The sequence below is a fragment of the Varroa destructor genome, unplaced genomic scaffold, assembly GCF_002443255.2.
Source record: "Varroa destructor unplaced genomic scaffold, Vdes_3.0 BEIS01000001.1, whole genome shotgun sequence".
NCBI classification, from domain to species: Eukaryota; Metazoa; Arthropoda; class Arachnida; order Mesostigmata; family Varroidae; genus Varroa; species Varroa destructor.
Genome location: NW_019211454.1, coordinates 28,877,633 through 28,985,897, shown reverse-complemented (window position 1 = coordinate 28,985,897; position 108,265 = coordinate 28,877,633). Strand labels below are relative to the sequence as shown.

General features: G+C 40.4%; 1 protein-coding gene and 3 long non-coding RNA genes across 8 annotated transcripts; 3 read left to right on the top strand and 1 right to left on the bottom strand.

The window, feature by feature from the left end:
* Positions 1–22,585: 22,585 nt before the first annotated feature.
* On the top strand, positions 22,586–27,258 carry LOC111250641 (uncharacterized). 3 transcript variants are annotated; one of them, XM_022806150.2, is made up of 8 exons: positions 22,586–22,938; positions 23,267–23,518; positions 23,669–23,918; positions 24,164–24,329; positions 25,791–26,011; positions 26,264–26,392; positions 26,503–26,606; positions 26,971–27,258. In XM_022806150.2, exons 1-5 carry the CDS (start codon positions 22,765–22,767, stop codon positions 25,951–25,953), a joined length of 1,005 nt encoding a protein of 334 aa, XP_022661885.1. In that variant the 5' UTR covers positions 22,586–22,764; the 3' UTR covers positions 25,954–26,011; positions 26,264–26,392; positions 26,503–26,606; positions 26,971–27,258. The 3 variants fall into 3 exon arrangements, with proteins under 3 accessions (XP_022661885.1, XP_022661865.1, XP_022661875.1); XM_022806130.2 differs by having other exon boundaries at positions 22,587–22,938; positions 25,791–26,007; XM_022806140.2 differs by having other exon boundaries at positions 22,587–22,938; positions 25,791–26,007; positions 26,503–26,614.
* Positions 27,259–27,514: 256 nt separating this feature from the next.
* On the top strand, positions 27,515–29,024 carry LOC147758479 (uncharacterized). Its single transcript, XR_015318828.1, has 2 exons — positions 27,515–28,181; positions 28,420–29,024. It is a non-coding gene; the product is annotated as an uncharacterized LOC147758479 (long non-coding RNA).
* A 16,049-nt stretch (positions 29,025–45,073) lies between these two features.
* On the top strand, positions 45,074–48,303 carry LOC111255320 (uncharacterized). Of its 2 annotated transcripts, none has more exons than XR_015318571.1 (3): positions 45,074–45,186; positions 45,429–45,637; positions 47,734–48,303. It is a non-coding gene; the product is annotated as an uncharacterized LOC111255320 (long non-coding RNA). The 2 variants fall into 2 exon arrangements; XR_002675426.2 differs by lacking the exon at positions 47,734–48,303 and adding an exon at positions 46,273–46,635.
* Positions 48,304–51,359: 3,056 nt separating this feature from the next.
* On the bottom strand, positions 51,360–83,741 carry LOC147758478 (uncharacterized). Of its 2 annotated transcripts, none has more exons than XR_015316445.1 (4): positions 83,637–83,741; positions 57,695–57,881; positions 52,532–53,051; positions 51,360–52,214 (listed from the first exon to the last, which is right to left on the bottom strand). It is a non-coding gene; the product is annotated as an uncharacterized LOC147758478 (long non-coding RNA). The 2 variants fall into 2 exon arrangements; XR_015316446.1 differs by lacking the exon at positions 83,637–83,741 and adding an exon at positions 69,313–69,494.
* Positions 83,742–108,265: the final 24,524 nt, after the last annotated feature.

The window sequence follows — 108,265 nt, the reverse complement described above, 5'->3', positions numbered from 1 at the left end:
ACTATAATTATATAGAATAACGACACGGTGATGATTATATTATTAATAACTTATTTATTATTATTCTAGTAATAGCGATAATTATCGTAGCAGTAGTACTCTAAAGGCTGATAACCCTCCAGATACAATGCAAATACAGACTATTATAAAAGCAGGAATGGAAATTGCAGAGCAAATATTAATTTGTAATAATTATCATGGTGCCGATATATATTATATTATATTAATAATTTATTACGAACATTTTTTCTTGTCGTCGCGTTCGCCGGCCAGCGAAAGTCCCAATCGGAGCCAGCGAACAGTTGCCAGGAGCGGGTGGCAGCAGCGCAGCGGAACGGAACGACGTGCGCGTGCATCTAATCTCGAGCACTACGGCTGTTATATGACTTCTGCTGTATTATGATTCTGTATAAATAAAACGAAGGATCAGCATCATTCAATCTCGACGATTAGCCACGAACTAATCTATCTGCCTATCTTCAAACGTGTGTACCAGACTTCGAAGTACTTGCGAGGCAATGTCCACTACGGTGATCGTAACGACCGATCGGCTGAACAGCCAAGCGCCCAGCAGTATCTGATTGCGCAACAGTTCCTATGGCAATCTCAGATACAGAGACGAACGGGTCGGTCAGATCGAGCCGCGTTGGCTTCGGGTACACCGTGGGCAAAGGCGCTGGTTGTCTTGACACCGGCGCCTTCGCTCACGCGTATGGGGACAGCGCATAACATACACGCGTAACTTTGACGACATACGTCAATATCTATAAAGTAACTGTCTACGATAATTATTGAGTGCATTTACTCCTGGTAAATTGCGATTGGCGCCTAGTCGTTCGAGCGGACGGATTGCGCACTTACTCGCGTAAAAGTGCAAAAAACTACCACAGGTGAAATGCTTGGAAATGAGCTGCATGTACTGAAATATGTAACAACATGTAAGGTTACACAGGGAGCGAGTCCTCAATCTTTTAGGTAGACATCAATGAAATACTGCAACTAGGCGCTGTACTTGACGTTTGCTGGCGTGGACGAGTTCTTCTAACCAATACTCGTTCTCCCTTCATTCATTCTTCATGATTGATTGATTGATTGATGCAGAAACAATTACTAAGTGGTGCGCTCCTCGGGATTCAATATACCAGACAGAAAAGCATAAAACTGATTCTGATACAACTGTCAGCGTAAAGAAAGAAAAACGAAAGACGTAATATACGTGTGTTTCGAATGGCTCAAAGCGTGACTCGCTCACGTTAACGCGCTGCACTGAACAGCGAGCCCGTCCGGCCAACATAAATCCATAGTGCCGTGTACATATTAAGCAATCTAATGAGACAGAAATAGATAATTACTATTATAATGATAATGAAAATGATGTTAAGAACTGTCAATGATAATGATCAAGTAATGATATTGGTGTATATTCGCAATTGCTCTTGTGTGAGCGCTTTTTCCTCTGCCCACCCAAAAATCCACTCCTGAAAGATGGAACACAACATGAACATGGCATGAGTGCGTGAATAAATGGGCGTCTGTTGTGTGATCTGTGTATCTGTGTGTGTGTGTGTGTGTGTCTGTGTGTGTGTGTGTGTGTGTCTAGTGTGTGTGTGTGTGTGTGTGTGTGTGTGTGTGTGTGTGTGTGTCTCTCTAGCCATGTGACGATGGCCCCACCCGATTTTGCCGAGTAAACGCAGAAACAGGAGGAGCAGAAAAACCTATCGATCGGGGCGGCGCCATCTACCGGTGAGCCGTAAAAACATGCCCAAACACAATAGAAAACATTTCGAACACACAAAAATTTACGTACATACATAAATGCAAAGAGAAGGGATTTGCAGATAGAAATACACAACAACAACGTGAAGACAATTGTAGTGGAGAAATAAAAGTGATTATGATAACGCTAATGATGAACTCGATCGAGTTGATAATAAAACAAAAAGAGGAAAAGATTATCACGTATATAAATAATAGTAAAGAAATAGATAATACGAGGATCATACACCAAGCACTACGGCAATGACAGCGGAGGACGTCAGTTACATCTGAGCAAAGCCACATTCTATTTTGCCTGTTGCTGTGTTATGCTAGTGAAGAACAGCGGAGCGAAGACTAAGTGATGATAATAAATAAAAACGGCAACCATGGGACATAGAAGATGAACGGGACCGAGGAGATAAAAATAGACGGTGATGCTGATGGTGATGATGATACGGAGAGAAACAGGAAAAGATTCCTTCCGAGTTTAATGAGAGAGAGAGAGAGACAGAATCAAATTGTGAGAGAGAGAAAAAAAGGAACCGTTGCAGGCGATTGAAGCTGTAAGAACAGAAGGCAAAGAGAGAGAGAGAGAGAGAGAGAGAGGTATGTGATCGCGCTTAACCTGCGGGAAGAAATATGAAGAGATTTCAATGTAAATAAACCTTTTTGTACAATATCTCTCAACCAAAAAAGTAAAGGTGTACTTATTTGTGAAGAGTGTAGTGTCTCATATATGGCTAGTTATCACTCGATTGACTTGATCATTTTCGCGGCTTGTACGTGTGCGTGTGCACATAGTTATACGTATCTGTAGATTTACGTATGTATCAAGTTTATGTAAATTCACGTAGGTGCCAGCGCAATCATTCATTATGCACGATGAGAGAATTCAATACCTTCGAAGTGACTACAAAAATGCTCCCGAATTTTTACCCTAGTCCAGCAAAAAAGGTCTAATTTGTACTCCACATTAAAACCATTGTCACCCAAATGTTTTCCCAAAAAATAATTCGATCCTTTGCACGTAATTCTGTCCATAGTTAGGGTCTAAACTTTACCAATCACATCATAAATACTGTGTTTCAGGTCGTCGATTATTTTCAGCATTGTTTTGGTGACTCTGTCCTTTACATACTCCCATAGGGAGAAATCAAGCTCAGCCGAGCTGGAAACATGGTTTTAAGTAAATTGTTTTCCGCGTTCTATGGCAAAACTTTTTTATCTTATTAAAACCAAAAGTTGTCTGTATCCAATGTTCTTCTTTCAGCTCTTGATAAGGTTTGCGGCATGTGACAGTAAAGTTCGATCATCGTCCTCAAAGAAGAAGGCTCCAATGATATGTCTGCCGCACAGCAAAAGCGGCACCGTACAAAGACTTTTTAAGACTGAGGGGATTGCTCGATACCCCCGTTTCGGTTCTCTAACCTGTGAATGTAATGACCTTATGTACTTACGTAGCCATTCGGCAAAAAAATAAGCTTTATCAGAGAAGGCGATGTAATTAAAGAAGACGCTAATACACCTATTGCGCTTAAAAATAAAGGGTCACGGTCTTGAACTAACTAAGCATCATCGATGTCAATTGTATCTTAGAAGAATGGAGATGCAACCCTTGCCTCTTCGTTCTTCTACGGTACCTCTTGGTAGACCAAGTTGATGAACACTACGTCCTGTTGAAGTCATTAGAGTAGCATCCTTAGTGCTCCTCACTGCAGCGATACTATTACTTGGTTTGTGGCCTTTTCGGCTTCATTTTACTGAAAGTGGGCCAGTTCATTCGAATTTCTTCATCAACTGCCTCAATGTTTTTTCCGCATATGATACTTGCCTCCCTTACCTTAAGCGACAATCTCTCTTCATAGAAACCAGCCAGCAGCTTCTTATGCACCTTATATATAGGTAAGGTATGGCCTTCAACAACAGAAGCAGCTAAGTTCCTGTCGAACTGCCAGGTTCTGTTGTTAGCAAATGAACAGTATCTACCAGAGCAGCGGGAATCGAAAAATCGGTTAGCGAAAAGCTGATTTCTTTCGATTCTGCTTTTATTTTTTAATCACAAGAGGAGTTACTGTATTTAGCTGGTAGCCAGAATATCAATGATGGATGGAAGCTAAAGACTCTATATGTCTTCCTGTAACACAAAACGAACGGTAAATATCATTGTTAAACAGACACTATTGCAATACATAAGGAAATTCTATGGGTCTATTTGTTCTTTCAAAATATTGGTGTTTTCCAGTGCACTTAAGTTAATTGATCTCGAAGCTATTTGAGGAGATGCATTGAATTTTGCCTAGTTTCTATATAAAAAGCAGAATTTTAATTTCTTTTCATTACAGTACAGTATATGCATAACCCTAGCTAGCCTACAACTCGGCTATACCATGCTAAAATATAATACTTGTATATCAACAGCTCACTGCTTTAGTAGTCAACCCAGCGATCTCTGGCAGCAGCGACCCAGAAACTCGTTACTGGTAAGAATTGAATGGTTCGTTTGGGCCAGGTGGGATTGAACGACACGAACCTCACAAAGCTGCCGGTTAAACTACATGCAGGCCGCCTCATGCACAGACCCTCTCGTTTTCGTCCCATCACACCACTGCCACCAGCAGCCTCTCCTTCACCCACCGACATGATGCAGTTTTTGATCGGCCCTGTTTCTAAGCCTAAATCTGCGTAGCGCCGAGAGGCCAGTACGTCTCTGTCTGTGGCGGTCCTGCAAACGGTTACGGAAAACGCGCTATTGGGGTAGGGGAAACTTCGGGAGCGTCGTTATTGTTTTACAACCTCTTCGTTCCCTGTCTGCCAGCAGACTTGCCCCCGCTAATGGTCGGCACAAGACGGTGGGTCGCTTTGGCGAGAGCTTCGCAGACGCTCGACACAGACGCTCAGATTGCTCGCTCGCAGGCTGGCTGGCCGGCCGGCTTACTCAATCGCTCGATCCTCGCGGACTGCGAAAGAATGAAAATATTATGAAAGAAGACACTGATGTGGAGCTATGCAAGTACAGCCATCGCGAGCTTGCCATGGACAAGCTAAAATGGCCATTCTCAAGCAGGCGAAACTGCTTGAAGCTTCAATGTAGGGCAGGTAAGTAGGTTGGTAAGCAACGGACGATTATCCGTTGGTTCTTTAAGAGATCTAGCAGCAGGCTGACGAGACGCTGCGGCCGTCTTTGAGAGTATTATAGAAAAACCGCCAAGATTACGTTATTATTCCAGTTGTCTACGTGAGAAATAAATGACTATTTAATACAAGGATCGCTAGCTTGTTTCATATTAATCAATGATATTAAGAGCCTGAGCAAATGGGAGATCGAAACAGAAAACCAATATTTGACCATCAATTAACAAAGTGAAACATTTTGCCTGAATAAGTCCTCTTCAGTCCGCCATTAAATCCGTAATTTTAACTAAGGAAGTATTCGTTAACTAATAAAGATATCAATCCTTATTTGTGCGGCTGGAGTCAATTGTACCCAGATATCTTTGTCCTATAGATAGCATAACGATGGACGAAATTTTTGACAAATAATACAGTTCATACAGGTAAATGTGGCAACCGAATTTTCTAGTTTTTTTTTTTCCATTTGTTTTAGTTTCGTTGAACAACGACGCCAGATGTTATCTTTTCAATCTCATGCAACCCAATGAGTAGGAACAATTGTTATTGAGTCATATGAACGGCGGTCCGTATGAAGAATTCATTGTAGATTTTATGGGCTTCTTTTCTCTTTTTAAACGATTTAGCGAGTTCGAACAAATGGAGCCATCGTATGTCATTGATGGAACATTTATTTAGACTTCCTAACCTATAACTACTACAGTGTTATAAACGAGAGCCTTATATGATTATTATAAGGCTATTATTTAGTACGATTTGTACAAATGGCTTCTCATACAGTTTGCGGTATTCAGTCGAGTGCTCCTATAACATTTTTGGGAACATTTAGATAGACGTGCAGTGATCTGTATTTGAGGCCGAACGTATTAAAAAAAAAAATAAATAAAAGGTTTGTTTCTAGCTGCGAGCGGTCAGGTGTCTGAAGCTGGCTGTATCGACAACGGTAGACATAAAACTCGAGCACGACGTGCGGATGCATGAACTCACTCTATCTGAATGTACCTTTACCCATATTTTGGGCTATGCGTGTCAATACACCCTCCAGCCTAGTCATAGTCGCCTGTTTGCAGAGCTAGAAAAAACATAATGATTATTACGAGCACCGGGTCCATTTAAATAGGAAGCCAACAATTCGCACAATAATAACCATTGATTGCATCGGCTAGCATAGGGTATATAGATATAAAACAGAATAAAAAGATACTTGTCAGTCGATGCGGCAGGATGACATAAAGAAAATCAGCAGAGAAGCAATTTAGCTGCTAACGCCCCCTTCCTCCCCCCTCCCCGTATTCCCATGGTAAGCGGTGGTCGTCTAAGACAATCATGATGATCAGTAACAATGTTCCCACTTGTTTTTTCCAACATCAAAACTATGAACCGTAAAGACTCGAAGAAAAAAAAAGGCAGGTGTTGCTCAGTTTCAGCCAGTGGATGCCTCTTAATCTAAAAACCAAAAAGACAAAGACACGGCCGAACAAGTACCTACCTACCCCCCCCCCCCCCCCCTTTATCATCATACTATATATTTATCATATAGGGATCATACAGCAACAGGGGGGCGACTGTTCGCAGCGGACGTTCTGTGAACGCGCATAATCCATCTTCGTTGCCGTCGACCTGCTGCCTATGGCTGTTGTTCGTCAGTTCGAACGTAAAATATTGTTTACCTGCACCGGTATGACAGTTAGACGTAGCGTGAGCTGCGTCCTGTGGTTGAGTCAGGGGAGCTGGAAGTATGACTATGTTCTTCCCCTCTAGCAAAATCATTTTGTTAACAGAGAGAGAGAGAGCGAGCGCAGGTCGGGGGGAGCAGCTGGGGTGAGTGGCAGCAAAGGGTAAGAACTATCGGTTAGTGGTCAGTGGTCGGTTATGACGCACTGTCGTTGTTGTTGTTGTCGTCGTCGTTGACATCGCAGGGCTGCGATCGCTGCCATTTCTGCCCAAAGAGTGGGCACAGCGCCCGGCTTTATTGACCATATTGAAAGGATATATGGAAAGAAAAGAGAAAAATGAAAAAGAAAGAAAAGATGACGAAGGTGATGACGATGATGGAAAAAAGAATACCCGGAGATGGTTAGATTATGATGATGTCCGTGCTGCTGGTTGGGCAGTGACTGTCGCCAGAACGACCCAGACCCGTTCCATCGGTCTCAGCCATTCGAAAGGGTACATCGTCTGCCATCGTAGATGTTTGCTCGATGAACGAAGGCAAAGGAAGGTTCAACGACGGCACAGCCAGCGAGTTGGACTGAGTTAGGGTGGCGAGAAGATAATCTTGATGGTAACGCCAGCCGCACCGTCACGGCAACGCCGGCGACGACAACTTGGAATAGACATGTGGCTCCGTGTCTGTCTATGGAGCTAGCTGATGACCTCCAATGTCTTTGTATGTGCCTTTGTAAGAGCTGATGCGCAGATGCTGTTACTGGCGTTGCCGTGGCCACTTTGTCGTTGTTGATTCTGAACCTGATGCTGGTGATTTCTTGATCTTATTGAGAATGCCGCTGATCGTAGTAAAGGTGATGATTCGCGCTGCAGCCGCCTCAGCAGCTTCGATGATGTTGGCTCGTCTCTGGATCGCGGATAATGCGATGCGCTCGAAGTGCAGCACGCTTACGCCGCCGCTACCGGTTCCGGCCGCTGCCATCGAGGCCGCAGTCGCACTTCTCGTTTCTAAACGCTCTCCTGGATGACATGACAACAGGCAGTTACCGCTGCAGCCGATGCTGCTTCTGTCGCGGCCATCTTTGCTTTTGCCTCTAGATAGAAATATTGATGCTCGATGGCCACCATGTCGTTAGTCCACTGCTCAGTGAGTGAACTGTGTTTTTGATTATGTTGCTCGCTGGTTTGGCCTACGCTTGGTACTCACTCACTCCGCGGGCATTAGATGGAAAGTAGCGGAGAAGAATAATAGGGGAAGGAGCTGGTACAGGCACAAATTATAGCAAAATGGTAATAGTAGTAGCAGCAGCAGCTGTAGTGCTGGTTCTGGTTGAGGTGGCTCTGCGTAGCCGCGTAACGAAACTAACTGTCAGTTGGGTTGACTTCAAGTTCCTCGCATTCGGAATGCTGGTAAGCGCAGAGCCATTGTGCCGATACTATGCTGTGCGACAGCTTGCGTCTGTGTAACGCTTACCCCCCGTCTCTCCCCTCTCGTCCCCTGTTTCTGAAGGCCTACGCGTTGCTGCTGCTGCTTCGCATCGTTCACCGGACCGGACACCGTTGCTACTTGGCTTCTGATTCCACTGCGTTCGGTACGACCGCATTGCATCGCCATGAACACGAAAAAGAACGAGGAGAACCATTCGTTGCTTTTTCAAATTCGGCTGCCTCCGACCAGCTACTGACTGACCAATGCGATAAACAACAAATGTCTTCAGAATCGCTCACTCAGCCCGTCCGAGCAGGATCTGTCAGTTCGTTAGTTTCATTCAGCTGTGTCTTGTCCCGACTGGGCATCATCTTCCCGCCGTCGCCGCCTATCTTATCCATTGTCGATGCGTCAGCCCTTCAGTCCGTCCATCATAATGAACATAATGTTACTTATCAAGAAGTACATCTCATTCCGCTCGTTGCTTGCTTCACGCACTCGTCGAGTTCCACGTGCCATCCAGTGTTGTCACTGCCTGCATTAAGCGAGCTTTTCAGTTTTACTTTGCTCAGTTCTTCATAGATATTTTTTTCAGTTTCATTTTGCTTCAGTTTCCGCTTCATTGACGTCGTCGTCGTTGTTTCTATCGTTCTCTTAAAAACGACGTTCAGATAAAGGGAATGAAGGCGGCGCGACAGCGACGCCGTTGCCTCCCTATGGTTTAATCTTTTGGCCGCTATACATCCGTTCATCCGCTCGATGACTTCGAATTCAATCTGTGGCTGACGAGTGATGAACAACGGTTACATCGTTTTATATGTCGCAAAAACGAATCGCAAACGGGACGCTAGCATCCTACGAAGTTGATGCTAACGTCCCGTTTGCGATTCCCCTATTTCTCTGTCACGTTCGATAGAGTCCGACTGAAATCATGCATGCGTTACTCTGAATAGCATGTTAATTTGTTACCTCGTTTTCATCGTGCTGAAACAGTACTTAAGTGTTCTCGCAAAGATGTCTACAACGCTTTCTTCGCAACATAGCCAGGGCCCTGAAACAAACATCCGGTAGCACTTTCGACATTCAATAAGCAGGTCTGGCCATTGAATGTGTGCTTAAGCTTCCTTCGACCCGTGTAGAGTTTACTGTAATTCTTATGTTCATAGCTTAACATAAAAGGAAACAAAAAAAATAAGTATCGGTGAGTCAATCTGATAAAATGAATCGTATCGAAATATGTTAAGGTAGCTTACGTAAAAGTCCAAATCAAATATATATATATATATATAGTAATTAGAGCAATCATTAGTTATGGCAATCACTTCTACGATGAGAAGAACGACATATAGGTATTCATTTAATTACTCTGACTTTATAATAGAAACGGTAAGGAACAGGCGCGACGACCTTCTTTGACATAGCAGCTAGGACCAACATCAGTTAAGTACAAAAATAGATTATCGTATTTAATGCATTCGCTGGAACTTCAGATTATAAAATGTAAAGATCAAGGGAGGATCTCAGGAAGCTGTATAGGTCTAAAGGCGGCATATATTATCATACCATTTGAGGGTAAAACTACGAACGACAACGGAGAACCCCTTTTTTTTATTGACGTCGCATGTACCACTCTTCAATGTTAATGCTTTGTTGACCGGCCGTTGGCTAGACTTATCTAGGAGATCTAGGGAACCATTATGAAAAATCAACTAAAATGAATGAGGCTTATATTAACAATACATCCCATAGCCGGAAAAAAGATCTAGAGTTGGGACACTGGATACGCGTAAGGTCGTTCAGTGTCAGACGAACCCCTGCTATTCTGATTTTAATTTTTTGATTTCGTCCTATAAGAATGTAGAGCTGATCAATTTATCTATGAGGAAGTTTTCGAGAGCTAAAAGAATCGTAGCGTCCCGAAACAACTTCCACTGAATACGGTCAGAACATAACAAAAAGTTCTCAACTGTAACCCTTGCTTTTCTGCAACACGTAATTGTTGCAGTATGAGAGTGAGTGTTGCCATCCTGTGACTGTGATTGAACGTATGATGTGATCCCGGTCTCTTCTAATTGTCAAGGGTGTACTTCAGCCATAGTCGATGAAGCACGGCCCATGAAACTCTACCGCGGTACATCTCAAGACTATTAAATATACTCAATAAGCTAGTCCAGCTGTACATTTAGTTTAGGGTGGTAAAGCGTTCTTTTAGTTGCATTCACTCACTGGCGCGGCCATCTATATCCTTAAGAGACCCATATCCATCACAAGGGGCAATTCAGTGAGCCAATAGGGCATTGGCATTAAGTAGGCGCAAAAAAAAGCTAAGTTCTCTAGTCTTCGTTTTTATTTTCGTCCAAATCATGAGAACCTATTTATCCAATTTGCTACCTTACTAATTTGATTGAGGTGAACAAGTATGGCGTTTGTGTATGTACCAAACCTAAACGTCCGTGACTGTTGTTTGTTATTCACCTTTGCAAGAAATTTCCCACGAGACTCATTTACAAATTTAAAATTTCCTCTCAGGAATTTTTCAAACCAGGGGCTTACGATGCCGCTACGAGTAGATCCTTCATAGAATATAATGTATGGTAATTTGGATGCGCAGTTGTACTTCCGGACTTCTACGGATTTCATTGAGATGTTGATGACAATTCAGCAATCCTGAACGTTCGCCAGCTAGCTTACTTGCTGGAAAAGGATTAATCCATCCTTTCCGGCAGATATGTAAATCACAAGGAGTTTCACTTAAGGGACGTTACAAGTAAATTGAGTTTTCTAGGCCCTTATCTAGATGTGAGCATCTGTCTATTTGTATTAAACAACCGACGAAGGTACCCATTTAGCACAAAGATATATGAAAACAAACGCGGATGATAAAAGGACGTCGATATTCTCCTAGCTTTTCTTCTGATCTAAATCACTAACTAAAGTAATCACATTAAACACTCTTATCAATCACCAGAGAAAGAACTTTATTTACTACTTGATTTTTGCATATATTCTTGGCGTACCGATAAAGATCCACGATGTGCTTATTACCTAGGGCCGCGCTCATCCTATTGGACCGTTATCTAACTGTGTTAATCATTCCTCTATGGAATTAGAACGAATTTTTTTCCAGTTTCGTCCAGTTGTTTGTTTATGTCCAGTCGTACTGCCTCATTTCCGTTGTCTAACTTCATTCCGATATCTCATCATAGTAGATTCATAATAGTGCATATACGAACGGTCACCACATCCCTTTCTATTTCCCCACTTGTGCCCCCTGTTTCTCTGCTCAACCTTTCCCTATTCAAAGTTCACTTCATCTGTCCAGTAGATTACTTCTTTGACTAACTTCGTCCGCACTACTCATTCTAATGTCATTAGAAGAAAGTTACGCTGACTGAGTCTGTTCGGTCGCTGCTGGCCATCATTGGTCGCATGTGGCCACTGTTCGTAAGCGACCGGTGAGTGCGAGCAGGGGAGAAAACGGCGGACGGATCGCTAATGACCGCAGAAAAACCGGCACTATTGGAGAACGAAAGCGTCCGTTGGCGGGCCGCTTACGCTAAATATAATGCTACAGGAGCGACGACGGCAACTGTTACTAGGACCTCTACTACTCTCCTAAGTCACCACTCTATTGCGTTGGCATATCTACGTGTACGTGTCCATGATTGCCGTTGAGGAGTCGTAAGAATAGTTATAATCATGATGATAACGATCCATCTGGCAAGCGCGAGTGGCCTGGCCAGGGCGGCGGCTACAGCAGCAGCAAACTAGTAAGAGTCAGCTCTACTTCACACAACGTAGACATACATACAGATATATAGGGTGTTTGCATGTACGCTGCCAGAATCTAACACGTTAAGGGCAATTGAGGGGAGCACATGCCGGAGGAACGGGGTCGAGACGGCTGTAACAGCACATGCCAGAGGCGAAGGGCTGGATGGTCGAAGCGTTGCCCTTCTAACCCTTCTTACTTAGTCCTTCAATCAGCAAAAAAGCATTTCGTCGCATTGACGAGCCTGCTTTTGTGAGCAATAAACAACAATTCAGCCAGGAAAAATATCGACATAATAGAGGCACAAGCAGGAGAGACAGACATAATAAGACTAGGACTATGGAGAGTATAAATCAGTGTACCTATGTTTTTGTTTTGAGTATCGAATCTCGTCTTGAAGGGAAGTAGCCATTTGCTTACTCGGTCTTTGTTACTAGGGTTCTAAATAAGAGTTCCATCGCGAGTATTAAGTCCTGAATAGGCTTATTTCACTTCATTAGTCAGCAAAGATCCCGTTTAGTCATTATGCCGACTGCTCAAATGGTTCGTCAAGCTCAATTAAGGAAGACGGATATTATATTCATAAAGCCTTTGCGACCTAATTATTTCAGACATGACTACATCATGATCTTCAATAAAGAATTACATCGGTATTTACAACGACAGTCGCTTTTTTACTGTATTAGTAATATGTTTTTTTTTTCGATATGTGAAAGAAAAAGGACCGAACACTGACGAATTTTTATCAGTAAATGTGAGCTCGACGCCAAAATCCCCACTGAATTAAATAAGTGACCACGTAAATAGATAAGACATGATAAGTGTATAAGGGACCAGAGTTTCTCATATTTTCAGCTTTAGTGTTTAAACGCTGGCCGAGTGTAGTGAACGACGAACATTGCAAAACAACATGCCATCACAGTCTACTATGTCTAATTATCGCCCTGACGTGTCCAGTTTAAGGTTCAGGAGTTTCTACTATATGCCCCATAATTCGATTCCTCAAACCTGTTGGTACGTGTCGGTTGGCCAATCCGAACTATACATAAACATTGTTCCCTTATTAGACAGCTCACAGCCTTCCATAGGAATCCCATGTGAGAGTGTTGGATAAGATAATTTCAATGTGGGCACTGAAATGCGAAAATATAGTTAAATATCAGTCGTGTCATTCCTTTGGGCAAACAGACCCTTAGGCCAGGCTCTCCCTTGCGTCCGTGTAAAGCCGTTATACGGAACTAGCCGCTGGACTTATCCGACTCGTCGGCTAGGTACAATGATGTTTGTTTGTTTGTAATCGAGTAAAAAAAATCATAGAAAACGTGCAGAATGTGCACTAATTTGCCGCCCAGGTTTCGTCGTATACGGTTTAACCTTGCTAGATTTATTCAGTGCAAAAAGATGGATAGCTAAAATACAGGGAGAAAATATTTTCAATAAGTCAAAAAAGCGTTTAAGCGGAGTTAATTTTTATCAATGAATAATATATTACAGACTGACTGGTCGATAAGAGGTCAACATTTTTTTTAAATTGCCTTATTTTTATCTAGCACAATACACGGTGACCATCGTGTAAAATCCAACAATTCGTTTTTACGGCCGGTACTACCGCTAAATAGCAGACAGACACGTTGCAGCAGACGGATAACGTGTTAAAGAAAATTAGAGATCTCTATGTACGTGTATGCTCACGCTATAGTAAGGAAAGCTAAAGATCCCAACAATTGCAGTAACTCTCTTTCCTAAAATAAATAATGTATGTGTATGCATATTGTTTCTTTTATCAAGTCATGGTAGCGTTCGTGATACAAGTGATATCGTGTCGTTATGTGCTCTGTTCTGTTTCATGGATCGGGTGTTCCAGCAGCGTGTTGATCATTGGCTCCTGTCGTAAGAACTGCTGTTAGGCCGAGCGTAGGTCCGATAGGGAAAATCGTTTTGTTTTCGTAAGTGCATCATAGGGTGAGTGGTGTACCTTCATAAAAGGGCGTGCTATTTTAAAGCTGCTACATAGGGTTCAAGATCGCAGAGCTGAATCTGGACGTTAGGATTCTCGCGAGTGTCAATGACAAGTAATATTGAATAGCGAGTCCGTATCGTGACAAGGAACGGATTCACGCGGGCCGTGTAGTTCATTGACGTTGAATCGTACGATGATCTATAAAAAAAATTTAGGTAGCAAACATTTCACTAATTTCGGCGTTTCTTTACATTAGCAAATCCTATTTTTCGGTGCGCCATCGAAAATGTTTGCAGAAAGCAAACTTTCTTACGAGCGTACATCTGTAAGTTAAAATAGTCCTTTTCGAACGTACACTTGAGACGACTTTCCGATGATTAGATCCGTGCTGAAGTGTTAGACAAGCAGTGTTTCGCGTGTCTGTGATACTTATGCAGTATACGTAAAATGTATATTTAGGTAATTGAAAAATTTGAGAATAGGTCAGTATATTTCTAAATACTGTTATGTGTTTCCGACAATATGTAGATTGCGTACTCGGCGACGCGTGCCATTGTTTCACTTGGATACGTTGGGCGCAAATCCACGAAAGCAACCGTCTTGACTGGCCGTTAGTCATTCTGGCTCTTTTCGTTCTGCGTGCCCCCACTACCCTTTCATGTCGGATGAGTGTATTATGCATGCTTACGTGCCTGCGTAAGGTTGTAATAATAAGTAGTTCAGTGCGATACCGTGAAAAAACCAGAGTCGCCCGACGGCCGCTTATGGTCATTTTTGCTTTTAAGTACCCACTCCTGCCCTTAGGCCCCTCTCTCCATTTCCATCCTGTTTATTTTGCACTACTTCATAACGATAGCAATGGCACTTCAGCGCACCCCTATACAACTGTTACTGCTAAGAACAGATCCTCGCCTGATTTGTAGAACAAAACTATTGCTAAAGGTTCGCTGACAACTGGTGTTGTTCAGGGAGGGGAGAGCGTACGTGTGATAAACAAGTCGCTGGAAACATGCGCTACCGAAATGCCGTTGAAGTAGATGGTGCGTGGCTAATAAAGCTTGTCGTCGTTGACGCCATTTTGTTCGCTTGTAGCAAAGAATATACCGAACCAAGCGATGATTTCGGAAAAGGTGCGTATGTCCAAATTGGTCAAAAAGCTGAGTGAAACGCGGATCGCTTGAAGTACGATTGAGCTATAACGTCAGAATATAGTAGTAGAACGTAGGAAAAAATAGGACTCGCAAAATAGCAGCGTAAGGGCTGGTCCCACTAGAAAATACAACGTTGTGAAAAGTGCCGAAATTGAATATAACAATCGGAAGCTGAAGAAACATAATCTTCTTTACTAAGCAGCTTTCGGTTAACAGGTAGCCCGGCGGTACAGAGAAACACTCGAAAATAATTAGTAAAATGGACTATACAGGCTGATGCCGCAATCAACTCCGCGCAGCTGGTAGTTTTAGCTCCTCTAGCAAATTGTGCGATTTGAATAACAAAAGTGTACTCTTTTTACCGTAGTAACCGTTAAACGCGCATAAAACTGTAGTATGCCCAAGAGGATTTGGCCAGGATGGAAAAAATCGCAGAATATATGCACTCCCTTTACAGCCAGTACGCTTTACCTGTGTGTCTCAGAATTCGAACGCCTAACGAAAATCACTCAATTGCCCCACTGTGGGTAACAAGTCGATGTCGACCGGGGTGAAAGTAGTAAACAATGTTACGGATGGCCTTCTGCTACAACTAACTTCTTGTTGTTCTAACTTGAAGTCGTTCAACTAAATAGTTTTAGCGCCCGTCGCAATCAAAACTGTCCCGTTTCGAAAACGGGAACGAAAATCCTACCTTATAAGGATGAGGCTTTTTTGTCACTCACACTAATCTTCTCAAGTTCCAAGGTTTTGGGTAAAGATGAGAACAACCACCTTAAAACTTTAACGCAAGTTGACAAAAATAAATTACGAACGTTAGGTATATTAGATAGAGGGCCAACATCCTCATTCTTAATTAAGCCTACGTCTCAATTAAGCAGTCTAGGTAAATGACAGGTGAATTAACAGGTGACACGGCGATGACGCTAAAAACGTGATTTTAAAACAGATAATCTTAATCATTTTAACTCCTATATCGATAAAATCTGTACTGTTTGAGGCCATAAATGATCCAGATTGTAGTCAAGCAGACGCTGTATTCAAAGCTAGAGTTTGAGTGCTGGAATCGAAGAGGCACTTGTTTAAAAAGACGCGCCGTGTACACTGTTGTTTACGATACAGTACAAAGGCAGTTTTTGCCAAAGATACCACGTTGGCTTATGCAAAGAAAAGCAAAGGGGTAAAACTAGAATTGATTATGAAAACTTGAATTGAACACTTGGACACTCTGAGCATGAGTACACGCGGGTGTGTCTTTCTACGTAGGATTAAAAAATTTAAATTAGGGAAATGTAATATTAGGCTAAAATTGTATTCTAGTAGTAAAATCCAAGCAGGGACAAGTCCAACTCGGATGAACTGCTATGCAACTTGAATGCGTATCAGAAATGTCAGATGAGGTTTCTGTTTGTGACTTGCGAACTCTGATAACCTCAAGCATCTTTGAAGTGCCTTCACTGCTAGAAGCACCACTCTACTGATGATAGTTTCATTATCTGCTTCGTAATACTCAGAAGACTTTCGCCACCAGTAAGGTGAACCAAACATCACCGTGAGGCACAGCTTACCGGTCATTTTACTAGTTCAATTATTATAGTCAGTTGAAGTTCTGCAAGTTTCTGTTGAAGTTTCTGAATCTCATGGTTAGCTACTTCGATTCTACCTAGTTTTGCTCTCACTGATAGACCCGATCGAACGTGTGCGATCCTTCGCGATCAAATAGCCGACAAAATATTATAAGACCACCAAGATATGGCAATCGCGGACAATGGTCGCCACCAGCTGATTCGATTCAGCCGACCGCTGAAGCTGAAGCCGGCCGGTGCTCAGACCATCGTTTCCATTCTGCTCGACCGTCGTCATCATTGTCACTATCAGTGCAAAAGTAAAATTGCCAAGAAGCGAATCGCATCTGCTGCACAAGTTCAACTCGTCGTTTGACTTCGTTGTTATTCGCTCGTGGAGCGTAGAATCTTCTTGTCCTCTCGGTGCTCCCTGCTATTTAGGACTTATGCTCTTCATCTTCACGTTCGACACTAACCGCAAGACGTCGTTTCTCTTCCTTCGGTTCGGTCGTTCTTCCGTCCTGTCGATTTCTCATCACCGCAATCATCATCATTGCCATCATCTGAATTGCTACTCCTGAAGGGCTACTTCGTCTTATCCTTGGCGGCTGAGGTCTGCCGAAAGTTACCCGTATGCGTCGATTTACATCTCGAACGCCCTATTCCCGTCCCTGTTCTCCTGGAGCTGCGTCCCACAAATGACTGCATCACGAAAGTTACTAACTGACTGAATCGGTGGCTAAGTGACAATCAGTCCACCACTCAGCATTCATAAACACGCAGCGCCTGGCACGGTTAAGCATGTATCATATCACCGCCCTGTCCTGCGATGACCCTGTCTTACGCGTCCTAGCACACAGGGCACATTAGGAACACAGAAGAAAACCAACCGGTGCGAATTAGATGCGCGCTTGTATCAAAGAACATGATTGCCGAACGGAACTCGCTGCGCATGTTTCGTAACGGCGGCTACAAAATATCACCTTGAATTTACGTATACATCAGAGCGGTGAAGAAAATAAAGATGGCGCTTGTGCGCGTCCAGTCTATTCATGTATGCATGCTCAATATTAGGGATGAGCCCGTTGAACTCACTGTTCGGTTGCTTCTAGGAGAAGCCACAAGACCACAACCAGTAAGTCCCACACGTTGTGCCTTCCATCCGCCTGTCGAAGAACTTGTTATTTTTGGGACATACCTATGTATATGTATACATACGTATACATATATAGGCGAATTACGTCGGGCACGGGCTGAGCTCCGGCGGGGAGCATAATCACCCCACGGCATCCTTGGTTCGCGACTGAGCATCTACGGGAACTCGAAGTCTTCATATAAAAAGACACATTCGAAGTAAACAGTAGAAACATGTTTTTTGCCAGTTTTTAGTTTTTGTGGACTGTTAAATAGTTATTTAGGACTTCCATCCATTAATGTATATGTTTTGTACTATGTGATTGTCTTAATAACTGTGTCTTTATCGTGACGCTGTTGGTGAAGAGAAGCTTCTATACGAATCAAGAAAGCTGCCGATACTCATGCCAATGATAATGGCTAGGTGCTTGAGATAGCCACATTCAGAGTAGAATCCATATTATTCGAGAAGATCCATAAATTGTTTCCTAATTGGATATATTTAAACGGCCAATGAATCTATATCAGCCATGATGTGGTAATGGAACACTCTTCAATAGATCTGCGTATGTGACGGAAACGGGTTAGAAGAGGGAAATATGGATCGCGTAGATGAAAGCTTGTATTCTTTAGGTAGAGGTTAAACACCATGGCGTTTGAATATTCACCAAATATACTTCTTTCTATAAAAACCGAAAAAATCGTAGAACTCGTGTATTTATTTCTAGGCTTGAGTACTCTCGATTAGTTAATTCCTATTCATTTTTGGTAGATCGTTGGTTCAAATCGGAGCCGAAGCGTTGATTTTTTGTAATTTAACATTTGACGATCTGCTCGAAAGCGCTCCCATATAAAAAAAAGTGATTTTCCACAATTTGTTGAACTTGAAAAAACTCGAGGCGAGGCAACTCATTCGCGCATTACCCCATATACGCTCACCTAATTTTTCCCGTATTCCTATTACGATTTCGATAGCCCCTCAGTTGCCCATATGCGTTCACTGACTGGAGTAATTTTTTGCAGGCTTCTCTCTCGTTCTTTCACTATGCGGTCTTTTCAGGGAGGTATGTGATGAAAAGGGATGTGAGTGTACGCAGTCGGGTCCGCCCTGCCCAGTAAAGTACTGGGCGGCCCCATAACAATCGACCCAAATAAGAATCTAGCGGCTTCGTCAAGGCAAGCAACGCGCATGAGGCTGGTCGAATTTGACTACTAGTGTCTCTTCACTATTGGACCGATGCTATATCTCCTCTTCGTCATCCACCCGTCATCGTGGCTTCGACATGCTCGTTGTTTCACGAGGAGTGATGGACCAACGCTGTTATATGTCTCTCTTGGCCTGTCTGTTGTGTACGATAGATGGAGAAATAATCGACCAAGCTTCAGGCGGGCCAAACAGCCTAGTATGAAGGGGGCAGAGCACGACGGTGCCGCCGATTTTGACGATGAAGAATTGTTGACCCGTACCCACAGCACTAGTAGCTGGCCAGACGCAACGTATCAGCTAGAATAGCTCGAATATAGTATCAGGATGGGACAATTACACAGAAGGGTGAGCCACAAAAGCAAAAGAAACAAAACGTGAGAGTGACTGAAATATAGGGATGTAATATAACATTACATCGACATTATAACGATTCTCCGACGGCAGCGAACGGGACGACGAAGCTGACCATTGGCGAATGAAGCGAGCTGCTGGCGGCGGGCTACTGCACAAGTAATGCATGTAAGTTAGTAAGTGTGCGTGAATAGCACGGGGAGCAAAAGCAGATGAAATAAAGACCAGCAAATTGTAGGTTTCGTTACATACCAGCTTTTGCTAGGGAATAATTCTGCTTGATCTTCTTTAGCTATAGATATAATACATTGATGATGATGGTTCGTTCTAGTTGCTGACGGACATGAGCATAACGATAGCTATAGACGTGTCCGGTCGCTCGCACACAGCCCGCTTGTTACCACGACGGGCTCCATAAACGCAGTGCAGGTTGAGAAGCGCCTTCGGCCATTCGATTGCCCCCGACTGCATAGCTTTTAATAAATAGTTTTTTAGTCGTTTTTTGAAGGGATATTTCATAGGTCTAGTTTATGTACAGTCGATTAAGCAGAACTAATAAGAAGCCTAATCGATCTCTTCGTTTCCAGTAGGAGTTACGTTAGCGTATATAAATAACGTGAATCACTCGTAAGTGAAACGAAAAATACATCTATACTACTTGGTAATAAAATCCGTGCATATAAAAACTATGGTATACGGTCGTCTATCCAAGGAGGCAACAACTAATTGAGTAGGAGTTTTTCTGCAAGGCGTTTCTATAGTAGCGTTCCTCTGAAATTTCAAAGTTCATATTTAAAAGTCTTTGATCCTTTCTGTAGCGCAGAAACTTCGTGAAGCATTAACGATTACGTTTCAGGCGTTCGGGAAGTAACCATTCAGTTAGTCATCTTTCTGTGTTTCTGTCGATCTCTGTACAAGTCCATCGATTGTTTACACGGATAGAATATAACTACGCGATTGTTATTCTAGCCAAATTGAATTAAACTCGTCAATCAGAATGTACGAGTATGTAACCTTGCCTGGTTGACCGTCTTATAATATGACGTACGGCTCTAACGAGAACAAGACTGCCGACTACTTTGGCGGTGTCTCCTACAATTACCTCCTTGTAGAGTTACTGATGGAAGCTAATTCATTCTCAGGCGAATGCGAACACCAATCGAAGCAACGGTCGGTATAACGAAATCTGTCATTCTGTTTACTATTTCCAGAACTGGACACCGTCATTCTGGTGGTATCGCCACGATCCCGTGTTAGAATTTGCAAAGGGGAGTGTTAGAATGAAGACTCATAGATATAAAATTATGAGAGATACAACACCTATATATGCGCGTAACAAAAAGCAAAGATATTTAAACAGTTTAAGCGAAGTGAAACATTACCTATTAAAAGAGTAACTTTCATTTTCGATTTAGAAGAGCAGGGGCATTTCAGCTTCAGTTGAAGTTTCCCCTTTGATCTGGGTTAGTTAGACGGGTTGGAAAAGGTCCAAAAGCTACTCAATTTTTTTGCTGAAAAACTCCATTCTTCTCAAATGGGCATTGCGTATGAATTCAGTCACACTTCAACATGGATAAGCGTATTTATTATGTACTATTTCATACTAAGCTTTGGGTATTCCTTTGGGCTGTGGGCAAAACGCACGTTATGGCCTGATCCATTTTTTCCATAATCGTACGAAACTCCAGCTCATAGCTAATATAAGCTATCAGTCTAGCCCATAAGTAATAAAAATGTAATGTTGATTAACAGAAGCGGCCCCTATGAATGCATTTTGAAAGCAAGAATGAAACTGCGGATTTGACTATGAGGATGGGCATGTATCTACGCTCAAGGTTTGCCCCATTCAGCACAAGCGGTTTCTGTCTCGGCTGAGGAGAATTAAGACAAAAAGACCGATGCGGCATCGACCATAATACTCAGCCAGCCACATTGGCCCAGTAACACAATCGCATATCGATACAACTAAAAGCTATTCAGCTGTAAAATTCAAACTTCAAATTCCCGCTCACTCCGCTGTGAAAAATCCCTCAAACAAATAACATGTTTTAACATGGATGCTAACTTTTTTGATCTAGTCGGTTAAAAATCGCGGTGCCAAATAATGGACTGTTCTCACGTTACATTATTAAGATCCTTGATAATTTATCTGAGGGCACGTCTTCAGACAGGGAGATACACATTATTGCATCTTGGAGACGAGAGCCCGGTCTGAACTGTACCAGGGGATTTTAAGAATTTTTTCAGTCTCTTATTCGTTCCAAGCACTATGAGCGGGTTTCGTCCTCCGAAGTTTGCTCGTACGGCTTAGATTGATTAGTCGTTTTACGCAGAATAAAAGGACTAGCCCTGAAATCTAGCCCTTTTATTATTAAGCTTCCATTTTGATTGTTCAAGATCCAATGCCTCGTTCAGTACAATAGTTATAGAGTGAGTTTTTTTATAGTATAGTACAATAATAACGTGCGAGGAAGCACCTGTTGTTTTTCTTCTTGCGTCTACTTGTTAAAACACTAGGGTCGGGGGTTGGCGAATGGATTTGTCACATGTAAATTGTTACTTGAAAAGGGGATGCCACGAAATGTTGATTTCTGCAGCCAATTGAGTACGCTAGAAGAACGGCTAAAGGAACACGTTTTAAATTATTGTTTGAAATCGATCATTATATAGGCTAACTTTTAATTTTGTCTTTGAACCTCACGTTTGAAATTAAAAACAGTGTTGTACTCTAATAATATATACTGTATCATATTTTGTATTCAACTGGGTCAAGTTTTGTGTTAGCGTTTGTCTACTAGAGAGGTTTTTTTTATTTGTTCCGATATTCTGATGCCAATAGAATGTGAGACTAGCCTGAAACTTGTGAACGAGTAAGAGACGTTTGAATCCGTATGAAGAGAAGATATTCTCTAGGTAGCCACATATATCCTACCCATGGAGCACCATGAGTATGCCAAGGAACAGCCAACGGACCGAAGCCGTCTTAAAGGAGATCCAATATATTCTAATTTCAGGAACTAGCTTTAAGAAAACATTGATCTTATTATTTATGCAAATAGCGAGTGTTATCGTGGTTTACCGTCAATACAGTACAGAGCCTAATTTGTTGCCATATATGGGTTTTATTTCCAGTTCCTAACCTAACCTAACCTAACCTAACCAGCTTTACAAGGGGTTAGGGATTGAATATCGATCTATTCATATGTACAGCAACAAGTAAACTCTAAATCTAAAACATGTCGATGTAGCGTAATATTCCATTTTGTCACTTCTGTCTCTAAGAAAAAGTATGCAAATCAGGGAAAATCCAAAGCACGATGCCCGTTTATAATTCCCGTTTATTATTCGCTATAAACACTCGTGTGATTGTATGTACATTTATGGTATTTCCAGATATCTCAGTGTCCGTTAGCAAAACTACCTATACTTTTTTTTTTGGTAGAAACATCTACCTGTTGTCGTCAGATAGACCTTTTTAGCTTTCTGGGGGACAGAGTATCGCGATAATCTTTTCAAGGTTACTAAGTAAATGAACAGTAGACGCCCAATAACGATGTTGTGCATACAATGAATGAAAGCGAAAAACAAGCATAGTACCCCCGTTGACTAGCGTAGTCAAGCTCGAGTGCGATTGCTGAAAATGACGGCAACGCTAACAGTTTTAACAGCACTCTTAGCTTACATAGAGATCTCGAAGTCGAAATTACGGTGTGAGGGTGCGGTGCATATAAGCTCCGACTGGGAGGATAAGACAGATAATCTGCTCCAAGAACTACCCTCATTTGGAACATGTTGGATGGACATTGATAGTCAGGTATATGCTGGTAAACTACAGTGTAGAAACAATGCTGCTTTACCTGCCGTCCTTACTGCTAGAATAGGTTTGTACGTTTGATCTAGGTTGAGAAAAGTTAAAAAATAAATTTTAATGTGAAATAAATTTTTGACGCGTACGTACGTTTTGGCTGATCCTAATTGAGCTTAGATTAGTGAATAAAGACGCCTGGATGTTAATTATTTATTTTATCAGTGTCTAACCTTGGCGTGTGAGTGTACCTAGCATAGAACTTGTTTCTCAAAGGAAACATCGTCTTGAATTACCTTCTCATTGTACTTTATAAATGTGCCTATGAATAAAACAGGACGTATCTGGCTGTTTAAGTGGCAAGTTTTCTTATGAGGACCGTCTGCGGTGGGCCGAACATTTATCGCGATGCTTTCTGGGCCTTGTAAGACAGAATGTGCCCTGTGCTAAAAATTCTAGATTTTGTGATGTCCAGGCCCTACTTCGACAAGACCCAAAGACGAAAAACGTCTTTACATCGTTCTTTAATGAAACCTATTCGTTTTGCGGATTTATTTCATCGCTGAAACGAACTCGGGCGTCACTTGAAGTAAGTTAAAGCAACTCATTTCGGTAGTAAAAATATACAACTTCGCATGGCTTTCTTGCTAAGCACTACATTGTTCGGTTTATAATAATTCAAACCGTTTCATATAACTAATGTAATATACAAGTATCGATGGCCTTGTTGTATCTGTAGACAATTAAGACGGTGGCAGGTGAGGTCCGTGAGGCACTTGTTAACGTTTCAGCATTATTGATACATGAAAGAGTTGTTTTGGGCGAAACAACTTCTAGTCGGAGAAAGGTTTTCGCAGAGTCGCTTGCAGCCCAGAGGGATGCACTCCGTTTGTCGCTCGAGACAAAAGCCGCCACCCTCCAAAAATTCGTAAAATACACGTCCACTGCAACTTTCGATCGAATCGTCGGTTTCGTTCAATTCATAACAGGTAATATACGCTATCTATCTTGAATTTTTTTAAGTGAAAATAATCTAATTTCAATAAACATTTTGGTTTTTTTTTATTTGTTAATGTGAAAGAAAGTAAAAACTGCACGAAGATCTGAAACGCGATTTCGTTTCATGAACAAATGGACATTGCGAAAATTCGCTAAAAAAATTATACAAAAAAATCGGCATTGGACGTCCCTGAATGGTACCAAACCCGTTTTCCTGTAACTCTGTCCAATACAGAACACAGCGACCTGTTTGAATTGCTGTTGAGTTTGACGTTACCATTTGCCATGTGCTGGTCTATAACAATTGGTGAACTCACAGAATCGGCCCGAGTACCGTTAATGTTGCTATGGGCTTGCTCAGCTATCGTCAACCATCTACTTCGGGACAGCGTTGCTACGGGGTACGTCTTTTTCTGACGTTACTTGATAAACTTTTTTTTTTTTAAATCAAACAACTGTTGCTTAACATCCTGCTATTTCCAAGCCGTTAGTAGCTAGCAATTCCAAGCTTGTAGTATAAATCGTAATGTAAATTTTTTGCGGAAATACTTGTTTCTTTACATTTTTCACGTTATCACAAAATCAACAACGTTGGCTATACGTGGTGTTGACAAACGCCAATCAGACAAGGATTTGACAGCAGCTTAAATCTATCGTTATCTATATCATAGTCACTTACTCTTCTGGACTATTTTCTCTTGGGTTTCTCAAAGAGTAGGGTTTTTACGAGAATTCTTTTTTTATGAAAAATAAGGTGGGGGACAGCACTTAGCAATTCGGCAGTTCGGCAATTTCGTATTAAAGTAGAAGAATCAGATGGTGTGTGGCGTTATGATCCTCTGGTCAAACTGTGGAGTGGTCGTTTGGAGTTGAAAGCTCTATTTACGCATTAAGGATAGATGAAAAGCTGTGCATTTTTTGCCTATTCGAGATGGTAATACCATAATTAGATGATCCTACCTATTTAATTGGTAATATATATATGTGTGTGTGTTATTAATTCGTGAAGATTACTTAGAAACATGTAGCAAAAAATAAATTAGAATAAAGGAATCGAAAACTGGTTATTGTGGGAGGGGTAGAAAGAGAAAACTCCTGTCGAACTTACAACAGCAGTAGATGCCGTACGTTATTGTCCTTCGTATTTTTTGACTTTTAAGCTCATCATTTGTCCTACTAACGTCTGTCTCTGAATGAAAATCCGCTAATATTCATATGCAGCGTGGTTAAACGCTATGACTTATGAGTTTACATACGTCGATATCGTTTTCCTTCCGATTACTGCGAAGAAACAAACATTCGTCAATTATGAGGGATGTTTAAAAAGAACTGAAACGGATGGGCAAACACGCAGGCAAAGGATGTTCCCTTGACGCATGCCTCGTTCCATATTTGTCCTCGTTTAAATGCAGCTTATAAATGGACGACATCATTTATTCTAAACACCTACAAATTCATGAACGCTTGGGAGGTCCTCGGCAGTATTACGATTTTCTTTACTTAAACCCAATATGCCTCGCAAAAGTCAGCTTTGAAATATATGGCTTCCATGCAGAAATTTACGGGATTCACTTAAAAACATAGCGTATGTTCAATAACGGTTTTAGCCAAAACAATATTAAGGGGGGAAGGGGGGGGGAGGTCGGGGATCTTCTTCACAGCGAACTTTTTCAATTTCAGCTAAGGTATAATTGTAATAATACTATTGATACCCATGTCTTTTTTTTGGCCTTTTTACGCTTTTCGGTGAATTCGAGTGTAATTGTGAACTTCAATCTTAAAATAACACTATGATAAAACTAACGAAGAGCTACCTATAAACTATTTGTTATACATTCTGTTTGTCAATTTTTCTGATACAGATTAAAGTCATCGATGCTTTTACTCACTGTTTTACTTTCGTTGGCTATCTACGTTATGCGCGGATATCGGTCGCTTCACAAATACCATGCAGAGATCAGACGATTACAAAGGATTTCGGAGAAGACCAATGTTCTGCTCGCCCAAACTAGAAGACTAGTTTAATAGTTATCCAGAAAATTCCTCTGCAGACGCACTTTCTGCATCTGACGTTGCCCAGCAAGTACTCGAAAATTGTATTTTTCAGCATCATACAAATAAATACTCTAGCAACTCTATGTATATTATTGTTTGTTAGATTCGAAAGTAAGCAAATTTTTTCACCTATTAAAGGTGTTTTACACCGTAATTTTCGATTCATTTGTAATTTGTTATTATTATCATTATTTTTTTTATTGTATCCAACTTTTTATTGTCCAAACCTGTTATTCGATTGGATCGATAATAAACATTGCATGTCTCCCGGACATTGCAGATTGTGGCAGCTGCTTTAGGAAATAGTCGCGCGCCGCTTCTATGCTTGCGTTAAGGATATGTAGCTTACAGATAGACTGAGCCTGCCGTCATGGAGATTGTGGTTGACCGTAACGTCAGTTCTAGCCAGGTAAAGTCTCTACTATTACTATGTACTTGCTGATATTTTCTCACTTTTTTCTAATCACTGTAAGCTTGAGTATGTACTCAGAGTAGAAATCCGTTGCATTTCCGATATAGGTGTTGCAACCGGCCAATACATACAAATCGCGACAGGCTCATGAACCCTTCAGATGTTTCTTGCTCCTCTACTAATCCGTGTCGTGGTCTCCATTGCAATAAAGGTGAAATGGTATCTGCTATCCGTATTGTGTATTCGCACATTTTCCGTATTCCGCTACCGTTCCTGTAGTAAGGACGTATGCGTGAGCAAGCCAATATCTTCAGGGCAAGAGATACAGCTCCGACTGATCTTATTTCTTTGGTGGGGTGAAATATAATGAAGCGTGTTTTTTTCAAAAATGTAACGACATGAAATCATGAACGTGAAGTAACTAGAACAAAATATAAAACCTCCTAACCCACTACTGTTACTATGCGTATAAAAACTAAGGTAAACAGGAAAATTCGTATGTTAACTTAATCAGTGTATATGCAAGGCTTTAACAGGAAGCTTTTCTGTTTTGCGGCCACAAATGTATTCCACAGGACGACATCATGCCTCAAATAAGATAAAAGGGAGGTTGAAGCTATATGAAACAAGAACCATACTGCCCGCTTTGCATCTTCGTTCCTACTTTTCGAAAAGAGGAAACTTGGCTTTTAAAATTCCCTTCGAAATTTTGAGACGCACACAACAGAGAGAGATTTAATATAATTCACATTATTGGATATTTTTCTTATGCGAAATTTCAGGTGAGAAGGTTATTTGGCAAAGCCAAGTATTTTTCGCGTTTCATTAAACTTCTGTAAAACGATAAAACGCAAAATAATCAACTTAGTCTCCTTATCTTAGTCTTAGACAATAGTCTCGAAGCTATCTTTTCTAGGCAGACTGCAGGCAAGTTACTTTTCATTTCATAAAAGTTACTACATAAAGCTAAGTTACATGCCAGCCTCAAGGGCTATACAAACCAAGCGAGATAGGCCTATATAAGCTAGTACTTTTTCGAGTTTACATGAAATAAATTGACATCAATTTTTAATTGCACAGAACTTAAATGCCCCACAGAATAGCTTATCGTAGCGGGAACATATATGTGGTGCCACATTGACTTAAAATGTCGTATTTTTTTTGCTTATTATTACTATTTACGTATGTTTGTTTTATATAATCCTTAAATGTATCATGCCTCTGAATGGCAACACTATTATATGCTGCTGATTGTATCTAGACGCATAGCATCTAGAGAACACTATAAACAACCCACTCGGAACAACCCACCCAGAAGGAAAACATCTTATGCATCATTTTGTTGAAAGTTATGTATTTTTTAGTTGGTAGTAGACTCAAAAGTGATACGTACTAGCTAGTGATAGCTAGTGAGAGAAGACAACGTTGCAATTAAACTTCCAAGGCCGTGGAGCTGCTGGTAATCCAAACGAGCGTGTCTCACAGGTGCAGTGCATCGTGTTTATTGATGCGTGCAGTGCACGTGAAGAAACAACATGAGCGACGTGCCTTCCTAATGCGCAAAGATCACGCAATGTTGCATCACGCTGATGACAAGGTCAACTGCGTAGGGGTTTGCATACGAACCGAAGAAAAAATATCAGACAGTTTGGATCATAACCAGTGTGCAGGGTGATAGCGCTTCGAACGCGATGCTGTCAGCTTCTCTTTCGAGAACTTGGAAATTTTACCCTATGGAAGTTTAGAGTTGAATTGTGAACTGTTTAAACCGAGTCGCCTGTCTGTGGTAAAGTAACTCGAAGGTGTTAAAACTTTGATGGGAACTATACAGTTTGATCTTTTTCAAATACCTTCAACCTGGACGAAACGTCCTAATTTATAATCACGGACTTATCAAAAGTGAAGGTTGCCCAACAGAGCTAAACAAGTTAATTAGGTAGCATAGCAAAAATAATCTTTGTTGCGATGTTCACCTTTCTGTTCGCAATTGGTAATACGGGTTTCACCTGTCTCGTGTCGTCTAGGGCCCACTTTGAGGAACACATTCGCATCCTCTAGGCGCATCCTCTAGCGGTCGAGGTTTCGCAAATCCGTCGGAATAAAATTTTAGTGTTTTAAGCATCTCATCGCGACCATTCGCTGCTTCCAGGAAAAGGCTCACTCGCTAATCATATATACCAAGAAGATCCATACATGCAGGCCTTAGTGGGATTAAGCTGGGCCTTTAGAAAGATGTCAACCCTGCTACATTTCTTAATACAGTGGTACTCTAATAATTTACAATGGTTAATATTTTTAGAGAGTGTTGGAGAACAGATGTCTTTCTGTTAGACTAAAAAAAAATGGCAAAAAGCGAGTTCTTTTAAATAGCACAGACCAAAAGCTCAGTCAGGAAAGCTAATCGAACCTCTATGCAGCATCATTCTAAGAAAAGGAAAATTTCCTGTCGTCAAGGTCCTGTCGCGGCCAGCTCTGTTGCCACCTTGCGGAAAGGGGCAAAGCTTGTAGATCATTCGTTATTCTCAAAAAGACAATCTCTGACAAGATAGACTCGTTCATTCCAACTATCCCACAGAATAATTCTCTTTTAGTTATGCTGTCTAAATAAATGCACTATTTATTAACTGTAGATATTTGTTTTTTGCTCTATTTACAATTACAAACAAAGTTTTTAGAGACTTCTTCGCGTAGAATCATCGATGGCTCATACAGATTTCCCCTGGCCTGTATAACTACTCCACCTGGTGAAAGTATACGGGCGGGAACTAAATAAGCGTTTAGCACTTCTTAGCCCCTATGGATCCACTATGCTATTTGCTTTAGGAACACAAAACCGCTGTACTCTACAGTGACCTTCTATAGTTATCTTCTGTGATAAACGAACTCGGCACGTAAATGCTGGAACAAAATCGCCAAACAAAGATCTAAGTAGCCGAAAAAGGTCTTCGGACAGATATGTCCGTGTATTGCCTATTTTCATAGCTGTTTTAATAAGGCATACACATTTGTCTTAAAATGCTTGATTATGAAAACGTCTGGTCTCAAAATATACGATCTGATTAAGAACTTGAAGTTCATGCTTTTAATAAGCGAAACGAAACGTCAGTATCCTTTACGGGATTAGTTGATCGAATATGTCTATTTCATAGTAAGACCTATATATAGTAGTCTAGTCTTTATTTTAGTAAATATATGACAATCGTTATTGAAATCTCGTGATGCAAATATAGGAAAACGATCCTGAGCAAGCTACACTGTTTTTTTTACTTTTCACACTTTTTCTTTAAATAACAAAAGACGACTTCTTTGTGTGGTCATATATTAGATTAGACGAAAGTTCGTACGACGTTCAACTTTCGACAAACGTTACTTGTTGTAAATTTACTACTTGTAAGTGAGAAACACTGTTGCCATATATAAGTAAGAGTAACCATACCTTGTAGAACTTTGACATGGACTACTTAGTAAAACGATTTTCAGATTAATCAAATTACGAACTTGCTATGGGCGTATCGGTGGTATGCCTACGCCAGTTCAACATAAACCTTCACAACGAATGCGCCAACTTCGCGTATAGTAGTACAACTTATATGCATCCAGTATGAGTTATGCTAGAATTTTAGCATGATTTTTATTAAAAGAGGTCACATACAAATCACTTCGAGGTGGTGCTGATTCGCGTGCCCCGACATTGTGTATTTACTACAACCGCTAGAAAATTTCAGGTTGTGACCTGAATACCCGATTCAGCCTAGGTACTAAATTTCCAAATGAAATCAGAAAAGATATTTGTCTTTGTCTCAGCGGCCCAAACTTTAATTAATAAATGTTTGGAGTTTTACCTTTGGTACACAGCCATGGCTTAAAATGGTTAGGTAAATTTTAACCTGGACAACCACATCTCCTTAAGTTTGGTAAGCAAACGCCAACCCTGACCTCAGTTATCCCCATTGAACCACACCTAGCGCACATTCGCCCCTTTTAATAGATCGTCAAAACAGTTTTAACAGCACTTAATCCTAAGAAGATCTAGCTCTATCCTTGTCTCCCTCAAGTAGCTTCTCTAGAATCTAGAAGTATTTTTGTTTTAGAATTTTTGTCAGCTTTGCAAGAAGAAAGATCGCAAACATAACATCTGGTATATGCGGGGATTAAGGCAACACATGCACTGAAATTTTGCAAAAAAAAACGTTATACAGAACGTAATGACTGAGCCAATGTATTATCATAATGAAAAAGTTCTGCAGAGTTTAGACTTATTTAACGAACTCAAGCGCCGTGAACTTCTTGGCAATACTTCTTCGTGACGGTAAAATTACTCGGCATGAGTTCGTAACGCGGAACAGTGGGAAAGATGATGAGATGAAGCTTGGTGTTTAAACTTGATCTCGACAGCTTTTTCTAACTTAAGCTCGCCTTAGAAGCGATTATTAGACAGCTGCCCTTTGCCTCCGCGTCATACCCATGCGCCCACGTCTTGTCACCTGCAACGAGGCGTCGAACTAGAGTCAGTTCTTTTGAGTGCGTCAAAGTTTACTTGAGACAGTTGTTGATAGTGTTGCAATAGCTGGAAATTCAAATCTTCCAGTAAATCCTTGCTGTAAACCTTTTTTGCCTTCGAATGATTTCACAACGATCCGGGATGATTCGCGTGAGATACCTAATCTCCCTAAAAGCTTTCGGAAAGTGATTCGGCAGTTCCCCAGCGCCAATGGTTTCCTTTTTCCATAGCAAGTCCAAGGGACCTGTCACGGCGAATTATATTCGCCGTGACAAGTCGCTCAGAACGAAAGTTGTGCCTAAGGCCTCCTTGTCAGTCCTAAAACGGTGTTACTACTTCAGTTTCGACTTATAACCTGACGCCTTGCCATGCATTAGCCTTTAGCCGACGGAAGTTGAACGTTTAATCGATACTTTGCAAGCCAGATCGAATCCCCGATATTGGAGATTTATGATACAGGTTTCATTAGAAGCGGTCATACCTTCATTGAATATTTCAATCCTCTAGAGTCGGTAACACAGCGCAATCAGTCATGGTAATACCGCTGTCGTTCAATTTTCATGTGAAGGTTCATCGGTGATGGTTTGAATTTTCAAATATTAATTACGTCAAGGAGAATGTGTGTACACCCGTAAAGGTGGCATATGTGTGTTTTGCTTCGCCGTAATGTTGCTATGGCTTATTCATACATACGCGTACACAACTGGTTACATATAGAAGGAATTTTCTCAGTAGTTGTTTTAGTTTTTTGTCAAAATTAACATGAATTGCACTTACAGAGAAAGAGAGGTCGGAAAAACAGACAAAGGTTCGAAAGTAGTGCCAGAACAAGGTTAGCATTTTTGCGTTTTACATTTCGTTCGTTCCGTTCAACTGGGCACTTTAATTACTCATCATCAGTTTTATACGCGAGAAAAACAACGTTAAATCGTTTTTAAATTAAACCTTTCTCATTTTGCTTACGAACATTGGTAATTCTAAAGTTTCAAACAAAGTATATAATAATAAAGCAACACCGGATCATCTGCGCGTTCCGCGTATGGTGCTACAGGCTTATGCATGTGCCGGCCAGTAAATCGCAACATATTTTGAAGGATGTTAAAACACGGCACGACCCAATTCATTTGTATAATATTGTGTTACAAAAAAATGTAAAGTCGTTTCCTCATTTGAATACATTTTGAAAAACTAGACACCCATATTTGCGACAAAAGTATGGGTTTCTGAAAGAGAGTAATTTGTTTTTAGCGATCTGACGAAAAACGCTTTTTATTGGCGCAGATTGTATATATGTGCACCAACAATCAGATCTGAATGCAGTTTCCGTTTCTGTGACTTTAAAGGAATCCATAAATTAGTACTACACTTGCTTCCGTCGGGTGGTTAGATATATATGGGTGCAAGTTTTAATGACCTTTGGTAAAAAAAAAGTATCTGTTTTTTTTTTAATCTTCCATAGGCTTGTATAAAGTTCAGGTTGTTCTGGTGAGAGGTGGGTAGAGTCTGTTTGAGCTAGCTCCTGTAGATTAGGCAAGCCTTTGGTCTTTTGGTCGTCTGGTTTCTCAATGGATCAATAATAATTTGGTCACCATATTGTGATCGGCTCACTCTGACAACCATCCTTCGGTGCTACTCAACACCCAATCACTATTCGCCCCCCTGTTCGTGGTGCCCATTGTGTTGTTATGGAAAACCGGCCACGTCCTCTACTTTTACAGTTTAGGATAAGTTTACATTGCCCGATTAGGGTAAGAGGCGAGTTCACCGCTGGACTGAAGAGATTTCCTGGACAGAGAAGGGTGATGATATAGTCGAGAGCATCAGGATGGAACCGACAAGCTGCTGTCGATGACGGACTCAGTCCGTGTCCGAATATCGGAGAAGCAATCCGTTCCATGCAGAAAAGCTTGAAGCGGAAATGGAAGGAAATTCGAGATAGCTGCGAGCTAGCAAGACGCAAGATTCGTGAGGCCCTATCGGCAGAACAAGGCCGTACGCAAATGCAGGCTTTAAAGGGTCTGAGCTAGCGCGAAAATAGAAAAGAGGATCACAATAAGCGGGACCTCACAGGAAAAAAACTAATAGCTTCCGATTTCAGTAGGATATGCTAGAGTTCAAAAGATGTTAAGGTAAGTGGATCAGTCTGAGCAACAGAAATATAAACAACAAGAATGAGAGAAATAACACGGGATAGCTATGCGAAAGCGAACTACATGAATAGCAAACAGAATTAGAATGATGCCCGCCAATTTTTATTGCAAAAACATTAAGATCACCGCTTACAGCTAGTCGACATTTCGATCTCAGCTTTCACACATAAAGGAGTCAGATATGACTTTTGTTTTTTGAAAACCCTGCAAATAAAGGCATCATAAGATACGTAATATATCCGGTCTGATAACACCACAGACTTCTGAAATATAGAATTTCACAGACAGCGAGCGTATCACTAACGCGTTGCATAAGGAGTTAGCGAACTAGAAACTACCCGCTTTTATTATGCAGATGTCTACCGTGAAAAACGGTCTTTCTTGTCCAGTGAGCAGTATATTAACTATGACTATACGTATGCACGCTCCCAGCACTAAATATCTTCACATATCATACCTGCTTACTACCCAAGAAACTTTAGGTTGAAATTGTCATTGTTAAGTTCAAATTTTGTTAAGGATCTCATTTGTATAGTGCTTTGTGCATAGTGACTGAAGTTGTCAGATAAAAGTTGTACAATATCACCCATGGCTCAACGAATGCAAACTGAACTTCTGTCATCTTTTCCTATTCATTGCTGAATGGCTATTTAGATAACTAGGTATTCAGCCTGGACTAGTTCTTCCCACGTTTTCTCTCCCATCATATCATTCATTCTTCTTCTTTGTGATTCAATTGCTATTTGAAGCTAGGTTGCCAACGGTAAGGACTCTCCTACTCGAAAATGCTCGTCGTTATTGTACTCTCAAAGCCCAAGGAGGCCGGGCCAACAGCCGTCCTTTCGCTCCTGTGCAAATACCACGACGAGCTGAGGCAATTGTTGACTCCGCTTTCATATAATCGACAAAAATCGCTCTCTTCTCTCTTTTTTTCAATCGGTTTCTAGCACAAGCAAAATGAGGTACATAGGCCGTTGGTGTCTGCAAGCAGTAGAGCGGTATCAGTACAGCGTTCGTCCCGCTTAGACAATGTCCCAAAAGGAAACGACAATGAAATTGTGTGGCTAAGAAGCTAAATATATGAAGGCAGTGGGTCTGTATGTCTGTGTGCGTTCTCCTGTTTGTCTGCCCATTCGTGAGTAGCTGCTAAGAGAGACCAGATGAATGAATGAGAAGCTCCAGAGTCTCGCGCGCGCGAATAAAAACCTTCTTAGCTAATTTTCTACCGCGTCTCTGAACATTTGGACTTACCTCAACTATTCGAAAACAGTCAAACAGCGAAATGAAGCTGAAGTCACGACGCGGCGTTGATGCTACCAGATCAAACAGCAGTCGCAGCGGTAACAATCGTCTGATCGAAGGTAACAGAAAGTTTCGTTTGGTTGATTGTCATTCTGCAGGAATTATTGAAGCAGCACCAGTAATTTCTACCGGCGTGGCTTGATCGTATATCGGCGCCTCTGTTCTTGGACAGATTTCCTCCTACCTGTTTCTGTTGGCGTACCGCGATTCGTCGACGTTAGCTTTATCAAAACACTAATTTTGTTATTTTTGTGAATGACGGCCCTACTGATGGTCCGAGACGCTTTTACATGACTTTTACATGACAGCGAAAGTATACAAAAAAATGTGGCCTTAATTATGTCGTGTATTGCACTAATTTTGATTCGAAAGTTTTTGCTTCATATTTTTTTTCAATGCAATGTACAGTTAAACCAGCTGGTTCTGTTTTGAAATGTAATGGAAAAATACTGTTATTTAACTAACACGGGCGTTTTTCACAATTATATACATTGTAGAGAAACAGACGGGTTGTGAGGATGACTTACAGGAAGTAAGTTCAAATACTAAGACTCCCTTGCGTAAATGGGCGTCATATTTGTTTATAGTAGGCCACTGTGACAGGTGAACCAGGCTAGCCACCCGAAGATAAAATCAGTAACCAGGAACTATCATTTTACAAGTAAGATCTTCTTTGTGGTTCGATATTGTTTAACGCTCTGAAAAATGATTGGCCTACGGGACTTTGTCCTGCTCACGACAAAATAATCCGCCGCACCCCTTTCGCTTATCTTTCTCGTCCTTCATTTCTTTTTACAAACACAAAAAACAGACATACATTCCTACCAGCTAATGACTATTCTCTTCTGTCGACCAATGTGTGTGCACAAATAGAAGGAAAAAGATCGAGGACCTGACGAAGAGGAAAATGTCGAAACAAAACAGAACAGATCTCTGTAAAGGTACTTATGTGTGCGAGGACATGGTGAAGCAGACCTCAAACAAGTACAACGTTTGAACCGTATATCCGTTTTTTTTTTAATGAGATTGGCATCACGCATATATTCACAAAAATGAAGAAAGATGTTATTGAAGTTGGACCTCAATCGAGGAAACATAGCTAACTTACGTAATGTAATAACTTTATTGGTAAAACTCCAGCGGTACAGAAATCAGCTGTGGTGCCTAGTTAAGCTCAATATTCTATCCCTGGCAGGCCCTCATGGCTTTGCGGTTTTAGAACACTACTGTGAGAGGCCATAGAATAAGCGCATTCGGTATCACACCCGTCAAATGTGTCGCTGCGATGTTGGTAATCTCTGTTCATTCGTCTACCCATCTATCATAATTTCCTTCCGATAAAAGTTTTTCGGAAGTAATGACTGATGCCGAATCCACTTATGGCGGCACCTTCGCTGTCGCCTCCGTCGTGATCGAGGCACACGACTAAGCTGAGCAATCGAAAATTCTACATACTTTAAAATAAGCGTCTATGCAGCCATAACATCTACAAGCCCTGATGTAAAACCTATCATTTAAAATAAATCCGTGTAGTTCCACATAATGCTATCACTGACCGGCTGAAAGAAAACTAGTTAATCTCAATTATACTATGTTTGCCTCCCCCAATTGCAGTGCTTAATTTGCAGACTCGTTGTGTTGCACGTACGAGTCCGGGTGTTTTACGTCTGGTGGTGGGCAGCAGGCGTGTGACGCAGAGCCTAAGAGACGTAAAACTCAAAACATTTAATCTGGTGTCTACAATTCTGGAATCGCGTTAGTACAAACGCGATTCCAGAATTGTAGAAAGGTAATTCCGTTAGTATCCTAGTATTAGACTAATAAATATAATACATACTCGTATCGGCGTATGAAGTGGAACGACTTAAAATCCAGGGTAATACTATATTTCAAACCATACAGACTGCTGCAAGAAAAACCGAAGTATGATACGTCCTTTCGGCTTTCAAAGCCTTTTATATTAAAACCATATCCTTGCTTTACAAGCATGTCGTCGGAGATATGGGGCTGCGTAGATGGCTAGATCATCACAGAGGCGGCTGTGGTAATCATAATATAGCATTTAGTTAGCATCTCCTACAACATTAGCTTTGATTGGTGCTTGTAAAAAGGGGAAGGGGGCGAAAACGCATTTCGGGGGCACGCTTTCGAGCTAGGCTCAACTGACGATAAGCAAAGCCTTTATTTTGGTCTGCAATAGCGTCAACAAATAGTTGTGCGAAGCTGGTCGACAATGCGAGGCTGTGTACACATTGTTAGTTAGTTACATTCCTTCTTTACCCGTGTATCTCTATTCAATACGTTGATTGTCGCACTGTAATAGGTGCCAGCTGCCCCGCTTTGCTGTAACGGGGAAAATTACGTGAACACTGTAACATAGCTCACTCTGTGTTTTTCGCCGTTTTGCCGTCTTCTCACCGAAAGCGACACGAAAGCGATATATCAAACTCGTATCTCAACTCTGTTTCTCAACACAGCGAAACCGCAAGATGGCTTGAACCGTCATAATCGTCGTCGTTATTCTCCCATAGCTGCGGTTTCTCCTTTACAGCGGCCTACCTAACCCTATCCTCTGCGTTGCTGACTGGTGCCCATGGAACAATCGTTCCAAAACCAACGCTTTCCTGACTTTTTCATGAGCCGTGCGCTGTCTTTCAAACGTTCTATCTAGACGGCCATCGCTGTAGACTGAAGGGATCCTATGGTTACCGACCGACTCTGGTGTTGTGCTTGTGCTAGGCGGCGACGCGGGCCCGGCTTGCGGAAGAAAATGAGTCTCGAACCTGAAAACAACCGATTAACTCTGGCGGCCTAGCCGGGCAAGGGGTAGCCCAAAACGGCGGTCGTCAACATCAGAATTGCGACTGCTACTATTTCTATTGTGGCCGATATTCTGAGAGCTGCTGCTGCCGCTGTTGATGTTCGCCCTGGAGAAACATGGCAACAGCAGACTTGCTGATTGGCTGGTCGTTTACGGAATTAAAGCGCCGATAGCTGAAGATTGCGGCCGACATTGCAACGTCATCGACGTTTGGAGAGCTTCAATTAACGTGGGTCGGTTTTGTCTTAGCATTTTCAAAATTGGTAACACATAGTAATGAACTGTTCGAATAGCTGAATTCGTTCACGGTTGGTACCATCGCCGTTTTCATGGGCTATAGCTCTTTAATATTTACATCGAGGCAAACTAAAAAGGAATAAACTCGGGCCGATGTGGAATTACACACATGTTCATTTGCCATTTTTAAAAATAAATATGATAAATGTGTAGGAAATAAGGTAGATATTGGACCAGAATGTTACGTTGATCAGCTGTAAATAAAGCCTAAAGTTAGCTTGTTTTTTTTTTATGTTCCTGTCTTTCTTGAGGCGTTGATGCTGTTTCTTGACGAATTCCTTATTACCTAGATCTATTAAAGATAAGACGCCCTTCAAAAATTGCGTTAAATACGCGTCAGATCCGTTACCCTCGAAAGAAACGTTTATAGCTGCTGACTAGATGAGGTTGTATAGAAAGAGGGTATATCACGGAAAAAAATTATGACAAGAACAAAAAGAAAGCGTATCAATTTTAAACTTTCATTTAGTAAATATTGTGAATCTGTTTGTTTGCTGCTTGCCTATTTACTTTCGATGATGTATTTCAGAGGCAGCTAAAGTATACGCTGTAACAGTTCGTCTGAACAGAAGGTGTCTAGACAGATTCTGATTAAGAAAATCAGGCGCAGCTTAAAAAAGGCGTACTTGAGCTAATGGCGACAGGGCAGTACTCTAGCAGAAGTTACTTATAAATAACTTTATAAACATATGTTTGAGTTAAATATACTATCAAGACTGTTAATTCTCTAAGTTAGCTTCAGTTACACCACTTCGTACAAAAGGATCAACAATAAGGCGTATATTCTATTAAAATGTGACCAGAGCTAACTGATTATTGGTTGGAACACACATATATTTATTTTCAAATAAAATTTATTTGCAGTGATTGAAAAATGCAAGCAACAGTAAACGATACTCATCACCTTTAGTTAGTCTCTCAGATCAACACCTTTAAAAAACTACGAAAAATACTAGACTTATAATTAATTATATTAGAAGACGGGTAGTGGATAATACTATTGATATATAACCTCCGACATCTCTACATTTTATTGGGTTGTTGAAAAAGCACTGACACTTTTCCTAACTAGATGGCTTTAAATGTATCTACCTAGAATTAGATAGAATCTCAGGTAGTATCGGTTGGTAGTACGTATGTGAAGCCTGTTAGAATGTGTTTATTCAGGCTTAAGATGATAGAGCACCTTAAAAATGAGTGAAACTTCTGTAAGCATTTGCTTCATTTACGATCTGTTTACGACGAAGGCATCAACGCTGTCCAGGTCCACAAAAAAGTTTATTATTTATGGACAAGGTAAGTTATCGGGAAAAAACGATGATTTCGTCGATTTATCATTCTAGAGATTTCGATGTGAAATGTGCCCCTCGTAGTTGTCGACCGACTGCGAAGAAGAAAAAGAAAAACAAAGATGAAATGATAGCGAAAGTTAGGCAACGGCAACACGTGAGTGGCCTCGAAATCGCCCAAAAACCAAGCCCCCACCAACAATCAGGTGTAAGCCAGTTGGCTACAACAAGGAGCTCAATGTTTAGATGCCACATGGACTGATGCAAAAGGTTGACTCGACTGTGTTTTCATCTACGTATTTATACAAAAACATGATAAAAGCGAATTACATAGAATAGGGGTACGCAAGAAATAAAAAGAAGTCACGACTAACAAGATTATAACAGGTCATTGATAAAAATCATTAGTGAACAGGAGGAGCGTCGTTTAAAAAAAGACTTTTTGGGATAGGAAAGTTGAATGCATCCGCCATGTAACTCCGATCTTGCAGCATCAAACCAGTATCCGTTTCGATTTATGCGGAACTTTTTTAATGGTATTAATTGAGTTTCAATGAATTGAGGCAAAGAGCACTTGCCAAAGCGTTTTATATAGAATCCACAGAAGCTCTACAATGATGCTGTTCTGATAATTGGTTAACAAAATGTGCTTTTGATGATACCGATGCCTTGCGAAAGGTCTTTCTCTAGATCTGACTATTGCGATTACCTATCTCTGCAGCGTAAATTAGGGAAGCGTTCTTGCTTTTTGCTCCTATCAGCTATTAATAAAAAATCGTACTGGCTTATTCGGATGACAGAAGTTAGACTTAGCATGGTGTGTTGTCTAACATTGGCCTCAGAACAATGCTGTTTACTAAGAGTACGCGAAGTTACAGGGAGAAATTTAAGGGATTATGAAGCTAGCTTAAAGAACAATATTTACAACAAGAGTTTGAACTTATTTTCTTTCTGGAAAAGCATGGTGTCATCAATGTGTGCGCCTCTTACCAAAAACTAAAATCACTGAAAATGTTTATTGACAACTTTGGGAGTGAAAAAAAATATACGGAAACTGTGTAGAGAAGCTTTCCTATTAGGAACGCTTGCTGCACATTCCACTGGATTAAGGGTTGAGTATTAAACCTGCGCCTAATTCGGGCTAAAAGAAGTATAAAATGTGTCGACCTGGTAATGTACCTCTCAAGCTAAATGACCGAGATCCAGGCGGTACTCAGTCCTACTCTCTTAAACTACGCCTGTCAACGGGAGCTTTCCCGTTGGTTATCGCAAAGTAAACGTTTTTGCATGCACGACTTTTTCCTCAAAGCTGCTTGCCCCTTTATGTAATATACTGCTTAATTATTTTATTAAGGCCTGTTTAGGTAGCTATCCTTTACGTTAGTTAGTTAACCTGTAACTGGAGTGCTTGTTTCTAAATGGTGGCCGACAAAGTTTACGAGTTCAAGGCTGCAATTTATTAGCTGTCCTTTGAGTCCACTAACTTAAAGCCATTTCATTCAGTCGCTTCTGTAGCCCAGTGTAAGATAATATGTTTCGTCCACACTGTGTACGTAGTAAACTCAAACGAACCTATTTAATAAAAGAAAATTGCGCAAAAATATACTAGTGCTAACACTGGTAACATAAACATCAATTTTGTATAACTTGTCACATTAGGTTTAGCATAGATCTTCTGTAGATTGACCATCTGGTGCATCCGCTGCCAAAGTAGAAAAGAGTTCGGCATAGCTGAATGTACCCCACTGTGGCTTTTTTGATCGACTCTTGCTATATGATTTAGATGGGAATAGTTTGCACCTAGAACACACGTCTGAAAATACTACGTTAACAACAAAGCATGCTTTGTTCTGTCACCGCAACTACAATCGGCCCCCTTATTTGTTTATGTACATTTAACTATCTCGTATAGTTTACAATCAGCTTACGTAAAATTTCCACCAAGTTGCGCTTATCTTATAGTAATTTAACTTTTCAGCTTCGTTTACGTTTGACGTCGAAATAACAGCGAACCTTAGCTCATTCTGAACTCTGATTCGACGGCAGCTATGAATGAAACAACTATGAAGAACCGTTAAGAGACAGCCATCGAATCAGTGAACAGTGTTGACCAGACCGTGTAATCTACTGTAGTTCACACCTAATAGTTTTCAGTTTCAGTACGGCCTATTAGAGCTATAGGTACAGGTAAAAGCTCCGCCTTGGAATAAACGTAACGTTCGGTTTCGTCTTCAAATTTCTGCACAAGTCATTTCCTCTCGATGGCAGTGCCTGATCTGCCTACCATTCATAACTGCCCTAGCCATCCGTATGTTATTCTATATCCTTATGTCTATTGTAGACTGCTCCAAAAGTAGCATAGGATTGTTAGGCTGTGTCGACTTGGTGCTATGTTCAGGCACCGTTTTGAGACAAGCCGAACAGAGGCGACACTTCGCTTGCGTCTCTTCAAATCCAATTGACGGCGACTTAAATTCAGATGTTGTTTATCGTTTATGAAGTATTATTTTTTAAAAGATAAACGATCTACTTCGGCTGATATCTCAAGGCGACAAACGTAGATCTCTTGGGCCAAAAGCGAGCACTGTGTGAGGCAGACGTGTTTCAGATTCACCATAACAATAAATTCATCCAATTTAACTAATAGCCGTAATGGACTGGGTGTGAAAGCTCTAGATATAAGTGGGCTACCCGTCCAGTGCTACCACTACTCAGAGGTCATCTTCGAGTCCACCGCTCCTCGTTTTGTTGTAACAAGTAAAGCTGCGCTATTTTTATTAGCTATCGAAATTGGTTTCTTATTCTTTCTAATTGTAAGCTATACAGGCAAGACTTGAACTATGTCACTTTCCAAGCTCTCCTTCGGCACAAGCCCACGACAAATAGATTTCACCCAGCTTTCGTACTATAAGACCGAATGATTGTACAATCGTTTGCATTGGGGCACACTTTATCGACGACCGGTGTTCACAGCCAAGTGCGTAGCTTTTAACCTAGCGAAATCCTTTGATGATATATAGATAGCAGCGATAGACCTTGCTATATTTCTTCGAAGCCAATGTTATACAACAGGGCCTTTGTACGGATAGCCCACGATTTGAGCACAAGCAAGAACGCTATTACCCAAAGTGAAAGGTTATATAACTAATAATTAATGATTTGTTTATAATGCCATGGTCTCTCTTCGAATGAAAATTAACCGAAACAAAATTAGTACTGCGGTGCGTTTCCTAACAGAGTGTAGGACTCTACTCAGGGCAGCATAAACGTATTGTAAGAGGAACAAAGCTAGAATTTATTTTTGAAAAAGGGTAGTCGATAAGCTGCTAACGAAATAAAAAACGAGGTTTTCTAATGTAAAACGGTGCGAGTAAATAGTTAGTCAGGACGTGAACCTTAAATACGGTCTGTGCAAGTATATTCATGTGCTAGTTAACTTTCATGGCTATAACATTCTAGCCTATACTTATAGGCTAGGATGTTAGGGGCAATAGGTCGAAAAGAGACTCAGCGTATCGAAATAATTTCTCTCAAGTACTCCGAACACTGCCATTAATAATTCTGGTCAATTTAGGATACAGTAAAAAAAACGAAGATGGAAAAGTGGCTGACAATCTGTCCGGATTTTTCACCACCGTGAGCGACCTTCATCGATTCGTGGTCCTTAAAAGCTATATATATATATATATATATTGTTCTCTGGATAATCTATTGCAAAATCTGAATTCGTAGGATCCATCGACAAGTCTGCACTAAGGAAGAGATCGGGACGGTAAAACCGTTTGGAAAACTAACAGTCCCGCAATAGAAGACTATTGAGGAAGGAAAACTTCAACAGTATCTATATATGGTCGTTCTATGCGCAGTATACGAAGTCATTACAGCGCTAACGAATCACGGTTATATAAAACAACTTTATTATTTGACTGCTATATTATTCAACGTTGCATTTAGCACTTTTCATATACAACATATATATATATATATAGGGACTGCACTAATTTACGAAATGTGGAAATATTTAAAATGAATATTGAAGGCATTTGAGCTGTTATCGGAACGTATGCTAAAAGATTTGCCACCGTGCCATTAGCGACTGTCCTGACATTGTATTCAGCCAACTCTACCCATCAAGCATTATTCACAAATCTATAAGAAAATGCAGCATATGCTATTGGAGCGTTCCTGCGTGGCCTGCCTTTTTCAGAGTTGCTGGCAGCCAGTCAGAAATGACAATCCACGAGACGAGGCCCTCGACAAGCACTCGTTCAGTTTATTGTCATGGACCGATGTGAAGTAAATTCGCCTGGCTGAGCTCAATTCGCGTGCTTGGTTAGGTAGGACTACGCAGACGAGCAAACGAAGTTCGAGAGGTACGTGGCGACAGGTTGACTGTGCCCTTGCTTCCCATACATTGAGATCACATCGCTTCGGTGCGCGCGAGAACGACTCAAGCACCTCTTCAAGTTGTTCTCCGCTTACGCCTTGGTTCGCCCTCTTTCATTCTACCAGAAAAGCACTCACCGAGTATCTAAGTATTCGCAGTAGTCGTGCAGAAGGCATCCGCGCAAACGGCATGTCAACTGAAACGTATTAGAAGCGCACGATGCACGTGTGTATTCTGTAGGTACATCCCAGCCTAGGAGGAAGCCCTATAGAAGGTAACTTAGTTAAGGTAATCGTCATATTACTGCAGTGCTTTCAGAGTGCTCGTAATATCTAGAAATGCTGCCATCTTCCGACCTTCGATAACACTGGTATTATTGTGATTGTTTTTTAATTCGTGCTTCGAGTTAGTAGCTGCGGACAAGCACAGGTCCAAGACGATTGCATTGTGGTCGTTGAGACAGTTCTTGAAGCTTGGAAACAGGTCAAGCTTCGGAAAAAATGACGGCGCATTATACAGATTTGTGCAGGTCTTGTTTGGTACTAAATCCCAAATACATCTTTGCAATATTTCGATTGCTTTAGCTTTGCTACTTATCAGAGAAGTTTAATATATCTGTCATGTATGCAATAGCCAAAAATATAGTTTTGTTTTTGTATAACATCGTATAGTAAGTTGTCTTAATGCAGTGTAAAACCTTCGGTTCAGCGGATGTAACTTTAATAAAAGATTCTTATGTGTTTCGTTGTAAGTAATAGGCCAATATTTAGACAGCCTGGTCTTATGGTAGTCTTCTACGGAGCAACGCAAAAGGAGTTCCTGGAGGGCTCGTTGCATGTATGTACACGCATAGCTAGTGCGATAAGATGAGCTAGAGGAGAAGGAGGCATGGAAGAGGGAATAGAATGAGGATACACCACATATAACACTAGTTGGATAGCTGGTCCTTTATCACATTCGGCCAGGGCAGCTGCGATATCTACGTTCGAGGGTTAGGGTAGGTGACGAATCACCGTCAATATGTGGTGGGGTGGGACCCCAAATGGAGACAACTTGCTGACGCGATTTACTACAGCTATTATGGGGGTCCACAGCAGCAGCATTACCCGCTGGTCACATTATCATTGGGCACAGCCATCTATACGAGAATATATGGCGGATATTAAGCTTTATTAACCCACTACTCTAAGGCCATTATTTCAAGCTCTATAGGGCTTTTTATTCTAAACTGAGCATTAGATGATTCGAAACTAGCGACAGAACACGATCTTTGCTACGGCATTGCAGGATTCTGACAAAATACGGTTTTTCTCGATTTCACTTTGGAGCAGAATAAGGAACCCATAAAACTATTAAATAACGAGTCACTATCATCGATTGGCACGGAAAATACTGAACTCTTCTACATCTTAAATATTATAGCTATTTTATAGGAGATGGATAATATCTTCTAAAACTTGGCCGCACTTCTCTATTCAAGCTTGAACAGGATAACCAACTACATTTACGGAGTTGATCCAAACTCTCATCCAAAAGTACCTTTACCTCTGATTTGATTTGTTTCCGAGAAAGTTTATCTCAGCACAACATTCGTATGCGACTATCCGTCGCTTTATATTCGATCTAACGTTTGTTTTTCTTCAGTGGCCAGATAGAAATAAAAAGAAAATTCGAGTACGATGAAGTATCTGCTATCTGATAGTTAGATATTATATTCTCAATTCTATTGTTAGCATGTAATCTAAATATATAAATCTATAGAAATAAGGTAAACTAAATATCGATGCTTACATTATTTCTTCTGTAACCTTGTAGAACATCTCTATAGGCAAAAAGCTACGGTTTAATGCTAGTTCGGAGTGATGACTAACAACGATTAAAATGTTTTGCTGCCAGCTGAATCATACCCAGCCGTCTCCTTAACCCCGCATCAGATGCGAGTACAGCTCCCTCTTTTTCAAAATCATCCAAAATTTTTTGAATGCAATAATCTTTCAGAGATAACGACGTACACTTAAATTCGTTTTACCCAGCACATCTGAAGGTAATGGGAAGATGTCTGTCCACAACTAACATACGTCCATCCATACGGATGTATCTCTATACGCAAATAAACTGTTTGTTAATAACTATAATAATACTGTTCCCAATATAATATATAACACGAGTCATATTCCTCTAATATGTGTTCTTCTACGAGGATGAGTTTCAATGTGTGCATTTGTTTAGCGTGTGGTGACCGTACCTTTCATAAATATTCATTTGGATTTCGTGTGTGAAAAGCAGAGCTCTCGTTCTCCGTCCATTGAAACGTTGATCATCGTATGCTTCAGCCACACGCTCGCGTGCATGGATCCAGCCATGAGTTCACGGAGAACACCGAAGAGCCAGCGAAGAATCGTATCCTATATGCACGCCATCGAGAAAGGCCACGTTTGGCCAGCTTTAGGAAGTTAGGAAGGAAGCCAATCGCTAGCAGCTATTAGTTATAATATGTACGCGCTCTTTGAAACTGATCCATAGATATTTATTTGTATGCTTGCAGGTAAAGTAAGGTCAATAGGCGTTCTATGAAAAACAGCCCGTTTTCTGACGGTAAAAATGAAAAGCTAATCAAATGCAAGAGCTCATTTTAACCGAACGTAGAATTTTCCTTAGAATGTTTCAGCCAGTATTATTCTATGGAAAACATAAAATACTCATACCTGCAGCACTTTAATCCAAGTATTTGTATTATAAAATGTAGTATGTTTATTTTATAAGCTTATATCACAAAAACGAAATACTTCAAGTAAAGCTATGGCCGGTGACATGCAATACAAATCCGTGTGATAATAATGACAAGAACATGTAGTGCAAGAACGCTTCGATCGTAAATTACAAATGACCGCAAAGCACAATCGAAACATCGAAGCGCATAACGAACTTCGAAAATTTCTAAATTATTTTGGGTTGAAGTACTCGACATAACTTAGAAATGTTTCAACTCTGGAAGGGAACAAAACGGTCCGGTGCAGGGTATGTCATGTCTACAAGCTACACAAGTGAACACAGACTACATCATGTAGATCTAATCGCTTCTAGATCTAATTTCCCTTGATACTAATTGGATGTCCAATCTTTTTTACAGAAATCCTTGAAAGCAACGTGGCCCCATCCTTTCGTTAATAGTATAACAGTGTCGGTGTTATACGGAATTATGGGTTATGGACACGAAAAGAAATATCGTATAACGGTTATTCAAATTATATACGGCTCGCGCCGAAACTGACTATTCGGATCTCAATGTGCTCTGTATCTGCTGGGTTTGATAGTCAATTAAAAAAAAACCAATTCCATCTATGGATGGACTAATGCGGGTATTTATATATACGAAAACTGACAACAACACGACCCCAATAAGCGCTTCAATTTTTTTGAAGCAGTATGTGATAAAAACTGCGTCAGTCATCGTACTGATACAATATGCACAAATAATATAACAAAAGAGATATTCTGCATGTGAATTGCCTTATATTAAATTAATTGATTTTTAAACTCAAAATGTCCCATGACATGGCACTTTTGTGTTCTACCTACCATCTCCGCCGGTTCGTACAAGAACCGAACAACAAGGAATCTCAAAATACGACCAAATACGAGATTCTGCTCGACAACTGTCGGGGAAAGTGGGAATCATTTGCTACATCCTCTATATTTAATTTACCTGTTGTTACCTCTGAGAAGCAAAAGTTCTCTGACAGATTAGCTTAAGGACACCTAAGATATAATAATTAGAAAATACGATCGATATTCTTGAGTCCAGTATTTCACACCGCTTCGATAGCTAGCGTTATGGTCGTATAGTTGAGAGCTTCTGTTACAGTTCGATTACGTGAAGCGTTCGACTTCTGAATTTGTGCGGGGCGCTTCGAGCTTGCAGGCCACCCTTTAATAGCTTATGTTATAAAATTTAAAGTTGGCTTATATAACCGCCGTTTAATTATAGAGATAAGCTTCGAAAATGTTCCTCAGCTGTACTATTGAGAGGTCAGCATAGAAGAAAGCCGACCTGTGTGATCCTCAATCATCCGCTTCTAGATTTCTTCTAACGATGGATTAGACATAAGTGTTCTGGACACGTCAATAATTGTCTGGTTAAACATGGTACATAGTTTAAGTTATTTGGAAAAATCTCAACTAACAAAACCAAAATAGGTATACGATAGATATGATGATATTGAAAGGTTATGATTTATGCTTGACGGGGCTTATCGATTGCTTATTATCTATTGGCACCGTAGGCGTTATTTACTTAAAAACGATATTCTGCATTTTCTTTGTAGGAACTTAGTTTAACAGACCTGCTCGATAGAAAGATACTGTATTGTAAGCCAGGTCGAAAGTATCGAAGAGACAAAAAAAAAACAAATGTTATAAAATAAGCAATACGACATATTTTTATTGCTTTACCTAACACAAAAAATTTCAAAATGTGATCGCAGAGCTGGCCTTCAGATCAAAGTGGGACAGAACAGGGTACCTCTTATTTTAGATAGATCGTTTCTCAATACCGTCCTAATCCCCGTTCTTTTTTTCTTCTTTCTGCAAGTTTCCGAATGTCGGTGGGGCGTCATCCGATAGAAAGCGGGTATGCTTGAAAGTGCCGATCTTCAACGGCCTGCCTGAGACCGATGGACAGATGCCAGCGCAAAGGACAAAACAGGCCAAGGAACCGTTTTTCCTTATGCTTAATTGACATCCCTACACCGTGTGAAAGTTAAGCTTCCGAACTAACGTCCTGCCTAACCGAAGGCTCTCACATAACTCCTGTTTCATATTAGAAAGCGTTTAGAGCTGATCTGTACATTAATCAACTATTACTGCCAAATCAAACAAACCACCAGCTGTTAATGTGTCGCCTATGCGCATTTATCCTCTATGTCTTAAGCTCTGCCTAATTGCCTATTGTTACAATATGCGGTTAGCTATACGCGTAACCCAGATAACTGGTACTGCCCACTTGGGGTTGGGCGCCAATCAAATAAATGAGGAAGATTCGCTATAGAGAACATTATACATTTACTTGACCGACGTCAAAAATGACAGCGAAAATTTAAATATATAGGCTCAATATAATCTTACCACCTCTGTCTACAATCCATTAGTTGCTTTAAGTGAATGAAAGTGAATGTATTTGCGGAACAGCGTAATAAACCTTTCCATTGTACCCCAGCTCGATTATAACAGTTCTATCGGGGATAGCTTCATTAACTGTCAGACACCCTATATCAGCTGTTTAGTTGAACAGTGGGGTTCTACAACACACGAACATAAATGGCAGCCCTAAAGGCGAAACAAAAAACATACATATATTTTATGCTCTCTCTCCGGCCTTTCTTTTGTCATGTGACGTTCATCTCTTTGTAACGTGTCGTTTATATACAATGCACAGTTGCTTACAGCAGTGTCACACTACAAAGTACTGCGGATTCTACTTCTCAGAAACAAATTTGCACGTTACAAAGAAAACGTTAGACGACCAAATCTGCCCGAGTGTATGATATTTCCCCCGCTACGGCTGAAAACAAATTATTACTCGCCGTGTTAATCCTCGTATTTATCGAGGACATATTACAAATTCTAATCCAAAGGGATTCTCGAAAACCTAAGTATAGTTTTATATGAAGCTGGACCTTGAACTGGAACAGCTTATGCCGCTTGGGTTAGGAATAAGCTTATTTGTAAATAATTTTTTTTATTTTTTAATTGCAAACAATTCATATTTGTACAGAAATTTTTTATCTGTATAAAAAATAAGTTCTTGCAATCCGAGCGTCCCGTACTTATGTAGGAGAACAATGGCTTATTGACAAATGCTACGTTTTCTCTCAGTCTAAATGAGTATCTCGTGTGTTACGTTCGGCACCGCCATAGCGAACGCACCCGAAGCTCGCTTTGTGTCAGGAGCCAGCCGTCTGAATATCTGAGCGATATCTGAAGAAGGATTTTCGATTGCGTCTTTTGTTAAATGCCGTTGAAACGTTTCTGCGAGGAAGAACTGAGTTTGCTGTGCGACGAAAGATACGTAGCGTTCCCACATTAATTATCTAAACACAATTTTCTTCTACGTAGTGGAGGCGTGGTACAATTTAAAAAAAAAGCAAATGAACTAAGCGTTTCGTAAATGTATAGTAAACTGTGAACAGATATTGTGTAAACAAAGACGTTCCTTAGTCAACGTTAACACTGACATCGTGGGCTACATCCTGTAACCTTTGTAAATTGTTCGCCTCCGTAATCTCTCGGCTGTCGTAAATTTCAATATGAATGACATATGATTTTTCCCATCTGATATATGGCCAATCACAGGTCGGGGAGAAAGACGATCTTGGCATAATGGTCTATTATCGCCAGTGTGCAATAACTATAGCGAGGCGTCGTGACAATTATTTTTTACCTATTTTTTTAGTGTGTTGCATCGTGTTCATGTAGATCTGTATGTTTGTTTTCAGTATATGGGCATATTCAAATTCGTGTATAGACACCATGCCTTTTTATGTTATAATTTGATATATATATATATATATATACTCACTACATCAGCGACCGATGATACTCTAGTGAAAAGGCAATGGGAAAAAGAGGTAATCAATGGCCGTTTTGTCTCCCGAACGAAACGGCCAGTCATTTTCTTTTTCGTTTCCTTTCTTTGAAAAGTAAACTAGACCCAATATATTATTAAAATACGTACGATACGTCAGTGTCCAAACAATGAGCTGCGTTGATTTCAGAACGCCCGTACGTGACCTTTAGAGTATCATACTTCTCCTCGTCGTTCTGACTGAAAATATATCATGTTGCTACGATCGAATAACTCATCTGGCAAAGCACGAGTGACATGCACGAATGCTAAACAAGTATCCTTGCCGCGTACGTGTGGGCACGTAGCTTCCGCAAAGATCTCACATCAGCTTTACGAGCGTGCAATCTATTCGTATTGAAAGTAAAAAATGTACTTCATTAAATCAATGCACGTTTCGCTTGAAAATGATTTAATCTTTATTTGATCCGGTGAAATTAGTTACATCTCGCATCATACCGAGTACTTATAAAAACCTGAGTTTTTTATTACCACCGCCAAAATGGAAGTATTCTCATATATATATATATATGAATGATTGGATGGATGTTTGAGAATCAACAACGCTCTGCGATTGACTTGGACGCTTGTCTCTGTTAAGCTAAGGATGAGCGAACTAGAAGTGAAGTTTTGCTTGTGGTACTACGCTAAATGTGCTACATTTCTTCTGGAAAAGTACACCTGGCATATGTGCTTACTATACTTTAGCTTGGATCGTCTGCTTTAGTCTGTTTCTATCCCCGCCAACTTTGGCGTGCATCCAAGCTAAATGATTCGAAATGTATCATTGAAACGTAACTGTTCGATATGGGAAACCTTTTTTCACACTGCTGACACTATGAGGGGTGAGGGTCGTCACAAGGAAAAACTCGTTTATCTTTCGTTCGGTGGATATACTTCTGTGTCTGAATGGCTGTCTCTGGTTCAGACTGTTGGCCATACCGTTCACGCTGCGGGCGAACGCACGAATCTATATAGGTGAAATGTGCGTAATAAAGTCCGCGTTGTTTTACCAAACGACAGTGGTACTATAGCACCGAACGTCTTACCGACACCCGCCACCTTCTTCCCACCGCTCTTCTCGGCTAACTAACGAAAAACTTTTCGACGACGATCTAATGGGCCGTGTATCTCACGTGTTTGCGCATGGCTAGTTGTTTACACTTCCTCTGCTTTACTCATTTGGCTTGCTTTTCGGATGGGTATTATAACAATGCGCCAGATCGAATCCAATTACTTCTTAGTTAGATAATATAACTTTTTCCCGTTCGTCAAACTGTCTAATTTTCCTATAAAGCCCAGGTTCGAATTTGGCCATAGACACGCTTTGTTTTGTGCTAGGAACCAGTTAGCCGTCCGTTTTATGAAATGCCTAATGGTTGTATCGAACGTACAAAACAACTCGAAACAAAAAACTGCGGAAAGCTACAAAGTGGAGACAAAAATCAATGCAACGTTTTTAATTTCTCCCCTATCAGAAGACGGTTTTTAATGAATGGTTGTATGCAGATTTTAGCTATGTACAGCTACACATTTGGCGAAAGTAGTAGTTTATTAGAAAATAATAGAAAAAAATGATCGTTCAGTGCTAAAGATAGGCGTTCAATGATTAACTATTATTTTTCAGAGATTAGATTTCTGACGGAATCAGTCACAAACTAGAAAACAACTGTTTCTACAACAACAAAACAAATGTTCGTCAATGGCACAGTTACTCCAAGTTTTACTGGGAGGTTGAAAGCTGTAGAGAAGGCAACTACTCCTTAAGACCGAAACGATAAAAATAGGGCTTGACATAGTTTTCTGTACATTGAGTGAACGACATTTATTGATTGAACAGTAATTGAAATAAGCTTTGGTCTCGTCAGAAAATACTACATAAGGCATTGTTTCTTTTTAAATTTCAGCTGACTACTACTACTAATTCGCTTGATCCTATAGAGTTCTGATGCTGCGGGGAAATGTTTGAATCTCAGAATTAATCTAATCATACAAGGTATAAGACTTATATCTGTAACTATCCCAACGAATTTCTTCTCCTGAACAACGTTATACAGAATGCGCGTTGCATTTACAACAGTTCAATGCGTTAGCCACGCTAAACGTAGCATGGACGCAAATGGAGCTAGAGTTGTTGCACTGCAGGCAGCATATACGAACCTACCAACTTACTTTGCTTTGAATCCTTATGCGGCTTCTAAAGAACGTTAGAGACATTTGTATGTACTTTTTCAAATTTTAATTTTTAGATTTGCAGGTTGAGTTTATAGTGGCCGAAGTGACCCGCAAATCTATTAAAATAAAGCAATAAACTTATTTGTAGTGATCTCTTAGTAGTCGCTACCTTACAGTGGCACTTCCACACAGTTCATCGAATCAAGGCGGTCATCTTCTTTGCCCTTCCCTTCACAGTTTTGGGATATTTTTTCATTGCATGCCCTGTTCTTCACCTGCAACTCAATCGAAACTATCATACATAGGTCATCATAATAGTACATCGGCGGCATCATCGTATTTCAGTTCGGTATACCGATGAGATCATTAGATCTTTTTGCTTTACAAAAATTATAGAATAATTTGTCTTAATATGGTTGTCGACCTTTTACAGACCATTCCTAGCAATTTACGCTGTAACAAATGAGCGTTAATAAAAAAAAAATCTACGAGTTCTAGTTTTTTTTAGGGTAGAATTCCGTTCATTTCTTTTGTCTGTTGATCACGTCTGTCTTCTTCGAGTATATTTAAGCATATATGCGCGCGTACTGACCGAGCATCACAATGAGATCGATCTCGTTTGACTGCATCCAGTGATCGAGTAAACGACGTCCGACGGTTACCCAAAGCGTGGCCGGTAGAAATAAATTCGGTAGATATAGGTAAACGATTGGTATTGGGGGCGCATTGTGAGGACGGACCCTTTGATGGCTGTAGGTGGGAGTGGTAGTAGCAGCAGTTGTGGTCTTAGCCTTGACATCTGGGGTAACTGCGGAGGCGCTATCGGAACCATCAAGGGTATGGTAGCTAGTAGCTGGCTCCCCAGAGCAAGCTTCTCCCTCTCTTGCATTACCACCCCGCAATGGCTGGTGCCGCCAAAGGGCATCATCAGAACGCAATAAACGTGAACTAACCTATTGGGTGCCCCTGAGAAGCGGCAGCAACACAAACTCTCCAACTCCTTCTACTCGATCCCGTCTTCATAGAGGAGTGGTTTTCATTTCGGTCGTCTTCTTCACTTCACGGTTACAGCAGTCGAAGTTACTGCTCCTTCCAGTAGTGGGGTGTGCCACCTGCAGAAGAAGTAAAGCTTTTTTTCAGGTAGCCATGTACCCAAATGAAAAATGAACTTTCACTTATACTTGCACATTGCAGGAAAAATGTGCGACTATCACTAAGGGTCCGACAACACTGTTTTTGTTTGAGAAGAAAGATGTGGTCGAATATTGTTATGTTCAAGCGTATCTTTCTTCGACCCCTATGTATATGTATATATATATGTCAGTTTTTGTTCAGAAAAGAATGGGTCGTCTTAATTTTCGCAGCCCTCGATGATTGCTGAAAATGATCCTTACCGTAAAGGGCCTTTGACAGCGGTCACAAACAAAAGCTTGGAAAGGCCCGACCGCTTAATCACTATAGGAGAGCCAGTGGAAAATAGGGAGATCTCATTTGGCTTATGTCAGGCCATTATGACCGACTGTTTGGGCGTCAGGAGGCTTACGGCAATGTTTTTGCCAAAACAGCTGTATGTCCAGCTGATGAACGGCCATCAAAAGACGCTGTGTAAGGAAAAGCTTTTGGCACTTTTAAAGAGCAAAACTTGCTTGAGCACATCATTACGGGCGACCAAGACGTATGTGTATGGCTACCATGAAAAGGCCAAGACGCAGTCTTTCGAGTATCGGTTCAAAGACAAGGAATGTTGCACGATCCAGGCCCGAAACGAAGGTACTCCTTACGGTATTTTCAACCGTCGGAAATGTTTCCGACCGTTCTTCATGAACTAATGTTATCCTTGCTCCACGGTAATCAAGGAGTACAATCAAAAAGCATAAAGAAGACTCTGCTGATAGTTGAACTGTGGCACAACAAGGCCTGCCTTCTCCGTTACGACGATGTAATGACCACAACGGCACATCCGTGTTTGCGATGTGCGCGTGTGTTGCGAAGGTTCCTTTGAAGGGCAGAACTTAACAATTAAAAATAACTTAATTTTGATTAACTCAATTTGGGACAAATGACGTTTTTGAGCAAAAGCCTATATATGCATCACAAATCAGAGAGTTTGCTTTTTTTTTCTCCCTGAAAATGAATATGTGTAGATTTCTTTTCAAATATACGTAGGGCACTCAAACAAAAGTTTCAGACATATTCAAATCGATCGTCGCCGGGAAGGTTTTCATGGAAAGCTGAGACCCTTGAGCTTCTCTACTTCGGTTATGTGTATTTATTGCACGAGCTAAACTTATACGACCTGTACACTGTAGTACAGTCAGGGAAATCGAATTTTAATAAATATGATCTGACATCGTCCATAAATTCACGTGTATTATAAATTATGTATGTTGACAAAATTAGTACATTAAACGAAAACAAACATAAAATTCTATAATAGATAGGAAATATCTAGAGTGCTCTTGGTAAACATCACTACTATTCGAGCTAAAACGGTTCGCGGTATATCTTGCGCCGTGACAACTAATTTCTTTTAGCTCGTTTAGGAATTAGTTTGATTACGATTAACCGAAATATATAATAATAGAGAATGTTGACTCGTGTGAAAACTTCTTTTTCTCGTGCTTTCGAGATAAAAATCCAGTTCAAAAGTAGTGACCCCTTGCTTCCATAATGCATCATGACCGGGAGCTGGTGTTTGAAGAGTATGAATAAAGACGATGGATCAAGGTACAATCTGAATCACGCTTGAGCACATTATAAATAAACTTCCGGGTCTAGTTGTCTCACATTGCGGTCACACTATAGAATCCACAGTATCATTTTTACCATATTAGAAAACGTCAAAGCATCTACTGTAAAACATATTTTTCGACATTATGCAGTGTTTAGAAAATTTATAATAAGCCAATTTAGCAAATAAGAAGCTATATCAGGCAATTGGCCCGGTTGTATATCACCCAAAAGCAATCTACTAGTCTGTAGGGAAGTTTTCGTTGCATAGAAGTAGTTCGCTTCAGAGCTTACGGCAGGAATAGGTATCAGTACACTCCTGAATAGGGTAAAAAATAAACACAAAGCTTTATGATATGGGGCACTCCGTTATCCCTAAACGTATACGGTCAGATAGGCTGGCATTACGAATACAAATCTGAACCACAACTACACGAGATAACTTAGCCAGTTTGAAGCCTAATATAACTATGCTTCAGGTTTTCTGAGCTAAAAACATTTTTGTAATTTATGTAGAAATAATGTTATCATTTTTTATTAAAACAAAAAAAATTAGTTGATTTTCTCTTAATTGACTTCGCTTTTGCATCCGCTTACTATATAACGCTTACTATATATGAGGGCAATAAGACCCGCTCCCGAAAATAATAGTAATTCTTTTTTGCTTTATAGGAGAAGGGCGAGAGATGTCAGCTTGAAGTCATTACAGAGCTTCTGAGTGGGTGATGAGACCCAAATCGCAATTTCACTGCCAAAGTGGATTCATTTAATACATATGATCCTTGCTAACAATCTGGATTAGTGGCCAAAATAAAAAGCAGGTATCCCCTTAGCCCAGCGATATCTCTAGGCATGTACATTTTAATTTTTCATTTATAAGCGCACTACTTTAGAAGGCTACGTCATCTAGGATGCATCTGAGAGGTATAGGTTGGTTTATTTGGACATAATTCTGAGAATTTGTATACATATTTGTTGGTTTCTTCGTCGTTCAGAACACAGGCATTTAAAATTTTATACTCATATAGAAAGCCTTTTGGTTTTGTACAGGCATGCTCCTTTGAAGATTGTCCTTGTTGGGGTACGCCTTGCCTAAGTGGCCGTAAATATCGTTCGGGTCCTAGTTGCAGACGGTTTACCCTGTTAATCCGCTTTACGTAGGTTTAGGCACATATTGGCATCATCTTATTTTTCTTATCTTGGCCTTTGGTTTTTCAGCTGTAGCGCAGTGATAGATATGGAAATAAAATAAAACTATTCATATGAGCTATTTAGCTGAAGAGTAATCGCAGCGACCTTCTTCCCACCCCACCTCCTGTTATGTATTATCCCTCGCACCCTCTTCCAGATAGCAATGTCCCTTGGGATCAAACAGGGAGACTGCGGTCCTACCAATTGGCATTAAATTGTTTTCTATTCTATTGTGATCCCTTTACTACGTCCTTCGTACAAAGTGCTATTCCGCAGCCTAATGCGATAGTTTTTTGCATTAATAGCCAGTCGTGAGACATGCAGAATAACACTGCTCCAACTAGGTTTTTTCAGCAGGCGTTTTGGCCTAGTCCCACTAATTCTTTCCACTCAAACTGATAGGCCTTTCTGGCTAGACGGGTAAAAGAACAGGATAGACGATAGGTCAGGTCTTTTCTGCAATTGGAAATTGGAAGATCAGTCAAGTTTTACCGGAGATCTGCTCTTTCGTTTAACCAGCAAATTTAAAGGAAAGACCCATTATTACATTTATCGGAGAGCTAGACCAAAAAAGGACAAACAGCACTTGAACACAGCTTAGTAAAATAGCGTAGCAAGATAAGATCTTTTTCACGTTCCACTTGGTTACAGTTTCGTTTTATATGTATCCGAAGGGACATATATACGAGTTTGATTCATTGGTTAATTCTTCTATTATACAAATATAACACATCGGAAAAGGTATTTCTGCCGTTCACTGCCGAGCCTCGATACCGTTTCAAGGTTCTCGGCCTAAGGTAAAGGCTGTTCCAACGCGATCATTTGGATTGAACTAATCGCCTTTGGGTGAGCCTGGAGATTTCATTTCCGCTGGATCCAAGCAATTATACAATTGATTTGTGGCTTATGACCTCAAATCCGCTAGGAATTTCAAGCAAATCAAAAGTAATTTCATACAAAAAAAAAGTTTTCCCGTCGACGAAATTCACATGTTGATAACCCTTTTACTACGGTAAGATACCGTGTACGACATCGTATGCGGGCGACTCATCTGTATCTAGATAAGCTGCATTTCTGTTCTGCACATAAGTTGATTCCAGGCCATAGAACTTAAGGTCTCTTTCGAAACTTAATGTTAGTCAGGTTTTATAGGAATACGATTTTCCATTAGTGATAATGACTACCGTATTGGAGCAATGAATCCAATCAGCAAAACAAAACCTATTTTGTGGTTCGAAGATTTAGCTAACTAATGAGGATAAAAACCAATTTCCAATACAGGCACCTTTAGAGAGATGAGGTTTCTTTATCATGGTACGTTTGGTCAGATGTGGAGAGCCTCTTGCTAGTTCTCTGCCATCTACAGGTACTCATACCCCCTAATACGATCATATTCGAGCGTTCATTAAGAAACCCCGTTGAACAGCTGATTGGAAGTGGCTTTCATGTTACGTAGCTTAAATGTTGCTCGTAGCGATCCTATGATGTTTAGAAACTGTAAATTCGCTTATCGGTTCAGAGATTCTATGAAGCTTTCTCATAATATCCGCGCCAGTCATCTGCATAGATCATTTCAGAACAGCTATGATCTGTTAAAGCTGGTCTGAAACTGAACTAAAGTAACAGTCCTTTCTAGGCAATACCCCGTGTTACGAATTTGACCCGCACATACTCCCCTGGAAGGTTATTCAAATCGTTAAAAAAAAGATACTTTATTTAAAAATTGTACTACACTTAGTAAGACAGACAGAGTGAATGCGCCGATAGTTCAAGTTGTTGCGTATTGGAGGAAGAAACCGTGTACCCTGTTTACTAGCTGCTTGCTAGAACTTACCTGGGTCAAAAATTAGCCCGCGATGGCAGGGTAACAGCCATGTCTAGCACATCGCTTCCTTTTAGAAGATCCAAACAAAAAGAATTAGACTGTGATTGTTAAGTTATTGACTGCCCCTAATGCTTGTACTCTTGTTTTCAATTTAGAAGAAGCACGATCCGAATTTCTCTCAAGGACCAGAGGTGACCTGCAAAAAACAAAGTACGTTTCACATACTATAACTCTCTAATAGTCGGTACTGCTTCATAGTAGAACAATGGCTCTCATAGACAAAGTGGCCTTTGAAGCGAGCTATTTTTGTTGAATTACGTCTAACACTTTGTAAGTAATCGGCATTAATAATTCATCTGCATTTAACTAATGTTAGCTAGCAATGGATCAGTGAAAACTTTTTATGATGCGATCTACGGCTTGTCCATGTTGTAGAACCACTCTTTATTTCTCAGTGTATAAATCAGCTACTCCAAGTTCTCTTCAAAACCAATTTAACATCTAGTCAACTCCTTCGTTGAAAAAACTAGAATCGGTGTACGCAGTATAATTGCATCGTCACTAGTGTAGCATTGGTAAATCTATCTATCTATCTATCTCCATTTCTGATTCACTTATTGATATTTGAGAAGTCTTGCGGAAAATGTCAGAACGATTCTATTTTGCCATCGCTTGGAAATATCTGTCGTGTTCCACAGTATCAGAACTTCTGTCAGGCTCTCCGACAGAAGTTCAATGAGATTCTGATTATTTGGACAGCCACTGTAACGTACTGACGCATCTTCTAATAGACAGACAAAACTGGCAAGATATCTTTGTGTCTTCCGTTGTGTACGGCAATATCTAAGCAATGCCATAAACAAAGATCATAGATTATCGCCTGCTTAGAGAGAATCCATGCTTAAATGTTTGAGGGTGCCGATCAAACGTTTTCTGTTTTCAAGTGGTTTTTAACGAGTGCATCTTTGATCTTTTGGTGCCTTCTAATTTTTAATCTAGTCTTCTAAAAAACATGCGCAAAACTAGAGTAAGATGCTGTGTTGGTTATGTTAACAATAGACGTGATTTTTGTCAGTGACGGTGATTGCTAAAAGATCACCTAAGTTTTAACTAAAATTGCCAAAGGTCTGCGAGCCTTAGTTTCATTTGGCTAAAAAATAGTGCGGTTCATTATTCTGTTTTCCTTGGTCAAATTGAGAAACGCTACCAAATAGATTGTCGTAGTTTATACGTCCTTACGAGCGCTCGACTGCTTCCCTAGAACTAGATGAGATATGCTTCGCTGCCTGTCTGTAGACGTCTTTCTTGTTTTGTAACGGAAAAATATGACCAGACGGAAATGTAGCGTAGAGGGCGCCACTCGAAAAGCGGATACAGTTATCTAGCGTTCTAAATTTTTTTTACGAACCCATTTTACGTTTGTTCTCCATAAATGGAAGTAGCGTTTGATGAATGCAAAACTGAACTCATAGTAATAGAGGTAATAATAGTAGTGCTATTAGGATCGATGTGCATCTTTGACTAGTCAAAATTGGAGAACAAGAAGGACAACTAAAATGCGCCAAGTTCAAAGGTTGCAGCCTTTTATTCAGAGTCTCCACAGACCGCTTTAGAGGGCTCATCAATGGCCTTCTTTTGTTGAGAATCTTAGGGAAAAAGTCAAACTTTTTTTCTTGAAATGCTCAAAAAAATTAATAATGTTAAGTCTGTTCGTATAAATTCCCACTCAGACGGATAATTTCCTAAACACTAACATCAATACTAAAATTCGGCAAGTTCCATAGCGGTTGAAAGAAAGACAAAGGCGTTTCGTGTTTTCGATATGTAAGTTAATCAGCAAACTGAAGTAAAACCTCCGCAAGCAATCGCTCCCTTTGTTCTAAACATTTTCTGTTTATAGAGAAAGAGATACGAACTCAGACCTTAAGAATGAAGATATCACTGAAACATACGCACAGCTTCCTATGTCTAAGCTTCTTGAAAATCGCTGCTCGCTACCCGGTCGCTAGCTAGCCTTTATACGAATCCCGGCAATAGATAGGGCTAAGGCAGAATTTGCGATGTCTAAACATGGCAATGATAACTGTACGTTTCCCAACCCGACCTGAAAGAAATTGCTGGCTTTTCACTTCCTCCTGTATTTTCTTTGTGAAAACAGCGCGTATGAACAATGCGTATGTATGATGGATGTGAAGCTGCGTTTGTGGCCGTTGCCGTTCTAACCCGGTATGTTACGTTTGCGCTACATCAGCCGCTGAGGTTGGCGGCAGCGCCATTTTGAGACTTTTTCAAAAACACTGCCATTAATGGCTTAGATAGAGAAGAGCGGGCAGACTTTGGGAGACCTCAACGCTCTCGTGTTGCAAAAGAAGAGACCTCGACGCAGATACAATTTTCAGGCTAACTATTTGGCTTTATAGTGCGATTTAATGATTATGCCAAATAGAGTTTTAGTTCGACGGTAGTAGTTACTTCTTGAGGGCCTGATTTTGATGGATGAAAATGAATAATTTTTCTTTGAAGGCTGATATATTAGCGGTCACAAAAATGTATGAACGTGATAAACAATATGACAAAGTAGGCATTGAGAGGAGATCACTACCAATACGTGTATGCTACAAAAGTAATGCAAAGGAGAGAAACTAAGCGATAGGTAATTAGTTGTTTGTTTAATTTTTTACGTTAATCTCAGACAAACAAAGACTACCGTTATTTTGCTGGCTTGTTTATATTATATGTTAGCAATTCGTTTCGAATCAGTTATTATGCTCTCAGCTATCACGATATCAATGAAACCGCCGGAGTCGTCACGAACCTTCGTTCAAACGCCGGGTGTTTCTTCTTAAGAGAGTATTTTTTCCCTTTTCTTTCTTTCTTTCTTCTATTATGTTTTATTCTCTTTTTTTAATATTGTTATCAGGCAGTAGATGTATGGAAGAATGTTACTAGTGTAAGATTTTATTTTTAAAAAAGTGTGCAAGAAAGATAACACACCTGCAAGTATCTTTTGATTTAAACGACAATCGATGAAAAGGGCCAAAATTGCACAAACCAATACACTTGAAGAATCATTTTTGCAAACTAGGGAAAATATAAGCGGTAATGTAAGCCCTGCATGTAGCATAGGCTACGAGAATACGTACTGAATGAATTATATAAACCCTATGTGCAAATAACATATACTTTTTTTTTTTTTTCCCACATGTCGAAATGAATGGTAGATGTAAAGCGGCGCGAGGAAATATTGAAGTATTATGACAAAATCATTATGCGGTACAAGCAGCATATATATATATATATAACAATGATACCTTATGCAGAGCCGAACAAATGTATAAGATATGAATTTAATGTGTATCAGACAAGGCTGACTGTGTTCAATGTGATAAGAAAATTTACATTTATCCAGACTAATTATGTGTGCCTCCAAAATTCATGGACAGCTATTCGTAAAGCCATGCGGGAGAAAATGACTTCTCTTAAATGAGCACTTTAACTAGTGCCTCATTCGCTATACCGTCAACGGAAGTCTACGTTTACACAGATCGGTCATAGAAGCCAAGCTGTTCACACATCATCTGAGGAAAAGTTAGAGAATTACTTGGTGTTTTCGCAATTCTCAGTATTGGTTGCCCTGGCAGAACATAGCGACTGTGGACCTAGACGCTCGGTTCTGTTCGCTAACTGAAACAACGGTTATTCCATTTGTCGATATCTTTAACGTGTCTTTATACACACTCTTCTAAACTCTGCATTGCTTTTTATGATGAACTTGCCGAAAAAACTTGTGAGATTGTCAGATTATGAAAATAGGGCCATAGTGATAGTTCATTTACGGAGGCCATTTTGCATCCACGAATGAAGGACTACGCACAAAGCCTTTCAACACAAAGCTAAACTGTTGACGGTATCTTAAACTACTTTCACCACGGAATAGTATTCGAGTACGGGATGGATGGCACAACTTTGCTCTCTGCCCTTGAAACTCAATTAGATTAGAAGCTAGTTGGCTCGTCATACAGTTTGATAAAATGCGCTGATTTTTCAACTTCGGAGCTATCATAAACATTGTTTTTCATGACGCCAAACGATACGCTTTTGCACACTTGATATATATATATCTCGCTGATACGCATCAGCGGAAACTTTAACTTTTCAACTTCGTGTCACGCACTTTACTATATAATCACTTTCATTTCAAAATCGCTATACTAAATAATATTAAAGAATCCAAAATGACGTTTTTTTCTTTTAACCTTTTGTACGACTACACGAAGCTCTACCTTGTAAAGCTCTTTCGACCCAAATAGCCTTGCTTGCATCTTTTCCACCGAGAATTTTTCAAAAAATTTCACCTTTCAGCGCCCATATCCATGAAATAAATATATAGTGCCTGTGGCACGGGAGGACACCAATCTGAATTGATGCATTCAGAGTGAAGCGCATAGTGCCGTTCATACTGATTAAAAGCAGCTCCGGTGAAAAGCAGGACGAAGTCAGCTAAATCAATTGAAGATTAAGTGAGAAGTTTCATGGATATAAATCTGGAGCCTAATTTGGCTATTAAGGTAGTTTGGTTTATTCTAACAGACTTGTTGCGGCACATTTTGTTCTTGACGCTAGGATCATTCGGTGTTTTTGAATACTATACCTATCAGAGAAGGTAAGTTTACGCAAAGCCTATAAATTCAACTTCTATTATCCGAAATTCCGAACTGAGAATCTTCGCTGACTCTACGCACGATGGCCACTATGTATCCCTGAATACGGGCTGAATTAAAGCGGCCTCAGGCATTTAATTCTCAGTCTGCAATATATACATCTATACATATATATATATATATATATATAGATATAGATATATGTATAGAGTACAGCGGCACGATGAAGGTTGTCAGACTGTAAGCTAGATTCTACAGCATATATAAATATAGCCATGCGCCGCTGAGTGCAGGGCTAATCCTGCGGGGAAGATTTAACCTCCGATAGGAATGGAATGTGCTTTGAACTTGGTGTGATATATCTTCGGAATTTTCATATTTCGAACAAGCATCTACCAGCGAGAAGCAAAGTAATTAGTAAGTTACTATATTTATTACCTGATTGAGGAAGTCTCCAAGGATAAATCGGATCACAGCGCGTGAATACAATTTAGAGCCCGATAGAACCGCATCTTGAAAAGTTCACAATGTTTTTTAGCCATATCAATTCAGTAGTTCTCAAAAAAAAACCTAAATAAAATATGTCTATTAGTAGTCGGTAAGATACGAGCCAACTACTACTGAATAGATCCGATTTTCGAACCGACATTTAAATAGTCTGCTGTGGGCAGCTGCAACGAAATTAGAAAACTGAAAAAAAAAGCCTTGCATTTTCGATTTTCTCTTGTCCTTATTTTGGCTATATGTATACCAACACAATACGCCAGACGCTATGGACTATACGGCGGCAGCAACACCGACACTCATAAAGAGCCAGCTTCAATACTGATTAGCTAGCTTTCGTCGGGTATCATTGAGCATTTAATGAGAAAAGTTAGCCCCGTGGGGTGTTTGGGTAAAAGTTCAGTGGAACTGGGATGGCGATAGGAGAACGAAACGAGGAACAGCGACCCTACTCCTGACGCTGACTAGGATCACCACTGCGCAGAGTAAAGTAAAGAGGTTCATGGGTCTGCGTCTGTGCGTGCACATAAGTGCACGAGTGTTACGCAGAACTGGGCCTGGCTAGAGGGATTAGAAGGCCAATTAGAGCCAACGGCAATTAGAAGCAAACCACGACCTGCGTTATATGCACTCCGAGGCTTCTGTTTCGCGCGTAGCGTCAGTAGTGGTCGAGAAGAGCCTGCATTTGTTCCTCCCGGCTGCCTTGCGACGCCATTCCTCTGCCGAGCTGATTGGTACTAGCGGACAGAGACAAGCCGGTAGGTGTGCGCCCAGTTAACCCTTGACAAGAGCTCATTGGGGTATCGCAAATGGTGTATTCATAATGCAAAGGTCCCTTCGCAGATGCTTTTTATCTTGTGTAGAATCAAATATTCAGCAGTGATAAGTAATAACTTGTCAAAGCGAGTTCAATAAAAGTTATCTAAAGTGAAAGAACTATTAGTGCCATATTTATCATTTAGGCGCGTTGTTGTTGTTTATTTTTTTTAAAAATGATGTCAGTTAATATATTTCAGCCTTTATTAGATACAAACGTGATTTATGTATGGTGACGCATACGGAGAGTATTATGAAGGCATGTGGACATAGACGCCGTGTTAGGGTTACTGTAGATGAAATTGAAGAAATTTTACCCTGTGATGATAAAGCATAACATCCAGTTTTCCATAGTGTTGCATCATACTACGACCTATAACTCTATTCATGTGTAGGGAGCTAGCAAAAATATTAACAGATTCAGCGAGTTTTCTATCGGTATTTTATATATGTGATTCATTCATTGGTGTTGATAGTTCACGCATAATACGCGTTCTGTATGCGCATACCACACAATCAACGTTGAACGTATATGAACGACGCAGCTCCGTAATCGGTTAGTTACTATATCAAGCGTTTTACAAGCGTCTATCCAACAAGAAGGTCCGACAAAAAGGGCACCACGCACGAGCGCCACATTTCTTTTATATCAACATCTGCACAGATCACGGTGTTATAATAATAGCAAAAAAAAAGTGTTGACCGCTGTGTCTTTCTGTGAGTCTCCTCGAATTGTGGACTTCCTGATGGCCTTCTAGAACAGCTTCAGCAGCTCTCTGATACCCTTCGCCTTTCCGCTAATTTCTGTTAGCTGTTCAGAGGTAAACGACGATTTATTGCATTCATCACTCGTCTTTCTTGAACAGGCAGAAAACTCCAAGCTTTTCACGGCCGTTTCCACTTGCTGTGGGCAACCCCAGTCATCCCAGATAGTCCGACTTGGCGGGGTATCCATGCAAAAGTAAGCAAGTGGGTGCCTGTTAAAAAAACGCTCCTATTTCTGTTGCTGAGGTTGAAAGTTTCATAGATATTTGCTTCGGATAGTGGCAGAAATCCGATCCTTTAGCCACTTTTCCATTGACACCATCGTGCGTATTAATAAAAAGAAATAAATAAAAAACGACGAAAACGAGCAAAAAATTGAATCGCCGTAGGCTTAAAGGGCTCACTGATTCGTCGATCCGGACTGCACCGAGTATGCCGGCCATCAGAGCATGCAACACATTCGAGAGTCAGCGTCATTACGAAAGACTCACTCATCTGTACAACCACGCCCGAATAACACCACCATTAATATTAGCAGTACATCGTCAAGTGTATCAATTGCAATAATAGTTACGGTAGCTATCCACGTTTTACATAAAGGGAACAAAGGATCCCATCACAGAGCTTCGCTGGCGGCCGACAGAAGTGGACACATGACTAAAAGACCCTTCGGCGTTTCCATAGATATGTGCCTGCACGTTTGGCGTTTATAACCCGTGCAATATATCTTACATTTTGAACAAAAAGTCTGCGCTGTCGTAAAATGCTGCAACGAAGAAAATAGGCTTTCTGTTGTGGGTACCAGCAGGTACGGATTGACGGTCAACTTCGTAGGCTGTCTAGGGAGCAGGTACTTTCGCTGCGAAAAATAAACGAGAAACGTGCAAACGGTTAATGTAAATACGTTGTATCAAGTGAACTGATAAAAGTCCGTAGTCAGAAAAGAAACAAAGCCTGATATTTAGCGATTCTACATGGGCCCGTCCGTTATGAAGCTGTCGACGAATAGTAGGGAACGGGACCTCCTGAGGCATCATAGTAACGTTTTCATTGGAGTAACGAGATATTTTTGCAGCTTCTGCAAAATAATATAACGGTAAAGTAATTTATAGTTCGACTTAAGTATTCCTGTAATGCGTTCAGAGACTGACGAAGTAACTTGAGAATAGTTATTTGTCAACACCGATACGGTGGGTAGACTATATCGGCGAGATATTAAATTAACTTAATCACACTTCTCGTGATTCCACATGGATGAACTCCGGAATACAATATAGACAACAAAACGGGCAGTGGCGCGTCGAGGTTTATTTCTTCTGGTAATAAAAAGTGCTTAATTTTTGTGTGCTATGTCAACAATACCCAATAGGCTTAGATAATTCCGATTGCATTTATTTCCATTGTGGCATCGTGGAACCTTTGACAGTTCATGATGAACATGTACGTATTGAAGCATCTTTGCCCATTATTCCTATCTGTCCAATAGCAGGACAGTCAAAAAAGTAGTACAGAACAGAATATCGGAGAAACAATCTGGCTTGTTCTAGTCAGAAGAGTGAGAACTTCTGCACAAATACGCGTCAATGTACGGACGTATCGGAGGGAACGCCCGATAATTTTGCCATGCGTTCCCGGAATCCTGATATGTTACCTTTTCGTGTTTTAGTCGATCTCCAGTCCAATATGGCAATTACATTCGGATGATTCTTTGGAAAGGTTGATACCTGCTCATTACGGAAAATGCTAGTATTATGAGCATCCAAATGTATGGGAAACTCTTTAGTTACAACATTATTATTCTTCCACTAGCATCATTTTAAGAGAAACAAAGTTCAACGTAGTAAGCAACATCAAGAATACCTTCGCGGAGTACAATGCGACCATAAAAGTATATAATCCTTTACTTCAAATTTTATTACAGCCAGTGTTACAATATTTACATCTTCTATATTCGTTCATATAATGTAACGTTCCACTATAAAAATCAGAGCGGACAAGCAATCCTATTGATGATTCACATACCTGAGATATATTGATACGGAAGAAAACGTCTTCAATAGATTGCATAAGAGTCGATAGCCTCCCTACGCAGCTGCATTCATGCAATGTTGAACTAATAGTTCTTTGATTCTAGAGTATTGGTAGATATTTAAAAACCACAAACTTAAATCAATTGTATAACTTTTTGGCACATTCAGTCAAAGTTATTTAGTTACCGTTCATGTTGAGTAAAGGTCAATGCGACAGAGTTACTATTTAGAGGTTTGTTTTATGCGAACCTTACTTCAGCCATACTCACGTCTTTGTTTTAAAGAAAAATCTAAAAATAGTAAGCGCTAGTTTCTGCAGTAGCTTATTACAGTAGGCTCAATATCTCCACGATGATCTCACGGGCTTGAGGGCGAATTGAAGGGAAGCGTTTTTAAGGACCTTGACGAGATTTGAGGTACAGCTCGACAAGGACATTTAGGTATGAAAGGAGCTGAGTAAAAAATTTGAGACCCGAAATAGGTGCATTTTTAATATTATACCACTAGGGGAAATTAGTAAAGGAACTTGGAGGACACAATTGAATACAAACTTTTACTCAGCCTACGATTTAGTACTTTTATTAAATATACGCAAATTAACAAAAAGCTAAAATTACTTTATCGCATAGTTCAGCTAGCAAATGCATTTCTATTATCTTGAAGTAGTATATATGTGTGTATTTAATACGAAGGTGTGCTAAGGGATTTACCAGCGAGGCTGAATGAAGGTATGGATAATAACTGTGACCGTCCACTCTATCTGACCTGGATCCGCTTTTAGCGGAACCATGCTGTCCTCCTTAAATAAAAAATAGGCTAGTAAACGTGAGAGACAACCATCTCGTAGGGAGTCACCGGAGTTAGGGAGAAGCAAGTGACATTTTGCGGAAGTTATTCTAGCGGAAGTGTTGTGAAGACAAGGATGGAAGCGCATGGAACGGACAATATGACGACGAAGGAGGAGAGCATAACGCGAGGTAGAATAGCTGTGAGAGCCTGGTGCGAACTGTCGAATAGGCTTGTCAATGGTCGGCTGATATCAAACAGAACTGTCGCCTAGATAAGAATACTCGGAGCAGAGACTTGCAAAGGTAGCAGATGCCGGCGGAAGGGTCAGATAAAGGAAAGGCGTGGTAAGGAAGCCGTGTAAGAAATATGGAAAAAAAGCTAGATAGAAAAGAAACGCTGCAAACGAGATGGCGTCACTGCTTCGACCCGGATACGTGCCGCACAGTTTATCTACCGGCAAAAAGTTACAATTCGATGAATCTGTTACGTGTGCCAATATTTTATATGAATGTGAACGTGTGGACGTTGACTAGATAAGTTAAGGATGCGTGCTCGCACAGCCTACGCAAGAGTAAGCGATACGCAATCTACTACAGCGTTGAAAATGATCTAGACTCTAGCTGTTAATAGTTAAAGTCTAGATCTACCCTCCGGAGGCTTCACCGTAATAACTTATTACATTAACTTTAGTCAAGTGACCTACGGATTTTATTCCACGCTTGTTTTGTCATTGGTTATTTAATTTCGTCCATTAATGTTACACAAAGCCTGGCATAAACTTCGGTGTACATCACGAGGTTATTCGGATGCATTTACCCTGTGCCATGTAGCTCTTGTACATCCGTCAGTGAGCTCGTCACACTGCCGTAGCTTCCCTATTACTTCGTACGCGATTAGTCCCATACAACAAAGTTTACAATTACCCATGGTAGTAATCCCATTAGGCTGTAACAATCTTCTAGCGACTCCCCTCATTTCTTCTATGTCGACTGTCTCGTTCTCCTACCGCTATTCAGTCGTTACTATTAGCACTTTCTAGTTTTGGATTATACCCAATTTTACAGACTATTGCAGACTGACATACGTTCGTCCAGTCGTCCTATAGAATATTTTAATAATCCCGTTGGATTTCATTCGTCAATCTAATCTATGTTCTGGGCTATTTGAATAAATAACTAGGCTAAACGGATTTAATTCACTCATTTCTGGCCGTGCACGCAGTCGTATCCAGCCCAGATACAGTACATGTCTTTAGTAGTACCCATTAAATGTAGTTGTTATCTCTGCCGCAATTGTTTTTGGAAAAAATGTTTATCGAAACGCTAAGATGGATCTTTTCTTCCCACTCATTTCACAGATTAACTAAATTAGCATCCTACAAGAAAAAGAAAAACTACTTTTGGCAAAGTATCCATCTACTCGAATAATTTAAACTGTAGCCCCTGATGGCTCATATTTTATTAATCGCCCAACCACTTCGGTGCACGTCACCGCTGGGCAGCGTACGCATTAAAAATCGAAACTTTTGTAGAGGCTGACGACGACGACTTTTATGTTAGAAAGTTGCTTGACCGAGTTCGTGAGCAACTTGTCCAAATGATAGTAATCATGCGCTTTTGGCCAATCGGCTCCATCTACCTGCAAGGGCTGATACAACTATTCTACAGAAGCGATTCGTATCGGCATGGACTTGGCTCTATTGTGGTAAATAGATCGATCTGCGTCGAGTAAACAATTTCGGCTTTCATTTTTCTCAAATATCCCGAAAAAGGTTAAATTTATAGATACTCCTTTCGGCCAAATCAGCTTGCTACGAAAGAAAATATGCGGGGGGTCACGCCACAGTGGGCATTTAGGTTGTAGGCATTTTATAATTATCATCTCTGTTTATGGTAACCGACTTGAGAATCAGCCGTACTCTGTACTCATGTCGAACTTCCTATCTGATGGAAATTATCAACACATTAAGCCGTCAAACTGATCTGAGACTCCGTATACGGCGAGGAAGTTAAGCATATTGTATTGTCTGCTGTATTATAAAGAAATTAACTTGAACACAAACCGTGTATGATGTATTCTTTACTGTTTGCTCGTATCTTCCAGCGTGAACCACTCGACCAGCATCGCTGCCAGGAAGGAGCGATTGATTTGATTATGACCTCTTTTTTCAAACGATATGGTGGCACGTTTCGTGCGATGTCCGCACGGTCCATCAAGGATGTTGTAGGACACGTCGAAATTGCATAGGAGGACCTGAAAAATATTCTCCACCGCAAGGAAAACTAATATAAATGTCAGTAGTCATTACAATCAATTCCAGTGAAGACTTAAAAACTAAAATCGAAAAACTGAGCCCCAAATAGGAATCGCCCAGAGGAGATTAGCTATATATTCGTTAATTACACTGTACTCGTTTGAGCTGTAAATGTCTGATAATGAAAAACGCTATCACGTTCGAACTCGTCGTGTTTAGAAAGTGAGCTACTTTCGTGCTGTGCCACCGACGAATATCTTTGCCTTCCTAGCAGGTCGCTTGCTTTGCCAACTTGGTAGCCATCTAAAAGTACTCCTCATTTCAACAACAGTGTTCATCCTCTCTGAAACTGAGGACATTTTTAAATCTATACGGCTTACACGCATACAGCCACGTTTCACACAACGACGCTCTTTCCATGTATATTCAAGACGCACGCCATGTTCATGCATGGCGTATTTAAGTTGTGTGTACCTTTTCCGGTGGATGTTGAAACGCGGACAAGCGTCGAATTGCCAAGTACTTGCAAGTGAATTTGTATTGCGCGCCATTATGCCGAATTTAGTCATCCGATCTCGGTGATACAGGCACTTTTGTACCAGACCCTTGAACTCGCCCATTTATTGTTTGTGTTGCTTGCAAGAAAGCTGCGTGTCTGTGGCGCAGAAACAGTCCTACAGCGTACTGGGGCAAAAGGAAACACCGGCAGGCGTTCGCCGAACCCATCTGCCGCTACCGTGTCGTAAGGTCGACGAACGGCCTGCCCTTCAAACTGATGCGCTTCCTGGCAGTTGGCCGAGTGGTTTAAGATGGAAGACACGAACAAGCAGTAAAGAATCGAAAAGCTTTTCAATGAGAGACAGTTTGTAGCTGCGCTAGTAGAAACAAGCCAAAGCTCTACAGCGCAGACTTCTAGAATGGGAAAGACTCGCAAATGGCAAAATGCAGTCATTCGAAAATGTCCCTACTGAGCAAACGACACTATTTTAGATTTTAATGAATTCATATACTTCTGCGTCCTGTATCCTGCTGTCACGGTTGCTACGCTGTGCATTTGGCAGTTACTACGACTATGGTGCGCTCATTCGAATAATAATAATGCAATCTATCGGGATTTTCGGCACAAGCCTTCGTCGAGCACAGTGCAGAACAGCCAAATTACTTATACTTTATAGGTGAATATTACGTATGCTGGGTTTCGAAACGAACTTCTTTTTCTGCTTTCGAGAAATGTTTAGTTCGTCGAATAATACCAGCTCGGCACTGTCGCGCTCTACGCTGCAGCGTAAACTGGCAGAACTAAAATTATTCATTATAACCTCAAGTACTCAAATCTGTCGCCGTCACTGTGATTCAAAAACGCTGGCATGGCTAACGCGCGCTAATTTGAACGATATACAGCGAGTCACAGTACGACCCGCGATTTACAAATGTGCGACTGGATATGAATTAACGTCATCCTCTCTGGCGTTGTCGTGTGGCAAAATAGAAGGGCCTTTCTTATTTTATTTTATCTATATAGTAAATTTCTATTGATGAAAGCACGCAATGGGTGGAATACGACTCAGTTAAGAGTGGCCACCGACTGATTCTGTCACAACTACATATAAGCTAAACATCGATAATAAACAGAAATCGGTCATATTTGTGCATTCCTCTCCCGACCTAATCACAAAATATATATGTACCCTCATATCATTAGCATTAAGTATACGAAACTATGATTCGTCTGCAACGTAAACAACAATCCCCGCTTTACCTCAACGTTTTTTCCGTCGATCGGAAATAATCGTCTCAGATGAGAATAACCACCATGTGTTCACTAGAGTAAGTCAAAATATTTTTATATTTTTTTAATTACCAAGCGTGGTTTCGTGAAACAACCTTCAGCTTTTTCTTTTTAGGACACCTTCTATGAATAGGCTCATCATAGCTTATCCCTTCGATTCAGTTGTTTGGAGGAAAAAGAATAAACCTAACAGATTTAAGTTTTAGACGAGAACAATTATACCTAATCAAATATTGTATGGGTTGTGGCAAGCTCGTGTCTCCCTTTACAAAGTATTGAATGAAAAATCTGCACAACGGCAGGAATTATCATTTTATCATGTTCTACCGTCTATGTCAATTACTATTATAATTAACTCAATCAGGATGCATTAAAGATGCTTAAAATAACGCGCTTGGATCTACAATCTATATTAATGACGCTTGATACTAATGTGAAACCTATCAGGATGACAAGATTCATTCTTTTTTTTTTTTTTTTTTTTTTTTTGACTCCATCTCAATATTACGTATACATTTAAAATTTTCGAACGCGTTACTTTTTGCATACACATAGGTCATAGGTCCGAACATGAGCGCCGACAAATGCAAACGATTGCAGGGCCTAAATACGAGTGTGAACAGGAAACGGAAGCATTGGGTGCGATACGGCAGTCCGTGTTTCGCTTGCTGAAGATCGACCAGATTTCAAATTGGCGGGCCAGCTGGCCTTATTCGTCAATACTATGGGAATAGAAACCGCACTTTAATGCAGCCAGATGTTTAGATGGTGCCACATGCTTTGCAGCCACAGCAGCCGGTTCACAGAATCCAACTCTATTGTAGTCTCTAGTAGAATTAAGCGATATTCCGATCATCTTTTAGCTAAAGTTTAAACTCTGTTTAAGATAGAAATGAACGCCAGTCCATGCCGTTGATTACTGCCTAAGTGGCGTAGATTGAAACCTTGTACAGAACAGGCACTCTTATGGATGTGCGGCGGAAAAGAGAGGTATTAGTGGGTAAAAAGTTTTTATTACAGATTGTTTCACAACAGACAGCAGAATACACTCGGAGGTCAGGTGAAGGTCGCGTTTGTTCGTAGAAGGGCGATGCTTCGTCGAGTGATGAGAAAAACAAACAAATAATAGTATATTTCTATATAAACGTATATAATATATATAAACGAATCACAACAGAACTACAGTTTTATATATTACCTTAGCTTCTATGCACTGATGAAAATTTACGTCAGGAGGAAAGCTAATGCATATCTATCGCTTACAACGCAGCGTGATTTTTAAAAAAAAGATCATTATATTCTGGAATGTTACTTGCGTCTATACGATCGGGATGTACAAGTTGTTAACGGACATCATCATACTACGTACACCAAATAACCGTAACGTCTGCCCTTGTCTCATTAAGAACTTACTAAATCGGAAATACAGGTCAGAATACGTACGTATTCTGTCAGGTACGTATTTATACGTACAACTGTACGAAAAAAGTTGCATGGAACATTGTTTTGGCGATAAAAGCAAAAATGAAATTAACCGGATCAAGATCTCTAGATGGTCTTTGGAAGAACATTGATTTTAGATATGAACCAACCGTTGGAATTAATGCCCCGTCTCACGACTACGCGTCCCCTTTCGACAGTGATACACTAAAGACACACCGATACACACGGACAGACACATACAAGTACGTAGTCCTAGTTTACGTAATTTAGTCAACTTTTGATAGGGTCAGTCTTTTATAGATATGTGATTGTACCTACCTACGAACGCCTCGTATGCGCCTAAATATGCGTAGATATATACAGATTATGCATATACCCACAGAGATGTGTCTGTGTATACACACAGCATATATATGGGCAGAGAGCCTTATGCCAAGATACACAAATACATCTACACGGGCGTAAAGGGTACTAGCAAGTGTCGTCTCCCATCCCATCGTCTCCATACAGCTTGGAGGTATATTCGAAGGTAGATATGACACTCGGGCAGGAACAGTCTGATGGAAATAGGGCACCACATTAATCTGCCACTATACGTATGTTTATTCAGTCAAGTCGCCAGGTTTATTTAGTGACGTGGCCTTGTCTACGAGGCTGAAGTAAGATATGCTTATATCAAATACAAAACACATGTTAATATCAGACAGTCCCGCTGCCCAACCGTTGTCCGTTGACAACAAGCTTTTACGACCCGTGTACGTCTGAACACAAAAAAAATGCATTTTGTTTTCAGTATTAGCAACACGTTTACCTTTGTAAAAGTGTGGACGAGCTCGAGAAAAACCCACGTTCAAAAGGGAGTTAGGCTAGGGTGGAGGGACGGAAGGCTGGGGGGTTGTGGGGGCAATGGCCGTCGCATTGTGCTAGTTCGTAATATTAGCTTATGTAGGTTTCCGCTAGTAATTGCCTGGCCAGGAAAATGTCAACTACATCTTCATTTTGTATATCAGACACATGTAAATTTACATAGTATGACTATCACTATATAAATATCACATAATCATTTACAACAACCTTTAATGCGAAAAGTACTATTGTGATTACCGCTGTGAACTAGTTTCGGTTGACGTATATAGTACATGTACACGTAAAACGAAGATCAAAAACAATAGATAAAAACCAATGATTTGTCTAAAATACACAAAATTTCTAAATAAATAGGATGTACCAGTACTATTAAAGCAATTAAAAGAATCAATGCATTTTTTTTACCTGATTAATTATTCTTTAATTAGATCTATTACTGATTCTATTATTTCTCCCTGCCTTAAATAATTTTACATGTTTTTTCATAAATTATTTTTCTTATGAAATGAGTCCTGTTTAACTTACTTATCCATTTCTGAAATCAGGTTTTCTTCGTGAGCCTAACAGAACGTGCCAGAATATTAGGTGCACCTAGGTTTATATTACAGCTGAGGTGCAGTTTTGCTAAGGATTCATTTTAAACCCTTTAGTAGCGTTAACATGCTTTTCCAGGTATTATCTGATTTTTTTCAATCGCTGGTTAAAAAATCGATGAAAATGACCGCGGGATTTTGGGACTTGTTATCTATTCGTCCATAATCTCTCTAAAACTATCCGCTGTTTACATAGCTGTTCATAAATGGACATTCGCTCCTCTAACAGCTTTTATATTACAGATTGTTGAAACATTTGATTAACGAATGTCACAAGGATAATTCAACATGTCACAAATACGCCTAGTTATTACTAATCTATCGTTTCGATTCCCGCCCTTAGTAGTTTAACGGCATACACACATATCTCATTGTGAAGAGACATGTTTTATATGTAACATGTTTTATATATATATATATTGTCCACTGCAGCTGCCTTGCAGTGGAATTATATATCAACTCAGCAGTAGAATAGCGATTTTCCATACGTAATACAAATACCGCTTCCTCTTAAAGCCCCACATGCGGCAAAAATCTGGCGTCTTCACGATGGACGTAGCGCGCTGCCGGTCAAAGTAAACATTACCGTTATGCATGGTAAAAAGAACTCACGATGAAACACACGTCGGTACACTAGCCAGTGTCATTCCGTCACTATGCTCGTAATCCATATTTGACAATAGGAGCTAGCCAATTATCATTACCCAGTTGTTCGCTTCGGATCGCCACTAGATTATCCAACTGATTATTTGCCATCCTCTGACACATTTTCTTGAGCGCCGCGCGTGCAGTCCTTTGAAGAATATGATTGAGGTCCTTGCATACAGCATGACAGCTTGGTCGTTCGGAGGTGGATATTGTGGCGGCGTAGCGTTGTGGATGTTGATACGGCGGCGCACGCTAGCAATCACATTGCATGAAGTGACGCCATCTCGGCCTGAGATGTGCAAGGGCACGTTGCCACTTAGAATCTCCCGCGTATGTGAGCTCCCAGTTTCCCTGGAATACTGATTTGATGGACGGTGAAGCGCTTCGTTTTATAATGCGCTCAATGAGGGTCTGCAAACTGCCGTCTGCGACGGGTACGCCATCAGGCGACGTGCAGCCGCACATGCCAATGTTCATTGCATCAGCCATTGCACCATCCATGATAGCGAGCGTATAGTCTCACCGATGACATTGTAGGTTTAGTAGGACATGACCAATCTAGACTCGAAAACTATATTGACCCCGGCCATGATCGTTGTCGCTGTTATCTTGGTGTCTACGGCTGCGGCTTTTGTCATTGCTATCGACTAACGATACGTCTCAATGTCTCCAGAAAATAGGTTCTAATTTCCTCTTCTTGTCACTGAAACATATCCGAGGTTCGTCATACAGAGCCTCTAAACGAAATCAAGTATTTTCCTTTTATTATATGCTCAGATATATTGTTGTCTACGTAAGACCCATATATTCGGTTTCTTTGTCGATTCGTCCATATTAGTCTTTCCCAACGATTTTCTACTGAATTCAAGCTTCATAATGCACGGATACGCAGTGGCGTGCATCCTGAGAAAGCTATTCCGCTGAGCTACATCGAGCCAGTCCGTCGCGGTATACGCACCCGGTGGACGGTGTTGTTCGGCCTAATCGTTGTGCTGTCGCAACGAGGACTGACAAATGCCGTCGCTTCGTAGACAGCGAATTTAACGTCAAAGGGGTGATCCTCATTTTGTTTGGAGGCTTCACAGGTACTATATTAAGCAGATTCGAAAACAATTTTGTTACAGTTCGGTAAACTTTTTGAGCTGCATTATCGGATTGTTTGTGGAAACGCTCCTACATGGACGACAACAGAGGGATTTATCAGAGTTCCTAACCTTGTCCTATTTGTGTGCGTGAGCAACTCGTAGGACTGAAGAAAACAGCTAACACTACTTTGATAGATAGTGTTTGGTAGCCGTATAACAGTTATAAAAAAGCAAATGCTACATAGACTAATGAAACCTCGTCAGAAACAAAAATTAAAATAATGTATGGAGGCTGATTTTATCGATCTGACAATAAATTGTCTCATAGTGGAACTTAAGAATAAGATACGCATTTGTTCTAAGTTGCATACGCTTTTTGCATCTCGCACACTATTTTACCAAATAGTTATTATTATTTAACTTTAATCACAGTTTCAAAAACTCTCAAAAACTTTAGATACAGTGTCGTAAGGGCTTCACGCGTTTGGCGTTGTAGGGACGATTCGGTCTCTATTCTGCGACACGAACGGCCCCCACCAAACTTCAACCCGTGATTTAGCTGATATACGATTATTAATAAGGTGGTTCTCAGCATCGTAACTTCAATGAGAAACATTTGAAATTATACTGGAAGTTCTCGCCAGTCTATATTCGAAAGGTCTGTGTGACAGGATGACATGTGTGTGACGTCAAGCATAAGGTGCTCGTTTTCTAGTTCGGCAGCTCTGCGCAACTCTAAGGGACTGTGTTCACTGGTATCACAACGCTTACAGAAAAAATGATTCACTGAAGCCTGTGATCTAATGAGTCAGCGGGAGCCTCATTGACTTGAGATCCGCCATTGCAGGCGTGTTCAAATAATTGACAGCTGACTGTCAGTGTGACGTAATACGCTCATTCACAAATAATAACCTGATTATTTTTATCGAGTTCAGTGCATTCAGTTTAATATTCATACAGGACATATATGGAGCCAGATTAGCAGGTAAACTTGCTAATCGCTAACTTCTATTACCTTATATCAAGCCCCCCAATCGACCTACAATTCGCATCATTATGGGATGCAATGGAAGTCTATTATCTAATTCCTTTTTAGCAGACCGTCGACGGCCATATTAGATTTGTGCAAAGCTCTAAAAATGTTTATTGATGTTATTTGTTTGCCATTATGCATCCCGTTATTGAACTCGGATTGTAACAATACCAAGATCATAACAGCTGCTGTCGGCCAGAAGGATGTCCATCCAAACGGGAAAGTGGATGCAGGATAGGTACGGAAGGTTGTTAGGACCACGCCGCTCTATCAGCATCTCTACCGTCAGGCGGGCCGAACTGAATTGACCGCCAGACAGGGCCGTCAAGCGGTCCGGATGTTAGCGGCTATTGAGATGGCGTGTAGATGAGACGGAGTGACAAAAGATCCGCGGAAAGGCCGCTGCTGCGACAGATTCCAAAGACAGCCGACTGATCAGCTAACACGGGTGTCTGTCACGCGAGTTCCGAACGCATAGTGCGGTACGTATCAGGTACGCTTACTGCTACAGCGCCGACTAGACTACGAAAAAGGAGCCTGTCTCCGAGGAACAAAGACTAAAACTAAGTAGGGCACCATGGTCGCTCAGGTTTTAATAAAGCTGTACTAAAAGTTCTCGCAATATGCAATCGTGAATAGCCACAACACCTGTGTAAATTAAAAAAAAAAAGTTTGTTTTTTAATAGCGGAAAAACGTAGCTCATATGCTAATGCAATGATCTCGCCAAAATGACAAGCGGACATAATTAGACGCACATTTGTTATGTTTTTTGAGATTTGCCTATTTTCAGCAGTTTTTAGTATGTCTGTTCTATATATGAAATATAGTACGAATGATGCATTGTTACTTAAAGCCATTATCGTGTGGCTCGGCGACTGACAACGACCGAATTCAGTAATTTAATACACAGGAAAATACTCCGCGCAAAACATAGGGTTCGTGTTGTCAATCCATGGTAACTGAAGGGTCGTTGTTGCGGTGGGATGTTTGCTATGGGAAAGAGAGCGATCGTCGTTATCTTACTGGGCCAGATGAGCGTACTGCTCCATTTAGAACTCGCTCACGTAAGATCTGAATGGTCAGTCGGTCACAGGACCCGTATTCCAATTTTCCCGGCACTGTCTCTAAGATAAACGGTATAACGTGTGTCGTTTCTGATATCTTTCACACTAGTTGTGATGACATAACGAAGTACCAGCATGGGCGACACCTCGAAAATGGCTCGACACATTTATTCTAAACCTTATCTTGGAAAGTACCTTTACTAGGACAGAAGTGGGCTTTTTTTGTAGCTAACCCGCGAGTTTTATCATTTTTGCACCAACGAGAATTATCTTTCAGCTATGGATTTCATATAATTTATATCCATAACGTTCGATCGAATGGCACGTTTCCAAAACTCGTAAACAGTATATGCACTATGCAACCCCTTTAAGCGTGTAAATATTAATTCCAACAGAGAACATTCGAGAAAATAAACCCGAGTTTTTTCAGAGGTCGAACTTCTATCGTATCAATATTTCGACCCGTTCCTCTCGATAACTTAAACAGAACCAGTCTTTTTAGGGCTAACTTATTCCCTACCACCGGTAGAGGCACTAACATATGCGTGAAATTATATTCCATCAGACACAGGCAGCGACAGGCCAATGGCGAGTTTAGTTTTATGCGACTACAAAAATATGGTTTCCGTAAACGAACCAACACTTGAGTTGCTACGAAGATGGTCAGCGTAAAGTATTTATTAATAGTCAATTATGTTAAAAAATGGCCCGTGCATGACTGTAATTGGTGCTACAAGGGGGGTTAAACTCAAGGTCATTTCTTTGGATCTGCATAAAGGACCAATTATTATTGAGTATGAAGCCCGACTTCGTCGAAGGGCCGTAAAACTGAAGTGTGGAAACCTACTATATAAAAAATAGACATATCATTAAGGGCGAGTTAAGAACAGCGAGGCAAAATATATTGTAAGCTCACAGTTGGCCTTTGATAAATATAAATCCAAGATTTGCAAAACGCCCCGATCAGGTTGAATCAATTGTCTCATATGTTCTAAGTTAAATGTACGAAACATGGCTTGAGAGATATAACAATTGCATAGTGAAGTATGGTCAATATGTGCACAATAGGGCCAGCAGTGGCTTAGCTGCCGTGTAAAATCACCTTCGACAGCGGCCGTACCACATACTTTGTGGGAATAGCGACTTTCTAATACTGCATATATGATGAGAATGTCTTCATACATATAAGGACTTGGGTGGTTTAAAAGGGAACAAGGACTGATGCCTCAAGTTCCACCAGCCGTGCAGAAATAAATACGACCGATTTTGTGTAAATAGACAAAGTCCGCCTCGCAGTGATCAAATCTATCGTGATTCTAAGATTTAGTATAAGTAGCTTCATATATTCAGTCTGCAAATGTTCAGTCAGTCAGCCGTCGCTTCATCAATCGGATATATGCATACAGACTATTAAAGAAAAATGGTTTTTTTCCGGTTGACGCCGACTGCGAAAAGAGTTCGCACTAATGATAAGACAATTGAAAAGAACGGGAATCGAATACAACACGATCCCAAGATTGTTGCACCCTTATCCAGATAAACATAGTATAGGTGAACCTGGCGTGTCCTACTATTAAACTCTACCTCTTGCGTGGTATACTTCATGTGCGAGGCTTAAGCTAATCAAGGATTTTATCTACATGTAAATACTTTTTACAACTGTAATCTGCGTAGCGTTGCGACATAATTTCAACTGGATCGATACGCCAATATTAGCGAGTGATGACACATGAGCAGTCCCCGTCAAGCTGTTCCTATTCAACCGGGCATCTAGGCGAAGCGTCCTGCAGCGTGCAGAGCTCGATAGTAAGATGGCTGTATACATGACACCTATGCGAAGCCTGCAGCTGATGCTAATACTCGAACTGTTGTCGTTTTATTGGTTTTTAGGTGTCTGATCCTGGGCGGGTAAACATGTGTTTGTTCCACTTTTGTATGTGAGCACGGGGGGTGGGGTGAGACTTCCACACTTATACTGAACCAAGCCAAAGAAAAACAGCCCTCAAAAAAAATAGGGTCTAGTCGGTGAGTTTCATTCGGCCGAGAGGCAGATCGGCCTAACTGTACGCTGAATGGAGCTGTTGCAGCAACTGAGTCGTCTTTTTCTTGAAGTGATAGAGGCGATGGCTGGGTGAAGGACCCAAACGAGCAGAGCCAAGCAGCAAAAGCTTTTTTGAGAGGCAGATCGGCACTACAAATTGCCAGAGAACCATATGATCATTTCAGACTGCACAAGTCTGGCAAGAATGAAGTTAAAGAAATTATTTGCTTTGAAAGATAGGATCATCAAAATGCAATATTTTTGACCTTTTCGGGCAGCCAACGGGAAGTCGTTCATGGATGGGGAAATAATGCCGGTTTTCTCATGGAAAAAGTTGCTTCTTGGTTGTTACTGGGGCGTATTTCAAGAGGGTGCGCGGACCTGTCACGCGCGTAGCGTGATATATCTGCTCTTCAGAACTCATCCAATGTGAACAGCGTGACAGTAACGGTGACTCTGGGCCGGGGGGGCTGTCCGGTCCTAGACAAATAAGGAAGCCCATTTGGAAATGAAGATAGTGCATTGTTCGATACGTAATTCGGGAAGAACGGTTCGCCAAAAATAGATACGTTAGTTTTAATAAACATACAACCATTTGGCTATACAGCGGGCATCCATTAATATTATAACGATGACCCAGCTTGAGCGTACTCATATAGTACACTGGTCTGACTACAGAACGAATCCTGTAGCAGTGTTTTTGCTAGTAACACGCAACATCTAGCCACCTAGCAAATCATTACTATGTAATGTTTAAACTATTCCAACTCGATCGTAACGGCAAACCTACGATGCGGCCATTAAATAATTAGAATTATATTGGTCTTAGAAAGTTTGTACTTTATAACGAAGTTTGTCGTTAATTCTCTTACTATGTCCGTGGAGCCGCGATGAATCCGTGATGTTCATACATAAACATCCGATAGATGTCGTAATTGTGTTGCAAGAACAAGTTTACTTCTGGTAAACACAAACATGACTAAATTTCCCCACTTTATGCCCTGTGCAAATATCTACTTTGCTGTTTAGATGCACCAGGCAGGTGACTCAGGCATGAGCAAATGAAAACAGTATAAGAGACTTAGAAATATGCAAACTTCCCCATAGATCACACTTAGGGAAAGGATTTCAGCGATGGAAACGCTATAGCCATGCTTATCAATAGGTAAACAAGTGGCTTGGAATTGTACATGGAAACTTTAACATAAATCCCTGATTTTCGCATAATATAGCTTGTACGTTTACAGATAATAATTAATGAATATTTGTCCTCGAACCACATTACAAAATAACATCGAAGGTCTAAAAATTCTGTTGGGTGTATGGTTTAATTGTTCTGAGAAGCTTACGGCTCAATGACATACATGATATTGGTCCATTTACTTAATCCAGTGCCTAAGAAATGCAAATTGCTTGTTGCTCTGGTCTAGATCTGTTTCTTCTCTCTCTCTCTCTCTCCATACAACTGTGAAAAAAATCCGAGTTTGAGTCGACTATATAAGCTGCCTTCCCTGTGTCATAACATTGTCTTACCTTGTTATCGTCTATGTGTTACAAACCCCTTGAATACACCATGGTATTTAGTGATAATAATAATAGTCATCCTCACTATCAGTTGTAAATCTCGCGGACCTGGCAAGTTCTTTGGCAGATCTAAAATTGAATCTATTTGTAAGAAAAATACGAAAATTAAAACTATATTGGGAACTGGGCGGAATTTAGCAATAGAAATATGTACAATACACACGATATCTAATACCGCTCTCTAGTTCTTAATCATAGGCCCATTTTAAAGGATTCGTGTATCAAAGATTGGCAAAGACTCGAATATCACAGGAAGCAGACGATGATGTGTGGTATACCGATTTTCCCCGGAAGCGGTTTGTTTGTGGCCAGCCGACATTTGGGTCACTCTGTATGGCAGCTCATCGTATGACTTGCCAACCCAGTTGAACACCCAGCCTAGTAAATTGCGTGCTGTAATCCAACCCGTTCCTATTGTTGTTGCCATTTTCGCAGCATGGCTTTCCTTCCTATCGACGTGTATGTATACTCGTCTAGGCATAGCTGAGCTTTCTTGCCCATTAGAAGGTCTTAAGGGACCATCCTGGCGAGGACGAGAATAACATTTGTAGATACTGCTCTATAGGTTCTAACCATTCTGATAGCCACTGCCCGTTGAGCAAATAGAAGTGTAGTCCTGTTACTATTTTCGTCTAAAGCCATGTTTGCCAAGATCGGAAAAGCTACTGAGGCCAGCAGCCATCTAGTGCCTTCGATCCCCCTTTTCCCCTTTCCAGGCTTTGAACATGAATTCTGCCATGTTGTCTGCACATCTTGCTGTCCTATAAGCCGCCCCTATGACATGGGCCGTACCCATTAGTCCTGCATCTAATTACTACTGCCAAATATTTAACGGTACGATTAACCTTGATAAGTGTTTCGCCGAACCTAAAATTGGCCCGTGGACTCACCACCCCTTACCCATCAAAAACTTTCCTCGCTTTTCTCCGGCGCCAGCCTGAGATAACGTTTCTCCTTTCAGGTATTAATCATGTACAAAGCGACATTCGCCTTGCCGTTCAACCGATTTTTCGTTCCCGTCGTCACTAGCAGCGCCAGGTCGTCTGCATTTGCGACATAGTAGACTCCGCCTATTTGATTGTTAATACGTCGTTGCTACGCGAAATTCCACAACGTTGGACCGATTATTCATTCCTGAAAAACTTTTGAGTTTTTCCTTTGTTCGTAACCGATCTCCAACTTCTTGCCATCCAATAGTATAAAATAGTCCGTATTAGGCAGAGGAAACTCCCCTATTTTTCAATACTATATATATATATATATTTACTGAAAGCTTTTTTAACGTTTAACAGCATCATTAGGACGAAATTTCTTCTCGTGAAGTCCCTTTCCTGCTGAGAGACCTTTGGAAATCTTCTAGGGATAAATCTACCTCTGCGAAACCCGGGTTCAATAGGGTTCCTTTTTCTTTTATTTCTTTCCCTAATATGACAATAATTATATCTTTTGTTATCTTTTCCGTCGTATTCAGCAGGTCGGTGTGCCAATGGGCCAGTTTGGTTCCCCAGTTTGGAAATCGGCCCCAGTTCTGCTTCCATTTAGATTTTAGGAAATCGTCCTTCTGTGAGAAATTGATGCACCAGTCTTCTAAATAATTTCGACCATCTTTTGACCAACAGTCTCATTACTTCAGGATGGACTCCGCCCGGAGCCGCTGATTTGTCTGTTTCCGTTTACTACTGTGCGTTTTAGACATCCTCCGCATCGATTCCACCTCAAAAACATCCTACTTGGCAATTGAATTCTGCGTGATTCACCTAACCACGTAACTTTCTGTGCTATACCTTCGCGCATCAAATGAAAAACAAACTGGTCTCTATTTCGTATCACCAGATTAAGTTAAATATATATGATGCCGACCTTTTATTAAATGGCTATGACGAAAGATCTGTTTCTAGCTGCGAACGTTTTAGCCTTGGGTGTCAATACGTTCTATGCAATCTTTCAATAAAAAATCGCATAAGACCAGCTTGGTCCCACTTACTTGGGCAATTGTGATAGTACAGAAATTCGTTCTCCAGCTCATGTGGTTGATAGTTTCGAACTAGGGTTTGTGTCCTATACGTCTAAGCGATAGACGCACCATACTGCCACCGCGTAGAGAACACGATACAGAAAGACCAAAAGAGTCGTTTAGACTGAGCCAAATGGCTGCATTTAGTGTCAGCGATTAATAGAAGCCCATTGTTAGGCAATGCAAAAACTAGATACCCCATAATTTTTATGAAGCCGATCGAACGCGTACCACCTAATTAGATCAGCAGTCTATCGGAAATGTACAGACAGAGCTACAAAGTTAACATAGAGTCGTCCACTACATGTCGTAAAAGGGACATTTAGGAACTATAAAAATGAACGCTCATTCGTTCACACTAATTCATGATTAGCAATGGCTCACTGACGAAACTAATTAAGCTGCACCATATAATAACCAGCACCCACCAAAACAGCCCAGAGCAAACCTCACTCGATTCGAGTCAATCACTTGCTAGGCCTTTTCGTATTTCTCTGTTCCTATATCTTTGCCCTTTAGCCCACGAGGTAGCGGCGATGGCGACGGAGGCAGCGGCCGCGCCATAGCAGCAATGGAAGGTTTAGCCGCTTCCTTCTTCAGCTGCAAGCACCAGCTAGCAAGGCTTGCAGGTGTCAGAATAGTGCAGGTCTCGTGCAGTGTTTGCCGCAAGGCGCCAGAATCTATGCGATCAACAGACTTAGCGTAGGCCTGCCTGTTAAGCTGGCTTGCTAGCATCTAATATATGTATATACGTATGTATATACTATAAATGTATAGCAAATGTTTATTCTGCTGCTGCTACGGCTGCCGCCCCGTCCCGCTACTCCTGGAGCCTACTAAAGAGTAGGTATATTTGTATATTATGCAGTCACCCGGAGAACACGGCGTACCATCACTGGTAGAATCGCTTGCTCACTTCCTGTGCCAATGAAAGTGAGGCGCATGTTGAGGCTGTACCTAAGTGACTGACTAACTCAGTCGCTTGCTCTGGGTCAGGAACTATCTAGCAGCGACCTGCTTCTCGTAATGCGTTATAATACAGTTATGCAGATGCTTGCGAAAAACCGTAATATTGTTGCCACTAATGAAACAATAGACTTACTGTATTTATTATGCTGTTTTGCAAACGATAGAAATTAGCAGAAATTTGTCTTTGTTCGATAATTGGTCGTTGAAAAAACACTATGAAAGATATTGTTGGCACCTACATCTTAATATCTAGTAAAATTGTACGAGAAACTCCACTTAATGACACAGTAAGGGTTGTGATACAAATTAACTATCAGCTCATAACAAAAGAAATTGGAACTATTCATCGAACGTTTTTTTCGTATCAAATCACACTGTTGGCTTGTAGCGTGTTTATGAGGTTTGAAGCTAGATAGCGCCGAGACTCTCGTTCTTCAAAGGATAGTAAATGCAGGTGTTACTCACAGGACCGGTTTCGAATTATCTTCTAAACACAGCTGACGAATTTTCTAATTATAGCTAATGTGACATTTATTCCCCATGATCACTTTTGTTGCCTTTTTTTATTCTATTATTTATAGTGGATTTTTCAAAATGTCTGCTTTTGGCAAAGTTTCAAATATGATAAAAGGAAATTTAAAACGCATACAGGAGAGGCCTAGTCCACTTAAATTCTTAGTTAATAGTAAACATCTATTATGTGGCATGAACGTTATGAGCGACTACATGCTTCTTGCCACCGGACAAAAAGAAATGCTCGAGAAACATAATGCTTGTCAAAAGTACAACGGACAATCGGCCTGATATTAATACTTTATAAAGGCCTTTTCAGTCGTACCATCTTGTCAGTCTGTTGGTGAACTAATGGATCAATAGTCCTTTCTAGTCGTTCAGTTGATACAGACATAAGAGTAGGACATAGTTTTTCTTTCGAATACATTTTGACTTTCTAAAATAGATGTATGTATTGAAGTATTTTAGGATTCTGTTCTAAAAAAAAAAAACACACACTTTGTACGTTTTTATTCTTGAGTCGATCCCTTTAGTGTTTCTTTGCTTTACTTCTAGTGTTAGATCTTATCAAACTTATCTCTATTGCTAAAAGTAGATCTCCAACTGCAAGATTAACTGTATGAAGCTGTATGAACGTACTGATAAAATCGCTTGTAAAATACCTTTCTATTCCGTTACCAAATTTGGCGTTCATAGTTTGTTCCGTTCATAACAGCCTCTATATGAATGAGGAAGGTCATTTCATTTTATTTTTATTATTACTTTGCATCGTGTGACAGAGGTACGCGGACGGCAGGGCTCTATGAGGAGCTAGTCTTCTAGCCATGGAAACGTACTGTCTAGGGAATCTTGGAGGAATGAAAAGGATTTAGGGGAAACAGCGTCCAATCAATAACTGACATGCAGTTAACAGATCAGGTAGGCCTCTGATGAGATGCGAACTGTCAGTTACCATGATACTAACTTGCCAAGATTGTTGGCAATGTTTGTCCAACGGTTTTACTTCGTCAGATCTATTTGGATAGGCATGCGTAATGTTTTATCTGTATGGGGACAGCATTTGCTTCCTGTTGCGTAAATTAGTACTGCATTAGTCGCTCATCCGGAGTCGATATGTTCAGTTAAGTAGCGAACAGGTAATAAAATCTTAAGTGCCAGTTTACTTCATTGACCCAGATTCAAGCCCGCTTCGTTCTGAACCCGTTCATTTAGTCGACTGAGCTACGGTGTAAACAAGATCACGATAAAATGTCTCCATTCGGAAACAATACCTCGTGTTACAAGGTAGTAGGCGTTGTCTAATGGTTAGATAATCTGTCAAAACATATAGGGGGGACTTAAGAAGAGTAGCTTACTGGTTAGCTACGAGCTTCAAGAAAAAGGTAAGCGTATATATATTAGGTCTATAGAGAATTAGGTATGGCTAGATGATGCAAAGGATCATCAGACATATTCCTGGCCTGACAGCCATCGACTATGTCGTTTTCATGCATTCCCAGAAGGTTGCCTTCGCACACTTCGATGTGGCCTATACCGAGAAGAAGAGGCGTAACCATTCAAAAAGGGAGCAAAATATCGGTCGCCTTTGGCCAGTCTGACTGTGTTATATGCTCATACAGTTCGAAAGTCCATCGATTGATTGTCCGGATTTAGATGTCGGCATTGATCGAGTCATCATAGGTCTGAGCTACTCAGACCTAACGGGCATGCAGCTGCCCGCCTTACGCAAGTGGCTCAGGAGGTGTTCTGTTCCGCTTCGGATGTCTTCGTTCCCGCACCGCGGTTGCGGGTGGCTTGTGTCATTATTGTGTGTCGTCTGCCTTCAATGCTAAGCTTCATCCAGTAGCCCTATATTGATAGCGCTAATGGTCGTGAACATCCCTTAGATGGAAGGAAATGCTCTTTGATTTCACTATAACGCACCTCACTATTTTCGCAGCTGGTACATTCTGACAGAAAAGCCAGTTCACCGTCAATGTCTAGTCCTGCCGACTACTTGGTCCTTTTTTCTTTTCATCGAAAAGGAGATTTTTACAGATGATTTGCAGCCTTTTCATGCGGGCCATAGACGATATATTCCAGCGGTTATCAGTGCATCGCAGTCAGGTAGCGCGAAGTGCTGTCTATGAGGCAACGCTTACGCACTAATAGCTTTCCCTCATTCCATAATGTTATCACTCACATATATATGTATGACAACGGTGGTATGTTTTGCCGCTGTTTAAACTTTTAGGAAAAAATATTCGTATATGATTTGGGGACGAATGTCACTTCCGCTAAATATAGCTAGGTGATCCTGCATTGGATATTTAGTAAAAATAATTAACTGTCTAGTATGAAATAAAGCTAGTGGTCTGATTATATATGACATGTCACCATCGACTCTACGCAGTCAGAATTTTCTACCTGAGGGTCTTCCTGTTCAAGGTTGCACAAGCAACTGATAGCGAATGTACGGCGATGCTATTAGCTGACTAGCACGTTAGTAGGTCTATAGAACTTTCCACACCGCAATATTATTAAGAGAAAGGAAAACTGCGCTCATCACGCTAGTTTAGTGAAAAACTGGCATTTGGTAAAACGTGAAGAGTCCTGGCTTATCGTGGCGATTCTGTTCGGCTCCCGATAAAAAATCGAGTAGTGATCATCACGCGCTATGCACCTTCGCCGTCCGCCCTCTACAACTAGACTCCCCGTTATCCCGTTTGCCTACAGCAATCACCCATTCCTGTTCAACGGCATTACACAGCGCAGCAGCGGCACTTCCTGATTCTCAGCTCAGATTACCTATCTTGCTGGACCTACGTTCGGACATCCACAACACTCGTACATGAGATGAGCAGCCACTGAACCTCGGCTTTTCTACAGGCTACTCCCTACGGTCATGAAGTGGAACACGCCCCATTCTCCCACCCACTCTTTACTTCTCCATCTGAGGGTGCTAGCGAGGTGATCGGACTGAATTGGTGCCGCTATCCCGTCCAGGCGGTTAGCAGGCCACGCTCGAGTCCACCCTGCCGGAAACTGCGGTTTCTTGTCGGTCAGCTAACAGACGGACGGACGGACGCACGCACGTCGACTAACTTGCCAGCTGACGCCCCTTGTTCATCTATAGTCTGATGGGAAAAGAAGAGAAGAGCTTCCTTGAGTGAGGCCGTATTGAGCCCCAGTTCGATCGCTTCCGGATGTATGGTATACACGATTCCTTGAAGGAGATCACTTGGTCGTCGCTAAGACAGTAAAAGAGGGCTGTTACAAAAAGATCGTGGCTGGGGTAAATCGAAGCACACGGTGCTACATACAGGAAGAGAAAGACCGCTTGGTCGAGAAAAGTGACTTTGGAAAAGGAACCATGCTATCGTTAAGCGCGTTAACGGAAGTTGCTGTGTAACGGAACTTCAGGCGGACTTAGCGCATTCGAGCGGATACGAAGTTTGCACATGGCAATTTAAGTTAACAGGTATGAATTCATATTAATTCTCAACTGGTTTCAGTCCGGGTAGATCTTCTGTGCATAGTTTGTAAAACGTAGATAGACTACGCAACCCTGCCATTTGTACGATGAAATAAATCAACTTTAGCTTTACATGAAACAAGTTGGTCAGTCATAATTATCTTATTTTAAATAACAGCAATGGCTAGAACGTATTTCTCGTCATTTAAAAGTATGTAAGAAACTTCTTTTAAATTGCATGCCATCTACTAGTTTATCTCTGTCCGGCTCTAGGCTTTCACTAGTGGTACAATACCGACTTATCTTTTAGGTGTATCTCCTACAGCTGCTCTAGGTAGTGAATATGGCAGCCAATAAGCTTACGCATAACATGACGACAGATGGACGCAATTGGTTAGTACAGTTAGAGGCAGACATATGATAACTTCATTTCGCACTAATGGTACGTGCAGACGAGAATACAGAAGCGTGAGTACGTACATTCTAAAGCAAAGCCCCTATGAGCTAATCCCATTCGTGGAAGCTCTGCTGGCTACTGATGTCGAGCGACCATTTGTGAACTCGTGCTTGGAAATGAGCGACGAAAAATATTTAATTCGAACCCACTCTACTCATTGGCTACTCTCTTTTAGTAGGTAAACGCGCGAGTCGGCCGTGTATGTTTCACGATGTCCCAAAGGGCTCGTGGAGGTGCGAACCAGTGCACTCATAGCAGGCCTGCTTTATGATGGCTCATGAAGTTAGCAGAACAAGTACCCTGCACGCTCCTCCCTCGTCCCTCTGTTTATCGTTCTTTTGGGCTAGCCCTAGGCGCCCCTTCTAAAGCCCACCTCTCCCGCTTCTTCCCACGTTCCTCTACCTTTTCCTGGCCACAACCTTTACCCCCCAAGTCACTAGTGAGTTCATTTTTCCTCAACGGCGCGAAAAATGGCTCGTTTTCCGCAGACACGGTTGCCTCCCAAGCTTGTTTCTCCAGCCATCCTTTCCGTGCTCTCCTTAACGCACTCACGGTTGCAACGGCCCGCTTCAACTAGAAGACTTCTTGGACAGGCGACCAAACGAGACTACGAAGGCAAAGGGTCTCCGAGGACAAGTTCGGCCTTCGCAGAAGATGCGATATAGACACACGCTCGATTTCTTTAACGAAGTATACTATTAGTGCATTGTTTCAGCGGCAATCTTCCTGCTTACGTGAGATCCTCCTAATTCGCATTTTTGTCTATAGAAGTGGAGGTGACGTCGCGTAACGTCATTCAAGTTCTGCTTAAGGAGCGGTGCTAAACCACTGGGTCAACTTGATTGGATGCAAATTTTAAAAGAAAAATTTCTACTTGAAAGCACCACTTGGTTAATTACACTAACTGATTCTGCGAAATCGATACTTAAAACACAGCTTTCCAAGCTCTCATTCAAATATGGCGCCTCTAACTTCAAAATTCCAATAACGATTTACTACTATGCACAGCGCTATGAGGGTCAATTTACTGGAAAGGTAGCAAAATTCTGGTTTGCGAAACGCAGCTATACAGTTAGCTCTTTCTACTAGCCGAACTAACTTAGGTGACGAAATATATATTGATTAGGCATAGAACTTTGGTTTCAGTTAGTAACTTCGAAAATAATCCGAAACATTACCCCGCATACAACATAGCTTGAATGTCTGTACCTTGATTTTTATTTGATTGATTCCATGAGTTGTTGAAGGTACTTATATTGACTATAAATAAAGATACTATAAGCCTCACTGGTTCTGCAATTGTAATTATATTAATGACAGGACTTTTAGAGAAATTTCTTAAATTTCAAATTAGAAAGTTCTTAGTAAAAACGTGAGACTACGCAAATGCCTATAAAATCCACCACCTAGATAAGATATTAAACACACACCAAAGTACTATATCATCTTTACACGGTTTGCGCTCAGCAGCGACTCCTTTGAGATTAATTTATGCTCAAGTTAGCGTATTCCAACTTCCAACAGGTCTATGGAACTCTATAAATGAAATCTGAAGTGTAACAATCATAATTTCTCTGTTATATATAAGTAACAACCTAAGACGCAACTATAAACGTTGGTAGGCAACGTCGGTAGGCAACGGTAGGCAATGTCTCCGTTTCAAATACGAGGTCCAGCGTTAATCTGTCAATGACATTTTTCTCAAAGTGAAAAAAATCCTCGCTGAAAAAAACAGGTATGCTCAAATGTCGACTGGCCTGAAAATTCGCGTTACTAGTATGGCCTCAAAAGCCTCGTTGCGTCTTTAAGTGCGTTTCAAACCTGGGGCGAGTTTTTTTGAGGTTTGCACTATTAGAAGCCTTGCTTTTTTTATTTGCAAGCAGCTATTCTCAACTATGAATCCTGACCAGTCGACTGATAACTAAACCTCTATCTTGCTCGCTGTAGGCTTTATTGAATATTTAACATAACAGAATATGTACCAAAATTAGATCTGACCATGCAGAAAAAAAGGGTTGTGGCGCTTTTCGCGAGTGCTCGACGTTATATCTTATCTGATTTAGGATCTTACAAGATGAGTACCGTTGGCAGAAGAAGAGATGCGTAAATTCAAATAGCCAATTAACTGTTAGCTGATGTATTGAAAATAGGTTTGGAACTATCAATACTATAATAAGGCTTTCGTGTACTATCTATTTCTATTATTCTAACATACATTTGAAGATCACTAATCATTTCGCCGTTCTTGTTATTAACACTTTAATAATTTTATTTAGGCCGAATCATATTTATCACTGCCTTTGTCATTTAAACGCAAAACGGCGTAAGGAACATAAACAATGCGTAAAATTCAATTGCACAGAGCACTGACTGATGATGTTTGTAATCCTATATACGAGATCCGAATCCTGTCGGAGTTCTCCGCACCATGAATGTTACTATTGCGCAACTATGGATGGCTTGGTCTCAGTCACACCATCAGGACTATTGCTGGATCGTCTCAGTGGGAAATATGGGGCAGAGAAACATTGGGTAGATTTGTTAGGTAGGTAATTTCATATAGACCGAATATAAGGATCACATGAAAATGTCTCTGTTGTGAAGGATTACTCTGATAGGGGTATTCACCTAGTTGTAAGTATATTCCGGTAAAACCCCAATGGCTCAGACGTCCCCTAAAGTCGCTAGATCATGCCGACTTTTAACCTTATCGGAGCTATATTATGAAATAACGCAAATTTGTGAAGTCCAAATTCTGATTTATTTGAGAAGATGAAGATGTAAAACTATTTTGTTCGTGTTTTTAAACTACAGGGATTATACATTTTACATATTTCGGACTGAAAAATAGTACTGATATTATACGTTGGATTTTCGGGCATTTCTGTAGTATATAGTGCGCCTATAACCAACCACAGAACACAGATGGACTTTTCTGAAAAAGAAAAACTTTGAGCCAAATATGAAACAGAGAAAATAACCGTTGAGCTGTGGTTGAGTATTGAGTTTGTAACATCTTTCATCTCTGAGTTCTACTAAATTAGTATTACATAATGCTAAATGAAATAAGCGTTTCAAATTTTACGTCCGATACTGTTGTTCAGTATTGATTCAGACGGCTGAGTTTCGATGTCTGCCTACGCTCGGTTTCAACGTAGAGTATTGTCAAGGATTGTTGGCAAGCGCGCTATGGCACGGCAGCACCATTATCGGGATAATCAGCCACATCATGGGAAATAAGAGCCATAATATTCAAGTATAAAAGACACCTTGCATGCTGAAAGGAAAATATTTCTATCATATAAGAAAGCTTCATAATAAGTAGACCAACATAAGTGGGCAAATCTTTGTTACCAAAAGACCCAAAGACGCCAGCGTAGCGTGGCTCCGGAAGGTGTCTTTTAGCAAGGGCCGGTTCGTTAATCTGCGCAGCCAACATCGACGGCAACGCTATAAAAATGAATAAAACAGCATGTAGAAAATAAGTTTTCCCGGATACGGATTTATGTACAATTGACATATAATATAGAAAATGTGTGTAATCTTTTTCTATGAGCGGCAGCTTCAATGTCAGGCCAGTGCATATAGCGAGCGTGTGGCAGAATTCGTTATCTATTGCTTTGGCATATGCTTAGGTAATCCTTTAGTTTTTCTGTGTCCAAAAGTACAAGCTTTTTTTTTTTAATCTGATATACATGCACACATTATTTTAGTACAGCATGGATCACATCCCCTTGCTAAAATTAACGACCTCCCAATATGTTCTACAAAAAATGTTTTATGTTTGAACTTTGGCACAATTTTGACACTGGGAGGTTCAGTTGTCGAAATAAGCTTGCTTTAGTTACATTTTTATAATAAGTTAATAAAGGTGCATGGTATTTAAGTATATTTGAGGAGATCCGGCTGCCCCACTACCAAATACGGTATTTTAAATCTGTTAGTTCCACAGAGGCCGAATAAGCGCTTCTGACAGATCCTTTGAAAAACTACACAGTCGTATATATCTGTAAATTTTGTTAAACGGATTACTTTCTTTCGTGGATAATTTATTAAATCTATTTGGTATAATAATTTTTAGCATTGCAACTCCCTGTATTGTGAGTTCTTTTTAATCTATTTGGAAGCGCTTGTTCAATATCGAACTTTTTATATTTTCAATTTTTGAATTACTAAATATACAGCCATATAAAAAGTCGATTTGTGATACAACGGGAGTGTATCTTGCTTGACTTAAACCGCTGGATTTAATATATGACATCTGGGGGCCTGCGGGTCTTAATTACGTAAAGAAAGATACTTAAAAAATGAAACTATAATTACGCCTCCGTTCTGTAGCTTACTCGTTCAAGTGTATTATTTGTTTGGCTATCGATTTGACCTAAGTTAACTTTAGAGAGGATTCGTGGCATTAATAGCAGTGTGTTTCATAACGGCTGAAATCCCTCAGCGGCAGTACTCCCATAGAAAGCAGCACTCTTTGTGTCGGTGGAGGAACCATGTTCGAATATATTACAGCTAGCGAGTAGAAGTAAAAATAAAAGATGTTCCTAAGCGCACCCCTTTGCTTCTAACATAGGGTCGTCGACATCGGATACATATCAGTATAATGGCAAGCCTACTCCAAATGCAATCAGTCAAAATTGTTCGTGTAAAAAAAATAAAGATAGTAAAAAAGCTAACAAAGATCGATATCTGGTCCGTATTTTTAGCAGGCTCTCTGCCATCTAATCCATTTACTTGCATAATTAAACTGCCAATATTGGGCTCACTTTTTTGTCATCAAAGCGTTTTGTGATTTTCAGGCCTTCTTACCAAGTACCAAGATCAAAAAAAAAAAATGACACACAGGTTTTGACGACTCTTCTGAACGTTAACTGTAGGCAGTCCAACTATGATAAGATGGGAATTACCAGAAAGGATTTCAAGTTACTGACTATGGACTTGCACAGACCTCAGTTTCCTCTTTAAAATGCCTGGACTCTATTGAGACAAGCAGCTCACTTGGTCCCTCGCACCTCGTCATTTGACGAGGATGATGCAGGCTTGCAACAAATAGCAACCTACCTAGTGGCAGCGTCATCCTTCTACAGCAGTACGTTCGCCCAATCTCCAATCAAGTCCATTGAGGTGGAAGACTGGAATAGAAGGAGCCTATTTCGGCACTTCATGCTGTTGCTACTTTAGTTCTCGAACAGCGCCACGAAAATATCGAGCAAAATGCTATGGACAAGGTGTTTCCTGCTCCTCGTTCATTCCACATCAGATTCGTCCTTTGTTCCTTCTCCTCTGACGTTCTCGCCCGGAGATTCGCCGCATCCAGGGTCCAGTCATGACCTCGAACTTCGTCTGCACATCCTATTGCCGCCACCGCCAGTCACTTTTCTTCGGCTTCTATTGCCTGCCATCTCTTTTGTCAGAAGAATATCTCGATTCTAGACACTTCTATTCTGCCTTTACCGTAGCTAAGAAATTCTTTACAGAGGTTTCGGAGAAAAACGTATCTGAAAACGTGCGCATTTGGTCTATATGCATGCATCAGCCAATACCTTAGATTTCTGCGGTAAAGCTATGTATCTGAAATTTCACTACTTTAGAAAATTCAGCAAAAACCGACGTTTTAGTTAACTCTAGGTCAACCACTCCTTGAAGCTAAAAACATACACTTTGCTAACAGCTTGCTTCAAAAACAACTGGTTACACTCAGCATATTGACGCTTAACTAACTCGATTCGTAATGAAGAACAGCAGCATATATATATATATATATAGACATAAAACAAATATATACCTAACTATATTCTCGATGGAACCATATATCTAAAAAGTTTTCAATTTACGTGTTTCTACTGCTATTCTACCTTAGTATCTTAATATGTATCCACTCTCAGAGAAAGCATGTTTGAGGCAATTGCCCGATGCTACAACATCGCTCTCTCTCTAAGTTTTCAGCATTGCCTTCGGAGAAACCAATAGGCTCAGTTGTGCTGGGGCAATATAAAGGTTGCACGAGAATAATTATAATAGGATAAATGAATCCCTGCTGACACCTGGATTCATTGACGCACATAGGGGATCACTGAAAGTGCGCAGTAAGTAAATAAACCAAATCGAAATAAAAGCTCCTTTTCTATCCCTATTATTAATATGGCTGATTACCATTTAGTTTCTTGCTAGGGCTAGCCAGGATACGAGTTATGCTTTCTGGTTATTTACGAAGGCTGCTAGTAGCTGGCAAAAAGCAGTGTTTCTTTGGCTGTTGTTTCATTTTTTGTTTCTGCGAATGCTCGTATTTATCTTCCGCGCACGTTTGTCAACAGTAAATCCGTTTAGTTAAATTATCTGGGAAAAAAAATGACAAATTGTAGTGCTCGAGTATAGCTAGAAGCGTAAGAATAATGAATTACCCGAAATAGTGAGCTAGAAATCAACTTGAACTATTCGGGAAGGACAGGTACGCGTTTATGAGCAACATATTATATGTAATAGTTGATAATCTGTCCCCTCTAGTGTAGATCTGCAAATATATCGGATCTGTTTTTATTCTTGGAGAAGGTCTATGTGACAAATAATACTATCCACAAAATTTTGCGCTATCTAAACAGATGAAAACACAATACGCGTTTGGTTGGATTATAATGTGACAACGGTTTTTCTGCATACTTTACGGAAGCATGACTTCTACGTTGTCATGCATTGATGTATTAAGACTTCAGAGAACAGTAACTTTTTCAAGGTTAGCTACTTCAAGGTTAGGAAAGATGAAATCGCGAAATTCAGCCAAAAAAAATGAATGCTACGCTAAATTACTATATTTTTTATCAAGTTTCATTTGTGATCTACTATCCATAGGCGCCTCTATTTTAAATTTTCATAGTAAATATAGTATGTAGTCTTTCTCTTTTTGAATATAGAATTTATTATGGTAACCTTTTACCGGAAGTGTGTAGAATGTAAACGTACTAACTTCGGTTTGTAAAAGTGTAGCATTCGCCTACATAGTATTTTGAAAATACATGATAATTGTTAACTTTGAAATCATCTTATATACGGATACAGAACTCAAATTATAGTTATATCATATAGGATACATGATGAGGCGTTTGTCCGTTCTTGCCGTGCGCAGATAAAAGTAACGGTTATTACAGGTGGCCGTTGGCAGGGTGGTTACGATATTGCAATCATCTTAGATGACCCAGGTATGTTCATTCCTTATCCTGTCGTATATTCTACCATACCTTTTCAACCACGGAGTAGACATCAGAGTAGTTCACGGCAAACCATGATCATTACCGTCAAAATCCATACTTATTCGCATTTTTATTTACGTTTGTATTTATTCTAGCTTATTAAATAAATATTCTTTGAACTTTTAATTTATGAAGTGGTCTAATCAGACGTCTCATTATTTGACCCGAACGAAGCTTGATTAATGCAGATCTTCTAAAGCGATCTATCCTCTAAAGGCCAAAAAGCCTTTAAGGCACTTATGTTTTGAGGGTACACATGTTTCAAATACTTTCGACCGGAAGTTCGATACGCGCAGGCCGCAAATACTCGAAATCTGGCATCTTTTTCGCTGGTGCTAGGTTTGTTTTGGTACAATAACCAGACAAGAGATCAACTGGACGAAATGTTCTAATTTGTCTGAATCTTGGGTGGCTGCCGGCAAAAGCTTTTCATCAATTACTGGTTTGACGTCGATAAAGACAGTTGATAATCTACGGAATGATGGTACGTGGGTTCTTAATAATTTATGCAAGAGTTTCTTAACCACGCTTATCGTTCGCTCAAGCGTAAAACACCTATTTATTTATTAACCAGTTCATCTTGTACTTATTTGTTTTTTATATGTTAGCAGTTAGCTTCCTTTTTTTAAATGTCGTGTTGTTATCAAAACATACATTAGATACTGAAGGAAATTTGTTAAGTAATTTTCTTAATGCAAGTGTAGATTCGTAAGCTGAAAAGTGTCAAGCTAATTCTTAGTGAAGGCGCCCTCGTTCATAGAAGAATGAAACTTTTGCATTGAATGTTACTATATTTTTTTTATGTGAGTCAATCCAGTGAAGTTGGCACCGGTATGAGGAAATAGGCCGTTTCGCGCAAGGTTGTTCGAACTTCATGTAATGAAGACATCTGTCAGCATGAATTCAGCTTTTCAGTAAGCAGTTGCCTTCAGAAATAACTAGAGTTTTTCTTTTAACGATTTCATAATTTCGTTTTGCAGCATTTGGCACCTTTGAAGGGTTTATAGACGAATATTTTTCTGCGCTTTGCTATAAGCTCTATATGCTGAAGCGAGTTTGTAGCTTAAATTCGTTTATTCTATTAACACTGTCTTAAACTTGAAAAATTCGAAGTTACTTGAGTGTAGGTGACCCGCGTCAACATTTGTTCTGCAATTTTTAGGCAACGTTGCTGGTACAATAGCCAATGTACGAACGACTTCAGTGTCACCAGGAAACCGTAAAAGATTCAGCACTGAATTTTAAAAATGCATACTTTGGTCTCATGTTCAGTTTCTTCTCAAATTAGGCTTCTTGATTACCTATCTACGTCATTTAGTCTACGTTTCAACCGCTCGTCTCCCAGTAAATATGGTCATTGAATTTCGCTAAATTTTGTTTGCAACGAATAGCTTTTGCGATTCTTTACAACCCAAATATGTTGCAATACTATCACACTAGCAGAGCGCGAATAATTTCGAACAGATCTTGAAGGATTAGCTGCGAATTCTGGGAATAGTTGAAGATATTTATTTTCCGAACCTCGCAATAAGATCTTTGCCTAAATCACTATAAGCATCAATACTCTGATAGGGCCGAAAATTTGTACGAAAGCTTTCGGTAGATTTCTCTTCATGAGACATTTCAACGACAAGACGCCAGGATTTATGATAATCCTGGATGATTTCCAGCGTCATTGGGTCGCCGTCCGTATCATCTAGCTTGTGTGTAAGATTGTCTATCGACTTACTAGCTTTGTATAAATTGATTCCATACGTATGGGCACATGAAGCTTGATGCTCTACGTTATTTGTATTATTTACGCACTTTATAAATTAATTCCTTCTTTTCCAGTTCGATTAATGGTGAAAATATTTATTTACTAGGTGGTTCCTCCTCTCAGGCATTTCTGCTGATGCCGCTGATAATGGTTTTTGCATTATACACTGTAATGCTTTTTCTTACGGAAGATGCTCAAATGATTCCCTGATAGAACATTAATTTGTAATGCGTATTAGTTATGCATATTATTAACATTCTTAACCTAAACAGTTATGATTAATTGAAAAATCAACGGTTACTACTATCGGAGGTTCTGATGGTGAAGGATAGTGCTTCATGTGCGATCCATGTTAATTTGTCTATCAGGCCTCATTAGAGCTCCCAGTTCCAGAGGATCGTTGTAGGCATTTGATTGCTTTTTGGCCATGAAATTATGGACAAACCGAGCCTTCATGTCGAACGGGAGGTAAAGTAACGGGTAATGTTCGTGTTGTTATTTTCAATGTTTTTAAGCCTCCGAATCAATGACTAGTTTGATATAATCGATGAAGATCTGTCACCTTGCATACTCTTCAGAGTTAGTTAGAAACTTTAGACCTTGCATTCTCTTAATTTTCCGATTTAGGTCTATATTGTTGTCAGCGATTTCATATTGCCTCTCAGAGAAATCTAAGTGCTGAACTCTATCACTAGCCGCAAAAAGTGGCACCTTTTGTTCTTTTGCTATATTAAAAGCTTACTTTTGTTGTGGATATCAAAAAGCGGATTCTGTTTTTTAAACTAAAACCAGCGAATTTCGGGACTTTGTCTGAACTATAGCTGAGGACCGCTACAACATAGGGTAAAGGTGCTATCCAACACGTGGACTGATCTGCCTTAAATATGCTATTTATCAAACTGTTAATTGACGTTTCTAAGCAGCGTATGATCATTATAGCTTCGTCCTTATGAACTCTACAATCCATGACTCCCTCAAATATTTCTCTCGTTTCTACTTTGAAACTTCAAAACAAGTCTCCAAGAAGCCCCATTTAATTCCTTCAAGATTTTATCTAAACCTGGTAGTTTATGCTAAGATATATCTCTTAGGTACTCGTTTCATTATTTCAGGTGTCATTTGTCATGTGTTCTAAAGACCCATTTTTTCATGTTTGTGAAACAAGCTCCTTCTAATGCCTTTTTTCCCTTAATGGTCGAGGCCTCTGTGTTGTACGATGCTGATTAGTTAAGTCGATATATCAAACGCGTAAAACCAAAAAAGGAAGCTTCTTTCCCGAAAGGCCATAACCAACAGAAATTATAAATCACTTAATTGCCTTTTAGGATACTTGAATTTAATTAAGCCATCTTAGTCCGACTGTATGTCGATTCTCCCTTACTAATGAAGGCTTTGCCGAACGGATAACACACGATGATACTTAATGGAGCATAAACTAATAGAGCTTATCGTTCCTCCAGAGTTAACCTCGAGTTAACTCTAAGCTTTGACTACCGTAGACCCAGGACTTTTTTTGTTCGATTTTCAAAATTCGGTAGTCTACATAATAACCACCAAACACATTAGGCTGGGAATTTCTATACGATTTTTACATTAAATGTAGCCCGCTCCGAGTGTTTGAACGAACGAAGATCCATTATACGTTCGATTGGACTGTATCTTGCCTCTTGAGGGCGAAAGCATGATTTTCGTTCTATTCGACTTTGATTACTAACACTCCAGAGTGGCTGAGCCTCTGGAAAGTAGCTGATGCATGTTCAGATATTAGATAACGCATCTTATCGAGAAGATAATCCGTTTACTAGACTTTTTTTTTAATTTACTATAAACTGTTTTTGGACAAACTTTATTAAGTATTTCTCTAACTCATTGTATATATAATATGCGCTATTTTGTTTTTTTAATACGGAATTAACCATCGTAATTCAAATTTGTGAAGTGCAACGACAGCTCTATTGTATAGGCTTTAGGGCGATCACAAAACACGGAAGAGAAAGTGAAATATCTATGGGTAGATTCCTTAAAAAGTATAGGGAAGACGGTAACGTTCATTGTGGAACACGACTTTTTTCGGCTGGTGTTGCCAATGTCGAATTACGCATTGATATCATTGAAATTCCAAAGCCAAAAATCAGACGTTAGCGTCACGAATTGTTATTCTTATCTATTAGCGCCGCAAAGCTGTAGGATGCAGAGCTGAAGGGTCTGCTTTTAAGTAACGATAAAAAACCCATTAAATATACTCTAAAACAGATCAAACACAAGCAAATCGAGCGTACTTTTAAAATCGTAGGAAAATGAATTCAAACGAGCCACAAAGGCTCGTCATTAATGTGCTAATCTTGTGTATGTATTGGGTACAAAGATGAACGAGAGAGAAAGTTTGCAATCATTGAGCCACGCTAAAAAATCAATGCGTGCTCAAAGATATGTAGTTGACGTCACGATTTTTGACTCTGCCATTTGTCAGAGAACGAGCCTTGGCTAGAAAGCAATTTCTTTGTCTACCATATTATACGTTTCTGAAACGATCTAAGGTCTTACCTGCTATCATAAAGGGTATATGCACTCTATGATCGAAAAGATAAGAGACGTAAATAGTTGTTCAACTTACTTTTTCCCTTCAACTTAAAGGCTATAATAAGCAACTTTATTTATGTCCTTTATTTATATTTTATGTATTTAATGTCCGACTATATTCCGTACCACTTCAGTTAAAGGAACGTAAGTTGAACAAATTGCGCATGGACGCCGTGTTTTAGTGAATTTTGTCATCGATCATACAAAGTTTTATAATCGAACGTGTAACTTTTTCTAAAAGTAAACAAATGCGAAGCGTTTCCAGAAGTCCCTATTTACATAATGGCGATAACTATTTCCGTTTTTAAAAACACGTTTGTCTCACAGATGGCCAAGGTGATCCACGATGAACAAAGCAGCACGGCTGCCGTCAATCATGAAGTTTTCATAAGAAAAACTATGTCCTATAGAAGTATGAGCATATAAACTATTGTGGACAAATTATACATTTCCTTTATAGTTTTTGAAAAAGTAAAAAAAAAAAAGTGCAATAGAGACTCACATTGCACCACATGAGAGCGCAGTTTGAGCGTTGTATATATGTTTATTTGTTTAAACACAGTGGATCTTATGGCATAAACTATATCTGTATAGTGAAAAACCTGGATGCACTTGTTCTTTTCAACTTCGAAGAATTACAGTTTAGATTGGTGCGTTGATGACTGTTCAACGACGTTACCTAAGGAAGATCTGATTCTAATTTTAAGTATATTGGAACAGGCATAATCCTTTGCAGTTTGCCGAAAGAGCTGAAACATCTCATCCACTGCTTTGGACAGCGCACGAAGGTACTTAGGTATAATGCAACTGAGATTTAGCGACAGGAGTAAAAGGAAGAAAATTGCATAGAAGAACGCAGCACATCGTTGACATTGTACCGTTACTCCCTGGCTTTCGTTCCACACTCAAAGGCAGTTTGAAAGAAATTTGAGAATTTCAGCGGCTTATAATAGGATTTTCTATGAGGATCAACAGTTGAGCATGAACAAGCTCGTGCCAACTTCTTGAGAGACTAATATTTTAGTGTAGTTGCATTGAATTACCCAGCCGGCCTCGTGCACTCGCTAGACTTTTATTTTATGGGCCTTCATGAACTCTACGCGAAACAACATCATCATCGCAAAACAACCCCCTAGGTTAAAGGGGCCATATTCTTATGCCACTACTGGGTCGTCATAATTCCGTCATCAGCAAGGTTGTAATGTAACCGCTTTATCTTATAGCGTCAGGTGACATCTCTAACGGCGAAACTTTTACGTCCGCAAAAATGTGTAGTATGACGGGTCAACCGTACCACTAAGTTATGCCATTCCCCAAGCAAATTCAACGGTTGGATTTACCGTTTCACTGCGGAATTACAATTATTTTTAGAAATAACTTATTTTAATGAACAGAGCTTGTCATAAAATAAAATCTTCAATGAAGTATATGATGAAATAATTTGGAATCTCTTTTTTGCTTTGGAGCAATTTTTTTTTCGACTGCTACTTGAGAGTGACAGGAGAAAGTCCTTGACTATCGAAGGTCTTCAGATGCCAGATTCGACTTTAAACTTCGAAATAGGCTAGGTGTGCGTGTTTCGCAGGTTGCGGATGGGACACTGGCGACTTATTTTAAAGTCTGATAAATTGAGTGCATTACATAGTAGAGCTAAGATTTTTGATTTCGAAAAGGTGACTGGTTATCATATATAAATATTCAGGAAAATACACAAAGAAACAACGAGGTGGACAAGTTATATGTTTTGTGAGCACGAAAATTAAAGTTTGACCATTACATCTTTCGTCTTTACTTGCCGTGCGTCCAAAGCTTATTGTTTACATCGTTAAAGCACACGCAGTTCGGTAAAGCACACAATCCTATATTGTTCTAAAGAAATGTACCATTTCACGTTCATACTTGAATACGTGCCAGCTTGACTGATGAAAAGAGGGGCACTTTTTTGCGTTATAACTCGTGAAGTCCTTTCAGGCTCATCAATATTTTCATAGATGCTGTAATCCAATGTGAATTGCATCACTAAATTCCTAAGGAACCCCCTTCCCGCTCCAGCGTATACCAATTTACGTCATACGTACGATTCGCACCTGCTCGCCTTTGATGTATTTTTTACGCTCAGTGCATATGTTAATCTAGAAGTTTTGTTTATTCCGAGCGTGTCTAATATTCTTTAGCACCTATCTGTGTTAGTATAATGCGGCTACTGCCTAAGGCCCGAATCATGGATCCGCGTTTCTGAAAAAAGAATCCCCTGCTTATAGAGAGATAAGAACCACCAGTCTAGAGCTTTCATTATGTCTCAACGGACAATCGTTCATCTTACGAGGCTACACTGTATTACATTATATATGATCCTTCCAAGAATTGTATTTAAAAAGGTTTTCAGATAATAAAATAGAATCACTGGTGCTAGCCTTTTCTCAACTGTGATTACAGATCTACCGATTGCTTATCAGATATGTATTTGATTATTTGAACTACACGCGGATCCTCTCAGCCACAGAAACCTTCGTCTTATCAGAAGCAATTCCAAAATAATGCCACTAAAAAACCGGGGGTTTTGGGGTATAAAAAGCCTAGAATAATTTTCTGGTAGCAAGCTGAGTTCACAGTTTCTCGCAGAAAGGGGTCATGCTTCCGATCCATATGCCGCGCCAGACAGCGGTCTTTTCGGAGTGTAACCCGATTTCCGTGCGCAGCTAGTCCCCCACAGGCGATAATTTTATTTGGTCACTCCCTATTTAGGAACGTGCCTCGCCGCTGAACATACTTTCCGTGGTTGTGAAGAAGTGGTCAAACACTAGGGCAAACGAATAACTGCAATGAGGAAAGCCCACGTCACTACTGTAATATTCATGCGAAATCTGAAATCGTTTTTTTTTTGTTTGTTTGTTGTAAAAGATTTATGTAGATATATTCTGTTGTTTTTTGTTGGCATTATTTTGAAATTAGTTTCGAGTAGATAGCTATCCCTGTATCACGCTTCCGTATATTGCTCCTTTTTGATTTGATTCAAAAGAAAAACCCATCGACGACTTGAGAAAATCGATCCTGAGTAAGTTTACAAGGGGGATTTCGGGTAGGCATGCGAATGGCATAGTGTGACGGAATGATCAGACTTCATTGTTATAGTTAATGTGAGTTATGACTGGTTTACTACCTATATATGTAGTTCTATCTACATAGATTAAGCAACTGTCGACTGACACTAGTATAAAAGGGGAATTCAACTGAGCAAAAAAAACAAACGGTACTGAATAGAAATTAATCTGAATGAAGAAAAGCCGACACTAAAAATACGAAATCTATAGCTTCGACTTAGGCACAAACATAGAAGCTACCTCTTGGTCTGGGCCAACCGTGTTTTAAATATGTTTCCAATAAAAGAAATTCTAATCTGTACATGAAGCTCTTCCTATGTGTATTTTGGACCAGTCATAACCTACATAGCAGAATTTTGAATTAATCAAAGACACAGATTGGCATACAAATGCTAGTAAAACACACGATACTGAAGTTGTATGACCTTCTATCAGTTATAAGAACGGAGTTGGGGACGTTAATTGAAACCAGAACGAAAACTAAAGAGAATGTTCTGGACCCGAATGAATCCTCTACCCATGGAGGCTGTAGCATATATCCAGCTAATGAAGGCCTGACGTAATTGACCTCTTTAATAAAGAGGCAATATCATTATTATATTATTAAAATAAAATCACTGTATTTGGTATTGTGTTACGAAAAGTTCAGTGGTTAACGTACTCTCTGCCGTTTAACTGGAAGAGATGTCGTTCTCGTCTTGCAGCGGTCCAGAATCCTCTCCGCCTGTTTCTGGCAACGCTTTACTGACACAAGAATTTCACTTAATTCAGTTAAACATTGACACATCGTTAAACGATAGGGACGAGCGTGCCGTAAGTTCTGTAGGGACAATCGACACACCCAATGCGATCCTCAGTCGAAGGATGTCGTCCATGTGTAAGTTGTAACGCGACTATTGTCGAGGTGGAGGCTTTTCTCGCTCTCTGTTTGCCACTTTCTCAGTCGTTTTGCGTAGCTGGTCCGATGGAACCTAGATGCGTTATATGGCCGAGTATTTGTGTGCACCCATGATCGCGAGGCAAAGCGATCTCCAGACAAATCGTTTCCCAATACTCACTCCCCCGGTACGCCCAGTGCCAGCTAGCTAGCTAGCTAGCTACTTCCCCTTCGAACCTCCGCTCTTTTTGCTAGTCCCGCAGTGCCACAAATGCTCCCCAATTCCCGACTCCTCTTTTTTATTTCGACACTTTGATATCCGAGCGTGTATGTTGCCTGACAACGGCGGAATCTCATTTTCTAGTAAATTGCGAACAGCGCCACTGTTGTTATTGTCGTCGTTGCCATTAACAACACTTACATAGCTAAGCCTCTCGCTCGGTCGTTGTTGAGCGACACAGTGAAGACGGATGTCATCTGTCGTGTTATGGGAAAGACAAACATAGGCGCGAGTTAAGACGAATTGTCATAATTCTGCAATTGTTCGGAATAGAGTAATCGTAGAAACAGTCATTCTTACTATAAAGTATTTAGGAAAAAGAAGAAAAATTTATCCAGTTTCACATTTTGACTTAGTGTGAGTATTTGATAAAGGGCTTGCTCTCGTAGACGACAATGCCGCAAAGGTGCAATCAACTTGGCTCTTTTAGGAGATCTTTGCCACTATTCTGATCCTGACTTAAATTGCAACTGACTTTTGCAGTTTTTTCTATTATAGTCAGTTATACTACTACGCTCGGGTTTAGTTATATTTTAATCTCTGTTAAAACTTGACGTGATCTCATGGCGTGATGCTATCGTTTGAGCTTTCGTGCTTTCTAGCAACTTATCAGCTCTGTTTTTTGGGCTATTTAGCGGCAGCCTCGGTGTCTAAAATATTATTTACTTGGAATTTCAATACTCCGAGAATTAAGATTATACCTTTAAATCTAAAAATCGAAAAGAGAAAGCTGTAAATGGCAGCAGGTTTATACGATGTTGGACTATATGTTATTATATACTTTGTTTCCGCAGCATATGACGCCTTATCGATATTTCTGTTACAAATCTCTTTTCTGCGAGGCCTTAAGTTTGAGTTCATCTAATTAGACTTTTTAACTCTACGGCTCATCTAGAAAGGTTTTATATGGTTATATTGACTGCCCAGTTTCCACTAATTTTCGTTGATCTTTTCACTTTTGGATTAGGGAACAAGAACATGAAAAATTCTCCTAGTCTTACGGGTATAGCGACCTACACTGGGTTTGATACACTTAGGGCAGCCTTTCCCGAACCTATTTTGGCGTTTGCGTAATGGACCTAGGTACTCAACGTACGTTGTGGCAGAAATTGACGTATTTACGGATGGGATCGTCTAGTCTACTCTCACCTCTTACTGATTCAGACGTACTACGATAAACAAAAAATTGATGCGCACCTACGCATACATAATCAGAGAAAGCGATTGGATAAAAATAATACACTATTCTCCTATTATGTAGAAGATCCTGTGAGTTGGCTAATAGTCACCGACCGCATTATATGGTGTCTTTAATTGATCACCCCTTTGCCGGTTTGTGTGTTCCAAGGTAGCTCAACTGGCATCACTAACAACAGACATTATTGCAAGTTGCTCGCAACGGAACTGGCGATTAACTTATTTGTGAATTATATAAATATTAACCAAGTCTATCTTGTCCGACTGCCTCTGCTACTGATTTATTGTACAAGACGCTTTTATTCATTCTAGAAGCGATAACATCGCAGCCGACTGGATCGGTTTCGATTTCATTGTAAATAGGCTGTTCCGTATGGGACTCTCCAGCGACTGCCTTAACAGTTTTCCTCTGGAACTGTGTTGAAGTTTAACTTTCAGTTCCAGCCTGTGCTCAGATCATTTCCATAAATACAGATAATACGGCAGCTGTGGCGTCTATTAATCGTAAGAGGCCGCTGACACTATTGGCGGAAGGGATATTTGGTCAGGTAGTGCAGACAGTGTTTTTCACACCAAATCGATTTCGACTTAGATAAAACGTTTAAATCGTTACGAAGGTAATATGCTTAAGCTCGGCTAGCTTGTTCAAGTAGCTTTGCTTCTGTTGACACATCATACCTCGAAAAAGAACTAGCTATGCTTAGCAGCCACTGGCTTTTGCCACACCTCTGTGTCACAGCCGCCTATCCCACCAGTGGAGCCATAGATGAACCGGTCTGCCCAACTACCACTCAAAGAAATAGTAACTTATTTGCTGCCGTCACGATAAAGAGGCTTTGTAACCTGATTGTTGGTAAATCTAGCGTTTGACCCGGCTGACCTCCATCGCTGAAGTTTGTATTGAAAAACATTACTTTCGCTTGTAGTTTAGCGTTCATTGGGGACTTCTTCGACAACAGCAAAAAAGTTCCTCTAATAAGAGACTGGCCACTACTACTGGCCTTTGTGACAAGCTTTATGAGTCTGGTGATCGTGGAGGCACTAAACGTAATCCCGGAGCTCAAACCAAAATACTAAGACATTTCCTCTCAGGGTGTAAACCGTTGAACTTTACTCCATTATCCATAATAATCAGGGCGATAGTTATTACTATTAATGATTAGTAATATATATAGGTACTTGGTCGTGCATGAAATACTGATCCAATGCAAGTAAAATCAAATGATATGTATTGAGCAGAACGACAAGAACCCGCGTTTGTCTGCAGCAGAGTGCACCGCTGCCATTAATTAACGCGGGCGGATTAAGGCTTTGGCGTTACCTGGCAGAAAAAGCACTCCGCGGCAGCTTGTTCCACATTGACACTGCTGTCAATGTATAAAAAGAATTTATATACATGTACATGTATGCATACATGTGCTATTCGGAGCCATATAACGGTTCAAAAGACTTGACAAATTTTTAAACCATATAAAGTAGAACATAGAGCAATATTTCAGCATGCGTTGAATGTATTCCCCTTTATATTCCACAAATGAAAGTTAGCGCTCTGGGGCTACCCAACAGTTGGCTGCTTGTGATATGCATTTGCGTGCAATCGATAGCCGGTTATCGGTGGCTTGTTTGAAAGGCTTGGCCAAAGAGTGCGCTCCGGCATTTGTCCTTCTTTTAAAGGCATGGAACTAACCGAAATAGTACAGGCATAGATCTGAGAAATATGGGATGTCAACTGTGTACTGTTCTTTGCTGTGCTACACATTTCATGACGCTATTTGGAAATTTAAAATATCTGACAACATGTATTGCTTTTTTCGGAAAAAAATTTGTAGCAACAAATGCTTCTGATACCCATCGAGAATATAAGCATGAGCTTATATCCCCACGTTTTTCCGGCATCGCCCCGAAAATTGCTTCCCTCCTACTCGATACCACGCATCGGATGCTTCTTTGCTGGATGACATAGACTAACCTATGTCTCGTCTATAGCGGTGCGTTCCAGGCTGTCTTTTTTAGACAATAGTTACGTAAATTATATCTGGAATGCCATACGTGTTTCTATTTATCCCGAACTCATGCTGTGAGGAACCTATCCTTTGCATTTTTTCTTTATACGTAGTGCTTTCGTTTCAATTTTATGATATGTGTTTCGAAGAATTCCATAT

Coding starts and splice junctions, on each gene's coding strand:
- LOC111250641 (XM_022806150.2), top strand. CDS start 22,765: ATGACGGCAACGCTAACAGTTTTAACAGCACTCTTAGCTTACATAGAG. Junction 22,939..23,266: donor GGATGGACATTGATAGTCAG/GTATATGCTGGT, acceptor TGAATAAAACAG/GACGTATCTGGCTGTTTAAG. Junction 23,919..24,163: donor TTTCGTTCAATTCATAACAG/GTAATATACGCT, acceptor TGTCCAATACAG/AACACAGCGACCTGTTTGAA.